This window comes from Oncorhynchus nerka, linkage group LG8 (assembly GCF_034236695.1).
Source record: "Oncorhynchus nerka isolate Pitt River linkage group LG8, Oner_Uvic_2.0, whole genome shotgun sequence".
In the NCBI taxonomy this organism is placed as follows: Eukaryota; Metazoa; Chordata; class Actinopteri; order Salmoniformes; family Salmonidae; genus Oncorhynchus; species Oncorhynchus nerka.
Genome location: NC_088403.1, coordinates 57,786,890 through 57,897,563, shown reverse-complemented (window position 1 = coordinate 57,897,563; position 110,674 = coordinate 57,786,890). Strand labels below are relative to the sequence as shown.

General features: G+C 44.9%; 3 protein-coding genes across 7 annotated transcripts; all 3 read right to left on the bottom strand.

Annotated features, from left to right (window-relative positions):
- Positions 1-7,226: 7,226 nt before the first annotated feature.
- Positions 7,227-23,902, bottom strand: rab1ba (zRAB1B, member RAS oncogene family a). Its single transcript, XM_029667105.2, has 6 exons — positions 23,494-23,902; positions 18,178-18,250; positions 17,954-18,049; positions 10,622-10,717; positions 10,263-10,394; positions 7,227-8,876 (listed from the first exon to the last, which is right to left on the bottom strand). Exons 1-6 carry the CDS (start codon positions 23,505-23,507, stop codon positions 8,682-8,684), a joined length of 606 nt encoding a protein of 201 aa, XP_029522965.1. The 5' UTR covers positions 23,508-23,902; the 3' UTR covers positions 7,227-8,681.
- Positions 23,903-24,616: 714 nt separating this feature from the next.
- On the bottom strand, positions 24,617-35,008 carry si:ch73-40a2.1 (tyrosine-protein kinase Mer). Of its 2 annotated transcripts, XM_029667103.2 has the most exons (15): positions 34,715-35,008; positions 34,267-34,331; positions 33,335-33,983; positions 32,982-33,137; positions 32,367-32,702; positions 31,729-31,900; positions 30,969-31,060; positions 30,567-30,686; positions 30,367-30,447; positions 29,859-29,951; positions 29,609-29,724; positions 29,399-29,508; positions 27,545-27,704; positions 27,191-27,324; positions 24,617-25,404 (listed from the first exon to the last, which is right to left on the bottom strand). In XM_029667103.2, exons 1-15 carry the CDS (start codon positions 34,794-34,796, stop codon positions 25,080-25,082), a joined length of 2,691 nt encoding a protein of 896 aa, XP_029522963.1. In that variant the 5' UTR covers positions 34,797-35,008; the 3' UTR covers positions 24,617-25,079. The 2 variants fall into 2 exon arrangements, with proteins under 2 accessions (XP_029522963.1, XP_029522964.1); XM_029667104.2 differs by lacking the exon at positions 34,267-34,331 and having other exon boundaries at positions 34,715-35,007.
- A 5,006-nt stretch (positions 35,009-40,014) lies between these two features.
- LOC115133648 (EH domain-binding protein 1-like protein 1) lies at positions 40,015-105,151 on the bottom strand. Of its 4 annotated transcripts, none has more exons than XM_029667099.2 (26): positions 104,854-105,151; positions 82,620-82,677; positions 81,763-81,858; positions 81,592-81,645; positions 81,146-81,327; positions 79,518-79,666; positions 78,848-78,907; positions 72,236-72,295; positions 70,158-70,314; positions 64,285-64,548; positions 60,851-63,360; positions 60,688-60,754; positions 60,188-60,367; positions 59,297-59,806; positions 56,368-58,749; positions 56,017-56,107; positions 55,634-55,800; positions 55,429-55,477; positions 54,779-55,300; positions 54,408-54,459; positions 53,393-53,430; positions 53,104-53,215; positions 52,905-53,004; positions 52,493-52,566; positions 43,517-43,631; positions 40,015-43,187 (listed from the first exon to the last, which is right to left on the bottom strand). In XM_029667099.2, exons 1-26 carry the CDS (start codon positions 104,955-104,957, stop codon positions 43,091-43,093), a joined length of 8,250 nt encoding a protein of 2,749 aa, XP_029522959.1. In that variant the 5' UTR covers positions 104,958-105,151; the 3' UTR covers positions 40,015-43,090. The 4 variants fall into 4 exon arrangements, with proteins under 4 accessions (XP_029522959.1, XP_029522960.1, XP_029522961.1 ...); XM_029667100.2 differs by having other exon boundaries at positions 60,188-60,355; XM_029667101.2 differs by lacking the exon at positions 78,848-78,907.
- Between the last annotated feature and the right edge of the window lie 5,523 nt (positions 105,152-110,674).

Sequence of the window (110,674 nt, the reverse complement as noted above, 5' to 3'; positions counted from 1 at the left end):
TTAGAGCTAGATCTGCTACATGTTTCTATCCTGGTGATTGATTCATTAAATCGGATTCATCAGGATGGGTCTGAAGCACCATGAGGGCTGACTTCCTACCAGGCCATTAGCCAATCAACAGCATCCTCAACAGCTAATTGATGACATGAGTGGTTATCATCCTCCACTTGAGGAAACCCATTCAGTGAGGTTTGATTTCAACCTACAGAACCTCCCTGTTTCTCTCTGTCTGTTCGGTCTCCCCCTGAGTAGTGTCTGGTACCCTGCTCCCTGTTTCTCTCTCTCTGTCTGTTCGGTCTCCCCCTGAGTAGTGTCTGGTACCCTGCTCCCTGTTTCTCTCTGTCTGTTCGGTCTCCCCCTGAGTAGTGTCTGGTACCCTGCTCCCTGTTTCTCTCTGTCTGTTCGGTCTCCCCTGAGTAGTGTCTGGTACCCTGCTCCCTGTTTCTCTCTGTCTGTTCGGTCTCCCCCTGAGTAGTGTCTGGTACCCTGCTCCCTGTTTCTCTCTGTCTGTTCGGTCTCCCCCTGAGTAGTGTCTGGTACCCTGCTCCCTGTTTCTCTCTGTCTGTTCGGTCTCCCCCTGAGTAGTGTCTGGTACCCTGCTCCCTGTTTCTCTCTCTCTGTCTGTTCGGTCTCCCCCTGAGTAGTGTCTGGTACCCTGCTCCCTGTTTCTCTCTGTCTGTTCGGTCTCCCCCTGAGTAGTGTCTGGTACCCTGCTCCCTGTTTCTCTCTCTCTGTCTGTTCGGTCTCCCCTGAGTAGTGTCTGGTACCCTGCTCCCTGTTTCTCTCTGTCTGTTCGGTCTCCCCCTGAGTAGTGTCTGGTACCCTGCTCCCTGTTTCTCTCTCTCTGTCTGTTCGGTCTCCCCCTGAGTAGTGTCTGGTACCCTGCTCCCTGTTTCTCTCTCTCTGTCTGTTTGGTCTCCCCCTGAGTAGTGTCTGGTACCCTGCTCCCTGTTTCTCTCTGTCTGTTCGGTCTCCCCCTGAGTAGTGTCTGGTACCCTGCTCCCTGTTTCTCTCTCTGTCTGTTTGGTCTCCCCCTGAGTAGTGTCTGGTACCCTGCTCCCTGTTTCTCTCTGTCTGTTCGGTCTCCCCCTGAGTAGTGTCTGGTACCCTGCTCCCTGTTTCTCTCTCTCTGTCTGTTCGGTCTCCCCCTGAGTAGTGTCTGGTACCCTGCTCCCTGTTTCTCTCTCTCTGTCTGTTTGGTCTCCCCCTGAGTAGTGTCTGGTACCCTGCTCCCTGTTTCTCTCTGTCTGTTCGGTCTCCCCCTGAGTAGTGTCTGGTACCCTGCTCCCTGTCTGCGGCGTCACCACACTAAATAACTCACTCAAGGTCAGCAGCGTCCTGCCACAACGACAGGAGGAGGGAGGGAGAGATGAAGGAAGGACAATGGGTCAGTTAAGTCATGAGAGATTCCACATAGGTCAGGGTCCTGGAGAGCTGATCTTGGATCAGATCCACCCCCGCCCGTGTAATCTTATTTACTGTGATCTAAAATGCACTCAGCACTCCAGACGCTTTGTGAATACAGGCCCTGTTCAATGACCGTATCACACTCTCAGATCAGTGCATATATCATTGGACTGATTTTGGACAATGTCCTAATTCTTAGCCTGACCGCTACTTAAGGATACGTGTCTAGACCATTGTCTGGCAGATGACTGAAAATAATGATGTATTTGGCATGTATCACAAAACGTAATTGAATTCAAAATCCAAATATGAATTTCAGTACACACACACAACTGCAATTCTCCATTGTAGTGACTTTCAGATTGCCATGCTAAAAGTAGCTTCATTGTTTAATATGTAATCCAAAAAGTGCTAGAATGGAATTAGCTGGTATGTTTTTTTGCTGAGAGGGTCTTCCTACAGCAATGAGCAGTCTGCAGCAGCAGTCCTAAGACTATATTAGAGTACTTTATATTAGAGCTGTCATTTCCCTGCCCACAGCATACTCTTTCTCCCAAGCAATACTCATTGTAAATGATTCTATTTGAAGCAGCTCCATACGGAACACACTACATAAAAGAGTACACCATTAGGTGAGCAGCTGTCTGGGCCTTCTTCACTCTCAACATTTGTTTATGCGTGTGTGTGTGTCAAATCAAGGACAAAGTAGAGCTGATAGGCAGGCTGCCAGGCAGATACAGGATCTGTTCCTGCCCTCCGGTGGTGATTCAGGGAAGGAAGTGACCTCTTGCGGCACCTCCAGCTGAGTACCCTCCTGCAGACACACACACGGTTGACATTGACTTGTACGTATAAACACAGACCTTCATATAGCTGACAACATTGGTGTACTGATAATAATAAGACACATTACATGGGAGGAGGAGAATGAGGGACAGTTTACCCATGTTGACATTGATCTTTTGTATTCATTTTATTATATATATATATTTATAATATGTACATAAAAAAAAACATCATGATCAAACTCAGCAGTGAGACAGAGAGCACCAAAGTGGACAAGCGAAAAACTGAAAAGTGAGGATCAGGAGGGGACCTGCATGACGCTCGCTATTAAAGAACACGTGTTCCATTATTAAGCCACGGGAGAGACACAAAGAAGTGTGCAAATTACACAGAAAAATAAAAGAAGATTTGAGCAGTTCCATCATAATCACATTCATGAGTACGAGCCCAAACAAAGCCAGCCGCTAACTCCACCCCCACGTGTTGTCCCACCCTCATTTCCTAAACCCCTCCCTCATATCCGTGAGTATGAGCCCAAACAAAGCCAGCCGCTAACTCCACCCCCACGTGTTGTCCCACCCTAATTTCCTAAACCCCTCCCTCATATCCGTGAGTATGAGCCCAAACAAAGCCAGCCGCTAACTCCACCCCCACGTGTTGTCCCACCCTCATTTCCTAAACCCCTCCCTCATATCCGTGAGTATGAGCCCAAACAAAGCCAGCCGCTAACTCCACCCCCACGTGTTGTCCCACCCTCATTTCCTAAACCCCTCCCTCATATCCGTGAGTATGAGCCCAAACAAAGCCAGCCGCTAACTCCACCCCCACGTGTTGTCCCACCCTCATTTCCTAAACCCCTCCCTCATATCCGTGAGTATGAGCCCAAACAAAGCCAGCCGCTAACTCCACCCCCACGTGTTGTCCCACCCTCATTTCCTAAACCCCGCCCTCATATCCGTGAGTATGAGCCCAAACAAAGCCAGCCGCTAACTCCACCCCCACGTGTTGTCCCACCCTCATTTCCTAAACCCCGCCCTCATATCCGTGAGTATGAGCCCAAACAAAGCCAGCCGCTAACTCCACCCCCACGTGTTGTCCCACCCTCATTTCCTAAACCCCTCCCTCATATCCGTGAGTATGAGCCCAAACAAAGCCAGCCGCTAACTCCACCCCGTGTTGTCCCACCCTCATTTCCTAAACCCCTCCCTCATATCCGTGAGTATGAGCCCAAACAAAGCCAGCCGCTAACTCCACCCCCACGTGTTGTCCCACCCTCATTTCCTAAACCCCTCCCTCATATCCATGAGTATGAGCCCAAACAAAGCCAGCCGCTAACTCCACCCCGACGTGTTGTCCCACCCTCATTTCCTAAACCCCTCCCTCATATCCATGAGTATGAGCCCAAACAAAGCCAGCCGCTAACTCCACCCCCACGTGCTGTCCCACCCTCATTTCCTAAACCCCTCCCTCATATCCGTGAGTATGAGCCCAAACAAAGCCAGCCGCTAACTCCACCCCCACGTGTTGTCCCACCCTCATTTCCTAAACCCCTCCCTCATATCCGTGAGTATGAGCCCAAACAAAGCCAGCCGCTAACTCCACCCCACGTGTTGTCCCACCCTCATTTCCTAAACCCCTCCCTCATATCCGTGAGTATGAGCCCAAACAAAGCCAGCCGCTAACTCCACCCCCACGTGTTGTCCCACCCTCATTTCCTAAACCCCTCCCTCATATCCGTGAGTATGAGCCCAAACAAAGCCAGCCGCTAACTCCACCCCCACGTGTTGTCCCACCCTCATTTCCTAAACCCCTCCCTCATATCCGTGAGTATGAGCCCAAACAAAGCCAGCCGCTAACTCCACCCCCACGTGTTGTCCCACCCTCATTTCCTAAACCCCTCCCTCATATCCGTGAGTATGAGCCCAAACAAAGCCAGCCGCTAACTCCACCCCCACGTGTTGTCCCACCCTCATTTCCTAAACCCCGCCCTCATATCCGTGAGTATGAGCCCAAACAAAGCCAGCCGCTAACTCCACCCCCACGTGTTGTCCCACCCTCATTTCCTAAACCCCGCCCTCATATCCGTGAGTATGAGCCCAAACAAAGCCAGCCGCTAACTCCACCCCCACGTGTTGTCCCACCCTCATTTCCTAAACCCCTCCCTCATATCCGTGAGTATGAGCCCAAACAAAGCCAGCCGCTAACTCCACCCCCACGTGTTGTCCCACCCTCATTTCCTAAACCCCTCCCTCATATCCGTGAGTATGAGCCCAAACAAAGCCAGCCGCTAACTCCACCCCCACGTGTTGTCCCACCCTCATTTCCTAAACCCCTCCCTCATATCCATGAGTATGAGCCCAAACAAAGCCAGCCGCTAACTCCACCCCCACGTGTTGTCCCACCCTCATTTCCTAAACCCCTCCCTCATATCCATGAGTATGAGCCCAAACAAAGCCAGCCGCTAACTCCACCCCCACGTGCTGTCCCACCCTCATTTCCTAAACCCCTCCCTCATATCCGTCGATGGACCGGACACAATATTACCACAGTATATTTTCAATTAATATATTAAAATCAGTAGAATATCAAGAATTCTTGGTAGGAAAAGCACATTCAGAACAAATCAAAAAGGACTGTTATAGCGTGAAACGTCCAATTTAGCGAGTCTGTGTGACCGAGTGTGCGTGTGTCTGTGTGGAGAGTTGCAAAAAATAGTTTCATTCGCAGGACTTGTGAGATTTGAGAGAAAAGCCTACCTGTGCTCAGGGAGCAGGACCGTCACACACACAGACCGTCCCCGACCCCACACACTACTGTTCCCTCCCTTCCTACCAGCGATTACTTAGGCCTACCAGATCCTCAAATTCATCATACCAAACTGAATGAGCATGAAATGAGAGCTGGCACACAATCCAGGCTGGTTGAGTCTTGCATCGCGTCGCAGGCTTGGCCAAACCACATCTGTAAAAGGCTCTACCAAAAAGACAACACCTTAACTAACGTTAGTGCTAAGACGACTGCTGTATCTACTACCCTAAAGAATCACATCTACAAACAGATACTCTGTTAAACCTGCTCTCAGCCCTCGCGTCGCTCTTCTAGACATTAATGCCATAGACTGGTTGGTAGCCGTGTTCTGCAGAGAGTAAGCGCTCAGTAACTCGTCAGTACACATTGGACATCAGTTTGAGGCTGCAACTTCACGTTACTACATGGAGCTCTGAGCCGGGAGGTCGAGGCTGTGGGGGAGGCCGAGGCTGTGCCACCTTAACGTCAACTACCTGTCAAAGACCGACCGGGAAAGTCCAAGCCAGTTTCCGTTTTATCGATGAGTAGTAGGAGCCATTCAGAGAACATTGTTGTAATATATTGATTGGCTTAAAGAGGCTGATGGGAGTTCATATCCGGTCTGCATGCCAAAACCAGTCAGTCCCTGCTACCCCTGAACGTTCAAGCACAGTCAAACTCACTCCGACCCAATGAACCAGAATCTAGGACTTATTCGAAGACCGTAACGTGACCACGATGACCGTAACGTGACCATGATGACATAACATGCTCAAACCCAATGGAATGCCCAACGCCAAACTGAACAAGGCTCAATGACCATATAACATGACCGTGCAACACGCTTCCATAGTTGTCGTTAAGAGTACGACCCTTCCAGTCTGCTCTTCTCATAGTCATAAAGACATACAGGTCGAAGGTTAGAACGGTCACACACTGCCTACTGCACCATGTCAGACTGGCAACACCAAGGGCTAACCAAGAGGACCAGATGGAGGTGTCCATTCCACAACAGGCTCACTATAGTGCTGTAACGGGTCTGTGGGTCCAGTCCTGGCTAACAGTACGTCACTGCTATTTCAACCATTTTCCTCCCAGTCCCGTTGTAAACCATGACTACTTCTACAGAAAAATGGATCGAAAACTGAGGTTGTAATAACCGACAAAGGCCTATATTCTTTGTTGTCAAGAACATAAAAAGCTTAGAGGCCATATTAGTAGTATTAGCCGTACTGTAGTGCATTACATTAATTCAAAACTAGCGCTGGTTAAGGTCAGGGATAGGTTAGGGTCGGGGGTAGGTTAAGGTCAGGGGTAGGTTAAGGTCAGGGGTAGGTTAGGGTCAGGGGTTGGTTAAGGTCAGGGGTAGGTTAAGGTCAGGGGTAGGTTAAGGTCAGGGGTAGGTTAAGGTCAGGGGTAGGTTAAGGTCAGGGGTAGGTTAGGGTCAGGGGTAGGTTAAGGTCAGGGGTAGGTTAAGGTCAGGGGTAGGTTAGGGTCAGGGGTAGGTTAAGGTCAGGGGTAGGTTAGGGTCAGGGGTTGGTTAAGGTCAGGGGTAGGTTAAGGTCAGGGGTAGGTTAAGGTCAGGGGTAGGTTAAGGTCAGGGGTAGGTTAAGGTCAGGGGTAGGTTAGGGTCAGGGGTTGGAGGGTTTTCTCCACTTTCCTGCTAGGTTCCATAGTTCCATAGGAATGCCTGAGAAATCACACACAGCCATGAGAACCATGAGGACAGACTGGGAAGGGAACGACGCAGGGCAGGTTCCTGTAGAAGGGGGACTCAGTCAGGACAGCCAGGCCCATTAACACACATTCTGATCAGCCAAACACACTCCATGTCTTAAGCTGTATAGAGGCTACTGGAACTAGATAGCAGTTGACAATGATGAAGATTGAAGAACACCATTCACGCACTGATCTAGAGAGGGGTAATGAGTTGGCTACGCTTCATAATGGCTACGCTTCCTAATGACCACACTAACTGACATGAAACCATGACAACCATAAAAGAAATGCACGGTGGGACACGTGATGACAAATGGTGGATGGCAACACGGTCTGAGAAGTGGACCATGGCCAAGGCGTAAAGAACCTGTGGTGTGACATGCTACAGAGGTTATGCACGCGGTCCGTATCTTTCAGAGTCCAGTGAGGCACAGTAGCTGTCAGAGACAACTCCCCAACTCCCCCGACCAAACAACATTTCAAGCAATTTTTACAAGCTTTTTCGATTAGAAAAAAACGACAGAAAATACAAATAATAAAATCATTGTAATAACAATAAAATAATATGAACAATAATCTATGAATATGAAGAGAGAATATTGCCAATTTCTTGTTTCATATGTCCTGTTAATTAGTTGAATATCGCTTGCCCAAGCCCCGACATACTCCCACCACTAATCTAGTACTACGTCATGCCCCGTTCTGTGTGTGTGTGTGTGTGTGTACACTGTCTGTTTATGTTGAAGAACCACCTTGGGCATACTGTAATATAGAGTCCTGGCAACTTAAAAGACATACAAACATGATCTCAAATATTTATGCTTGGTCTTTTTTTACATGTGAAATCCTAACAAGAGGAGTGATGTGAGCTAACTAACACCATACAGTCTATTAAAGCACTCAAAAACCAAGAGTCTCTCTCACTACATCCTCCCGTCTGCATGTAGAGGGATGAAGGGAAGGAGTGATTCCAAGTTCAACCAAAAGTTCTCCTGTTCTGTGTCGAATCAACCTAAAGCTCAGGCTCTACGGGGAGTCAGAGCGATCCTTCCCAGCACCCTCTTCTCCACACAGACAAAGTGTATGTCTCTCCCCTCTCTGCTGATGCCTTCCTTCAGAGTCCGGTCTATTTATTCTATTTCTAAGATACCCGTATCCTCATCGATTAATATGATGGATGACTCCGTTGTTAGGACGCTGGTAGTGGTGCAGTCTGCCCCAACGCCAATTCAGTTCATACAATGGATGGATGGATGGGTATAAATAGTGCATTAGTGTTACTATTGCATGTGGAACGTAGACCGTAGGCTAGATTGAAAACGTCACTCACTTGATACCTATAAACAGACTTAAGACGGTGGGTGACACATCGCCATGACTACAAGGCACCCCAGCAGTCTGAGATAAAACAGGTCCAATACATAAATGACAGATTACTGTAGCACTCTAAACTGATTTTGCTATAGGACTTCCATTGGATAGCAATGACAGACATAGCCTAAAGGAAAGAGAACCTCACCTGTGACGACTTCCTATGGGAGAATCACTCCGCCCCCTGTTCTGTCTGTCTGTGTGTGTGTGTGTGTGTGCGTGTGTGTGTGTACACAGGAGAGGGAGAGAGATAAGCGCTCGCCGGAATCTAAAACCTAATCTTCTATCACCCAGTTCTCCTCTAAGTCAATACCAATCTTTTCTCATATCTGTTTACGTTCCTGACTCATCGCTTGGAAAAAAAGAAAAAAAAGTTCTCAACCTAACCCCCACCTAACTTTTCTCTTTACTTTTCTGTGGGGAGATACGGTCTTAAAGTCAGTCCCCAGTTCTCACCCCTCAACTCCTCCCCTCCCTATCCAACCACCCATCCCGCGGCAAGAGTAAGACAACGGGAGATGGGAGGGAGGCTGAGGGATTAAGAGGTGGAGGAAGTGAAGCCCAGAGCAGGGAGGGTGAAGAAGAGGAGAGCATCCAGAACAGAGTCCAGTTTAACAGCACCCCCCTCCAGACTGCCTGACAGGGGTGCTGTCTATCTTCAGGTTGGGCTTGTCCCCTCCAGCTGTGGCCCCGGGGCCCATCCTCTTCTTGATCTCAGCAGCCATGGTCATGAAGGCCTGCTCCACATTGGTGGCGTTCTTGGCACTCGTTTCCAGGAAGGGGATGGCCAGGGAGTCAGCAAATTCCTGCAGGCGGCAAATAGGGACAGAATAGATAGGGGTCAAACGTATGTATTTTATGTGTGTGTGTGTGTATGTAACCTCTGCAAAAAAAGAAACGTCCTCGCACAGTCAACTGCGTTTATTTCCAGCGAACTTAACATGTGTAAATATGTGTATGAACATAACAAGATTCAACAACTGAGACATAAACTGAACAACTTCCACAGACATGTGACTAACAGAATTTGAATAATGTGTCCCTGAATAAAGGGGGGTCAAAAATCTAAAGTAACAGTGTGGCCACCAGCTGCATTAAGTAATGCAGTACATCTCATCATGGACTGCACTAGATGTGCCAGTTCTTGCTGTGAGATGTTACCCCACTCTTCCAACAAGGCACCTGCAAGTCCCCAGACATTTTTGGGGGGGAATGGTCCTATCCCTCACCCTCCGATCCAACAGGTCCCAGACGTGCTCAATGGGATTGAGCTCCGGGCTCTTTGCTGGCCATGGCAGAACACTGACATTCCTGTCTTGCAGGAAATCATGCACAGAATGAGCAGTATGGCTGGTGGCATTGTCATGCTGGAGGGTCATGTCAGGATGAGCCTGCAGGAAGGGTACCACATGAGGGAGGAGGATGTCTTCCCTGTAATGCACAGAGTCGAGATTGCCTGCAATGAAAACAAGCTCAGTCCGATGATGCTGTGACACATCGCCCCAGACCATGATGGACCCTCCACCTCCAAATCGATCCCTCTCCAGAGTACAGGCCTCGGTGTAACGCTCATTCCTTCTACGATAAACGCAAATTCGACCATCACCCCTGGTGAGACAAAACCGTGACTCATCAGTGACGAGCACCTTTTGCCAGTCCTGTCTGGTCCTGCGACGGTGGGTTTATGCCCATAGGCAACGTTGTTGTCGGTGATGTCTGGTGAGGACCTGCCTTTACAACAGGCCTACAAGCCCTCAGTCCAGCCTCTCTCAGCCTGTTGTATTGTTCATTAAAAAGCTGTATAACGGTTCAAAAATGTTGGTATTGTATGCGTTAAATTGTCAAAAAGTACTGGCAGTATGGTGCGTAATTTTGTCTGTGAGTTTAATATACACTAGTGGTGGGGAAATTATTTATACAGTTGCATATCACAATATTATATCTATACTTTTGACTTCAAAGTATCTTTTTTTTTTATCTGACCAATGAAAAAAAAAATGTTAAAAGATCTAATATTATGCATTCGATCCCCTCAGGTATTACCACATTAATTATGATATAGATTTAGAGAGATATTGAGTGCTCAAAACAAAGAAATTCAATCATTGATTTGTGTAGCCTGAAATCTCCTAAACACTACTCATTGGGAGTGCATTTCATCTGGGATTGCAGGTGTTGTATGGTAGCTGTACCTTGGCTGTTGTGTAGTCCACTACTTTCTTGGTGGTGAGGTCACACTTGTTCCCCACCAGCAGCTTGTTGACGTTCTCGCTGGCGTAGCGATCGATCTCCTGCAGCCACTGCTTCACATTGTTGTACGACTCCTACAGAGCAGGACGGAGATACACAAGACAGAGTGTGAGATTAGTGACAGTGAATGGCTGCCTATCCTACAGGCATGTGAGAAACAGGTAGAGGGCTAATATGTCCATGCAAAAGACAACATTTTAGTATGTCAAAAGGACTTGGGAAGTACAGCATTTGATTAAGAATAGTTCAAACCCAGTAGGACTAGGTCTTACCACAGATCGCCTCCGAACTAATGACCCACCTGATCTGTGACATCATAGACCACGATGATGCCGTGGGCGCCTCTGTAGTAGCTGGAGGTGATGGTGCGGAACCTCTCCTGACCAGCAGTGTCCCACTGAGAGAGGGAGGGAGTGGAGAATGACAAAAGTGACATGGAGGGGAGAGAGAGAGTTGTTTAATGCCAACAAACAAAACAGACCAGGTTCATTTAAATGACTAAAAAACACACACTTGCCTGTCGTCACCCAAGTTCACATCATTCCTGTCCTGAAAGAATCTGGATTAGCACTAGGTATGTATGGTCAATAGAAAATCACACGAACATCTATAGTTCCCCTCCTTGGATCTAAAGAGGCATGTTGGGAACAGAACGGGGTCCCTGTTGTTTAGCCTTAGGGCGAGTCGTTAAACTACAGAGCAAACACAGGAGGTAAAGCTAAGCAACTAGGTTACTGAACCGTTTATCAAATCTAGTCAAGCCTTTAGAACATCAGGAAATGGTGTTGGAATAAAGGCGCGGGGAGTGGGCAGTGGTGGTGGGAGTGGGCAGTGGTGGTGGTGTTGGGAGTGGTGGTGGTGTTGGGAGTGGTGGTGGTGTTGGGAGTGGGGAGTGGTGGTGGTGTTGGGAGTGGTGGTGGTGTTGGGAGTGGGCAGTGGTGTTGGGAGTGGGCAGTGGTGTTGGGAGTGGGCAGTGGTGGTGGGAGTGGGCAGTGGTGGTGGGAGTGGGCAGTGGTGGTGGGAGTGGGCAGTGGTGGTGGTGTTGGGAGTGGGCAGTGGTGGTGGTGTTGGGAGTGGGCGGTGGTGGTGTTGGGAGTGGTGGTGGTGGTGTTGGGAGTGGTGGTGGTGGTGGGAGTTGGCAGTGGTGGTGGGAGTTGGCAGTGGTGGTGGGAGTTGGCAGTGGTGGTGGGAGTTGGCAGTGGTGGTGGGAGTTGGCAGTGGTGGTGGTGGTGGGAGTTGGCAGTGGTGGTGGTGTTGGGAGTGGTGGTGGGAGTGGGCAGTGGTGGGAGTGGGCAGTGGTGGTGGTGTTGGGAGTGGGCAGTGGTGGTGGTGTTGGGAGTGGGCAGTGGTGGTGGTGTTGGGAGTGGGCAGTGGTGGTGGTATTGGGAGTGGGCAGTGGTGGTGGTATTGAGAGTGGGCAGTGGTGGTGGTATTGGGAGTGGGCAGTGGTGGTAGGAGTGGACGGTGGTGGTGGTGGTGTTGGGAGTGGGCGGTGGTGGTGGTATTGGGAGTGGGCGGTGGTGGTGGTATTGGGAGTGGACGGTGGTGGTGGTATTGGGAGTGGACGGTGGTGGTGTTGGTATTGGGAGTGGACGGTGGTGGTGTTGGTATTGGGAGTGGGCGGTGGTGGTGTTGGGAGTGGACGGTGGTGGTGGTGGTAGGAGTGGGCGGTGGTGGTGGTGGTGTTGGGAGTGGGCGGAGGTGGTGGTGGTGTTGGGAGTGGGCGGTGGTGGTGGTGGGAGTGGGCGGAGGTGGTGGTGTTGGGAGTGGGCGGTGGTGGTGGTGATATTGGGAGTGGACGGTGGTGGTAGGAGTGGGCGGTGGTGGTGGTGGTAGGAGTGGGCGGTGGTGGTGGTGGTGTTGGGAGTGGGCGGAGGTGGTGGTGTTGGGAGTGGGCGGTGGTGGTGGTGGTGTTGGGAGTGGGCGGTGGTGGTGTTGGGAGTGGGCGGTGGTGGTGGTGGTGGTGTTTGGAGTGGGCGGTGGTGGTGGGAGTGGGCGGTGGTGGTGGTGGTGGTGTTTGGAGTGGGCGGTGGTGGTGGGAGTGGGCGGTGGTGGTGTTGGGAGTGGGCGGTGGTGGTGGTGGTGTTGGGAGTGGACGGTGGTGGTGGTATTGGGAGTGGACGGTGGTGGTGTTGGTATTGGGAGTGGACGGTGGTGGTGTTGGTATTGGGAGTGGACGGTGGTGGTGTTGGTATTGGGAGTGGGCGGTGGTGGTGTTGGTATTGGGAGTGGGCGGTGGTGGTGTTGGTGTTGGGAGTGGACGGTGGTGGTGGTGTTGGGAGTGGGCAGTGGTGGTGGTGTTGGGAGTGGGCAGTGGTGGTGGTATTGGGAGTGGGCAGTGGTGGTGGTATTGGGAGTGGGCAGTGGTGGTAGGAGTGGACGGTGGTGGTGGTGGTGTTGGGAGTGGGCGGTGGTGGTGGTATTGGGCGGTGGTGGTGGTATTGGGAGTGGACGGTGGTGGTGGTATTGGGAGTGGACGGTGGTGGTGTTGGTATTGGGAGTGGACGGTGGTGGTGTTGGTATTGGGAGTGGGCGGTGGTGGTGTTGGTGTTGGGAGTGGACGGTGGTGGTGGTGGTAGGAGTGGGCGGTGGTGGTGGTGGTGTTGGGAGTGGGCGGAGGTGGTGGTGGTGTTGGGAGTGGGCGGTGGTGGTGGTGGGGTGGGCGGAGGTGGTGGTGTTGGGAGTGGGCGGTGGTGGTGGTGGTATTGGGAGTGGACGGTGGTGGTGGTGGTAGGAGTGGGCGGTGGTGGTGGTGGTAGGAGTGGGCGGTGGTGGTGGTGGTGTTGGGAGTGGGCGGAGGTGGTGGTGTTGGGAGTGGGCGGTGGTGGTGGTGGTGTTGGGAGTGGGCGGTGGTGGTGGTGGTGGTGTTTGGAGTGGGCGGTGGTGGTGTTGGGAGTGGGCGGTGGTGGTGGTGGTGTTGGGAGTGGACGGTGGTGGTGGTATTGGGAGTGGACGGTGGTGGTGTTGGTATTGGGAGTGGACGGTGGTGGTGTTGGTATTGGGAGTGGACGGTGGTGGTGTTGGTATTGGGAGTGGACGGTGGTGGTGTTGGTATTGGGAGTGGGCGGTGGTGGTGTTGGTGTTGGGAGTGGACGGTGGTGGTGGTGGTAGGAGTGGGCGGTGGTGGTGGTGGTGTTGGGAGTGGGCGGAGGTGGTGGTGGTGTTGGGAGTGGGCGGTGGTGGTGGTGGGAGTGGGCGGAGGTGGTGGTGTTGGGAGTGGGCGGTGGTGGTGGTGGTATTGGGAGTGGACGGTGGTGGTGGTGGTAGGAGTGGGCGGTGGTGGTGGTGGTAGGAGTGGGCGGTGGTGGTAGTGGTGTTGGGAGTGGGCGGAGGTGGTGGTGTTGGGAGTGGGCGGTGGTGGTGGTGGTGTTGGGAGTGGGCGGTGGTGGTGTTGGGAGTGGGCGGTGGTGGTGGTGTTTGGAGTGGGCGGTGGTGGTGGTGGTGGGAGTGGGCGGTGGTGGTGTTGGGAGTGGGCGGTGGTGGTGGTGGTGTTGGGAGTGGGCGGTGGTGGTGGTGGTGGTGTTTGGAGTGGGCGGTGGTGGTGGGAGTGGGCGGTGGTGGTGGGAGTGGGCGGTGGTGGTGTTGGGAGTGGGCGGTGGTGGTGGTGGTGTTGGGAGTGGGCGGTGGTGGTGTTTTAATAAAATCAACGATATATGCATTGAGCTTGTCTGATGCTTTAAGCTCACTGTTTGATGAAATAAGACAAATTACTCAAGAGGGAGCCAGAGATACAGATAACCAGAAGGAAAACAAACCTAACCCGTCCCGACCATCCTCTTCGCGCTCCTACTGGCTTTCCCAGATTCTGTCGTTACTCTCCGGAAATCTCATGTGGAACGTCCATTTATCTTACCATTTCTACCAATCTGCACGCCAGTTATGGTTTTCATATGCATATAGTTTCATTTAATTTATAATGTCTTCATATCTCAAAATCATTGTCATGTGGTTAATCAAAATTCTATCCAAACCTAAATGAAAATGATAAACATAAGTTACTTCTATTGCCAAATATGTAACACTATCCTATGAAGCAAACAAATAAACCCATTGCAGGTAGAAAATATCCTGATTAAAATAAATATTATATAAATCACATTGGCTAAAAATGGCCTGTCTGCAATGAACTTAAAACATTGTATAAACTATAAACTTGGGTCAGAACGGAAGCTCCTTGCATCATTGTCTAAAATATTCTGGGCCTTTACTGTGCCAGTGAGCTCGGGACAGACACACAGCTGTAGGCTACTTCGCACCTCTGATTCAGAGGGGTTAAATGTGGAAGACACATTTCAGTTGAACAACTGACTAGGTATCCCCCTTTCCCTTATTTGCGCTTGGGATAAGAAGTAATCACGCAGGCCTATTTAATGAGGAACTATTGTAATTCTCAATGGATGTTAAAAACAGACTGTGTTTTGCTTGCTGTTAGAGGTGAAGAAAACATTACTTCGAGAAGCTCCACAGGTCATTAGCGGTGGTGCATTAAGCCAATCAGAAATACTATCAGATCCACAAATGGGCACATTTATATGCCTACATTTGCGAGCACGGTAGCCTATTGGCCAGCTTCTATGCGTAATCAGGAGCGCATCCTTACTCAACGTGGACAGGAGCGCTCCAAACAACAGACAATGACTACATTGACAAAATTCGTAAATGGAATGAAATAATCCAAAAAACAAGTTTCTCACAAATGTAGCAAAGGTTGTGCGCTCTGTAAATAACATGTCCACTCCTCAATGAGAATGGTAAAAGACTAGAATAATAATATATCGAACGCATTAACAGACATTACCGTAACCAAACAAACATTGTAGATTAGAAATGAAAGGAATTAACAGTAAATGTACTACTGGTGATACTGTATGTAATGGGGAATTGATAGATACTAGCAATTAAACGCAAACGATTCACACAATGAAGTTAAGAAACAATGAATGTGCACAAATTTGCGGGAGAGAGTGCATTCTGGAGAGATGTGCATAGCGCAGCCACACTCCCCTTCTTGAACTGTGCCTCCGCAGTGGATTAGTTCACTGAGATGGGTGCAAATAAGACAGGTGTCTCGTGTGCCATAACAAAATATATACATTTGCTGCTGCTCGACACAACAAAAAATCTTGGACCAGACGAATAATTGGGGTCAGTGGTGGTAGTCACACTGTTGGTAGTGGTGGTGCGGTGATGTTGGTAGTGGTGGTAGTCACACTGTTGGTAGTGGTGGTGCGGTGATGTTGGTAGTGGTGGTGCGGTGATGTTGGTAGTGGTGGTGCGGTGATGTTGGTAGCGGTGGTGCGGTGATGTTGGTAGCGGTGGTGCGGTGATGTTGGTAGCGGTGGTGCGGTGATGTTGGTAGTGGAGGTGCGGTGATGTTGGTAGTAGAGGTGCGGTGATGTTTGTAGTGGTGGTGCGGTGATGTGATGTTGGTAGTGGTGGTGCGGTGATGTTGGTAGTGGTGGTGCGGTGATGTTGGTAGTGGTGGTGCGGTGATGTTGGTAGTGGTGGTGCGGTGATGTTGGTAGTGGTGGTGCGGTGATGTTGGTAGTGGAGGTGCGATGATGTTGGTAGTAGAGGTGCGGTGATGTTTGTAGTGGTGGTGCGGTGATGTGATGTTGGTAGTGGTGGTGCGGTGATGTTGGTAGTGGTGGTGCGGTGATGTTGGTAGTGGTGGTGCGGTGATGTTGGTAGTGGTGGTGCGGTGATGTTGGTAGTGGTGGTGCGGTGATGTTGGTAGTAGAGGTGCGGTGATGTTTGTAGTGGTGGTGCGGTGATGTTGGTAGTGGAGGTGCGATGATGTTGGTAGTAGAGGTGCGGTGATGTTTGTAGTGGTGGTGCGGTGATGTGATGTTGGTAGTGGTGGTGCGGTGATGTTGGTAGTAGAGGTCGACCGATTAATCAAGTTGTTTTCATAACAATCGGAAATCTGTATTTTTGGGTGCAGATTTTTTTAATACCTTTATTTAATTAGGCAAGTCAGTTAAGAACACATTCTTATTTTCAATGACAGCCTAGGAACGGTGGGTTAACTGCCTTGTTCAGGGGCAGAACGACAGATTTTCACCTTGTCAGTTCGGGGGATCTAATCTTGCAACCTTGCAGTTAACTAGTCCAACACTCTAACCACCTGCCTCTCATTGCACTCCATGAGGAGCCTGCCTGTTACATGAATGCAGTAGAAGCCAAGGTAAGTTGCTAGCTAGCATTAAACTTATCTTATAAAAAACAATCAATCAATCATAATCACTAGTTATAACTACACATGCTTGATGATATTACTAGTTTATCTAGCGTGTCCTGCGTTGCATATAATCGATGCAACGCTGGGGGATGATTTAACAAAAGCACATTTGCGAAAAAAGCACAATCGTTGGACGACTGTACCTAACCATAAATACCAATGCCTTTCTTAAAATCAATACACAGTATATATTTTTAAACCTGCATATTTAGCTAGAATAAATCCAGGTTAGCAGGCAATATTAACCAGGTGAAATTGTGTCACTTCTCTTGCGTTCATTGCACGCAGAGTCAGTGTATATGCAACAGTTTGGGCGGCCTGGCTTATTGCGAAATCATTTGCCAAAATGTTACATAATTATGACATACATTGAAGGTTGTGCAATGTAACAAGAATATTTAGACTTAGGGATGCCACCCGTTAGATAATATACCGAACGGTTCCGTATTTCACTGAAATAATTAACGTTTTGTTTTCGAAATGGTAGTTTCCGGATTCGACCATATTAATGACCAAAGGCTCGTATTTGTGTGTGTTAAGTTATAATTAAGTCTATGATTTGATAGAGCAGACTGAGCGATGGTAGGCACCAGCAGGCTCGTAAGCATGATTTCAAACAGCACTTTCGTGCGTTTTTCCAGCAGCTCTTCGCATGCACAGAGCTGTTTATGACTTAAAGCCTATCAGCCTAATGGCTGGTGTAACCGATGTGAAATGGCTAGCTAGTTAGCTGGGTGCGCGCTAATAGCATTTCAAACGTCACTCGCTCTGAGGAGTAGTTATTCCCCTTGCTCTGCAAGGGCCGCGGCTTTTGTGGAGCGATGGGTAACGCTGCTTCGAGTGTGGCTGTTGTCGATATGTTCCTGGTTCGAGGCGAGGGACGGAAGCTATACTGTTACACTGGCAATACTATAGTGCCCATAAGAACATGCAATAGTCAAAAGGTATATGAAATACAAATGGTATAGAGAGAAATAGTCCTATAAATACTATATTAACTACAACCTAAAAACCTCTTACCTTGGAATATTGAAGTCTCATGTTAAAAAGGAACCACCAAATTTCATATGTTCTCATGTTCTGAGCAAGGAACTCAAACGTTAGCTTTTTTACATGGCACATATTGCACTTTTACTTCTCCAACACTTTGTTTTTGCATTATTTAAACCAAATTTAACATGTTTCATTATTTTTTTGAGGCTAAATGGATTTTTATTGATGTATTATATGAAGTTAAAATAAGTGTTCATTCCGTATTGTTGTAATTGTCATTATTACAAATAAATGAATTTTAAAAAATGTCAGATTAATCGGTATCTGCATTTTTTGGTCCTCCAATCATAAATCGGTCGACCGTGGTAGTGGTAGAGGTGGTCATTGTGTCAGACTCACAATCTGTAGTTTGATGGTCTTGCCGTCCAGCTCGATGGTGCGGATCTTGAAGTCTACACCGATGGTGCTGATGTAGCTCTCCGTGTAGGTGTCATCCTGGAGGCAGGGAAGAGAGAACAGTTAGACAGATCCAGGAAACTGCACTTTTGACAGAAGGCACCAGAACGAACGCCACTTACTAAATAGCTGTGTACAGTAATAGTATATACAGTGAGTAGACTTACAGCAAAGCGGAGCAGAAGACAGGACTTTCCCACACCGGAGTCACCAATAAGGAGGAGCTTGAACAGGTAGTCACTGAAATGAAAGCATCCAGCATTAGACCAAAGACTAGACATTATAAATGACTTAAATGTAAATGTAAATTATAAACACTGTTGCTACTTGACTCTAGTAATAAGCCCTACTACTGATGTCAAGTTGCATCAATTTATTCTATTTAGGATTAGTGTTGTCACGGTACCAAAGTTTTACTAAGGATATGATAGAGTAGTATCGCAATACCACGGGAAGAAACATTTTTATAATCAGTGGCCGAGTGTCCTGTTCGCCCCGTCCCTCGGGCGGTCGTTTCCGTTTTACGCATGTGCTACGCAAAAACCTGTCACTGAAATTCACACTTCTCACTCAATACAAAACATTGAATTTAACTTCACACCGTTCAGTGTATAATAATATACGGCATAGAATGGCTGATTTGCTCATATTTGCAAAGGCATATCTGTGATTTGGCTGGAGGAATGGGAGGAAGGAATATATACTCAACAAAAATATAATCACAACATGTAAAGTGTTTCATGTTTATCCATCTACCTGACAGGTGTGGCATATCAAGAAGCTGATTAAACAGCGTGATCATTACACAGGTGCACCTTGTGCTGGAGGCAATAAAAGGCAACTAGAATGTGCAGTTGTGTCACACAACACCACAGATGTGAGAAGCGTGCAAATGGCATGCTGACTGCAGGCATGTCCAACAGAGCTGTTGCCAGAGAATTGAATGCTCATTTCTCTACCATAATCCGCCTCCAACATCATTTTAGAGAATTAGGCAGTACATCCAACTGGCCTCACAACCACATGTGATCAAGCCAGACCAGGACCTCCACATCTGGCTTCTTCACCTGTGGGATCGTCTGAGGAGGGGGGTTGCTGAGAAGTATTTTTTTCTGTAATAAAGCCCTTTTGTGGGGAAAAACTCATTCTGATTAGCTGGGCCTGGCTTCCAAATGGGTGGGCCTATGCCCTCACATGGCCACTGCCCAGTAATGTGAAATCCATAGATTAGGGCCTAATTTATTTATTTCAATTGACTGATTTCCTTCTATGTACTATAACTAAGTAAAATCTTTGAAATTGTTGCGTTTATATTTTCATTCAGTATACATGCATAATGATCTACATGTTATTGTAGCAGTAAGGGGAAAACAACAAGAAACCTGCTTTACCCTTCAGTTAACAGACACACACACTTTCCCTCCGTTCCGCACACCCTCCCTGGTCTCTCTCTCCAACAAATACACACACACTGCTACCAACTTTTAAGACGTTAGGAACCAAACAGAATTTAAAGAGCACTTGTAAGAAATAGATTTTTGAAATAGTTATTAGGCCTATATGAATCCTACTTTTTGAAATACATCTCAAGAGAGCAGAGCCTTGTCCTTTTTTCCTGGGCCAATCAAATGTGCCTAGACCTACTGTCAGCTAGCTAGGTAACATGACTGAACAACGTTGTTTGTGAAATTATATCAAATGTGTGCTAATCCCAATAGGTAATATGGATCATATTTGAACCGTTTTAGGCTAGAGACAAGACCTCTGGTAATATGGGTCATATTGGAACCGTTTTAGGCTAGAGACAAGACCTCTGGTAATATGGGTCATATTGGAACCGTTTTAGGCTAGAGACAAGACCTCTGGTAATATGGATCATATTTGAACCGTTTAGGCTAGAGACAAGACCTCTGGTAATATGGGTCATATTTGAACCGTTTTAGGCTAGAGACAAGACCTCTGGTAATATGGATCATATTTGAACCGTTTTAGGCTAGAGACAAGACCTCTGGTAATATGGGTCATATTGGAACCGTTTTAGGCTAGAGACAAGACCTCTGGTAATATGGGTCATATTGGAACCGTTTTAGGCTAGAGACAAGACCTCTGGTAATATGGATCATATTTGAACCGTTTAGGCTAGAGACAAGACCTCTGGTAATATGGGTCATATTTGAACCGTTTTAGGCTAGAGACAAGACCTCTGGTAATATGGGTCATATTTGAACCGTTTAGGCTAGAGACAAGACCTCTGGTAATATGGGTCATATTTGAACCGTTTTAGGCTAGAGACAAGACCTCTGGTAATATGGGTCATATTTGAACCGTTTTAGGCTAGAGACAAGACCTCTGGTAATATGGGTCATATTTGAACCGTTTTAGGCTAGAGACAAGACCTCTGGTAATATGGGTCATATTTGAACCGTTTTAGGCTAGAGACAAGACCTCTGGTAATATGGGTCATATTGGAACCGTTTTAGGCTAGAGACAAGACCTCTGGTAATATGGATCATATTTGAACCGTTTTAGGCTAGAGACAAGACCTCTGGTAATATGGGTCATATTGGAACCGTTTAGGCTAGAGACAAGACCTCTGGTAATATGGGTCATATTTGAACCGTTTTAGGCTAGAGACAAGACCTCTGGTAATATGGGTCATATTTGAACCGTTTTAGGCTAGAGACAAGACCTCTGGTAATATGGGTCATATTGGAACCGTTTAGGCTAGAGACAAGACCTCTGGTAATATGGGTCATATTGGAACCGTTTTAGGCTAGAGACAAGACCTCTGGTAATATGGGTCATATTTGAACCGTTTTAGGCTAGAGACAAGACCTCTGGTAATATGGGTCATATTGGAACCGTTTAGGCTAGAGACAAGACCTCTGGTAATATGGGTCATATTTGAACCGTTTTAGGCTAGAGACAAGACCTCTGGTAATATGGGTCATATTTGAACCGTTTTAGGCTAGACACAAGACCTCTGGTAATATGGGTCATATTTGAACCATTTAGGCTAGAGACAAGACCTCTGGTAATATGGGTCATATTTGAACCGTTTTAGGCTAGAGACAAGACCTCTGGTAATATGGGTCATATTTGAACCGTTTTAGGCTAGAGACAAACCGTTTTCTTTTCTGTAAAGGTGCCTGTCGCGAACGGTGCTCCAGTTTCCCTCTCTGACACTCAGAGGCGGCATGACAGTGAACTTGCAAAGTCTACACAGGCTGGTGGGTGCTCTTGGTTATAACAGGCGATGAAATTATACAATGTATCAACATGACACACTCTGCACGCTGCTCCAATGTAACAAATGTACAACTGTTTTTTTTTTAATTGTTTTTTTAACCCTTTTTTCTCCTCAATTTCGTGGTATCTTGTCTCATCGCTACAACTCCCGTACGGGCTCGGGAGAGACGAAGGTTGAAAGTCATGCGTCCTCCGATACACAACCCAACCGCTAGGCCAATTGTGCGTCGCCCCACGGACCTCCCGGTCGCGGCCGGGAGGCCCCCAAATGTACAACTTTAACAGAAGACTCATCGGGGTCTGCATCCCTGCTCACCATCATGGCTTAATTATATTTTAAAAACGGATGGAAAAATAGATGCGCATGAAGAGAGGATGGGGAGAAGGAGGTGAGTGAGGGCTGGCAGAGGATGTAGCTCGATGATTACAGCTGCCACACGTGATATATGCATGAAAGTGAAATGGATATTATTGGACTTGCGCATACAAGGAGACTAACGGCTTTTTCTTAAATTCAACTGAATTTATCACCAAAAGGACTTTATAAACATCTTACAACCGGCGCCAGCAGGTTCTTTCGATCGGTAAGGGCTGAAAAATGTGGTAGTATCATTTGAAACGGTATTCTAAAATGTTGGTATCATAAGTTGAATTATGTTTTGGTACCGTGATATTGCGGTGGTACTAGTATACCTTGCAACAATACTTAGGATAGCTTAGGATAGGCTTAAGCACAATATAGAGAAAGTGTGGAGAAAGACTGCCGAGGCAAGAAATTATCACATCATGGTGATACCAATATTAATTTGTGTTCAAGCAACTACTTCTACATAGGGCATTTAGCTGTGCTTCTGGCTGTACACAGAACTAAATGTTTAATATTATGCTGAGCAACTATCATCATTACTGCCATTACTGCTGTTACACACGGTATGTACTCCCAAATCCCCCTTCGGCCAAGTATGGCTAGCTGCAGTCCAATATGGCGACCGGAGTATGGGCGAGTGGGTGTACGGAAAGGAGTGGGCGTATGGAAAACGAATCAGCAGTCACTCAATTAGCCCGTGTCAGCTAACATTTTATAGATTGGTAAATTAGTCTAGCGGCCAACTATCTAAACCAATTGATCATCAGTTATATTAAAAACTGCAAACATCTGCCTCCAACCTATGGAAAAATGTGTAGAACTGCAGGAAATGAACTTTAAAACGTAAATGTTCTCTTCACTGTCAAGAGGGGGGCTGCTAAAATGTTTTGCCTGCAAGGTGGGGGGTATCAATGTGGGTATGAAGACCCATGAGCCACTGGCCCCTCATGATGATTCCGTTTTTTTGTGGCCCCCACCCCCATCAAAATTGCCCAATCCCTGGTCTAATCTATGGCAGAGCGTCTTTGACACACCCACACTCTGGTCTCCTTACGAGGCTCCTTCTCCCTTCAGCACATCCGATAAAAAAAAGATCACTCATTACTGCCGCGCACAGGTCGACTGATCCAGCAGCACTACAGTATCGCGAAAGAATATTACTTGTATTTAGACCTTTTTTTTTAAGTACATAACGTTGGTAACGGCAGTAATGACGATAGTTCGGCGAAATTGCATATTCTGGTGAGTACCGAAAGGAATTGACAAAACGTTTGCACAGCTGGTCAATGGGACTTTGAATTGAAGGATCCTGTGCGTCAGAGCAGATCTCGTCTCCTCAAGCCCATATACTCTGGCTCAGTAGCACCTAAGTTTTGGCCCGAACATTAACATAGTTATTATTAGCTAGTTAGCTACATTACGTTGCAGCTAGAGACAAAGAACCTTCGCCCAACTGTGAGTTTCTGACAAAGCGATCTCAGATCTCACCTGCTACTGTAACTACTGCACCGGGGTGACGTTTAAGCACAACGTCCTAATTCTCCGGTCGCCACCGCACCGAGCATTTCAGGGCCACACACAAGTGACAGATGTTTGAGGGACAAGAAAACTAGCTGTATTTATTGACAATGCGTAACGTTATATCAATGACGTGATGCCTAGCTAGCTATGTGTATGTAAAACATTATGCTAGCTAGCGTTGGTTGGCACGGGAAAGAGATCAGCTGACGCTAGCTAGCTGAATAGCTACATACCGCTTGAAACTCATGTTATGGAACTGACCGCACCAAACAATAGCTTGTTTGATAATTCATGTACCATTACAGTAAAATATATTAGTGGTTCTCGGGGCGGCGGGTCTACTCACTATTCTGGATTCATGATTTGACTGATGTTCGGGATGTGTTTTTCTTTCGGCGATTTGACTGTTCCTTCCTCCTCTCACTCACAAGCAAAATATGACTTGTAGGTCTGGATATCCGAAGCACTTCAATGTCTTTTTTTTACCTAACCTTGTACTTCTTGGGTGTCTAATCGGCTATATAACGTTTAAAGACATTCCTATTTTCTTCTGATTTGACAGGTTTATTTGATCCTTTTGATTTCTTTCTGTGTCCGCTCCTCGCTAGAAGTACAAGATGGCTGCGCAGGTGCGGCAGTGACATCAAATGATGTGGCACTACAGACAAATCTTGAAAGGGTCTGATGATGGGAGTTGTAGTTCAAAGTCTACTTCCGCGTTCAAATCTCCGACTTTAGTGCGACCAAGACAACTAGGAACTCGGAAATCTCCGACTTTAGTGCGATCAAGACAACTAGGAACTCGGAAATCTCCGACTTTAGTGCGATCAAGACAACAGGGAACTCGAAAAAAATTGTTTTGCTCCCAACTCAGTATTCCAAGTCGGGAACTCGGACCTTTTTTTTTTGCTCCGACTTTCCGACCTAAAGATCACTGACGTCATGATTTGACCTCGTTTCTATTCGAGTTCCCAGTTGTCATGAATACGCCATACCTGGACATGGTGACACCGCAGACTTTCTAAGCGAAACAGACCAAACAGACTGGCCGGGGTTTGAGAAGACAATGAGAAAATTGAAAAATTATTCCTTTGTTACTTTTTCGAAATCTAAAGGCACAACCTAGATCAGAGCCAATGTATCAAGTAGTTGAACATGTTATTACTCCAAACTAGCGAAAGTGACAAACTGACACGTTTACATTTTCGTGAAAAACAACTTTATAACGGAGTTTATAACGCCTTTGATTTGACGGCCTGCATATGCGCAGTTCCGCTCGAGACGCCGGTTAGACCCGATGACGTGTATCTACGCATGAGCATTGCAAGCTAACGTCGCCATGAGCTCGCAAACAAGTGTGATCGGGGATTTCTTTTGGAGAAGCAGTTTTAGCTTATCTTCATACTGTACTGTCTTTGGTGACACATCACACTCTATTCTTGTATAATATCACTCTTTCTTCATGCAAATTTGAACTCTGGAAAAATGTAATGCTTTTATGTAGTTATGGGTTTGAAAGATCATCCCTAAAACAATGTTCATTATAAAAATAAAAATAATATTTGATTATCAAACATTATTTACAGAAGTTGTAGAAACATTGTGGCACACCAATCATCAGTAGAGAAGGTAATGCCCAGCAATCTGTCTGCCACACACACACACACACACACACATAGGGAGAGCGAGATACTGTACATATAAAAGTGTCAAGGTGATTTGAATTTATCTAAATTTGATATGTTGATTTGTGCCGAGGTATCTAACCACAGAGATGACGCATGGAATAAACACATTCAAACACGCTTGGATTGTTGAAGGCTATAACCGTAGCTGACAGAACATAAAACACCAGAGAACGTTTTTAAAAAGCAGAGCCTCTTTCACAAATATCATCTATAAAACACCCACAATGCCTTCCTAATCCACTGTCTACACAGCAGACTCAGTTTTCGTACACAACAGATATCCTTCCTCATCTTTCTTGGGTGGAGGTTTAGCATTAGCCCCAGCCCCCACAGGGGTGGGCAGGTACACGTTCCCCACTGCGCCCTCCTCAAAACCGGGGTTGTCATATCCATCGGCAACCCACGGACTGTAAGTGGCAGCCTCCAGGCCCTGGTTGATGTAGTGGGCCTCCTGGCTGGCCTCCAGCGGGGGCAGCTCAAACAGAAGGCCTTTGAGCGTCTCCCCCAGCTCCCTGAAATCAGGCCTGTGTCCTGGTTCCCTGTGCCAACAACTCAGCATCACCTCATAACTAGGGGGGAGATGAGAGGTGCAGGGATGAGATGAGTAGATACACAGTGCATATATACAGTATATATATATATCTACTTTCTCTCCCTCATCTCGTGAGATGAGGTAGAGAGAGAGTGAGGTAGAGAGAGAGTGAGGTAGAGAGAGAGAGTGAGGTAGAGAGAGAGAGTGAGGTAGAGAGAGAGAGCGAGGTAGAGGGAGAGAGCGAGGTAGAGAGAGAGAGCGAGGTAGAGAGAGAGCGAGGTAGAGAGGGAGGTAGCGAGAGAGAGGGAGGTAGAGAGAGAGAGGGAGGTAGAGAGAGAGAGGGAGGTAGAGAGAGAGAGGGAGGTAGAGAGCGAGTGAGGGAGGGAGGGAGAGAGAGGAATAAGTCAGACAGTGCAGAAAGGAAGAGGGAAGGGGAGAAGAAGATGGATTGAGAGAGAACAAAGGAAAGAGACACTGTATCAGAGAGAGGAAGGAAGATGGATTGAGAGGGAGAGGCAGGGTGAACATATAATTAATTACACAGACAATATCACCTCTGTGGACATGCTCCATGTTGCCCAACTCTCAGTTACAGCCTGTCGTGCCAATAAGGCTCACGTTGATTCAATTAGTTAGAACTACAGGGGAGGTCCAGAAGCTAGCCAATAAATATTTGGGGAGAAACCAGGCGCACTTTATGTCCCACTGGGCACAGACGTCAGTTCAACATCTAGCTTTGATCAGTGGTGTAAAGTACTTAAGTAAAAAATACTTTAAAGTACTACTTAAGTAGTTTTGGGGGGTATCTGGACATTACTTTGCTTTTACTCCACTACATTCCTGAAGAGAATATGTACTTTTTACTCCATACATTTTCCCTGATACCCAAAAGTACTCGTCACATTTTGAATGCTCGGCAGGACAGCAATATGGTCCAATTCACATACCTATTAATATAACGTGTTGTCAACCCTACTGCCTCTGATCTGGAGGACTCACTAAACACAAATACTGCATTTGTAAATAATGTCTGAGTGTTGGAGTGTGTCCCTGGCTGTCTGTACATTTAAAAAACAAGAACATCATGCCATATGGTTTTCTTAATAAAAGGAATTTGATGTATAGCATTTACTTTTACTTCATACTTTTACTCAACTATGACAATTTAGTATTTCTTCCACATCTGTACTTAAGTACATTTAAAACCAGATACTTTTAGACTTTTACTCAAGTAGTATTTTACTGAGTGACTTTCATTTCTACTTGAGGCATTTTCTATTAAGGTATCTTTTCAAGTATGACATTTGAGTACTTTTTTTCACCACTGGCTTTGATTTACATTTGGTTGAGTTGTCAAATAACGTGAATTCAACGTGAAATCGACCAAAAATGTCACCCTGTCATTGGATGTAGGTTAAAAGTTGGGTGAAAAAATACAAAATGCCCTGACGTTGATGACTTTTTGGAAATCCAATCAGTTTTCCACGTTGATTCAACGTCATCACATTACAGATTTTGGCTGAAATGACGTGGAAACAATATTGATTCAACCAGTTTTTGCCCAGTGGGATTCAAACATGGCCCAAGTTGTCAGCAACTCTGTGTGAATCTGTAAACTGAAGTTTTCACTAAATACAGCTTCAAATTCAATTAATTATTGCACTCACACATTACATTGTAAACACAGGCTACTGGTAACCATATCTACGTTCACAAAACTAGCATCAGTTCTTGTGAACACGCATTGAGCTACATTCCCCCATTGACTCCATAACAAGAGAGGTCATACTACTAAACTAGACAAGAATAAAGTGAGGACTCACAGTTTGTCATCACACTCAGGAAGCTTGAGTCTGTGTCCAGCGTTCAGTAGCTCCAGGAGCTCATGGTTGTGGACCCCAGGATACGGTGTCCTTCCCCTGGACACTATCTCCCACATGGTGACCGCAAATGACCACTGTAGTAAAGGGACACACACACACACACACTTTCTTCAATTTAAACATGCATTGGCATAACAGCCAGTTATTTACAGCTATCTTTAGGATCACCCTCTGCTAGCTTCAGTAATGAGTTTGCCCTGGTCAGGTCACAGGGTCAGCTCACACTGCTGGTCCAAGTGATGGATCAGTCAGATGTCATGCAAGCAAGTCATCTCTTAATCATGTGTGACTTACCACGTCAGTCTTGCTAGTAAAGATGGACTCTGAAAGGCTCTCTATGGCCATCCACTTGACCGGCATTCGGATAGTCACTGTCTGTCTGTAGTAGTTGTTGCTGTATGTCTTCTTGGAGAGGCCAAAGTCAGCCACACACACGCGCAAGTCATCCCCCAACCTGGGAAAGACACATACACATATCATCCCCCAACCTGGAAAAGACACACACACATACACATCATCCCCCAACCTAGAAAAGATACACACACACACACACACACACACACACACACACACACACACACACGTCATCCCCCAACCTGGGAAAGACACATACACATATCATCCCCCAACCTGGAAAAGACACACACACACACACACACACACGTCATCCCCCAACCTGGGAAAGACACATACACATATCATCCCCCAACCTGGAAAAGACACACACACACACACACACACACACACACACACACACACACACACACACACACACACACACACGTCATCCCCCAACCTGGGAAAGACACATACACATGTCATCCCCCAACCTGGGAAACACACACACACACACACACACACACACACACACACACACACACACACACACACACACACACACACACATCATCCCCCAATGTAGAAAAGACACACACACACACACACACACACACACACACACACACGTCATCCCCCAACCTGGGAAAGACACATACACATATCATCCCCCAACCTGGAAAAGAGACACACACACACACACACACACACACGTCATCCCCCAATCTGGGAAAGACACACACACACGTCATCCCCCAATCTGGGAAGGACACATACACACATCCTCCCCCAACCTGGAAAAGACACACACACACACACACACACACACACACACACACACACACACACACACACGTCATCCCCCAATCTGGAAAAGACACATACACACATCAACCCCCAACCTGGAAAAGACACACACACACATGTCATCCTCCAATCTGGAAAACACACACACGTCATCCCCCAACCTGGGAAAGACACATACACACATCATACCCCAACCTGAAAAAGACACACACACACACACACGTCATCCCCCAACCTGGGAAAGACACATATACACACACACACACGCGCGCGCGCACACACACACACACATCATCCCCCAACCTGGGAAAGACACACACACACACATCATCCCCCAACCTGGGAAAGACACACACACACACACACACATCATCCCCCAACCTGGGAAAGACACACACACACACACACATCATCCCCAACCTGGGAAAGACACACGAGCGCAGACACACACAGATACAAACACAACAAGTCTGACTGGTAGTCAACTACGTTATACACCATTTAATAATATCTACTTACAGCTACAAAGAAAACATCTTTACTATTGCATGGTGATCTGTAGGCATATTCAATGTGACAAGGCTTTGTTTCAATTGATTTACCAACTGGTGTATCCATCCATCCCACTATCCTGATATCAGTCTGTGTTTCTTGGTACCATGTCCTCGAAGGCCTGGAAGAACCTTACCCATCCTCATTGAACATGTTGGTAGGTTTCATCGTATAGTATTCCCTTAGCTGAATACCAATGGTGTGGACATAGATCAGTGGAGGCTGCTGAGGGGAGGACGGCTCATAATAATGGCTAGAATGACGCAAATGGAATGGCATCAAACACATGCGTTGGATGTATTTGATACAATTCCACTCCATCCATTACCACCAGCCGGTCCTCCCCAATTAAGGTGCCACCCACCTCCTGTGACATAGATGCATGCGGTCTTCCTTATCTGAGGCTCCCGTGTAAGTACACTCTGACTGACTGGCACCCCCTGGTGGACTTACATGCAGTTGCGTGCAGCCAGGTCCCTGTGCAAAAAGCCATGTGAACTCAGATACTCCATCCCTGCTGCAATGTCAACCATGAAGCGCAGAAGACTCTGGTGAGGCACAAACTGTGAGGAGGGAAGAGGTATTCATTTAGATTATACATATTAGTCAGAGACAGTGCACGCGTGATGTGCGTCCTTGTGTGTGGGTGTGTGTGTGTCTCACCATGGGAATATCCCCGTAGCGGGTAGCGATGAGGAACCGGCGCAGGTCTCCATGCTTCATGAAGGGTAGTATCACCAGAGGGACTGGCAAAGGAGAATCCTGCTCCAAGGTGACCCCTGCAGGACAAACACAGATACTTTTAGAGGATGCCAATACTGCAACAAGAATTTGAAGGATGAATGGAATGTTGAGTGATAGCATTAAAGTCGGCATTAAAATAGAGTAAGGTGAGCTAGTATGGCAGAATTACCAAGAAGTTTGACAACGTTGTTATGGTCAAAGTGCTGCATGATCTCTGCTTCCTTCAGAAACGACTCTAAGTCCTCCTGCCTGTCGAGTCCAACTGAAGCCACATAGGGAGAAAACATACGGTATAAGCTATATAAACCACAGGTGAGGGCGGGCTCATTAATGGCTGGAATGGAATAAATAGAATGGTATCAAACATCGGTTCCCATGTGTTTGATAACATTCCATTCAGCCATTATTATGGGCTGTCCTCCCCTCAACAGCATCCTGTGCTACAGACATACAGCACTAAGGAATAGACTGCATTCATGTTACATGGGGATATTTCAAGATATCCATTCATTTTACATGGGGATATTTCAAGATATCCATTCATTTTACATGGGGATATTTCAAGATATCCATTCATTTTACATGGGGATATTTCAAGATATCCATTCATTTTACATGGGGATATTTCAAGATATCCATTCATTTTACATGGGGATAATTCCCTGAATGATGCGTACCTCTCATAGTCTTGACAGCTACTTTGATGTCTATCCCTTCCTCTGGAGTAAAGATCCCCTCGTAGACAGAGCCAAACTCTCCTGGAGGTACAGTCAAAACCCATTATAATTCACTGGAACATGCTTCATTATCAGGATAGAATAGAAAATCAGGCTGCAGACTAAAATAGAATGTTATATGATACGTCTCCTTGACTGACCAGCTCCCAGCTCCTTTCCCAGGGTCAGCTGGTTCCTGTCCACCAGGACATCCCTCAGACTGGTAAGTAGTTTGTCACCAACACTCTCCGGCAACTGAACCACACCAGGTACCAACACCACTATAGGAGACGAGAGACAGGAAAGGGGGCAAAAGAGAACGGAGGGGGAGTCAAATGGGGACACAACACTGTTATCTACATAGACAGGACTGTCAGATGAACTATCTGAGTCAAATGGGGACACAACACTGTTATCTACATAGACAGGACTGTCAGATGAACTATCTGAGTCAAATGGGGACACAACACTGTTATCTACATGGTTCATCTGACAGTCCTGTCTATCTGAGTCAAATGCTGTGTCTACTGTTTATAGTGAATTCTTGGCCGTGTCAGACTCACTGTTGACTTCCTGAGGGGCAGCGTGTGGGCCCTCATTACGACCATAGCTCACACCTGAGTGAGAGGGCAGCAGCTCCACCTCCTGGTCTTGACTGGAAAATAAATATATATATATATATATATATATGAACCTCTACATCCAAGCTAGATCACAAAGGCTCTGTCCCCAGCAGAGGAGGCTGGTGGGAGGAGCTATAGGAGGACGGGCTCATTGTAATGGCTGGAATGTAATTTTTGGAACAGAGTCAAACGTGATTTCCATATGTTTGATGTGTTTGATACGGTTCCAATAATTCCATTTCAGACATGTCAATGAGCCCCTCCTCCTATAGCTCCTCCCACCAGCCTCCTCAGGTCCCCAGGTGGGTATTCTGGTTTGCCTGAGCTATGTGTATTTACCTGAGCTTGGTGTATTTACCTGAGCTTGGTGTATTTGCCTGAGCTTGGTGTATTTGCCTGAGCTTGGTGTATTTACCTGAGCTATGTGTATTTACCTGAGCTTGGTGTATTTACCTGAGCTTGGTGTATTTACCTGAGCTTGGTGTATTTACCTGAGCTTGGTGTATTTACCTGAGCTATGTGTATTTACCTGAGCTATGTGTATTTACCTGAGCTATGTGTATTTACCTGAGCTATGTGTATTTACCTGAGCTTGGTGTATTTACCTGAGCTTGGTGTATTTACCTGAGCTTGGTGTATTTGCCTGAGCTTGGTGTATTTGCCTGAGCTTGGTGTATTTGCCTGAGCTTGGTGTATTTACCTGAGCTTGGTGTATTTGCATAGCAGAGAATAAACAGCAGCAGGGACCAGAATCAACAGCAGTAGGACTCCCAGTAGAGCTCCTATGATCACCCAGGGAGAGGGACCCTCCACATGGGAGTGGTGGGGATCCAGGGGGATGGAACCAGGGGTGTTTATCACTAGAGATTTCCCTGTAGACAGACGGGTATCTTCACATCATTTGAAGTGGGTTGGATTCATATCTGTCCTGACATTCCATGTCCTTCTACATCAAAAGGAAATGAGCTGTATGTGTTACCCATAACCTTGCACATGTGTGCATCGGCACAGTGAGGCTTTTAACAGCCAAAGTTAGTGCTCTGAGTCATGATTATCTTTAAGCAGCGTTGTTAGCATCAGCCGTTTTGGTTTTGTTAATATACCGTAACAGCGATGCCAAATGTGATGACATCATCCAAACTCACGATGACATGTTATGATATGATAAGGGTATGATCACAGTAGGATGGTACAATTCTTATCTTGATCATGACTCACATGTTCTTCCTTAGTTTTAACCAATCAGCAATCAGGATTAGACCCACCCGTTGTATCAGCAGCAGCAGTTACAGCTGTGTTAGAATGAGGTAGTAGTAATGACATCGTCCAGACACTCACGTCTATGAATGATTATGGATGCTGTTGATGACGCTGCTGCCCCCTGGTGGAATGACACATTATTTCTTGCCTGGACCGACAGCCGGTAGTCCGACCATGGGCTGACCCATGTGAGGTTGACTGCAGTGACGGTCAGTCCCGCTGAGGCAGGGAGAAAGATGACCGCCTCCCCACACACTGCCCACTGACCAGCAGTCCCTCCCTCTCTCTCTGAGCATTCCACGTCATACATCACTTCCTGCCTCCCCCCCAGGTCAATGGGAGGGTCCCAAAGCAGAGTCAGTATTGAGTCATTGAGGTACTGGACTGTTACATTTACAGGAGCAGAGGGCGGTCCTGTGGAAGAGAAATACTAAGTTCCAAACAGCTCGAGATATTGCAACATAAGAAAATTAGGAAATGAAAGAAACATTGTCATCTACAAACCTGTTTCCCATTGTTATTAAGATTCATGAATGACCCTCTGACTCCCCTAATATGGCACATCCATATTCAGTTGAAGCAAGTTGTTGAACTATTTACTACATTCTACACAACTCATCCATAAATCTTGTTAGATACTTCTGCGAAATTACAAAAATAATGTGGTTTGAGGAACTCGTCGGAGTGTCTTACGTGTGCACCCCATGACATACGGGTCACCCGGGAGGCTGAAGTATCCCTGACGACAGTCACACCCTTCTGCACCCTCCCTGTCCGTCTTCCTGTTGGGTGGACACGAGCGACAACCCCCACTCTCATTGGCTGCCTTGTAGTATCCAACTCCACAGGCTGTTGGAAGAAACCCAAATAAATCTGTCAAGGCTACTACACAAATAGACGGCTAGCCCTTATAAGATGCATGGGGCCAGGAGCTTTTCCCGACTATGCGACTTGACCTGGAAAAACTCCTGTCCCAAAAAATATACTGTGTATCTACTAGAGTCAAACTCATCATAGTGGTGTTTTTCGGGTTGGTCGTCACATACCTTCACAAGAGTCCACCTTTTCTTGGTGACCCGGGGCGCAGGTGCACCCCCCTTGCAGTGGACCCCACTCCCCATTCACCTGGCACTCCCTCTGAGGGGGCTCCACTTGCCCCTCTACCCCCACGGCGCCTTCAACACAGGACCCTGTCAATGGCCCCGCTCCTGCAGACGCTCCCTCAAACCCAACAAGGTGGCTGACCAAACGAGGACATCTCCTGTAGTACAGCCTGACAGAGGATAGGAAGATGCAGGGCCCTGAGTAGGTGAATCCAAGATGGAAGCCGTCGTGTGAGAGAGGCTCAGTGTTTAACACTAATTCCAGGCTGTTTATAAGGTACTCCTTGATCCGATGCACTTCTGTTGTGGTGCTGAAAGTCTGAGAGGTTTTTAGATTGAGGGGATTCTGGGATTCACTAAATTTGGTGAGTGGAGAGTCTGATTCCAGAAGGTGGACCTGGAGTGGACTCAGCTGATTAGATGATGACTCCTCTTCCTGGGCGAATTGTAGGTCCAATAGCAGGTGCAGGGCATCCTTCCGTGCAATCCAATTAGTCAGTAGTGATCTTGAACTGGGTTTGTTGTTGACAGCGCAGGCTTGATAGACTGGGACTTGGGTCTCTGAACCCATCTTCAGTAATTTCTCACTCCACTGTAGTGACAGGAGAGGAGGATACAACATGTTATTAGGCATACAGCCATAGGCCTACTGTAGGACAGGGCCAAAAACACCAGGGGGCAGTTTCCCTCATACAGATTTAACCAAGTAATGGACTAAAAAGCCTCTTCAACAGAGATTCTCGTGCTTAAACTGTCAGGGAAACCGGCCAAAAATGTATTTCATGAATGATCTATAAAGTAACTGGTCTAAACCTCCACAGCATCTAGTGTTTCTGCTAGACATAGAGAGCAGAATGGGTAGCCATCCTACGTACTGCTTTGGGGTCTGGATAAGATGTCCATTTCAGACTGGCCTGTTTGACTGAGTTGAAGAGCTCCACTGAAAGGAAGAGGAGAGAGGGGACAGAGGCGGGGAACGACGGGAGAGGATTGGAAGTAAAAGTGGTTTATTTCACTCATAATGTAAGCCTGGCATGAAATGTAAATACTGTAAAGTGCCCAGACAGTGGCAGTAATTACATTATACAAAACGTTCTATTCTATTTAAAATATATATATAAATACAAGTATAATTTTATTCATTTTAGTAGTGTAATGTACAATACAGAGGCATATTATTACCAGGAGAATTGAAAAGAAAACTATTGTTAATCTGAAAATATGATCAAATATTCAGTACAGGCTATTTGCGTGCTCGTCAACGTATACACAACAATGTACATCATTCGGACGTCATCTTGAACACCTGTATGAATGACTTACCTTCTCGCGAGGTTGTTTGCGCAAAGGTGCAGCCACAGTATATACATAACCAAAGTACAACATTCCACCTGACGGCCGACATCGTCCGCACACTTCCCAGTCTTTTCAACTTCTGTCAATATACATCAGAACACGCTGTCTTCAAGCGATGACGAAGTGCTATTATGAAGAAGTTTAAACAGGAACCACTTTTTCCACAATGCATTTGGCCTGTAAGAAGTCTATAGCTAAACTGGGCTACATGTCAAATATTTTGGTCATGTTGCGATAGCGGGAAATTCTTTCAGCCTGGAATCCTCAGTTTGACCATAAGAATGTCGCTACGCCTGAAGGCTATTACATTACTTTTTGTTCCCTCCTCCACTCACCCCTTGCTAGAATAACAATAGGACAGAAAGGAAGATTCGAGTGCTCAGGCGTGAAGTTAATTTGATAACCTCCATCCCGTCACTCAAATATCCTATAGTAGTAGCTCCATTAAAAATGCATAGATACCTAGTCCTACCTCCTTTATCAAAATAATTTAATTTTTCCGAATACTTTTTAGAAGAATTTACATTAGAAGAATAGTATAATTCTGAAAGGGTCAGTGGGGGGGCTGTCACTGTTTTTGTTTTCTCTGTTGTTGTTGTTTTTTGTTGATGACGATGATGATGATCAACCAATCAAATATTATTTATGAAGATGATTTTCAGTTTGTTAACTTCAAGCGTGTTAGAAAGGTGTAAAATCACTCATACAAAACTGCTCATAACAGGTCATATGAAGGCAGAGAAGTCTTGAGAAGAGGCATATTATTCACTCGTTTCTGATATCATCCTGTACAGACTTACTGTTATCCCATGAAGGATGTTTGTCCTCCCACTGATCAACACATGCCCAGTATTGGTCAATATCTCCCACTTCTTCTTTTTTTCAGATTTTAAATCACATGACTTTGCCATTTTGGTCAATTTCTGCTTTCCACAGTACAAGTACACAGATATTTGTGGCCTGCTTATAAGACTGAGGTGTCGCAACAATCATTGTGGAGTAATGGTAAACAGTAGAAGAAGTAGAAGTCTAATGAATAGCTTCTTAAATGCACTCTAGGTTTTCATTTAATTCAATTCAGTGGCGTAGGCAGAAATCTACTGATGGCAGGGCCAGCTAAAATGTGCAGTATGTGGGCCAACTGTCATCAATGACAGTTATGTTGTACAAATGGTAATCTTGGCTGGTTTTGCTTGTAAATACTTTTTTAGTTGTATTACGAACTTTGAAATATTTTTCTGCTGTCATCTATCGCACACAACAAAAAATCTGACTGTGATTTCACTTTTCAGACCAAGTAGTCTTGTAGGCACAGTTGCTACCGGTCATTGTGAAAGACCCACCTGTTTTGCATGTTTGTTTGGCGACAATACGTATCACATATCAGTTTGCAAACAAAGGCTGCCTCAAAATGCAGATGTTTCAGCCTAGCTCAGTGCTTTCTGTGGTGGTGGGGCAGCCAGCTTAAAATACAGAGTGAACGCATTGGTAATGTTCTCTAGCTGCGCAGTGATTGGATCAGTGTTATGTCATTCATGGGGACACTACGTCACCACAAAATCTACGGGGAGAACTCGAAAATTCAAGCCCCTTGGGTTCTGCCATAGATTTACATTAGAAGTGCCCATCCAATAATGCTCAAGGTTATTGGGCACAGATACAATTACGTCAAATCACATTATATCTACTGTAGCCTTGATTGGACTGATCATGTCAACATCATACTTTCAAAATCTTAGCTAGAAAGCTAGACAAGCGGTTATCTTCAAGAATTATGTTGACAATCTACTGGCAAATCCTTGTCATATGAAGAGAAATTATAGATAAAACATATCGGTGCTCATCGGCCATTGGACATTAACATTACACAACAAGTTGGAAATCGCAAATTCAACAGAGTGGTTTGGAAGGAATCAGTGGCTAATTGCAAGCGTTAGCTAACTGCAAAGCAATCACTAGCCTGCTATTCAGTGGAGAGGTGGTCCAAGTCTGGTTTTAAGGCTCACTTTTCCAAGCTTAAAATGATAAACATTCACATGCAACACCACTGGCCAGAAAATATTAAATACATTGGCCATGCTGTCAATCCAGCGTGACTTCAGCTGCATTCAAAACAACTGGAAACACAGAATGGGGAAATCTCAGACACCAGTGAGTTCAAAACAACTGGGAACTAGGAAAAAAACAAGCTCCGACTGAGAAAATACATTTTGAACAGTTATCCAACTTGGAATTCCAAGTCGGAAACTCAGGCCTCTTCCTAGAGCTCTGACCTGAAGATCGCTGATGTCATGATTTAACCTAGTTTTTTTTCAGAGTTCCCAGTTGTCTTAAACTCCGCAAATCCAGAGAATGCCAGACTTTGATGACAAAGTTTGCCCACAAGAAGGACCGCCATGCAACCTTGCTGTTCAAGTGAGCACAGCACAACAAGGTGAGTCCAACAACATATTGTATGCTGCTGCATAAACTATGTAATATTCCAGTGAGATATGTATACTGTAGCTACGACAATAATACTAAGTGTGTGTTGTGTAGTAAGCTGTTCGTAGCCCATGTGGCTCACCCTTTTAAAGGCAGTAAATGAGGCTGCATGAACTGTTTCGCTGCCAGACAAGGCTCCACTGATAGCCAGGTGTAGCGGTGGCAAGGATTCACTCCACTGTGCTGAAAACAAATCTCGGCTGTTGGGACAGTTTTATGTAGGCTTTATGGGCACCGTTTGTCACCGTTATAGTGCAGTTCATTTATTGTTTAGTGTTGTGTGGTGGCTTTGCTGGCATGCATCAACAACAAAAATGTAAGTTTGCCCCACCAAGGTTTACAGCTAAAATTGCCACTGTAGGCATACGTAAATTCGTTACTCTTGGTTATGTCTCAGTGGAGGGAGGGAGAGAGCGCGAGTCGAAGTGGAGAACTTTTGTTATTCACCATAATTTTCAAATAAATTCATTAAAAATCCTACAATGTGATTTTCTGGATTTTTTTTTCTCATTTTGTCTGTCATAGTTGAAGTGTACCTATGATGAACATTACAGGCCTCTCTCATGTTTTTAAGTGGGAGAACTTGCACAATTGGTGGCTGACTAAATACTTTTTTGCCCCACTGTAACTGTTTCTCATGCTGACAAAGCATTGTGGATATGGCCCATGGGGATGCATTGTGTAGCCAGACATGCTCCATGTATGCGGTTCGAGCCTGTTTCCTGAATGATTAAACAAAATGAGTAAACTATTCGTAGTTCACAGGAACATGATTACTTTTCACAGCACTTTCTCACTTTATAATTAAGTATACTATCCTTCTTAGTTTCAGGCCATACCAGTGGCATACAATGTATTACACATGTTATTTTTGATAGCTCACATACATACATACATACAATACATTTTTTTAAATGTATTGGAGAGGTCAGGGAAGTACATATTTCTCTATGGCCAGGGGCAATTTACATAATCCTTTGACATGAGACAATAAGGGGTTAACAAGTCTTGCATCAGGAGTGGGCAGTCCTGTATTATTCCCGAGATTCAATCTCGTTTCCTTAATAACAGGAAAACGCATTACAACATGATCCAGCACCCAATCTAAACAACATACCTTTGATGGGATACTCCCGATTAACATTGTTTTTATTGTTGGGCAGGCCCCTATAGTTCCAGATGTAGAGCTCCGTGCCCTGGACTAACTAAATCATCATTGTGCCCATAGGCAATACACTGAGACTAACAATGAGGACCAACTCTCAGTGGAATGGAAATTAATGAGTAAAAACAGCCTGAAGGGAAATAGCGGCTGTATTTCTCTATTTTGAAAGTTATATATCTTGACATCTTGATGGCTGACATGCAAAACATTTTGGGACTATACCAACAATGGACGAATGAAACAAATATCAAAAGATAGTTTGGGAGTAAAAACAAGCCGAAGGGAAATAGCATCCACGCATTGGCACACTAATAATGGCTTTCATGGTAGTAAGTCGATTTCTACGGTCAGCAGTGCTCGACTTGAACTCAAATATGTGCCGGTACTCATTTTGGTTGCTGAAACGAATTATATTTAGGAGCTGCACAATACTTTTGCGCTAATATTCTAGATGAACAGGAGCTCAAGCAGTAGAACATTTATCACTCCAGTGTTAATCTGCTAAAATTGTAATTATTCGCCTACCTCCTCATGCCTTTTGCACACAATGTATATAGACTCCTTTTTTCTACTGTGTTATTGACTTGTTTATTGTTTACTCCATGTGTAACTATGTGTTGCTGTCTGTTCACACTGCTTTGCTTTATCTTGGCCAGGTCGCAGCTGTAAATGAGAACTTGTTCTCAACTAGCCTGCCTGGTTAAATAAAGGTAAAATTTAAAAAATACATTTGAGGTGTTGGTGCTCAGCACTGACGTTCAGTTATGGATATGTTTCGGCTTTGAAGTGTAGCCAGGTATAATTGTTGGTTAATGAATCGATTGACGTCAATATAATTAACGTAATACCAAAATCCCCAGTATTAATTTCCTGTTTTCAATGCTTCCTCTTCCTCCCCTAACGTCACTCTTGGGAACCGTCCTAGGGCTTCAGCGTCCCAAAAAGTTTGGAAGGCTTTCTATATGTAACGGATGTGAAACGGCTAGCTAGTTAGCGGTGCGTTATACTGTTACATATACCCAACTTTATACTATATTATTGGGCATTTCAGCTGAGGTCACTGAGTATGGACTACATCGCAATCCACCACATCTGCCTATGTTGGCCTTCCACATCTGCCGTGGAAGACCTACAGTGCTGTTTGTCAGACCAGGAGACATCCCGAAAATCAGTCTTCTCATGAAAACATCTGTAGCGTCCTACCGGTTTGGGATACAAACTAATATGATCCCACTATGGAAAGGGGAGACTCGCAAAACACTCGTCTGAAGGTAACCCTGTTCTGGTTAAAACAATTAATGGAAGGAATTATGGAAGTAGTTTTGTGCCGACAAAAAAAAAGGGGTTAAATCCTGAGCTTTCTTATATCTCTTAGATATAGGACAGACACTTCTAAACCTTATTCCTGATGATTTATTTTGTGACTGTTTCAACGTTTTTCTATCGGCTATAGCATTAAAGGACAAATCAATATGGGGGTTAAGTGAGAATATAAATGTACTTTGTATTATATAATGCACAACTGATTATCCTGATGGATTCATAATGTAAATGTATGAGTTCCATATTAATTAAAATAAACAAGGTGGATGTCGTTTTCAAAAATACTGATCCAAAATAGTGATCCAAGATACCTTTTAATTCTCCAAACATCACAAATAGTGCAAATGTACATTAAAACAAACAAAACCTTCCCCAAAAGCTATTTCAGAAAACTGAAAGTAAAATATCTCAAACTCACACAGTGGTAGGAACATTAACACAGTAACTAACAACAGTGGGGCAGAGGGGGAACAAGCTGGAACACAAATTCAAACACTTCTAAATTTTTTTTTTTTTAAATCACTCTCCAGTGTCACCCAAAATAACTCCAGACAGAATCATGTTTTTACTCTGTTAAGTAGTTCCTCCCACTGAAATAGAAACGCCTGCGCTCATGATAACTTAACATTACACAAAGTGTAGAGGAGAAGATGTCAAGCAAATATCATGCTCTGGTGCACTCCTGCCTGGCCAATAATATAGATGTAGGATCTTCATTTGATCACTCTTTTGTTGCAGAGAATTTTCCTGCACGGCAGGAAACGCAAACTTGTAGTGTATTTGAGTTTTAAAAATTCTTCTAAAGTTTGTAATTTCCACCTTGAAATTTCAGACTTGATTTGCCCTAATTATAAATGTATCAACCCCATACAAAATGTCCATTACTTATAATCCACATAATAATTCACATTTCCTGTTGCTGCAAGATTCTTTTCCTGCTGTAGCAAACTGTCTCAAATTCAGATCCTACATCTGCAGTAATCCTGCTGTAGCAAACTGTCTCAAATTCAGATCCTACATCTGCAGTAATCCTGCTGTAGCAAACTGTCTCAAATTCAGATCCTACATCTGCAGTAATCCTGCTGTAGCAAACTGTCTCAAATTCAGATCCTACATCTGCAGTAATCCTGCTGTAGCAAACTGTCTCAAATTCAGATCCTACATCTGCAGTAATCCTGCTGTAGCAAACTGTCTCAAATTCAGATCCTACATCTGCAGTAATCCTGCTGTAGCAAACTGTCTCAAATTCAGATCCTACATCTGCAGTAATCCTGCTGTAGCAAACTGTCTCAAATTCAGATCCTACATCTGCAGTAATCCTGCTGTAGCAAACTGTCTCAAATTCAGATCCTACATCTGCAGTAATCCTGCTGTAGCGAAGTGCTGGAGTTTTAATACTAGAATATATTTTATCTAAAGTAAAGTGTATTTTTTTGTTTGAGGGTTATTTGTTTACTGCATACACTTTTGCACGTTACAGATTTGCTAATATGAATGTGCATAAGACTTTAGCAATGGATAGTTGTACGGTTAAGATGGAAACACTAAGAAACGTGCATTTGCCTCATGTTTCCCGTTTGAATATTCCTGTTCTCTAGCATTTTAGAGCATCTTGAAATGGATCATTTTCAGACTCCACCGCTTCCTTATTTACCTTTCGAAACAACAACAAACAATCAATGGAAAACAAGGCATGACAAGACTAATGTCACAAACAGTAACTGAACTCACTGCATAAACATGTGAGAACTAGGAACACAAAGGTGAGTCCTACTTCTGAACATTTCTTTTTTCTCTGGATCTGGTTAAAGGCACATATGACAGGCAGGATAGGTCGGATTATCTGTCGAATACCTATTCAATAAATAAAAGCTTCAAATATTTCCAACATGTTTAAACTGCTTTGTTCTTTCAGACACCAAGCTGCAGTATACTGACTTCTGTCCTTTGCCTCTTTCATCCAAGATCTCCCACTCTGCTTGAGTGTTGGAGCATCCACATACATTCACCTCCAATAAAGAATCAGACAACAGGTGCTCGCTGTGTGCTGTCTGCACAGTCCAAGCCAACATACTGCAATAAATGAGGAAGCTCGTTTTGGCATTCTTTGTTTGCACAAATTCAGCACTTCACTTCCATTTCGCCATTGTAATTTTCAATAATCAGACGGCTTATTTAACAATCGGTGAAAAGGGGTGAATCAATCCACCTGCTGCATGGGTCTAATGTAGGTATTTGATGTAGCTAAGTACAGGAGCCCTGCCCCTTCCCTAATATCCCACTCAGTAGAAAATACCTTTTTGAAGTAACCCATAATACACTACTGTAACAGATTCTACAGTATCTTAGAAAGAAAGGTGCCATCTAGAACCTAAAATGGTTCATTGGCTATCCCCATAGGAGAACCCTTTGAAGAACTATTTTTGGTTCCAGGTAGAACCCTTTTGATTCCATGTAGAACCCTTTTGTGTTCCATGTAAAACCTGAGAGGGTTCTACCTGGAACCAAAAAAGGTTCTACCTGGAATCAAAAATCCTATGGGGACAGTTGAAGAACCATTTTGGAATGGTTTTTTCTAAAAGTGTAAGGCACTTAATCTGGTGATTAGTTAGTTAGGGATATGTCTTTGTGACCTGAAGTAAAAAAATATATATATTTTACCTTTATTTAACTAGGCAAGTCAGTTAAGAACAAATTCTTATTTTCAATGACTAGGAATAGTGGGTTAACTGCCTGTTCAGGGGCAGAATGACAGATTTGTACCTTGTCAGCTCGGGGATTTGAACTTGCAACCGTTCGGTTACTAGTCCAAACGCTCTAACCACTAGGATACCCTGCCGCCCACATTTAGCAAGAATGATGCAATGTTTAGAGATGAGGAGACTCCACCCAAAGTGGGGTATGACTACCACCACGGGGGAAGCCATGTCTGTGTCTGACTTACAGCTGTATCGACCCTTTGGGAAGAATTATACTTGGTTAAGCTTCTCTAGTGTCCTTGAGTTATTTACTTAAAATGAAAACCCTACAGTATACACACGCTATGCACAAAAAAACGAAACTTAAATCCAATCAAAACACAATCTGAAGAGCAGGGTGACTGTTGACAACCAGTCATAGGTTGAGGCTCAGTCATATCATAGAGGGGGGTGGGTGAACATTGTGTTATGTCCTCCTAGTGCAGTCCCATAACACAGTTCTCAGTCTCTTCCATGCAGTGTTGATGTCATGATCCACACACATACAACTTTAGTCCCAATGTGCATCCTGGTGACCTTCCACTGGGCTGCCTGGTTCAGGTGTGACCTTCCACTGGGCTGCATGGTTCGGGTGTGACCTTCCACTGGTTCGGGTGTGTCCAACGCCAGGCCTTACTGCAGTGCACACTTCTCCTGCTTGCTCTTCTTGCTGTACTTCCTTCGTCTCTGCTCCAGGCCTCTCTCCAGCCTCTCGTCCTCCTCCAGAGCCCTAGGCGCAGAGAACAGGTAGAACAGTAGTCTCATATCAAACAGTCACTCTCTCAGACTTACGTTCAACTGTGTGGCAGAGGAAGACAAAACTCACGAAGACACCTGACCTCATTCACCCCATAGCATCCCGTCCACCCAGATGAGCTTCTGTGTTTGCTGTGTGTATTCAGCGTGTGTGACTCAGCTGGGCCATGGGATGCATCCCAAATGGCACCCGATTCCCTATATCGTGCACTACTTTTTTTTTTACCAGGGGCCAATTAGGCTTTAGTCAAAAGTAGTGCACTATATAGGGTACCATTTGGGATGCAGCCCTGGGTGTCTCACCCTTTCTCCTTGGCGTCCATGTCGTGGACCAGCTCATCCCTCAGGTTGACCAGAGACACCAGCTCCTGCAGTAGCAGCTGCTCCCTGTGTTTATGGGCCGCTGTCTTCTGCCACTCTGGAGGACAGGAAAAAGGGAGGGGAAGAGAGGAAAAAGGGAGAGGGGGAAGAGAGTGAGCAGAGAGGAAAAGGGAGAAAGGAAGATAGCAGAGAGGGAGAGAGTGAGTGGAAGAGGAGCAGAGGAAGAGAGAGAGGAAAAGAGGGGAGACAGTGAGGAGAGGAGAGTGAGAGTGAGAGAGCGGTAAGAGATTGAGAGTGGTACAGAGTAGAGAAGACAGTTGTTGCTTTGCCAACATGAAATTGAGTTCCATGACCAGGTTTTTATTGCAATGTGTTTCATTTTAAACTATACCTTCGTGATTCAACTGGAAGTAAAAACAAAGGATTACAATAAATTACGTAATTAAAGAAAGGATCACTTCCTCAAACCAGCAGGTGGACAGATACCACGGCATAGTTGGGAAGTCTGACTTTACGAAACAGACATATTAATTGTGTGAGTCAATCACGTCCAAAATGTACTGCTGTTGGAGACTCTGACTTGAGCCCTTTTGAATCCATTTCTAATTCTAAATAAGCCTAGCAGCAGTAAACATGGGTTAGATGGAATGATCTATGAGCATTGTATTTGGGCAGAGGGAAAGTACAAAGAGGGCTGTCTCTGAGTGCCAGAATGAGTCCATTAGGGTTGAATAGGAGCCATGAGTTGGAGCTGATAGATCATAAATTACGGTTCTTATATATTGTCACTGTTTTATATCATTATATACTCTTAGAATGAATATACAGTTTAAATATATTCTTAGAGATTGGAAAGTAGTGTTGCAAAGAGCTGCTGGCAAAACGCACGAAAGTGCTGTTTGAATGAATGATTACGGGCCTGCTGCTGCTCAGTCAGACTGCTCTATCAAATCAGACTTAATTATAACATAATAACACACAGAAATACGAGCCTTTGGTCATTAATATGGTCGAATCCGGAAACTATTATTTCGAAAACAAAACGTTTATTATTTCAGTGAAATACGGAACCGTTTGGTATTTTATCTAACGGACGGCATCCTTAAATCTAAATATTCTTGTTACATTGCACAACCTTCAATGTATGTCATAATTACGTAAAATTCTGGCAAATTAGTTCGCAATGAGCCAGTCGGCCCAAACTGTTGCATATACCCTGACTCTGCGTGCAATGAACGCAAGAGAAATTACACAATTTCACCTGGTTAATATTGCCTGCTAAACTGGATCAGTAGTTATAACTAGTGATTATGATTGATTGTTTTTTATAAGATAAGTTTAATGCTAGCTAGCAATTTACCTTGGCTTCTACTACATTCGCGTAACAGGCAGGCTCCTCTTGGAGTGCAATGGTTAGAGCGTTGGACTAGTTAACTGTGCGGTTGCAAGATTGGAACCCTGAGCTGACAAGGTGAAAATCTGTCGTTCTGCCCCTGAACAAGGCAGTTATCCCACAGTTCCTAGGCAGTCATTGAAAATAAGAATGTGTTCTTAATTGACTTGCCTAGTTAAATAAAAGGTATAAAAAATAAAAAATGTAAAAATAAAAAAAGAATCGAAAATCTGCTCCCAAAAATACCGATTTCCGATTGTTATGAAAACTTGAAATCGGTCCTAATTAATCGGCCATTCCGATTAATTGGTCGACCTCTAGTGTATAGACTCTTTTTTTTCTATGGAGTTATTGACTATGCTTGTTTATTCCACGTAACTCTGTGTTGTTGTTTCTGTCGCACTGCTTTGCTTTATCTTGGCCAGGTCGCAGTTGTAAATGAGAACTTGTTCTCAACTAGCTTACCTGGTTAAATAAAGGTTAAAACATTTTTTTTTAAATGAACGCCCTCCAGACTCTAAGTGAACTGGGGACCTCGATCAGACACTATATCCTCAGGCACCCCATAGAGCCAGAAGATGTGTGTAAACAAGGCCTCCGCAGTCTGTAGGGCCGTAGGGAGACCGGGCAGAGGGAGGAGACGACAGGAGAAACGATCCACAACAACCAGGATCGTGGTGTTTCCCTGTGAGGGAGGAAGATCGGTCAGAAAATCCACCGACAGGTGTGACCAAGGCCGTTGTGGAACGGGTAAGAGATGTAGCTTACCTCTAGGCAGGTGTCTAGGAGCCTTACACTGGGCACACACCGAGCAGGAGGAAACATAAACCCTCACGTCCTTTGCCAAGGTAGGCCACCAGTACTTCCCACTCAGACAGCCCTCCGTCCGGTCGATCCCCGGATGACGTATGGGCCCAATAGATCACGGACAGCAAACGGAAAGTACAGACGCCCGATGGGACACTGGAGGGGAGCGGGCTCTGTACGTAACGCCTGCTCAATGTCCTCGTCCAGCTCCCACATAACCGGAGCTACCAGGCAGGAGGCCAGGAGTATGGGAGTCTGATCCATGGGCAGCTCCTCTGTGTCATACAGAGGCCGAGACAATGCGTCTGCCTTAAACTTGTTAGGGCTGCAATCCCGTTAACGGGATCGATATGACAACAGCCAGTGAAAGTGCAGGGCGCCAAATTCAAAACAACAAAAATCTCATAATTAAAATTCCTCAAGCATACAAGTATTTTACACCATTTTAAAGATACAATTCTCATTAATCCTGCCACAGTGTCTGATTTCAAAAAGGCTTTACAGCGAAAGCACCACCAACGATTATGTTAGGTCACCACCAAGCCACAGAAAAACATAGCCATTTTTCCAGCCGAAGATAGGAGTCACAAAAAGCACAAATAGAGATCAAATTAATCACTAACCTTTGATGACCTTCATCAGCTGACACTCATAGGACTTCATGTTACACAATACATGTAAAGTTTTGTTTGATAAAGTTCATATTTCTATCAAAAAATCTGAGTTTACATTGGCATTTAGTAGTTCCAAAAACATCCAGTGATTTTGCAGAGAGCCACATCATTTTACAGAAATACTCATCATAAATGTTGATGAAAATACAAGTGTTACACATGGAATTATAGATATACTTTTCTTTAATGCAACCGCTGTGTCAGATTTCAAAAAAAGCTTTACGGAAAAGCAAACCATGCAATAATCTGAGAACGCCGCATAGAAAACATTTATATATATCCACCATGTTGGAGTCAACAGAAGTTAGAAATAACATTAGAAATATTCACTTACCTTTGATGATCTTCATCAGAATGCACTCCCAGGAATCCTAGTTCCACAATAAATGTTTGATTTGTTCAATAATGTCCATCACTTATGTCCAAATTTCTACTTTTGATAGCGCGTTTGGTAAACAAATTAAAACTCGCGAAGCGCGTTCACTAGTTGCAGACAATGTCAAAAAGTTCCATTACAGTCCTTTAGAAACATGTCAAACGATGTATGGAATCAATCTTTAGGATGTTTTTAACATAAATCATCAATAAGGTTCCAACCGGAGAATTCCTTTGTCTTCAGAAAAGCAAAGGAACGCAGCTCCCTCTCATGTGAAATGTGCGTGACCAGCCTGTGGCACTCTGCCAGACACCTGACTCATTCAGCTCTCATTCAGCTCCACCTCACAGTAGAAGCCTGCAGGGATGCCACCATCACCAGCCTCAAACAAGTTTCTAAAGACGGTTGGCATCTAGTGGAAGCCTTAGGAAGTGCAACTTGACCAATATCCCACTGTGTATTCGATAGGGGCTGAGTTGAAAATCGACCAACCTCAGATTTCCCACTTCCTGTTTGAATTTTTTCTCAGGTTTTTGCCTGCCATACTCACAGACATCATTCAAACAGTTTTAGAAACTTCAGAGTGTTTTCTATCCAATACTAATAATAATATGCATGTATTAGCAACTGGGACTGAGGAGCAGGCAGTTTACTCGTGTCCACCTCCACTATGAACGCCAAAGAGGGATCCGGATGGGCCAGCACGGGAGCCGAGGTAAACAGAGCCCTTAGATGCCCAAAAGCCCTGCCCGCCTCAGCCGACCACTGAAAACGTACAGGACCCCCCTTCAGCAGTGAGGTAATGGGAGCAGCCACCTGGCCAAAACCCCGGATAAATCTCCGGTAGTAATTGCAAACCCTAAAAACCGCTGCACCTCCTTTACTGTGGTGGGAGTCGGCTAATTACGCACGGCTGAAATGCGGTCACTCTCCATCTCCACCCCTGATGTAGAAATGCGATAACCTAGGAAGGAGACGGCCTGCTGAAAGAACAGGCATTTCTCGGCCTTGACGTACAGGTCATGCTCCAACAGTTGTCCAAGTACCCTGCGCACCAAGGACACATGCTCGGCGCGTGTAGCGGAGTATATCAGAATGTCATCGATATACACCACTACACCCTGCCCGTGCAGGTCCCTGAAAATCGTGTCTACAAAGGATTGGAAGACTGATGGCGCATTCATCAACCCGTACGGCATGACGAGGTACTCATAATGCCCTGACGTGGTAGTAAACGCCGTCTTCCACTCGTCTCCCTCCCGGATACGCACCAGGTTGTAAGCGCTCCTGAGATCCAATTTCGTGAAGAAGTGCGCCCCGTGCATTGACTCAATCACCATGGCGATGAGAGGTAGCGGGTAACTGTACCTCACCGTGATTTGTTTAGACCTTGATAGTCAATGCCCGGGCGCAGACCTCCCTCCTTCACAAAAAAGAAACTCGATAAGGCGGGTTAAGTGGAGGACCGAATGTACCCCTGAGACATATGTCTCCATAGCCCCTCCCAGCTCCATGGGCACCGTAGCGGTGGTGTTGGAAGATGGAACCGACAGAGCCCTCCTCCAGCCTCCCTAAGTGCAGCCCCTCCCAGCTCCATGGGCACCGGAGCGGTGGTGTTGGAAGATGGAACCGACAGAGCCCTCCTCCAGCCTCCCTATGCGCAGCCCCTCCCTGCTCCATTGGCACCGGAGCGGTGGTGCTGGAAGATGGAACCGACAGAGTCCTCTCTGGACGTCCGCGGGTGACCAGCAGGTTATCCAACCGGAAGGACAGATCCACCAGTTGGTCAAAGGTGATGGTGGCATCCCTGCAGGCCAACTCCCGACGGACATCCTCGCGCAGGCTGCATCTGTAATGGTCGATGAGGGCCCTGTCGTTCCATCCTGCTCCGGCGGCCAAGGTCCGAAATTCCAGGGCGAACTCCTGGGCGCTCCTCGAACCCTGCCTCTTCGACCATCCGCCCGAGGGTAAAGTGGTGGGTGAACTCCTCGAAGTGGTCCAATGCCGTATCTCCTTCTCCCCACACAGTGTTTGCCCACTCCAGAGCTCTCCCGAGAGGCACGAGACGAGGGCGGACACCCTCTCTCTTCCTGAGGGAGCTGGGTGAACGGTGGCCAGGTAGAGGTCCAGTTGTAAAAGGAACCGCTGGCACTGTGCTGCCGTCCCATCTTAATCCCTGGGAAGGGAGAGACACATCCCACTGGGACCGGAGACAGGAGGGACGGGTAGAGATACCCCTCCTTGTGCTGTTCGAGGTGCTGGAGAGACTCCCTGTCTCTCCCAGTGGTCCATGGTCTGGACAACGCGATCCATCGTGGCGCCGAGATGTTCCAGCATCGACGAGTGTTCTCGGACGCGCTCCTCGACTCCTCTGACCGGGGTACCTGCTCCCGCTGACTCCATGGATGGTGTGGAATTCTGTCAAGGTTGTGCGCTACTGGTAAGAAGTCAGGTGCAGGAGAACAGAGAGTTGTGATCAGGAGCACTTTATTTGTCAGAAGCACAAAAGACAGACGCAACTGCGTCAAAAAACCTCCAGCCAATGGAAAAAGTGAATAAGCGTGAAAACACTCACAATAATGCAAATGTATGAAAATAAACATACTACAGGTCAAAACACGATACCCGGGGAAAAAAACAGTCTGGCGCGTAACACTAAACGTGTAACAAAACAATTCCACACAAAGACATGGGGGGGAACAGAGGAATATATATATGCAGTGTAATTAGGGAATGTAAACCAGCTGTGCGGGGAACAAGACAAAACAAATGGAAAAATGGAGCGGCGATGGCTAGAAGGCCGGTGACGTCGAACGCTGCCCGAACAAGGAAGGGAGCCGACTTCGGTAGAAGTCGTGACACCATCTGTAAATAGCCCATCCAAATACCTCATCCCCATACTGTTATCTATCACGCCAGTGTTTAATTGCTATATTGTAATTATTTCGCCACTATGGCCTATTAATTGTCACTATGCCTTCCGTTATCCTACCTCATTTGCACATACTGCATGGAGACTTTTTCTATTGCATTATTGACTGTATGTTTGTTTATGTTTGTTTGTAACTCTGTGTTGTTGTTTGTGTTGCACTGCTTTATCTTGGCCAGGTCACAGTTGTAAATGAGAATGCATTTCAATTAACAGGTGTGCCTTGTTAAATGTTAATTTGTCTAATTTCTTTCCTACTTAATGCGTGTGATCCAATCAGTTGTGTTGTGACAAGGTAGGGGGGTTATACAGAAGATAGCCCTATTTGGTAAAAGACCAAGTCCACATTATGGCAAGAACAGCTCAAATAAGCAAAGAGAAATGACAGTCCATCATTACTTTATGACATATGTCAATACAGAACATTTCAAGAACATTTAAAGTATCTTCAATAGCAGTCGCAAAAACCATCAACCTCTATGATGAAACTGTCTCTCATGAGGACCGCCACAGGAAAGGAAGACCCAGAGTTACCTCTGCTGCAGAGGATACGTTCATTAGAGTTAACTGTCTCTCATGAGGACCGCCACAGGAAAGGAAGACCCAGAGTTACCTCTGCTGCAGAGGATACGTTCATTAGAGTTAACTGGCTCTCATGAGGACCGCCACAGGAAAGGAAGACCCAGAGTTACCTCTGCTGCAGAGGATACGTTCATTAGAGTTAACTGGCTCTCATGAGGACCGCCACAGGAAAGGAAGACCCAGAGTTACCTCTGCTGCAGAGGATACGTTCATTAGAGTTAACTGGCTCTCATGAGGACCGCCACAGGAAAGGAAGACCCAGAGTTACCTCTGCTGCAGAGGATACGTTCATTAGAGTTAACTGGCTCTCATGAGGACCGCCACAGGAAAGGAAGACCCAGAGTTACCTCTGCTGCAGAGGATACGTTCATTAGAGTTAACTGTCTCTCATGAGGACCGCCACAGGAAAGGAAGACCCAGAGTTACCTCTGCTGCAGAGGATACGTTCATTAGAGTTAACTGGCTCTCATGAGGACCGCCACAGGAAAGGAAGACCCAGAGTTACCTCTGCTGCAGAGGATACGTTCATTAGAGTTAACTGGCTCTCATGAGGACCGCCACAGGAAAGGAAGACCCAGAGTTACCTCTGCTGCAGAGGATACGTTCATTAGAGTTAACTGGCTCTCATGAGGACCGCCACAGGAAAGGAAGACCCAGAGTTACCTCTGCTGCAGAGGATACGTTCATTAGAGTTAACTGGCTCTCATGAGGACCGCCACAGGAAAGGAAGACCCAGAGTTACCTCTGCTGCAGAGGATACGTTCATTAGAGTTAACTGTCTCTCATGAGGACCGCCACAGGAAAGGAAGACCCAGAGTTACCTCTGCTGCAGAGGATACGTTCATTAGAGTTAACTGGCTCTCATGAGGACCGCCACAGGAAAGGAAGACCCAGAGTTACCTCTGCTGCAGAGGATACGTTCATTAGAGTTAACTGGCTCTCATGAGGACCGCCACAGGAAAGGAAGACCCAGAGTTACCTCTGCTGCAGAGGATACGTTCATTAGAGTTAACTGGCTCTCATGAGGACCGCCACAGGAAAGGAAGACCCAGAGTTACCTCTGCTGCAGAGGATACGTTCATTAGAGTTAACTGGCTCTCATGAGGACCGCCACAGGAAAGGAAGACCCAGAGTTACCTCTGCTGCAGAGGATACGTTCATTAGAGTTAACTGGCTCTCATGAGGACCGCCACAGGAAAGGAAGACCCAGAGTTACCTCTGCTGCAGAGGATACGTTCATTAGAGTTACCTGGCTCTCATGAGGACCGCCACAGGAAAGGAAGACCCAGAGTTACCTCTGCTGCAGAGGATACGTTCATTAGAGTTACCTGGCTCTCATGAGGACCGCCACAGGAAAGGAAGACCCAGAGTTACCTCTGCTGCAGAGGATACGTTCATTAGAGTTAACTGGCTCTCATGAGGACCGCCACAGGAAAGGAAGACCCAGAGTTACCTCTGCTGCAGAGGATACGTTCATTAGAGTTAACTGGCTCTCATGAGGACCGCCACAGGAAAGGAAGACCCAGAGTTACCTCTGCTGCAGAGGATACGTTCATTAGAGTTACCAGCCTCTGATTGCAGCCCCAAATAAATGCTTCACAGAGTTCAAGTAACAGACACATCTCAACATCAACTGTTCAGAAGAGACTGCGTGAACCAGGCCTTCATGGTTGAATTGCTGCAAAGAAACCACTACTAAAGGACATCAATAAGAATAAGACTTGTTTGGGCCAAGAAACACGAGCAACGGACATTAAACCTGTGGAAATCTGTCCTTTGGTCTGATGAGTCCAAATTTGAGATATTTGGTTCCAACCGCAGTCTTTGTGAGACACAGAGTTGGTGAACAGATGACCTCCGCATGTGTGGTTCCCACCGTGAATCACGGAGGAAAAGGTGTGATGGTGTTTTGCAGATGACACTGTCAGTGTATGTTTGTGCTCTGCAACTGCAACACACAGTGTGTTGCATATATCTAGTTAGAGTTTGTCTGAGTCCGTCCATTGTACCAGAGATAAGAACCTAACACTGCCATACGGAACAGCACACTATTCTCATTTCCTTTGCAGAGATATTTTTGTTATTGTATGGTTTGTAGTGTCACTATGACCACATCTGGCCACATGAATGAGCTGTATCACAGAATAGAGTGGCATCATGGATCTTGTAGTTCAGTATATTGGTACTGTAGTCTTACCTTCAATAGCCATCATGTCTCTCAGCTCTCGGTTCAGCATCTCAAACCTCATTTCCAGGTCCTGCTCTTCTTGCCTGTGGAGCAGAATGCCTTGTGGTTAGATCAATGTAATGTGTCTATAATATGTCAGTGTTTAGGGCTCCCGAGCGGCGCTGTGGTCTAAGGCACTGCATCTCAGTGCTTGAGGCGTCACTACAAACACCCTGGTTCGATTCCAGGCTGTATCACAACCGGACATGATTGGGAGTCCCGTAGGGCGGCACACAAGTGGTCCAGCGTCGTCCGAGTTTGCCGGTGTAGGTCCTCATTGTAAATAAGAATTTGTTCTTAACTGACTTGCCAGGTTAAATAAACCAAATCAACAGTGTTGTTTAAAGCACTAGGTAACGGTGGAGGGGATGGTGGATCTTACAGTAGCTGTAGTTGGTCTTGTCTCCTGATGAGGGCGTTCTTCTTGTTGACCAGAGTGAACCACTCCTGGATCAGCTTCTCCTCCTGCATCTTGTCACTACCTACATGTATGGAGACAGAGAGGGCATCATTATAAGGAGACTATTTGAAAATAGTGAAAGCCTTTATTCAAGGGTATTTTTCTTTCATCCCCCTCTCACCCGACTCCATCAGTAGCCGTAGACTACTTTCCACAATGTCTGCCCTGCTGTCAATGTGCTTCTGTTCAAACTCTAGGGCCTGCATCTCCCTCAGCACATACTGGCTGGTGTCCTGTACACACACACACACACACACACACACACACACACACACACACACACACACACACACACACACACACACACACACACACACACACAAAGAGAATGATACTTCTTTCTGATACAGAACATTGGTATTTCCAGTGTTTATGACAGCTGCAGACAGTGACTTGTGAAAGTGACAGACCTCCTCAGCCGATCGTCCTTCTTCACCAGCTGTCCTTCCTAAATGAAACACACACACACACACACACACACACACACACACACAGCGTAACGAGATACACAGCAACATGATGCAGTAGCTCCAATTACTGGAAGAGCATGAAAGTGGCAAACTAGACTGTGATGACGAGGTAATTAACATCGTTTGATAGGCTAAGGACTCTAATCCTAACGACAGGAAGCCATCAAAGTAATTAGAATGAGTCAATGCTCAGGGGATGGATGAGACAAGTACAACAGAGACAACTGTGATGACTTGTGTCTGTACTCCATCTCTCCTCTCTCTCTCCTCTCAGGGGATGGATGAGCCAAGTACAACAGAGACAACTGTGATGACTTGTGTCTGTACTCCATCTCTCCTCTCTCTCTCTGCTCTCAGGGGATGGATGAGCCAAGTACAACAGAGACAACTGTGATGACTTGTGTCTGTACTTCATCTCTCCTCTCAGGGGATGGATGAGCCAAGTACAACAGAGACAACTGTGATGACTTGTGTCTGTACTCCATCTCTCCTCTCTCTCTCCGCTCAGGGGATGGAGTACAGACACAAGACCATCTCTACTCCCCTCCTCTCCATCTTTCCTATCCTCCTCTCCATCTCTCCTCCTCTCCCCTCCATCTCTCCTCCTCTCCATCGCTATCTCTCCTCTCCATCTCTATCTATCTCTCATCTCCATCTATCTCTCCTCTCCATCTATCTCTCCTCCTCTCCTCTCCTCCTCTCCATCTATCTATCCTCCTCTCAATCTCTCCATCTCTCCTCCTCTCCATCGCTATCTCTCCTCTCCATCTCGATCTATCTCTCATCTCCATCTATCTCTCCATCTCTCCTCTCCACTGCTCCTCTGAGGGGTGGTTCACAATCATAAGGTACCTGGGAAACTGGGGACTCAGTAAGTCTGTGTGTGTGTGTGTGTGTGTGTGTGTGTGTGTGTGAACTCAGAACACATCATACAAAATCAATATACTGTATGTACCTGTTTCCGATTTGATTCTGTCAGCTCCACTCTCTTCCTGTGCTGCAGCAACCTGTAACGACAACAAAGCAATCACTCACAGAGAGATGAAGTGGCAGAAAGTGGAGAGAGAGAGAGAGAGAAAGGGGGGGATGAGAGGGAGAGAAAGTGGAGAGAGAGAGAGAGAGAAAGGGGGGATGAGAGGGAGAGAAAGTGGAGAGAGAGAGAGAGAGAGAGAGAAAGGGGGGATGAGAGGGAGAGAAAGTGGAGAGAGAGAGAGAGAGAGAGAAAGGGGGGGATGAGAGGGAGAGAAAGTGGAGAGAGAGAGAGAGAGAGAAAGGGGGGGATGAGAGGGAGAGAAAGTGGAGAGAGAGAGATCGTAGGCCACTGACCTCGGTTGAGTCTGCCTCGTCTATTGACCTGCGTTGTGACCGTCGTTTCTTAACCAGATCTACATCCTTTAGGTGGGAGAACCCAGACTTGGCAGATAAAAAATGTGTCCTGTGGGGTACGACGGGGGCTTGGGCCCCTCCTGCTTCCCCTGCAGCCTGCAGTCGTTTGGTTCTAGGGGGTGGGACCACTTCCCTATTGGTGCCCTCCTTAGTGTCATTATCTGCCTTCTTCTCTGCAGCGCCCACATTGGTCTCCATTGTGAGGGCCTCATCTTGGATCCGTTGACAGTAGCGTGCGGCGGCCTCCGGGTCGGGGCCCTCCCGGCTCTCCCCGGCCATGCCGTAACTGGACTCACTGCTGTCCGCCTCGATGTGCAGCACGCTCAGCTCCTGGCCCGTGAAGTAGGTGCGGATCTGGTTGAGGTATGTCATGACGATGAGGCGGTCAGGCACGGCCAGGAGGACCATGTCCGAGGGCTCTATCAGCCGAGAGATGCCCAACTCTGCGAAACCGTCGAAGGCCTTGGGGGAAATGAGAGAAGATGGGTTGGGTGGGGAAAATACTCAGCAGTTAACCAACTGATGGTCACATTTAAGGCCTGGCTGTTGATAGTGATTATGACATGACGAGATAACGTAAAGAAAACTACCTTCTTGTTGTTGCGCTTGATGTCATAAGGGTCCAGCATCTCAAAGTTTCTAAGCAGCGAAGAAATAGAGAATCAATACACACTACAAGAACAGGAAACACGTTAACACAAAAATGATGATGTCATTTTTAAAGGTTAATAAACAAGCCATAACACAATGCCTGCTCACGTTTATGTCTAAACGCATCACAGAGGGGGTACCTACATCCTGTCCGGGTGGAAGTGGTGTAGCAGGGCACAGAAGGCCAGGCCGTTCCTCCAGGATGTGCTGAAGTTGGTGATCTTGACCCCCTTGTGTTCTTTGATGACTTCCTGACACCACTCCAGTAGGGACTGGCTGGAGGTAACAAGGCCAGGACTGGCCATCAGGCCCTAAGACAACAAATCACATCAGATATAATAGGTCAATTCAGAGTAAAATATAAGTGGCACTTCAGTTTATGGTGCAGAAATGACCAAGTATCACACTGTAATAACCTAAAAAAATTGACTAAATGGACAGTTATGAATCAGAATTTCATTTCAAAGGTCACTGATGCAAAATGATGGTGGAGGATTAGTCAACTGATAAGACTATAAATAACATACTTCTGGGGAAGCAGCACTGCCTAGACCCGTTTCCTGAGAGATTACAGCTCTGCCTTTAGGCGTTGTTGGCTCGTCTGCTGCCCCCTGCTGTCTAAAAAGAGAAAGACCGGGATTTAATATGACCTGACTTCACAGCATATTCTGGATGTTTAGTTCTAACAGTTTAGAAGCAACACATTTCAAATAATGGTAAAGGATTAAATATATGGCATTTTCTCAATCAGTTTCCTTTCATAAAAGCATTCTAGTCACACAGAATTATCAACAACTATATGTAAATGCACTCAGAAAACTGCCACGCGTCAATCAACCACTGTATTGCACAGGCGTGTCCAACTCAACATAACGTACCTCTCCTCATCTAAGCCACCAGCAGATATGTCTACTGACTCAAAGCCAAAGTCCATCTCTTCAACCCACATGTCTTTGCTCTCTACCTCCATCTGCTCTGTCTCTTTGGCTCCCTCAACACGTAACCAGTCGTCCTCAGCTGGTGTACCGGTGGTTGGAGAGGTCGTGTCAAGCACTTCTGCCTCTGAACCTCTCTCAATATCCTTGATTACAGTGTCTTCAAAAAACTCAGTGACCATAGGGGTTTCTGTGAAGGCCTGAGTGACCATGGTAGTATCTGTAAAGGTCCAGCTTTCCATGCTCTCCTCCAGTCCCTTCTCAAAGTCAGCCTCTACCTCTGAACCCCTCTCAATGTCCTCTCTTACAGTGTCTACGAAGAACTCACTGACCATAGCAGTTTCTGTGAAGGCCTCTGTGAACATAGTGGTTTCTGTGAAGATCCAGCTCTCCTCCAGTCCCTTCTCACAGAGTTGTACTTCTGGTGACATCTCCTCTGAGCGAGAAATAGTGACAAAGCTCCCATTGGAGGCCATGTTTGAGGTTAATGATATTGAACCCTCTGAGGCTTCCTGACTGGTGTCTTGTTTGTCTTCCTGAGAGAGAGACAGTGAGCCCTCAAGGGAGTCTGCCTGTCTGGTGAATGAGGAGTCCATTGGAGGATTTCCATCAGAAAAAGAGGAACTAAGGCATTTTTTAGAGCGGGGAACTGGAACAGGCATGCTTGATTGTTTTATGTTTAGCTTACTGCTCCTTTTACGCAGAGGAGCAACCACCACTTCCCCAGATGCTGCAAGCTGGCCACGAGGGGGTACGGGAGGAAGACTACTGCTCCTCTTGTTGCGTTGAGGTGGTACCAGCCCAGAGGCTGCAGGTGACTGTCCTCCATCTCTGGTAGACTGGGTGTTATCCCCAATAGAGGCATGCCAGGTCGTTGGTCGGGTAGCATCTGTTTGGACAGGTGGGGTTGGGTCTCGTTTCCCACGAGGCTTTGGGACTGGAAAGATCTCCTGCTTGCCTTTCACCTTTACTCCTGGTGCAATGTCCTCTGTTGAGGCCTTCTGAGCTGGCTCATCTTCAAGTGAATCATTGGTTGTTTCAGTCACTTCCAAGGTCTGCTTCTCCGCCTCAACCTTTTCAAATGGGTCTGTAACTTCTGGTGAGGACTTCTGAGCTGGCTCATCTTCGAGTGACTCAGTGGCTGTCTCTGTCACTTCCGGAGACTGCGTCTCCACCTCAGACTCCTTTGAAAAGGTTATCATAAGATCCTGTATCTGGGCTGGAGCTGTAGACCCCTGGTTGGCAGCATTCAGGGCCTCTAAAGCCATAGCTTCATCTGTGCCATCCTCTGCTTTGCTTGATTCCACTGGGGGAGAATGAGTTCTTTTGCTGCGCCTGGGCGGGGCTATTTTTCTGATGATCGAGAGGGGGGCAGTCTCTCCCATACCAAACTCGGGGTATGACTCTGTAGGTACACGATATGGAGTTAGGGGAACAATTGTGGCCTTACCAGTAACAGTCTTTAAATCGTGAGCTTTCTGTCGCGGTTCGGGAGAGAGAGATGCTTTCCTGGTGCGTTGAGGTGGAATCAGCTTAGCGACCGCCTGGGCAATCACATTCTCTGGCTCATCAGCTTTCTGAGATGGCTCTGGAGTGAAGCTGTTTTGTTTCTTCACAGGCCATGGTAGAATCAGTTCAGTGGCTCCCTGGCCACGTTTCTGTGAACGTTCTGCACTGGAAGCACTATAGGTTCCCCTTGTGCGTGGAGCTGGGATAACGGCGGTTGCCTGTGGTGTCTCTTTAGTGAGGCTTGTCTTAGTACGGCGAGGAGGGACCAGTTCAGTTTTTTGTTGAGGCTCTGTTGAAAGACAACTATATATTTTCCTACCAGGATGTGATGGTACCATCTCCTCTGGTGCCTGGGTAGTGAAACACTTCTGGACATCATCTTTCTTTCGAGGTTCTGTTGAAAGACTACGGTCTCCTCTCACTTCAGTGGGCTTCTGTACAGATACATTCTCAGATTTCTGTTTGCGCTCTGAAGTGAGACAGTCTTTTCTCCTTGGAGGCCGTGAAGGGACTACCTTAGAAACCATCCCTTGGTCATCAGCTTCCTGTTGAGTTTCTGGAGGAAGACTACCGTCTCGTTTCTTTGCATGATGATGAGGAGCGACCAGTTCAGTTGTTATCTGTGCAGGGACAGCCTGGCCAGCGACAACAGGGGCAACTTCCGATTGTGTTTCATCTGAGGTGAGTGTCTGATCATCAGAGGGTTTATTTGGGATGGGGACTATATGTTCTTGAGCCTTGTGCTCTAACAGCAACTTGTCTGTAGTAGGTTGTGAGGTAGGGGCAGAGGCTTCCTCTGTGCTTGCATGTTGGGCGCTTAAGGTTAAAAAAATAAAATTAAAGGTGAGAAAATATCATGGCTCAGACCTTGCTATATAATTACATTCTATTAAATGACTATTGAAATGGTAATATCAGTAAAGCAACCCCTCACATTCCACAAGCTGGCACACCTCACTGAAGCGATTACATATCCCATTCCACTGAGCAGACACTGGAGAAGTGTTCCAGATGTAGAAAAACTCAACACATTGACTGATTATAACTAAGAAAAAGCCACAGGTTTTTCTTTACGAGACAAACATGCATGACATAGGTCGCAGCATAAACAGTACACAGAGACACTGAAGACCTTAGTTAACGTTAGAACACCTGGGCCCACAAACAAGTGCCTTAAACATCAAAACGCAGCTTAAATTTGACACATACTGTAGACTTGTCCATCACAGTTCACTGAGTAGCAAGCATGGCTGAGCCAAACATTATGCGAACGAAAGACAATGTTATGACTTAATACAGCATTTGTATTTTCAAGCAGTGCAGCCAAATAGTTCAGACACCGGTTTGCTGCCAGGACACTCACCCCTTGTCCTGGTGTAATGAAGTTGATAATTCTGTCTCAACAGGTGACCCGGCTGAATAAATGTCAACATAACCTGTTATCTGTCCAGAGTCCTGTGCTTTTAACGTCGATTTCTCCCCTATTTGCGCCCACAAGTCAAGGTAAATCTCTTCTTCTCCAGTTACCACAAATTTTCCTCTGGAGATCTCAGTAAGGTCAGCCTCCGTCAATGACGGCCATTTTCTCATACTGCTTAGATCTTGGACTTGAACAAACCCATCCTCAGTGTCTTGTCTCATTGCCTCACTCATTGACTGTTGGTCTTCCATATTCAACAAGCATGGCTCAGCGGTTGTTGGGAGTTCAATCGTTTTTTTGGTTTCGCCCTCAAGGTGCGGTGCCTTTCCAGACACTGCTTCCTGGACGAGGGTAGATGTATCTGGGGCAGGTTCAGAGGAGCTCTCTGATGGGGCTGCACCTTCTGTTGGAGAGGAGCCAGACGGACCCAGCATGGCTGCTACTGTTTCATAACTGTGAGAGAGGGATTACTTACTGTAATTGAGGGACTGAGCTTTAAAACAGGCATGGTGAACATTGGGAACATTCGAAACCATATTAAAAAAAGTCTCAACACATTTAAAAATCTGAGAGATTAAACACAGATCATTCAAACTTCAATACATTTATTTTATTAACTGTATGTGAGAGTTGCTAAAAGTACTTGATTTGACCAAAATAGGATTTGTTAAATCAATGACGAAGATCAAAAATAGAAAATGCCATTGTATGCAAATATTAATATAAATAAACTAGTGAACATGAGGGTGACACTGGTGACAATTAGACTAAGAATCTACAGAACACACCACACACTTTGCCGTGCTACATAGGAGCCTACAATCTCACACTTACCCCCTGGAGAAGACACCAAAAATGGTCTGTACTAGGCCAGAGGCCTCCTGCTGCTTCTCTGCCACAGACCCCTCATCCTCCAACACCTCCCATCCCAAGACCAGCTCTGGTTCTAACACTGCAGAGGACTTCTGGATTTCCTCAGATGGGATTCTCTCTATTTGTGGGCTGTCGAGGACACTAACATGAGAGGTGAACATTGAAAAGAACATCCCTACAGAATCCATGCTACACACAGAAATACACATGCATTGGCATGCACCAAAACAACTCATCTGTCACAAATTTAGAAGGAATATCACCCTATAATATATTATCGCCATGTAACAGGTTCACAGACCCAAAACACATCTCAGATGCAGAGTATCACGCCATGTAGTCTTAAGAGGTTTGCCAAAGCTAAAATATCTGGCTTTACAGTGGCCGTTGCAGACCAAACAAAAACCAATGTTTCACTGCCACTGCCATCCATGCAGAGAGCCATATGCTCAAACACTTACCCCTTATCTAGAACACACTCTGCTGGTTCTCCAGTAACCTCTTTCTTCTCTGTCTGCATACTTGTCTCTTAGAAACCAAAATACAAAGTATGTTGCTTTCCACTTGCAATGCGAGACACTGGGGGAAAAAAAGATATTGCATGCCTAACCACACACGCCTTACCATTTGCCTCTATAGACTCTAGACTGTGAGGAGGGGCGGACGGGAAACCAGGAATGCTTGCTGCCTCGAGGCAAGATGGTACCAGTGCAAGCAACGTTTTTAGGTTTTCATCTCCAACTGCACTGCTTAGGTCAGGCTTGGAAAGCACCATATCCTCTGATCTATTATCCTTCAATGCTTTTCCCCACATTGGCTGCAGAGAACTCACAGATTCTTCTCCTTGGGTTCGAGCTAATTCAGATGGCTGTCTAGAAGGTAATCCTGGTTCTCTAGATTCACTTGGACAAGCTCGCACTAGGGAAAACACGGTTTGTTCTTCTATTGCTTTTAGTTGTGTAAAGAACGGGAACCCAGAAGTGAGACTCTCACATGGGCAAGATGGCGCCAGTGACACCCTATTTTCTCTGTCTTCTGGTGACCAATCTTTGATCATTACGGTCTTATCTTTCAGCTTCTTCTCAAACAAAGGCTTCTGTTCAACGTGCCAGTCTCCTGTCTGGACGTTGGCCGTCGATGGGAGACTGGAGCTTTTGGGGCAAGATCGCGTGAGATCCACACTATTAAGCTCCCTCTTAGGTTGTGGTGCAGAGCGGAAGCCAGGAATCCTGCCTTCTTCTGGGCAACATGGCACCAAAGCAACCATTGCTTTCGTTTTGCCGATGACTTTTGGGAGAATGTTTTCTTCCTCTTCCTTCTTCTTCTGCAAGTGCTCAAACATAGATTTTGGGTCAACAAGCCACTCTAATGCTGTAGCCCCATCAGTGGATGCAAAACCAGGGAGACTGGACATTTTGGGGCAAGCGAGCACAAGACTCAACATACTTAGCTCTACCTCAGCTTTGGGATGTGGTGTAGAGGGGAAGCCAGGAATACTTGCTGCAGTAGGACATGATGGTACCAGAGCCACCATTCCTTTCATTTCTTGTTTGTCTTTTTCTGATATTTCCATCAATAACTTCTGCTTCTTTTTCAGTTGCTTCTCCCATAATGGCTGATGATCTCTGGGTGGATCTGTGTGCCAATATTTTCTGTCAGTTTGCTGATGAGATGGGAAACCTGCAATACTGGAGACTTTTGGGCAAGATGGAAGAAGGTTGACTACAGTTTGCCCCAAGTAGACATCGTTGGGTTGTGGTACAGAGGGGAAGCCAGAGGGGAAGCAAGAGGGGAAGCCAGGAATGATGGCTGCTTCTGGGCAACATGGCACCAAAGCAACTACTGGTTTCATTTTGTCAATGTCTTCTTTTGATTTGTCTTTTGGAAAAACATCTTCCTCCTTCTTCTTCTTCTTCAGCAAGTGCTCAAACACAGGCTTGGGGTCAACAAGCCACTTTAATGTTGTAGCCTCCTCACTGGAAGCTTTAGAGCAAGCAGGCAAAATCATCATCATATTGGGTTGTGGTACAGATGGGAAGCCAGGGATCCTTGCAGAGTGTGGACATGATAGCCTCAAAGGAACATTGGTTTTCATTTCCTCTTGGTCTGCTTTTGAGCTGTCAATAATGACTTTCCTTTCCTTTAGTGGTCTCTTCAACAATGGCTTCTGGTCAACAACCCACCCTGCCCACCTATCCTTCTCAATGGATGGAAAACCAAGGAGACTAGAAACTTTAGTGCAGGAGGGAACAAGATGCACACTACTTGGCCCCACCTCAGTTTTTGGATGTGGAGCAGAGGGGAAGCCAGGGATCGTGGATACATCTGAGCCACATGACACCATAGCAACCATTGCTTTAACTTTCTCATTGTGTTCTTTCGATCTGTATTTTGGAAAAACGTTTTCTTCTTTATTCTCCTTATTTTTCTGCAAGTGCTCAAACATAGACTTTGGGTTAACAAGCCACTCTAATGTTGTAGCCCCCCCAGTGGATGCAAAACCTGGGGGACTGGACACTTTAGGGCACGCTGGCACATGACTCAACATACTTGGATATACCTCAGCTTTGGGATGTGGTGCAGAGGGGAAGCCAGGAATACTTGTTGTAGTAGGGCATGATGGTACCAGAGCCACTATGTGTTTCATTAGCTTTTTGTCTTCGTTTAATCTGTCCAAATGTGGAGTGGACATAAAGGCCATCCTTTTTTTCCCCTTCGGGGGCTTCTCCCAAATGGCCTCAATGTTGATTGTACACTCCTTTACTTTACTTTCAAGAGAAGGGAATCCAAGTGTGCCAGCCAGTCTTGGGCAGGATGGCATTAGATCTGCCATGCTAGGTTCCCTCTCTAACTTGACTTCCTTGGACAGATGTGGAGACAGAAATCCCGGAATGCTGACAGTGCTTGGACAAGATGCGACCATATCTGCCATTCCTCTCACCAGGTCTCTCTTCTCTTGTGATCTTTCGATAGAGAGCTCTGACCCATCCTTTCTTGGCGTCTCCCATAATATGCTATTGTCCACTGGACAGTATTCTAACTGGGCCTCTGAACAGGATGCTTGAGTGGATAGAAACCCTGGTGCACTGGCAACTCTTAGGCATGATGGCGGCAGAGAAACCATGTTTTCTGGTCTGAGGAGAGGGGAGGTCAGAGGTGATTATGAAAACCAAGAAAGCAGTCTTCCAGTAAGAACAAAGCAATCAAATGGAAAGTTCTAGAACTATCACACACAAACCAAAACTCACACTCAAAAATATTATCTGACTATTCATGAAAATGACAGTTAATAACGCAACCGTTTAAGAGCCAGCCAAGGTGCATAAATACCATACAACACAATCAAATGTAAATCCTTTTTCAAAGCCGTTGCTCGCAAAATGTTATATATTCATCCAAATTCAAATGGAGAATGCAAAATATAATGAATAAGTCTAGAAGCACAAATCCTACAATGTGATTTTATTCCATTGCTGCAGGGGGCTAAATGCTCTGTTTAAGTTGTTTTAAATCCCAACCGCAAAAACGGCAATAGAAATGCAACACCATGCAGATCAACACTCCTAAACCAGCACCATGCAGATCAACACTACTAAACCAGCACCATGCAGATCAACACTACTAAACCAGCACCATGCAGATCACCACTCCTAAACCAGCACCATGCAGATCAACACTACTAAACCAGCACCATGCAGATCAACACTCCTAAACCAGCACCATGTAGATCAACACTCCTAAACCAGCACCATGCAGATCAACACTCCTAAACCAGCACCATGCAGATCAACACTACTAAACCAGCACCATGCAGATCAACACTCCTAAACCAGCACCATGCAGATCAACACTACTAAACCAGCACCATGCAGATCAACACTCCTAAACCAGCACCATGCAGATCAACACTACTAAACCAGCACCATGCAGATCAACACTACTAAACCAGCACCATGCAGATCAACACTCCTAAACCAGCACCATGCAGATCAACACTACTAAACCAGCACCATTATGGCAGGTAGTGAGTTTGAGCGCTGTGGCCCTTATACACTTACCGCATCTCATACACTTCCACCTGCCTAGCCACAGTAACCTCTTCCTTCCCAGAATGCTCTATTCCGGAGCCTGACTCTATGACTTCCTCTTCCATTTCTTCCTTACATATCATCTCCAAGTCCTCTATAACTTGACACTTTGCCAGGGCCACAACCTCACAAGTGGTCTGGCTGTGGTCTGGCTCTTTTGGCTCATTGTCAACAGTTGCTCCCATCCCATACCGCAATGTCTGTCCCACTTGGATGGGAGACTGACATGAAGGGCTGAAAGAGAGCGACACGAAGAGAGATACTAAATAAATGAGGGAAAAGAGCACAGGGCATGCGCCTCGCAATAGTGCAAAAAGCACAGTAATGTCAGTCAGATGTGGATGAGATGGTTCAAAAGCGGCCAAACAAGAACAGCTGCACTCCTGCAGCAAATCAACACAACCCACCTATCTCTGACAGTCAAGAATAATGACATGTCTGCAGGAATGGCGAGCCACATCAGAATGGTGCAAATGTCTGAAAACAGGGTTTCAATTCAACTGACAGGCATAGAAATGTACTTTAAAGTTTTAGAAAAACGTCATAATGCAGATTTGGAATTGTTTGCTCTCCTACTCCCACTCAACTCACCCTTTTTCTAGAATGCCCACTTCCTATGCCTCATATCTGGTCTCAATGCCCCCCTCTTTGAGCCCCTCCAACACTGAGCCATGTTCAGATTCTTGTTTGTTCTCATTCAGCACTACTTTGGTTAGTTGAGGTTTGTAGCTAGGCTCTGTATGGCTCTCCTTCTTGCAGTCATAGATCTCCTCTGCCCACACAGATGGAGAGAAGAACCACTGTTGAGAGGCGTTTGAGAATGTGTCGATGGAAAACCAGGGGAAATGGCCTCACTTGGGAAAGATGGCAACAGCCACCATTCCCTTCTTTAATTCATCATGCGCTGGAGCCAGACTTCACGGTTTCCTCTTTCAATGTATTTTCCCAAAATGGCCTCTCCTCCACAGGCCACTGTTGAATCAGAGGATCCTCTTGACTTAGCGTTTTTGTAGATGGGATCCTTTAGACATGTGTAACCATTGGGCAAATTGGCAAAAGACTGAATCAATTAATCAATCAATCAAATGTATATATAAAGCCCTTTTAACATCAGTTGATGTCACAAAGTGCTATACAGAAACCCAGTCTAAAACCCCAAACAGCAAGCAATGCAGATGTAGAAGCACGGTGGCTAGGAAAAACTCTCTAGAATGGCAGGAACCTATGAAGAGACCTAGAGAGGAACCAGGCTCTGAGGGGTGACCAGTCCTCTTCTGGCTGTGCCGGGTGGAGATTATAACAGAACATGGCCAAGATGTTCAAATGTTCATAGATGACCAGCAGGGTCAAATAATAATAATTACAGTGGTTGTAGAGGGTGCAACAGGTCAGCACCTCAGGGGTAAATGTCAGTTGGCTTTTTATAGCCAAGCATTCAGAGTTAGAGACAGCAGGTGCGGTAGAGAGAGAGAGAGTCGAAAACAGCAGGTCTGGGACAAGGTAGCACGTCCGGTGAACAGGTCAGGATTCCATAGCCGCAGGCAGAACAGTTGAAACTGGAGCAGCAGCACGACCAGGTGGACTGGGGACAGCAAGGAGTCATCAGGCCAGGTAGTCCTGAGGCATGGTCCCTGAACATGTTTGACTCTTGTGGACTGACCATGTTTAGCTCTTGTGGTTCTATAATTGGATGCTGTGCTGAAGGGAAACCAAGCACATATAGCTGCCATACCCTTTGCATCGCCGGATCTACTGACTCCAAATGCTGGAATCTCTTTCTGTCTTTTTTTCCAGAATGGTATTTGATCTACAGCCCACACTTCATGGGCATTAATAAGGAGTTGGTCCACCCTTTTGCTGCTATAAGAGCTTTTGCTTGTGGTGCAGAAGGGAAGCCAGGAATCCTGTCTTTCTTTGGGCAAGATGGTAACATATCTACTGTACCATGTTATTTGTAAGTTCTTTGTTCTCGTGTGGCATTGCCTGTACCACAAACTGTTATTTTCTTCAATGGCCTCTCCAAAAGTGACATGCCAGTCAACATTATGTGACCTAATTGGCTGTTTAAGAGGGTAAACCAGAAACTCTAGCCATTAAAGGGCATGTAAGCAGAAGGTTAACCATACTCGGCTTAGATTCAGAAAGGCTTATTATCCAAACATTGGGTCATCTGGTTGGCGCTTGCCCTAGTGCAGAGGGAAAGCCAGGAATACTGTCTGCTCTTGGGCAGGGCGGTGCAAGAGACACTATTTCCTTGTTCTTTTCACTATCATGATAGACTGTGTCAACATCCTCTAAACGGACCATCAATAATTCTACATCTGTAGGTGACCTCTTAAACAGAGACTTAATATCTACTGTCTATTGCCTTCGTTTGGTCTGTGGTTGGCAATCCAGGAACTCTAGATACCCTTGGGCAAGTTGGCATTATGTATGTATGCTTGGCACAACCTGGGCTTTGGGCCTTGGAACAGATGGAAAACCAGGAAAAGTACTCTCACTTAGACAAGATGTGACAAGTTCTACCATACGTTTCAACATCTCGAATACACCTTGTCTAAAGCAACTGATGGAGAAAGCCCTATAACTGTCTTCTCATCATGTGATCTCTCCCATAGCAGCTTCATATCTACAGCCCAGCTTACAGTCTCAGCCCCTTCAGTCTTCTTTGGTTTCCTGGAGGCCAAACCGGGTACACTGGATACCCTTGTGCAAGTTGGCGCTAGATTCCCCGTACTTGGTTCCATTTGTTTTTCAAGCCTTTCTGTTTTGGGTTGTTGTGCTGGTCTTTCTGTTTTGGGTTGTTGTGCTGGTCTTTCTGTTTTGGGTTGTTGTGCTGGTCTTTCTGTTTTGGGTGGTGGTGCCGAGGGGAACCCAGGAACACTGGCTACCCTTGGATAACTTAGCAACAGGGCAGCCATATGTTCCATTACTTTCTGGTCCTCATCCGATCTTTCAGGAGCAGTGGTGATTATTGGGGTTCCTTTCAGTGGCTTCTCCCATAATGGGCTTTTATTAATGGGCCATCTTCGGGTCAAGCCTTAAATCTGTTCTTAATCAATACGGCTGGGAAACTAGGAAAACTGCACACTCTTGGACAAGATGGCAGCAAGGCAGCCAATGTAGTTCCCAAAACATGCGATTGTATTTAAATAGCTAGTGGGAAAAGCCCTTAATATTTATTGAAATGCAAACCTACATTAGTATTACATGTCTTCAGGACATGCTTACATCTTTTAGAACTAGTTTAATGAGAGTGACACATTGAGGAACATGGGTGTGTAGTGATTGTGCACCATGCCACACCCCCAGTCCATGGGTACCACTTGTTATTTTGAAACCTCTTGAACATCTTGTACCCTCTTGTTCTTTTGGGAGAATCTTTAGGAGTGTCTTTCTTAGGGACCAAGTGTCAGACCCTTTTGGCAGCACGCTCTGATGCCCAATGGCTACCGCCACAATCTGTTCAGGCTCTGGTTTGGGCATAATTGTGTCCCTATCTACATGGACATCTTGATCAAGTGACTCATTGTTCTGTCATGTGACTTCATGGCTGTGGGCTCAGGTAAGCCAGGCCCTTGCATGGGTGCAGAAGGAAGAGGTTGTTGGGGGTGTTGGAACTGGGAGTTTCCTGGTTGACCTCCCCTCTCCCTAACTCTTTGCTTTTTACAGTTATGGCACCTCAAAATATTGGAGTCCCGGAACAGAGGGTGCCTCTGGGGCTAAAGGGTAAGAGAGGGGTCATGCTATCAGGTCTGAGGGACAAACAAATCAAGGTCAGAGTTCAGAGCTCAAGGGTGGGAGAGCTTGTATCTCCATGGCAACAATGCAGACAAAAAAACAGGCAAGGTTGCCCATCTCAAGCACGGTCAGAGACCCTTCTATGGGATGCTACTGTAAGAAGAGCTTTGCTAAGGATCTTACATGAATTCTTTGGCATGGTACCTGAGGTAGCGTACTACTAGACTGCACACAGAGTAGCCAACCAGCAAGCGTTCAGTAAAAAGAAGCCAATCGTGTAAGACTATCCCTGGGTCAAGATGAGCAGTGATCTGATATGTATTGCAACAGTATTGCAGCTTGAGGAAACTTGACACACTATCGATCTGCCAACCGGAAACTTATACAATCATTTTGGTTTCCAGTAGTTTTCAATGAATCACAAGGCAAGTCAGTTAAGAACAAATTCTTATTTACAATGACGGCCTACCGGGGGACAGTGGGTTAACTGCCTTGTTCAGGGGCAGAATGACAGATTTTGACCTTGTCGGGTATTCGATCCAGCGACCTTTCGGTTAGACGAATACGTTGTTACAGTGACCATGCATCCTGAGTGTGAAAGAATATGTTCTATCTTGTGCCACAGCGAACAAGTGGTTATAATTACAACTTTTATGAAACCTGCCATTCTTCCAACAATTTAGGAAAAACTCCTTCATACAGTTATCCATGACAGTATATCTATGTCACCATTATAAACTAATAAGACACGTCTATAATGCCCCTGATATTCCATGATATGCTCTACCACAAATGTTTTAGGCCTACTTCAAGTTAGTAGGAAGGTGAAATTCACAAATTAAGGATAAATAAACACACTTTTTCTTTCTTTCAAAGTGTCATCTTCCGTCGTTTTCTTACAAACTTCCATCATGCAAAGGTTAAAACCAATCCAGTCATTCCAAGCAGAAATAATGATCACCGCCACTAATTGCTGACAGCATCACCAAAACAATGTGCACGTCGGTATAAAGGGATCGGGAGACAGGCGCAGGAATACGTAATCAGGTTTTTTATTTACCCAAATTACAGCGTGCCGTGTAAAGGCACGGGGGTCGAAGACCAAACAAACACGTATACAAAACACAGGGTAGAAAGCTATACAAAAGTGCGAGGAGTACCTCAAATAAATACACCGGGGTGAGACCCGTAATCATCTGCGCAATACATGTGGCCCGAACGCCAAAACAACACAGCACAGGTACTCACACGACCAACGGACATAGGAACAATAATCAACAGCCCAATGGAAACCAAAGGGCACATTTACACAATTACAATCGGGGAAATGGGGACCAGGTGTGCGTAATGACACAGTTCCAGAGGGATCTGTGACAGCACGCTTCAATGGGGCAGATGTTTGTGAGTTGTTGTGATTCTGGATGGCCAGACAGCTAGCAACAATGACACAAAGCTGCCATGTGGGGAATCGTCAGAGGCTCGTTTCAGCTAGTTTCATCTTGTTCTTGATACCATGTCTTGTTTTGATTAATTTAATTTCATTGCTAAAATTCGCTAGCTAGCTAACCAATAACTATAATTATGTATTTGAGAGACAACACGTGCTCATTGTGCAAATGTATTTATGTTTTCAATAAACATCGGGGATGAAATATAGTTTACACATTGTCAACATTCCAAGCCAACCCCGTCTGTTTTGCCCCATAGTTGCGCACAGGTCGGATTTGTTGCTAGACAACCACAGGTCGGTTTTGTTGCTAGACAACCACAGGTCGGTTTTGTTGCTAGACAACCACAGGTCGGTTTTGTTGCTAGACAACCACAGGTCGGTTTTGTTGCTAGACAACCACAGGTCGGTTTTGTTGCTAAACAACCACAGGTCGGTATTGTTGCTAGACAACCACAGGTCGGTTTTGTTGCTAGACAACCACAGGTCGGTTTTGTTGCTAAACAACCACCGGTCAGTATTGTTGCTAGACAACCACAGGTCGGTTTTGTTGCTAGACAACCACAGGTCGGTTTTGTTGCTAGACAACCACAGGTCGGTATTGTTGCTAAACAATCAAACAGTCTATATCTGTACAACCTTTGAATTGACTCACCGTGCCATTGCCTGGACAGCCTCCACTCCAAACATTGAGAAGGCCTCCTGCCTTCTCTCATGGACTGTTGTCCCAAAGGGCTTAGCCAATGGGTCAAGTGTGGATGTTGATGGGTCTGGCCTCTGACTGGCAATACTGATCATTCCAGCAGTGTGGTCTAGAGGGGATAACAGTGGAGGACATCATGAAGCTGAAGTCAACCCTGATGATACACCAGCTACAGTTGAAGTCGGAAGTTTACATACACCTTAGCCAAGTACATTTAAACTCAGTTTTTCCACAATTCCTTACATTTAATCCAAGTAAAAATTCCCTGTCTTAGGTCAGTTAGGATCATCACTTCATCTTAAGAATGTGAAATGTCAGAATAATAGTAAGAGAGAATGATATACTTCAGCTTTTATTTCTTTCATCACATTCCCAGTGGGTCAGAAGTTAACATTCACTCAATTAGTATTTGGTAGCATTGCCTTTAAATTGTTTAACTTGGATCAAATGCTTCGGGAAGCCTTCCACAAGCTTCCCACAAGTTGGGTGAATTTTGGCCCATTCCTCCTGACAAAGCTGGTGTAACTGAGTCAGGGGTGTAGGCCTCCTTGCTCGCACACATTTTTTCAGTTCTGCCCATAAATTTTCTATAGGGTTGAGGTCAGGGCTTTGTGATGGCCACTCCAATACCTTGACTTCATTGTCCTAAAGTCATTTTGCCACAACTTTGGAAGTATGCTTGGGGTCATTGTCCATTTGGAAGAGCCATTTGCGACCAAGCTTAGGATTCCTGACTGATGTCTTGAGATGTTGCTTCAATATATCCACATAATTTTCCTACCTCATGATGCCATCTATTTGTGAAGTGCACCAGTCCCTCTTGCAGCAAAGCACGCACACAACATGATGCTGCACCCCCATGCTTCACGGGTGGGATAGTGTTTTTTCGGCTTGCAAGCCTCCCCCTTTTTCCTCCAAACATAACGATGGTCATTATGGCCAAACAGTTCTATTTCTGTCCAGAGGACATTTCTCCAAAAAGTACGATATTTGTCCCCATGTGTAGTTGCAAACCGTAGTCTGGCTTTTTTATAGCGGTTTTGGAGCTGAGCGGCCTATCAGGTTATGTCGATATAGGGTTTTTGATACTTTTGTACCTGTTTCCTCCAGCATCTTTACAAGGTCCTTTGGTGTTGTTCTGGGATTGATTTGCACTTTTCGGCACCAAAGTATGTTCATCTCTAGGAGACAGAATGCTTCTCCATCCTGAGCGGTATGACGGCTGCGTGGTCCCATGGATTTTATACATGCGTACTATTGTTCGTACAGATGAACGTGGTACCTTAAGGCATTTGGAAATTGCTCCCAAGGATGAAAGACTTGTGGTGGTCTACAATTTTTTTTTCTGAGGTCTTGGCTGATTTCTTTTGATTTTCCCATGATGTCAAACAAAGAGGCACTGAGATTGAAGGTAGGACTTGAAATACATCCACAGGTACACCTCCAATTGACTCAAATTATGTCAATTAGCCTATCAGAAGCTTCTAAAGCCATGAAATAATTTTCTGGAATTTTCCAAGCTGTTTAAAGGCACAGTCAACTTAATGTATATAAACTTCTGACCCACTGGAATTGTGATACAGTGAATTATAAGTGAAATAATCTGTCTGTAAACAATTGTTGGTCAAATTACTTGAGTCATGGACAAAGTAGATGTCATAACCGACTTGCCAAAACTATAGTTTGATAACAAGAAATATTGGTATTGGTATAAAAGATGAGTAAATAAATGGGGAAATTAAGTTTTAAGTTGATCTACGTTTCATATGAAATATATTATTCATGTCCATGTTGCTCATTGCTCACCATTGCTCCAGTGTCTCATACCCCTATCCGTTGCCAAGCAACATTGCTTAGCAATATTGCCACAAAAAATTGCTAGTATATCATAGCCTTTTTAACACTGTGCCCTATAAATTTGAAGTTTTGAGCAAAGTTAAGCACACGGATCTCAAGTTAGGATTTGGCCCTGTTGTATAGATTTGGGGATGTTCCTAAAAGGCATTGTGTTTGCATTAGGTCTTACTCACTGGGAGTTGTGGCAGTGCTGTATTCCTCCTCTGTCAGAGTGCTCAACTGCCTCTGAAACTCTAGAAAGGGACAGACAGGAACCTGGTTACACACGATTATCTGAACGAGAGAGTTGGCTTGGCAACCGGCTTGACACCTGTGAAGTGACCAATGAATGAAGGAAACATATAATGCTAACATACAATTCTTACATTCAACTAGAATTGGCAAGAGACTGTTACAACCAAAACAACTAGCCAGGTGCCAGGTGTTCTCATGTGAAGACTGAGAAGGGAATACATGTTTTCATCATAACATTCTGCCATGTATTTCCCCCATTACTAAACGGAAGGACTTTGTCAGTGATTGCCTTCTCTGTCTGTTGCCTCAGGTTGTACAGGGGAGTAGTGACTGGTACTGAGAGGGGGAAATTGGGGACTTGAGTCTGAGTGGGCTGGCCAGGAGAGAGCCCAGGAGGAGGAGCAGGATAGGGGGTGAGAGGAGAGGGTGAGGGGGAGTGCCGGAGGAGGGCAGAGAAAAAATAGTAGGACACGGAAGGAAAGGAAAGGACAAGGGAGAAAAGAGGGAGTAGAGGAAATAAACGTATCAACCAGTTGCGATCATAGTATAATTTTGTAGACTGGTTAGACAAGTATTTGTCCAATGTCAATGCTGGGTGCTGAGTCTATCTTTGAGATCTATACCTGACTGGGGGACAGTGGCAGGATCTGCAGCACACGGAAAAGCACCAATAGCATCAGGAGAGGGACCAGGAGCGGAGTCACAACATGGGGCAACAGGTGAGGGGAGGTGAGGAGAGAGGGAGGTGAGGAGAGGGAGGTGAGGAGAGAGGGAGGTGAGGAGGTGAGGAGAGAGAGTGGAGAGGGAGGTGAGGAGAGAGGGAGGTGAGAAGGAGGTGAGGAGAGAGAGTGGAGAGGGAGGTGAGGAGAGAGGGAGGTGAGAAGGAGGTGAGGAGAGAGAGTGGAGAGGGAGGTGAGGAGAGAGGGAGGTGAGAAGGAGGTGAGGAGAGAGGGAGGTGAGAAGGAGGTGAGGAGAGAGAGAGTGGAGAGGGAGGTGAGGAGAGAGGGAGGTGAGAAGGAGAGAGAGTGGAGAGGGAGGTGAGGAGAGAGGGAGGTGAGAAGGAGGTGAGGAGAGAGAGTGGAGAGGGAGGAGGCGGGAGGTGAGAAGGAGGTGAGGAGAGAGAGTGGAGAGGGAGGTGAGGAGAGAGGGAGGTGAGAAGGAGGTGAGGAGAGAGAGTGGAGAGGGAGGAGAGCGGGAGGTGAGAAGGAGGTGAGGAGAGAGAGTGGAGAGGGAGGTGAGGAGAGAGGGAGGTGAGAAGGAGGTGAGGAGAGAGAAAATGGAGAGGGAGATGAGGACAGAGGGAAGTGAGAAGGAGGTGAGGAGAGAGAGTGGAGAGGGAGGTGAGGAGAGTGGGAGGTGAGGGGAGAAGGAAGTGAAGGAAGGGGAGAGGGTGGTGAAGGGAGAGTGAGGAGAGGGAAGTGAGAGGAGAGGGAGGTGAGGGGAGAAAGAAGTGAAGGAAGGGGAGAGGGTGGTGAAGGGAGGAGGGGATAGGGAAGTGAGAGGAGAGGGAGGTGAGGGGAGAAGGAAGTGAAGGAAGGGGAGAGGGTGGTGAAGGGAGAGGAGACTGCAACATGGGAGAAGGGGACACATCAAGGGAGAAGGACACGGAGGGACACAAAGCAGGATTACATTTTGCCATGCTCTGCTTTGTCTGCTCCAGGGGCACCAGCTCTACTGGCTCAGGGGGAGAGGGGTGCAGAAATTTGGCCTGGCTGGGCCAGAGGGGCCTGGATTTTGGGCGGCCTCCATTCACTCTGCCAAGGAACTGTGAGGGAGGGATGAGCAGGGGTAGAATGGAGGGAGGGATGAGAAGGGGAAGAATGGGGGAGGGATGAGAAGGGGAAGAATGGGGAGGGAAAGGTAACAAGGGATTAAAATAAGGCACAAGTTTGAGAAAAGGGATGTGAGGGAGAAATAGAGGGATGTGAGGGAGAAATAGAGGGATGTGAGGGAGAAATAGAGGGGGTGAAGAAGAAATAGAGGGATGTGAGGGGGAAAAAGAGACATGTGAGGGAGAAATAGAGGGGGTGAGGGAGAAATAGAGGGAGACATAGAGGGATTGTAAATGGGTGGTTAGAGAAGAAAATGAATTAAGATTGGAATAAAGAGAGAGGAAGAGAAAGAGATAAGATTGGAATAAAGAGAGAGAAAGAGATACAATTGGAATAAAGAGAGAGAAAGAGAGATAAGATTGGAATAAAGAGAGAGAGAGAGATAAGATTGGAATAAAGAGAGAGAGAGAGAAAGAGATAAGATTGGAATAAAGAGAGAAAGAGATAAGATTGGAATAAAGAGAGAGAGAGAAAGAGATAAGATTGGAATAAAGAGAGAGAGAGAAAGGGAGATAAGATTGGAATAAAGAGAGAGAAAGAGATACAATTGGAATAAAGAGAGAGAAAGAGAGATAAGATTGGAATAAAGAGAGATAAGATTGGAATAAAGAGAGAGAGAGAAAGGGAGATAAGATTGGAATAAAGAGAAAGAGAGATAAGATTGGAATAAAGAGAGAGAGAGATAAAATTGGAATAAAGAGAAAGAAAGAGCGATGAGATTGGAATAAAGAAAATTACAACTACGGACAAATTCCTTGAAACTACCCCATCATTTTTCCCCCATGCAGTACCTGTCTGTGGAATATCAGAGAAAGAGGGATGTGGAAGAACGGATGGGTAAGAGGGGGAAGAGGAGAGAGGAGAGGTGGAGGAATGACTAGTGATGGAGGCTGAGAGGGGTCTTGATGGAGAGACGGTGGAGAGACCCGGAGCCATGTGGCCCTGAGAAAGACTGTCAGGGTCCAGACCCGGAGCCATGTGGCCCTCAGAAAGACTGTCAGGGTCCAGACCCGGAGCCATGTGGCCCTCAAAAAGACTGTCAGGGTCCAGACCCGGAGCCATGTGGCCCTCCAGAAAGACTGTCAGGGTCCAGACCCGGAGCCATGTGGCCCTCCAGAAAGACTGTCAGGGTCCAGACCCGGAGCCATGTTTCTTAAATTTAACTCCAATTGCCATGTTACTGTTTTCTGTGTTGTTTTTCATAAAAAATCAATTATAGCAAAGTACATTTCTGTTTCAGTTGACTTCCTTTGTGTTATGAGGGTGGTTTGCAATGTGATATCCAATCACTTTTCCATCACTCACAACTTGCATTTAAAATGCCGGATAGTAGGTTAGAATATATACTACAACAACTAACGGTTGCTATGAATCCAACCACTTAGAGATTTGATTAGTTTAGAAAAATGTGCGTTTCTTATCCTTGTGGAGCTCAAGATAAAAAACAATCAATGCACATGCGAAAACAAAGATATTGAAACAAACCTGCAACAGAGCATGCTGGGAAATATGCCAACATCTGTGGATAACGTCATGGATTTACTAATACTCCGACCATTACGGAGAAAATACAGAAAATACATTGTCATTAAGCTTGGCTAAATGTTCTGAAAAAAAGAACATGCTTTCTCTTAAAACTAGCCTAAATAAAGTAAAGCACTCAACAACTAAACTACTCCACATAGAAATCCAGCAAAGAAGCATTCCTTTAGTGTGTCCAAACATCTCCCTGAACAGCCTTATTAACTGCGACCTCACTTCCCTAGCAACAGTCATGACAGGAAGTAAATGGACCAACGCCAGAAACCATAAAATATGTCACCGCTTTGATGAACAAATTCACTGCGAGTTAGGACAGTTGCTATGGAAATGAGGCAGTCGCCCCTGGCAACCTCGGCAATAAACTTTCAATGGCTAGCATTTCGGTCCGTGGAGAAAATAATTATTCTAGACCTGTGTATGTCTCAAGGTAATTCAGCACATTCAGTTCATTCGTCCAGGAATCTGTCTACGTGTTTTTCTCAATCTTGCTGTGGCTAAACTGTTTTCAACAGCAGGGGGTGCCTCAGACCATAGACAGTTACATTATATAACAAGTCTGAGGCCCCTTTAATGTCTTCCCATGAGTCAGAATTCCCAAACAACAAATGCCGCTCTCAATTTCTCAGAACTCTCTCGTCTCTTTAAAGCAATCAACCTTTAATCATTTATCAAATGTCAAACAAATATTCTACCTGATGTACTAGTTAACACTATGCACAGAATCAAACATGCGGGTATTCACTCCTTGACTATTTACTTATTACAATAGGTGTGGTCTGTGATTCAAAATCACAGTGATAAGACAGTGAGTCAGTCAGTCTGTTTGCCAGTACCTGAGCCAGCGGCGGGCTGGAAGATTTCTGCCAGTGCATGTGGGTAGGAGCAGACAAAGGCTGGCACTTGGTAGGCATAGGGGGAGGGTCGTGCCGGGTGAGTGGTGCCCTCGGGGTCGGTGTTGAGTCGGGAGCGGGAGGCAGGAGCGGGAGGCGGGGCAGAGGGGTCGAGGGGTACGGGCAGAGGGGGGCGTGACAGGAGTGAGATGGTAGAGACAGTGCCAAATGAGCTACTCCAATCTATCTCACTGGCAGCTGGGTGAAAGAGATGAGGGCGGGGTGGGGTCAGAAATGAGGGTGGGGTAAGAGGAGAGATGATGGGCAGAAAGAGGGAGGCGGGGTCAGAGATGAGGGCGGGGCAGAAGGGGAGGTGATTGGCAGAAAGAGGGAGGTGGGGTCAGAGATGAGGGCGGGGCGGAAGGGGAGGTGATGGGCAGAAAGAGGGAGGCGGGGTCAGAGATGAGGGCGGGGCAGAAGGGGAGGTGATTGGCAGAAAGAGGGAGGTGGGGTCAGAGATGAGGGCGGGGCGGGAGGGAGGTGATGGGCAGAAAGAGGGCGGGGGGTGGAGGTGATGGGGTGGGAGAAGAGGTGATGGGGTGGGAGAAGAGGTGGAGCAGCAGATAGGAAGGAGGACAGATGCAGGAGAGAACAGAAGAGAAAGTAGAGACAAAGTGTTGTAGAGATATACAGGTATCAAAGACATTAAAAGAGGTGAAATGCAGTTGAGGAAGAGGGTTCCAGAGAAAAGAGAAGAGGGAAAATGAGAACAGCAGGGAAGGGGAAGTGAGAAAAGGAAAGAGGGGAAGAATGAAAGTAGATAGGAAATGGATAAGAATAGTACTCAGATACTCATCCCAGACATTCAAACGGTACAGTTGCTCAAATAAATATTTTCTCTCACTGTAACTCTTCATTATAAATGACTACATCCTAGTCCCATCCCAACAAACCAGGGACCAGAATTTCTGGTCAGGCCCCAGTATTCAGTTCCACAGTTTAATTATAGTACATTTGATACTTGATAGGAATTTAAAAGGAAAAGGTGAGCTCTTATGGGTGTATGATACTTTAGGAATCCATATTGTGTAACTATAAAGATTAACACGTAACAGACTCCATCACTTCAAACAGTTATTGAAACGACTTCTAATCTGTTTACTTACACTACCGTTCAAAAGTTTGGGGTCACTTAGAAATGTCCTTGTTTTTGAAAGAAAAGCATGTTTTAGTCTGTTAAAATAACATCAAATTGATAAGAAATACGGTGTAGACATTGTTAATGTTGGAAATGACTATTGTAGCTGGAAACTGCTGATTTTTAATGGAATATCTACATAGGCGTACAGAGGCCCATTATCAGCAACCATCACTCCTGTGTTCCAGTTGTGTTAGCTAATCCAAGTTTATCATTTTAAAAGGCTAATTGATCATTAGAAAACCATTTGGCCATTATGTTAACACAGCTGAAAACTGTTGTTCTGATTAAAGAAGCAAATCAACTGGCCTTCTTTAGACTAGTTGAGTATCTGGAGCATCAGTATTTGTGGGTTTGATTACATGCTCAAAATTGCCAGTAACAAAGAACTTTCTTCTTAAACTCGTCAGTCTATTCTTGTTCTGAGAAATGAAGGCTATTCCATGCGAGAAATTGCCAAGAAACTGAAAATCTTATACAACGCTGTGTACTACTCCCTTCACAGAACAGCATAAACTGGCTCTAACCAGAATAGAAAGAGGAGTGGGAGGCCCCGGTGCACAACTGAGCAAGAGGACAATTACATTAGAGTGTCTAGTTTGAAAAACAGATGCCTCACAAGTCCTGGCAGCTTCATTAAATAGTATGCGCAAAACACCAGTCTCAACGTCAACAATGAAGAGGCGATTCCGGGATGCTGGCCTTCTAGGCAGAGTTACAAAGAAAAAGCCATATCTCAGACTGGCCAATAAAAATAATAGATTAAGATGGGCAAATGAGCACAGACACTGGACAGAGGAAGATTGGAAAAAGTGTTATGGACAGACAAGTTTGAGGTACATGTACTGCCTTGCAGAGTGTATCTGATTTAATGATTTAACATGAGAATGTAATGAGGTATACAACTTCATTTAACACCTCATTGGCTAATATCCATTGGGTTTAATAAATATGATTAATCAAACCATACAAATGATGTGAATAGTTTGATGATCAATATTTAGATAAATGCTTATAACACATAAATATTAACATTTCAAATGAGGGATGGGATGTTATATCGGAGGAGAGGGGATAGGACCAGAGACAGGGAAAAGATCCAATCAGGATTCATAGGAGGCGGGAGCAGGGGTAGAAACAGGAAGTTACCTGTGGGCTCTGGGTCAATCACAGGCCTCCATGCCTGATCACATATTCTTCTCGCGGGTGCTTTCAGAGTTGAAGGGAAGGGAAGGGAAGGGAAGGGAAGGGAAGGAAGGGAAGGGAAGGGAAGGGAAGGGAAGGGAAGGGAAGGGAAGGGAAGGGAAGGAAGGAAGGAGAAAATATTAAAGAAAAGAAAAGAAAGGAAAGGATATTGATTTATTACGGAAAGGGAAGCTTGGCGTGGAAAGAGATTTGTTTGGCATTCATACATTCGAAAGGGAAAATGTATAGGAGGGCAATTGTGAGTTCCTACTGGGCAACCGTAGTTGAGACATTACGTGTGAGGCTGGAGAGTGGATCAATATGCCATGCAGGTGTATTGAACAATGTTTTCAAACATTAAACACTTCAAATCTGTCACACCTCAGAAGGCTGGCAAACATATGCAAAGTAAGCATCTCCTGTGGCAGTTTTGTTTACCTGTGAGATGGAGTGGATAAGTGGGCTTTTGTTTTCCGGTGTGCATGCAGGGTTAGTACTGTACAAAGCTACTGTGTTTATCAGTGTCAAGACCAGAGCATTTTGAGTGTCTCGGTCTCATACACATTCTTCTCCGTCTTGACTCGATCCTGGAATGGGAGAGCGGATGACTTGTCATTTGTGTCGAGACCCATACCTGTGACGGGAGTGGCGGGGCCCATGCCGGCTCCGATGCTGACCCTCCTCTCGCCCTCCTCCTCGTCACTATCGTTGAAGTCGTCCAGGTTGCCGATGTCACTCTGCTTCAGGCTCATCAGACTGGCCAGACTCTGCATGTCCTCATCTCTGTTGGATTACAAAGGAAGAAGCCTTGTATTATAACTCGTCCAGAAACAGTAATACTGTCTAATTGACTGTATATGACTAATCACTAAACACCATTAACTGACTATAACATTACAGGTCAGTAATAAACTCAAAAGGTTATGCGCCATCACAAAGCTTTGTTTTTTTAACGGTAAGCTTTGTTGAGAGACTCAAGGCTTTTTCTACTTCACATAATGTGGTAGTATCTCAATCTCTGTCTACTCGACATAATACGGTCAGCATTTTAGTAGCCGAGGGACTCGACATAATACGGTCAGCATTTTAGTAGCCGAGGGACTCGACATAATACGGTCAGCATTTTAGTAGCCGAGGGACTCGACATAATACGGTCAGCATTTTAGTAGCCGAGGGACTCGACATAATACGGTCAGCATTTTAGTAGCCGAGGGACTCGACAAAATACGGTCAGCATTTTAGTAGCCGAGGGACTCGACATAATACGGTCAGCATTTTAGTAGCCGAGGGACTCGACATAATACGGTCAGCATTTTAGTAGCCGAGGGACTCGACATAATACGGTCAGCATTTTAGTAGCCGAGGGACTCGACAAAATACGGTCAGCATTTTAGTAGCCGAGGGACTCGACATAATGCGGTAAGCATTTTAGTAGCCGAGGGACTCGACATAATACGGTAAGCATTTTAGTAGCCGAGGGACTCGACAAAATACGGTAAGCATTTTAGTAGCCGAGGGACTCGACATAATACGGTCAGCATTTTAGTAGCCGAGGGACTCGACATAATACGGTAAGCATTTTAGTAGCCGAGGGACTCCACATAATACGGTCAGCATTTTAGTAGCCGAGGGACTCAAAATAATATGGTAAGCATTTTAGTAGCCGAGGGACTCGACATAATACGGTAAGCATTTTAGTAGCCGAGGGACTCGACATAATACGGTAAGCATTTTAGTAGCCGAGGGACTCGACATAATACGGTAAGCATTTTAGTAGCCGAGGGACTCGACATAATACGGTAAGCATTTTAGTAGCCGAGGGACTCGACATAATACGGTAAGCATTTTAGTAGCCGAGGGACTCGACATAATACGGTAAGCATTTTAGTAGCCGAGGGACTCGACGTAATACGGTAAGCATTTTAGTAGCCGAGGGACTCGACGTAATACGGTAAGCATTTTAGTAGCCGAGGGACTCCACATAATACGGTCAGCATTTTAGTAGCCGAGGGACTCGACATAATACGGTAAGCATTTTAGTAGCCGAGGGACTCGACATAATACGGTAAGCATTTTAGTAGCCGAGGGACTCGACATAATACGGTAAGCATTTTAGTAGCCGAGGGACTCGACGTAATACGGTAAGCATTTTAGTAGCCGAGGGACTCGACATAATACGGTCAGCATTTTAGTAGCCGAGGGACTCGACATAATACGGTAAGCCTTTGATAAGCATGACTGATTAGATAAATGGCAACTCACGTGGCTTTGCCCTCTTTGAGGAAGACGCAGGTCAAGGTCAGTTTGAGTGTGGCTTCCACCACCTTCACAGACAGGGGCTTGGGCTTCAGCGTCAGGTCGTACTGGGCAGGGGTGGCGCTGGCAAACTTCTTCATGTTGACGTCCACCGACGCCAGCACCTTCCTGTGGCCCTTGTTAGTCTCCTGGGAGGCAAAGGTCAGGGGTTAACTCAGGCTTTCCTACTGATGCTGTTTAAATCCAATACTTTGGTATATCCAAGAGGATTTTTTCCCCCTAAACTGTATTAAGGCTTAAACCCAGGAAATGTTTTTGGTAACAGGCACTATGTCATCCGCAACAGCTCTGTCAAACTTGAAACACTCAATGTACTGTATGTGTGTTTTGACTCAAAATTCTAATTGATAGAAACATATATTCATGCCACCACATCAGACAAAAAGACTCACATTCTCAATGATGAATGTCCAGTCCTTGTCTTCAAATTCATCTGCAGTCGGGTCCTAAAAGAAGAGCGATTCTGAGAATAAGGAAATGTGTTTTGTCCATCCAAACACAGATTCATCTAAATAATTTCCCAATCATTTGCACATATCTTTCCAAAGGGTGAGTTTCCATACCTTGAAGAGTGTGACTGTGATGTCCAGGTTTTCGGGCACCTGCCACAGCACCGTGCCCCTGTAGGGGTTCTTGATGCCAGGCTGCCACCCATGCAGCTGAGGAAATGGGGTAAATAACAAGTCAGGGAAAGGATCTGATAATACGCTGACTGGGGGAACCCAGTCATACCTATGAATTGTACTGTATACTGAATAAGTCACGTGTGGCTTGTAGAGTGTTGAACGTGATACATAATGAACACATTGTGACTATAAGCAACTGAGCCTTAAAGCTTGCATAGAAATCACATAGAAATGGGAGTTATAGATCTGTCATTGAAAGCAAGTCTAAGAAACTGTAGATCTCTTCTATGTGTGATATTTCTATGCTTCCTGTATTCTCCTTTTGTTTTTGTACACCAGCTTCAAACAACTGGAAATACAACATTTTTGGTTCTGGAAAAGATATTTCACAGCGGGTTTAGATGGTACAATAATTCTCTACACTACACTTGTTTATTTTGTCACATAAACTGAAATAAGGCCAACTATTAGAGTTTTAGCAACCAGGAAATGGCGGAGTGATTTCTGCATAGTGCACCTTAAATGTGATGTGATTAATGAAGCAATTACTGTGATGAATAAAGCCAGAATGATTTATGTCTGAACTCAAAACATACCACACTTCTATGTAATACATGGTTCCATTTCCTCAAACACCAGAAAATCTGACCTTTCACCTTATAGGCTACACACCCTCAGGTAGGCTACATACATTAGGGGCCTTATCACACTTTATCGTGATGACAAGTGCTAGACAAACAGGCCTACATATGTCACTAGTCTACTTGTTGAATGAAGTTCCTTCCCCATATTACCTTGGTGCAATTTCTCCGGTTTCTCCTGCTCCATACTACTCTCAGTTTGTCTGGCTGCCTGAAAGTAACAAAAACACAGAACAATGAAGTTCACATAATAAGCATTGAGCACACACACACACTGTATCAGCACACACACACTGTATCAGCACACACATACACACTGTATCAGCACACATACACTGTAACAGCACACACACACACTGTATCAGCACACACACACACTGTATCAGCACACATACACACTGTATCAGCACACATACACACTGTAACAGCACACACACACACTGTAACAGCACACACACACACTGTATCAGCACACACACACACTGTATCAGCACACACACACACTGTATCAGCACACATACACACTGTAACAGCACACACACACTGTATCAGCACACACACACACTGTATCAGCACACACACACACTGTATCAGCACACACACACACACACACACACTGTATCAGCACACACACACACTGTAACAGCACACACACACTGTATCAGCACACACACACACTGTATCAGCACACATACACACACTGTATCAGCACACATACACACTGTAACAGCACACACACACACTGTATCAGCACACACACACACACTGTATCAGCACACACACACACTGTATCAGCACACACACACACACTGTATCAGCACACATACACACTGTATCAGCACACACACACACTGTATCAGCACACATACACACTGTAACAGCACACACACACTGTATCAGCACACACACACTGTATCAGCACATACACACTGTATCAGCACACACACACACACTGTATCAGCACATACACACACACTGTATCAGCACACATACACTGTATCAGCACACACATACACACTGTAACAGCACACACACACACTGTATCAGCACACACACACTGTATCAGCACACATACACACTGTAACAGCACACATACACGCTGTAACAGCACACATACACACTGTATCAGCACACATACACACTGTATCAGCACACACACACACCGTATCAGCACACACACACACTGTGTCAGCACACATACACACTGTATCAGCACACACACACACACTGTATCAGCACACACACACACACACACACACACACTGTAACAGCACACATACACACTGTATCAGCACACACACACACTGTATCAGTACACACACACACTGTATCAGCACACACACACACACACACACACACATACACACTGTATCAGCACACACACACACACTATAACAGCATACACACACTGTATCAGCACACACACACACACACACACACACACACACACACACACACACACACACACACACACACACACACACACACACACACACTGTATCAGCACACACACACACTGTAACAGCACACATACACACTCTATCAGCACACACACACTGTATCAGCACACACACACACTGTATCAGCACACACACACACCGTATCAGCACACATACAAACTGTAACAGCACACACACACACTGTATCAGCACACACACACACTGTATCAGCACACACACACACTGTAACAGCACACATACACACTCTATCAGCACACACACACTGTATCAGCACACACACTGTATCAGCACACATACACACTAACAGCACACACACATTGTATCAGCACACACACACACTGTATCAGCACACACACACACACACTGTATCAGCACACACACACACTGTAACAGCACACATACACACTGTAACAGCACACACACACACTGTATCAGCACACACACACACTGTATCAGCACACACACACACACTGTATCAGCACACACACACACACTGTATCAGCACACACACACACACTGTATCAGCACACACACACACCGTATCAGCACACACACACACCGTATCAGCACACATACACACTGTATCAGCACACACACACACTGTATCAGCACACACACACACTGTATCAGCACACACACACACTGTATCAGCACACACACACTGTATCAGCACACACACACACTGTATCAGCACACATACACACTGTATCAGCACACATACACACTGTATCAGCACACACACACACACTGTATCAGCACACACACACACACTGTATCAGCACACATACACACACTGTATCAGCACACACACACACTGTATCAGCACACATACACACTGTATCAGCACACATACACACTGTATCAGCACACACACACACACTGTATCAGCACACACACACACACTGTATCAGCACACATACACACTGTATCAGCACACACACACACACTGTATCAGCACACACACACACCGTATCAGCACACACACACACTGTATCAGCACACACACACACACACTGTATCAGCACACATACACACTGTATCAGCACACACACACTGTATCAGCACACATACACACCGTATCAGCACACACACACACACACACACACTGTATCAGCACACGCACACACACTGTATCAGCACACATACACACTGTATCAGCACACACACACTGTATCAGCACACATACACACCGTATCAGCACACACACACACACATACACACTGTATCAGCACACACACACACTGTATCAGCACACACACACACCGTATCAGCACACATACACACTGTATCAGCACACACACACACCGTATCAGCACACACACACACCGTATCAGCACACACACACACTGTATCAGCACACACACACTGTATCAGCACACATACACACCGTATCAGCACACACACACACACACACACACTGTAACAGCACACATACACACTGTAACATCACACATACACACTGTATCAGCACACACACACACTGTATCAGCACACACACACACACACACACACACACACTGTATCAGCACACACACACACTGTAACAGCACACATACACACTGTATCAGCACACATACACACTGTAACAGCACACATACACACTGTATCAGCACACACACACACTGTATCAGCACACACACACACTGTAACAGCACACACACACACTGTATCAGCACACACACACACTGTATCAGCACACATACACACTGTAACAGCACACATACACACTGTATCAGCACACACACACACTGTATCAGCACACACACACACTGTATCAGCACACACACACACTGTATCAGCACACACACACTGTATCAGCACACACACACACTGTATCAGCACACATACACACTGTAACAGCACACACACACTGTATCAGCACACACACACACTGTATCAGCACACATAGGCATTGTATAAGCATACATTAACAATGTTAAAGCAAGCCTCCCGACACATTGGTGCGGCTGGCTTCTGGGTTGGATGGGCACTGTGTCAAGAAGCAGTGCGGCTTGGTTGGGTTCTGTTTCGGAGTACGCATGGTTCTCGACCTTCGCCTCTCCCGAGTCCGTAAGGGAGTTGCAGCGATGAGACAAGACTGTAACTACTACCAATTGGATACCACAAAATTGGGGAGAAAAAGGGGGTAAAAAAAATACAATGTATGAACATACATTAACATTGTTAACGAAAATACTCAGATTTTTCTGCCAATTCTCACTTAATTGAGAGGAAGTTTGTTTGATATGCTTTTTACATGAGCTGTTCAATAAATGTGAATATTTACCTGCAGTCAACTTGTGCAATACATTAGGAGATAAAGCAGATTGCTCTCTTCATTTCACCTGTCACATTATTTTACATTATGAAGCTTACTGTAGTTCCCCAGAACAGTTGAGCCAGTCACATTATTTTACATTATGAAGCTTACTGTAGTTCCCCAGAACAGTTGAGCCAGTCACATTATTTTACATTATGATGCTTACTGTAGTTCCCCAGAACAGTTGAGCCAGTCACATTATTTTACATTATGAAGCTTACTGTAGTTCCCCAGAACAGTTGAGCCAGTCACATTATGATGCTTACTGTAGTTCCCCAGAACAGTTGAGCCAGTCACATTATTTTACATTATGAAGCTTACTGTAGTTCCCCAGAACAGTTGAGCCAGTCACATTATTTTACATTATGAAGCTTACTGTAGTTCCCCAGAACAGTTGAGCCAGTCACATTATTTTACATTATGAAGCTTACTGTAGTTCCCAGAACAGTTGAGCCAGTCACATTATTTTACACATTATTTTACATTATGAAGCTTACTGTAGTTCCCCAGAACAGTTGAGCCAGTCACATTATTTTACATTATGAAGCTTACTGTAGTTCCCCAGAACAGTTGAGCCAGTCACATTATTTTACATTATGAAGCTTACTGTAGTTCCCCAGAACAGTTGAGCCTGTCACATTATTTTACATTATGAAGCTTACTGTAGTTCCCCAGAACAGTTGAGCCTGTCACATTATTTTACATTATGAAGCTTACTGTAGTTCCCCAGAACAGTTGAGCCAGTCACATTATTTTACATTATGAAGCTTACTGTAGTTCCCCAGAACAGTTGAGCCAGTCACATTATTTTACATTATGAAGCTTACTGTAGTTCCCAGAACAGTTGAGCCAGTCACATTATTTTACATTATGAAGCTTACTGTAGTTCCCCAGAACAGTTGAGCCAGTCACATTATTTTACATTATGAAGCTTACTGTAGTTCCCCAGAACAGTTGAGCCAGTCACATTATTTTACATTATGAAGCTTACTGTAGTTCCCCAGAACAGTTGAGCCAGTCACATTATTTTACATTATGAAGCTTACTGTAGTTCCCCAGAACAGTTGAGCCAGTCACATTATTTTACATTATGAAGCTTACTGTAGTTCCCCAGAACAGTTGAGCCAGTCACATTATTTTACATTATGAAGCTTACTGTAGTTCCCCAGAACAGTTGAGCCAGTCACGTGTTTGTTTGTAAATAGCACAACGGGAGAAAGCGGGAGCTGCTGAGTTCAGAATGTTCTATATCTATCAGCGAGTCTGTTGTTCAGCGTACATGAGGTGATGAAGTTATTCAATTCACTACTAAATGTTTGCCATCAGATATCTTATAATGTCTTTCTGCCAGAAGTCAAAGAACTCTGCATGAGTTCTGTACAGTTGCCATTTTTTCCCTGTGCTTCCGACTAAGGTTTTCTTTTCTCCTCTCTTCTTCTCCCCTCTACTCCATGTACTTCCCTCAGAAAAGCATGCACAACAACTTTGTTCATTTGCACAATTTATATCGTTCCCTTTCACTTGTAAATGTCCACACTTACCAAAAATGAGATTTAATAACTACTAGCTATGTTTGGATAACTTTGAGCCGTCTTTGCAATTAGTTTATGTTAGTTTTCTTATGTGATTTCGCTATTAGTTTGTGAAAATGTTATTAGCATTCTGGTAATAGAGGTCCAATGGGCTTTTCTTGCCTTTTTAGCACCCCCTTGTGTGCTACACCCGTAATACCGTAAATCCCCGGGATGAGAGAAGGACGGTATGACGAAATGAACATCTGGATACCGCTCAAGCCTAGCCTGAGGTATTCAAATTGTGTCCAGTGCATAGGAAGATACCGGTACTATAAAATAAATAACTATCAGGACAGAGCTCTCAGTGTATCCTCTGGTCCTTCCTTCTGGCCACAGCATGCCACAAACATGCTGCATGTAAGCACATACTATGAACAGTATTCACACCCCTTTATTTTTTCCACATTTTCTTGTGTTAAAGCCTGAATTTAAAAATGATTTAAAAAAATAAAAAATTGTGACTGGTCTACATACAATACCCCATATAAAGTGAAAGTGGAATTACGTTTTGCAAAATAATAAAATATTTAAAGCTGAGTGAATAAGTATTCAACCCCTTTGTTATGCTAAGTCTAAATAAGTCCAGGAGTCAACATTTGCTTAACAAGTTGCATGGACTCCCTCTATGTGCAATAATAGTGTTTAACATGATTTTTGAATGCCTACCTCATCTCTTTACCCCACACACACACAATTATCTGTACAATCGAGCAGTGAATTTCAAACACAGATTCAACCACAAAGACCAGGGAGGTTTTCTAATGCCTCACAAAGAAGGGCACTTCTTCTTTTAAAAAAGCAGACATTGAATATCCCTTTGAGCATGGTGAAGTTATTAACTATAGTTTGGGTGGTGTATCAATAAACTACTCACTACAAAGTTACAGGTGGCTTTCCTAACTCAGTTACTGGAGAGGAAGGAAACCACTCAGGGATTTCACCATGAGGTCAATGTTGACTTTAAAATAATTACAGTTTAATGGTTGTGATAGGAGAAAACTGAGGATGGGTCAACAACATTGTAGTTACTCCACAATATTAACCTAATTGACAGAGTGAAAAAAAGGAAGGAATTCAAATATTTCTAAACATGCATCCAGTTTGCAACAAGGCACTAAAGTAGTACTGCAAAAAATGTGGAAAAGCAATTCCCTTTGGGGAAAATTCAATACAACACATTACTGAGTACCACCCTCCATATTTGGAAGTATAGTGGTGGCTGCATCATGTTATGGGTATGCTTGTAATTGTTAAGGACTGGGGAGTTTTTCAGGATAAAACATTTACAGAATGGAGCTAAGCACAGGCATAATCCTAAAGGAAAACCTGGTTCAGTCTGCTTCCACCAGACACTGGGAGATTAATTCACAAGGCCAAATCTACACTGGAGTTGCTTACCAAGAAGACAGTGAGTGGTCGAGTTACAGTTTTGACTTAAATCTGCTTGAAAATCTATGGCAAGATTTGAAAATGGTTGTCTAGCTATGATCAACCACCAATTTGACAGAGCTTGAAAATAACAATTGGCAAATATCGTACAAATCTAGGTGTTCAAAGCTCTTACCAAGAATGGCTCACAGCTATTCATTTTGAATTCAGGCTGTAACACCACAAAATGTGGACTAAGTCGAGGGTTTATGAATACCCCCCCCATAAAGTGATTGGAATTAAGGGACACGAAAATAAAAGCTTAAGGAATGACCCGTTGGCCTTCTCTCAAATACAAACACACACATCTGTCTACTGCGTAAACACAAGAGAAGGAGGGGAAGCGTCAGCCATCTTGTGACTCTGTTCAGGGCTGTAACTCAGGGCTTGGTCCCGCCCCCGAGTGCACGTTTTGGTTTTTGCCCTAGCACGACACATCTGATTGAAATAATCAAAGCTCTAACTAACAGACTGAGTATAGAATGAACTCCACAATGGGATCAACATCAACAAACTAACTATAGCCTGAGTGTCAGAGAGGATGCCTCCTCTGGTTGCTTCTGCTATGAGACACATGATGAGTGTAGTGTTCAGCAGGTCCCACTGTAGCAAAAACTTTCTAAAACATCATCATTGGACACGTTTGGGGTAGGTAGAACCTCCATGTTACACTCCATGTTTCACACCTCCTTGCTCCCTACTGAACAAATCTCAGCTTGGGCATATTTTTTTTCACTTGTGCAATTACAGTCCTCAGTGCCCTATTACTGGAGGGTGTGGTCCCTAGCAACCGTCAGGCCACAATACTTCACCTTGTCTCCAGCAGCTGCGGCCAGCTACCTCCTGCATGTACGTCACACAAAGATGGTTGTCTACCAACAGACCTATTCTAGACTAGATCAGCTATTATGTAATCCTAGAAGAGATTCGTTGTGTGGATGTGAAATAACCTAGTGCCATGTTGTTGACCTTTTTTCATCTCCCAATAACAAGAACCAATAGTGAGAGTCGGCAAGATAGTCAGTCCGGACGACTCCGACAGAAAACAAGCAACAGGCTATTTGCATGTGGAAATGTAACAGCATGCACTCTTATGTCTTCTTAGTACGCTAGAATGAACATAGGTTCTCACAGGCAGTTCAACTTTTAAGAACCTAACTACTTGTTTGCTGGCTGAGGATGAGAGAAGTAAGGAGGTAGAGAGTAAGGGTAGAGTAAACAGTATGACTGGACGGGATGGGCCTCTCTCATGTTGCAGGCCAGTTATAGAAGTTGGGAGGATCTGAGAGTAAGGGCAAAGTGGAGGAGGCTGGGGGAAAGGTGAGGTGGTGGGGGGGCCACAGAAATAGACCTGTGGAATGGTGGGGCTTAACCATTAGGTTAACTGCTAACTCACCCACCAGCCAGCCAAATATCAGCCTGCCCCATACACCTGCCAGGCCAATATCAGCCTGCCCCATACACCTGCCAGGCCAATATCAGCCTGCCCCATACACCTGCCAGGCCAATATCAGCCTGCCCCATACACCTGCCAGGCCAATATCAGCCTGCCCCATACACCTGCCAGGCCAATATCAGCCTGCCTCATACACCTGCCAGCCCAATATCAGCCTGCCCCATACACCTGCCAGCCCAATATCAGCCTGCCCCATACACCTGCCAGCCCAATATCAGCCTGCCCCATACACCTGCCAGCCCAATATCAGCCTGCCCCATACACCTGCCAGCCCAATATCAGCCTGCCCCATACACCTGCCAGCCCAATATCAGCCTGCCCCATACACCTGCCAGGCCAATATCAGCCTGCCCCATACACCTGCCAGGCCAATATCAGCCTGCCCCATACACCTGCCAGGCCAATATCAGCCTGCCCCATACACCTGCCAGGCCAATATCAGCCTGCCCCATACACCTGCCAGCCCAATATCAGCCTGCCCCATACACCTGCCAGGCCAATATCAGCCTGCCCCATACACCTGCCAGCTAAATATCAGCCTGCCCCATACACCTGCCAGGCCAATATCAGCCTGCCCCATACACCTGCCAGGCCAATATCAGCCTGCCCCATACACCTGCCAGGCCAATATCAGCCTGCCCCATACAACGCCCGCCACGCGCTCTAGAGGTGTTACAAACCACAGTCTAACTTTGGGGATGTATTGTATGGTTTCTAAACGTTTCTAGAGACAATGTTATATAAGAGGTGCCAGTAATCAAGCAGTAGAACATTTTAGGACCTGCCCAACATAAGCACTGATGTGTTGCACAATGAAGTTACCTAATTGGGAAATACATGAGACGTAATGGTCGGTAACTAACCCGAGCTTGCCACTGACTGACCTGTCACCTAATTGGGTCTCTCAACATGCTGATGCCACTGAAACAAGTGTTTACAGGGGTAGTTATACCAAGTAGCCTAAGGGAAATAACCATAGTTGTGTGAATGGGACCACATCGTCTTATAGGTCACGGTGTTATAAGAGATCATCTGTACCATAACACTTTCATATTACATCCTGTCACATGAGTGTATGTTTTTGTTCCCACTCCCAGCATGCATTCTTGAGGAAAAACACTTGACAGACTAATGCGCTGTATTTGGAGAGAACGTGCAGAACGAACCAGGACATATGGTGCATTCGGAAAGTATTCAGACCCCTTGACTTTTTCCACATTTTGTTACGTTACAGGCTTATTCTAAAATTGATTCAATTGTTTTTTTCTCATTAATCTACACACAATACCCCATAATGACAAAGCAAAAAAGGGTTTTTCAAAATTTATGCAAATGTATTAAATATAAAAAACTGAAATATCATATTTACATAAGTATTCAGACACTTTACTCAGTACTTTGTTGAAGCACCTTTGTCAGGGATTATAGCTTTGACTCTTCTTGGGTATGACGCTACAAGCTTGGCACACCTGTAATTGGGGAGATTCTCCCATTCTTCTCTGCAGATCCTCTCAAGCTCTGTCAGGTTGGATGGGGAGCGTCACTGCTCAGCTACTTTCAGGTCTCTCCAGAGATGTTTGATCGGGTTCAAGTCTGGGCTCTGACTGGGCCACTCAAGGACATTCAGAGACTTGTCAACGAAGCCACTCCTGTGTTGTCTTGGCTGTGTGCTCAGGGTTGTTGTCCTGTTGGAAGGTGAACCTTCGCCCCAGTCTGAGGTCCTGAGTGCTCTGGAGCAGGTTTTCATCAAGGATCTTTCTGTACTTTGCTCGCTTGGCATTCAGGCCAAAGTGTTCAATCTTGGTTTCATCAGACCAGAAAATCGGGCTGTCATGTGCCTTTTACTGAGGAGTGGCTTCATCTGGCCTTTCGAAGGTTCTACCATCTCCACAGAGGAACTCTGGAGTTCTGTCAGAGTGACCATCGAGTTCTTGGTCACCTCCTTGAACAAGACTAATCCTATTTGGCAATAAAGCTCCTCTCATGCTGCCAAACATACCCTCGTAAAACTGACTGTTCATAACCTGCCGATTCTTGACTTCGGCGATGTCATTTACAAAATAGCCTCCAACACTCTACTCAGCAAATTGGATGCAGTCTATCACAGTGCCATCCGTTTTGTCATCAAAGCCCCATATACTACCCACCACTGTGACCTGTATGCTCTCGTTGGCTGGCCCTCACTACATATTCGTCGCCAAAGCCACTGGCTCCAGGTCATCTATAAGTCTTTGCTAGGTAAAGCTCCGCCTTATCTCAACTCACTGGTCACCATAGCAACACCCTCCCGTAGCATGCGCTCCAGCAGGTATATTTCACTGGTTATCTCCAAAGCCAACACCTCCTTTGGCCGCCTTTTCTTCCAGTTCTCTGCTGCCAGTGACTGGAACGAATTGCAAAAATCACTGAAGTTGGAGACTTATATCTCCCTCACTAGCTTTAAGCATCAGCTGTCAGAGCAGCTTACAGATTGCTGCAGCTGTACACAGCCCATCTGTAAATAGCCCATCCAGCTACCTACCTCATCCCTATATTTGTTTTTCTGCTCTTTTGCACACCAGTATTTCTACTTGCACATCCTCATCTGCACATCTATCACTCCAGTGTTATTTGCTAAATTGTAATTACTTAGCCACTATGGCCTATTTATTGCCTTACCCCCTTACTTCATTTGCACACACGGTATACAGGTTTTTCTATTGTGCTATTGACTGTACGTTTGTTTATCCCATGTGTAACTCTGTGTTGTTTTTGTCGCACTGCTTTGCTTTATCTTGGCCAGGTCGCAGTTGTAAATGAGAACTTGTTCTCAGCTGGCCTACCTGGTTAAATAAACATGAAAAAAATAATAGGTCACCTACAGTATGAACTCTGAAGATAGATGAGGGGCAATCAATTCACATATGGTGTCCAGTGCACAGCTGGGAGCTGAGGGCGGTCTATAACAAGCAGCAACAGTGAGAGAATTATTTCTGGAGAGATTCATTTTTAAAATTAGAAGCTCGAACTGTTTGGGCATAGACCTGGATAGTATGACAGAACTCTGCAGGCTATCTTTGCAGTAGATTGCAACTCCTCCCCCTTTAGCAGTTATATCTTGACGGGAAATGTTGCAGTTGGGGATGGAAATTTCAGAATTTTTAGTGGCCTTCCTAAGCCAGGATTCAGACACGGCAAGGACATCAGGGTTGGTGGAGTGTGCTAAAGCAGTGAATAAAGCAAACTTAGGGAGGAGGCTTCTGATGTTAACATGCATGAACCCAAGGCTTTTATGGTTACAGAAGTCAACAAATGAGAGTGCCTGGGGACACACAGGGCCTGGGTTAACCTCTACATCACCAGAGGAACAGAGGAGGAGTAGGATGAGGGTACGACTAAAGGCTACAAGAACTGGTCGTCTAGTGCGTTCAGAACAGAGAGTTAAAGGAGCATATTTCTGGGCGTGGTAGGATAGATTCAGGGCATAATGTACAGAGAAGGGTATGGTAGGGTGCGAGTACAGTGGAGGTAAACCTAGGCATTGAGTGACGATGAGAAAGGTTGCATCTCTGGAGGCACCAGTTAAGCTAGACGAGGTCTCTGCATGTGTGGGGGGGTGGGACAAAGGAGCTATCTAAGGCATGTTGAGTGGGACTAGGGGCTCCGCAGTAAAATAAAACAATGAGAGCTACCCTCAACAACAGTATACAAGGCATAATAACATTAGAGAGAGGCATAAAGCAATCACATGTGTTGATTGGGAGAGCTAAGACAACAACGGGTAAACAGCTAAGACAACAACAACAGGTAAATGGCGATGAATGAGCAGAGAGGGTCAGTTAGCTACACACATGGCCTGAGGTCGAGGCTGCGGCCGACAGAAACCAAATGAAGTACTGTATTAATGAACAGTCCAGCAGGCATCAGCTGTGTAGCCGAGTGATCATAGGGTTCAATGAGCAGCAATAGATGAAACAAGGAGCCGTTCGGTAGTCGTTACTATGCTAGGCGAGCGGGAGACCGGGGCTAGCAGACATACACAACGCAGAGGCCGGTTGAGAGCACATCGGCCGAATTAGCAGACCAGTAGTGATGGATCGGCGGGGCTCCATGTCGACAAAGGGTCCAGGCCAATTGGCAAGAGAGGTACTGTAGTTGGTGTACTTCGTTGGCTAGCCGGGAGATGGGCCTAGCTCGAGACTAGCTCGCGGCTAACTGGTGCTTGCTTCTGGACAAGGGCGTTAGCCACATTAGCCACTCGGTAGCAGCTAGCTAGCTGCGATGATCCAGTGTAATGGTCCAGAGCTTGCTGTAGGAATCCGGTGATGTAGTGGAGAAAAGCAGTCCGATATGCTCATGGCTGATATCACCCTGTGCAGACTGGCGGGTATTATCCAGGCTAAAGCGTCTAGTGTCTGAGCTAAAGGTAAAGACTGCTAGCAGTGGCTAACAATGACTAAATAGCTAGTAGCTAATTAGCTGGCTAGTCTCTGACGGCTAGCTTCTGATAGGGCTTCCAGTTATAAGGTCTAAAAAATAGATCTGTACAACATTGGGTGAATGCTACCAAATACTAATTGAGTGTATGTAAACTTCTGACCCACTGAGAATGTGATGAAAGAAATAAAAGCTGAAATGCTAGCCTACAAAGTCAACAATGCAGCCACTGCCAGCTAGCCTACTTCAGCAGTACTGTATCATTTTTAATCATTTTAGTCAATAAGATTCTTGCTACGTAAGCTCAACTTTCTGAACATTCGAGACGTGTAGTCCACTTGTCATTCCAATCTCCTTTGCATTAGCGTAGCCTCTTCTGCAGCCTGTCAACTATGTGTCTGTCTATCCCTGTTCTCTCCTCTCTGCACAGACCATACAAACGCTCCACACCGCGTGGCCGCGGCCACCCTAATCTGGTGGTCCCAGCGCGCACGACCCACGTGGAGTTCCAGGTCTCCGGTAGCCTCTGGAACTGCCGATCTGCGGCCAACAAGGCAGAGTTCATCTCAGCCTATGCCTCCCTCCAGTCCCTCGACTTCTTGGCACTGACGGAAACATGGATCACCACAGATAACACTGCTACTCCTACTGCTCTCTCTTCGTCCGCCCACGTGTTCTCGCACACCCCGAGAGCTTCTGGTCAGCGGGGTGGTGGCACCGGGATCCTCATCTCTCCCAAGTGGTCATTCTCCCTTTCTCCCCTTACCCATCTGTCTATCGCCTCCTTTGAATTCCATGCTGTCACAGTTACCAGCCCTTTCAAGCTTAACATCCTTATCATTTATCGCCCTCCAGGTTCCCTCGGAGAGTTCATCAATGAGCTTGATGCCTTGATAAGCTCCTTTCCTGAGGACGGCTCACCTCTCACAGTTCTGGGCGACTTTAACCTCCCCACGTCTACCTTTGACTCATTCCTCTCTGCCTCCTTCTTTCCACTCCTCTCCTCTTTTGACCTCTCCCTCTCACCTTCCCCCCTACTCACAAGGCAGGCAATACGCTCGACCTCATCTTTACTAGATGCTGTTCTTCCACTAACCTCATTGCAACTCCCCTCCAAGTCTCCGACCACTACCTTGTATCCTTTTCCCTCTCGCTCTCATCCAACACTTCCCACACTGCCCCTACTCGGATGGTATCGCGCCGTCCCAACCTTCGCTCTCTCTCCCCCGCTACTCTCTCCTCTTCCATCCTATCATCTCTTCCCTCTGCTCAAACCTTCTCCAACCTATCTCCTGATTCTGCCTCCTCAACCCTCCTCTCCTCCCTTTCTGCATCCTTTGACTCTCTATGTCCCCTATCCTCCAGGCCGGCTCGGTCCTCCCTCCCGCTCCGTGGCTCGACGACTCATTGCGAGCTCACAGAACAGGGCTCCGGGCAGCCGAGCGGAAATGGAGGAAAACTCGCCTCCCTGCGGACCTGGCATCCTTTCACTCCCTCCTCTCTACATTTTCCTCTTCTGTCGCTGCTGCTAATGCCACTTTCTACCACTCTAAATTCCAAGCATCTGCCTCTAACCCTAGGAAGCTCTTTGCCACCTTCTCCTCCCTCCTGAATCCTCCTCCCCCTCCCTCCTCCCTCTCTGCAGATGACTTCGTCAACCATTTTGAAAAGAAGGTCGACGACATCCGATCCTCGTTTGCTAAGTCAAACGACACCGCTGGTTCTGCTCACACTGCCCTACCCTGTGCTCTGACCTCTTTCTCCCCTCTCTCTCCAGATGAAATCTCGCGTCTTGTGACGGCCGGCCGCCCAACAACCTGCCCGCTTGACCCTATCCCCTACTCTCTTCTCCAGACCATTTCCGGAGACCTTCTCCCTTACCTCACCTCGCTCATCAACTCATCCCTGACCGCTGGCTACGTCCCTTCCGTCTTCAAGAGAGCGAGAGTTGCACCCCTTCTGAAAAAACCTACACTCGATCCCTCCGATGTCAACAACTACAGACCAGTATCCCTTCTTTCTTTTCTCTCCAAAACCCTTGAACGTGCCGTCCTTGGCCAGCTCTCCCGCTATCTCTCTCAGAATGACCTTCTTGATCCAAATCAGTCAGGTTTCAAGACTAGTCATTCAACTGAGACTGCTCTTCTCTGTATCACGGAGGCGCTCCGCACTGCTAAAGCTAACTCTCTCTCCTCTGCTCTCATCCTTCTAGACCTATCGGCTGCCTTCGATACTGTGAACCATCAGATCCTCCTCTCCACCCTCTCCGAGTTGGGCATCTCCGGCGCGGCCCACGCTTGGATTGCGTCCTACCTGACAGGTCGCTCCTACCAGGTGGCGTGGCGAGAATCCGTCTCCTCACCACGTGCTCTCACCACTGGTGTCCCCAGGGCTCTGTTCTAGGCCCTCTCCTATTATCGCTATACACCAAGTCACTTGGCTCTGTCATAACCTCACATGGTCTCTCCTATCATTGCTATGCAGACGACACACAATTAATCTTCTCCTTTCCCCCTTCTGATGACCAGGTGGCGAATCGCATCTCTGCATGTCTGGCAGACATATCAGTGTGGATGACGGATCACCACCTCAAGCTGAACCTCGGCAAGACGGAGCTGCTCTTCCTCCCGGGAAGGACTGCCCGTTCCATGATCTCGCCATCACGGTTGACAACTCCACTGTGTCCTCCTCCCAGAGCGCTAAGAACCTTGGCGTGATCCTGGACAACACCCTGTCGTTCTCAACTAACATCAAGGCGGTGGCCCGTTCCTGTAGGTTCATGCTCTACAACATCCGCAGAGTACGACCCTGCCTCACACAGGAAGCGGCGCAGGTCCTAATCCAGGCACTTGTCATCTCCCGTCTGGATTACTGCAACTCGCTGTTGGCTGGGCTCCCTGCCTGTGCCATTAAACCCCTACAACTCATCCAGAACGCCGCAGCCCGTCTGGTGTTCAACCTTCCCAAGTTCTCTCACGTCACCCCCGCTCCTCCGCTCTCTCCACTGGCTTCCAGTTGAAGCTCGCATCCGCTACAAGACCATGGTGCTTGCCTACGGAGCTGTGAGGGGAACGGCACCTCAGTACCTCCAGGCTCTGATCAGGCCCTACACCCAAACAAGGGCACTGCGTTCATCCACCTCTGGCCTGCTCGCCTCCCTACCACTGAGGAAGTACAGTTCCCGCTCAGCCCAGTCAAAACTGTTCGCTGCTCTGGCCCCCCAATGGTGGAACAAACTCCCTCACGACGCCAGGACAGCGGAGTCAATCACCACCTTCCGGAGACACCTGAAACCCCACCTCTTTAAGGAATACCTAGGATAGGATAAAGTAATCCTTCTCACCCCCCTTAAAAGATTTAGATGCGCTATTGTAAAGTGGCTGCTCCACTGGATGTCATAAGGTGAATGCACCAATTTGTAAATCGCTCTGGATAAGAGCGTCTGCTAAATGACTTAAATGTAAATGTAATGTGAATGTATAAATCACTCTCTACTATTATTCTGACATTTCACATTCTTAAAATAAAGTGGTGATCCTAACTGACCTAAAACAGTGGATTTTTACTAGGATCAAATGTCAGGAATTGTGAAAAACATACACTACTGTTTAAAAGTTTGGGGTCACTTAGAAATGTCCTTGTTTTCCATGAAAACATACATGAAATTAGTTGCAAAATTAATAAGAAATGTAGTCAAAACGTTGACAAGGTTATAAATAATGATTTTTAATTAAAATAACAATTGTGTCCTTCAAACTTTGCTTTCGTCAAATAATCCTCCATCTGCAGCAATTACAGCATTGCAGACCTTTGTCATTCTAGTTGTCAATTTCTTGAGGTAATATGAAGAGATTTCACCCCATGCTTCCTGAAGCACCTCCCACAAGTTGGATTGGCTTGACGGTCAAGCTGATCCCACAATAGCTCAATAGGTTTGAGATCCGGTGACTGTGCTGGCCACTCCATTATAGACAATATACCAGCTGACTGCTTCTTCCCTAAATAGTTCTTGCATAGTTTGGAGCTGTGTCATTGTCCTGTTGTAGGAGGAAATTGGCTCCAATTAAGTGCCGTCCACAGGGTATATGGCATGGCGTTGCAAAATGGAGTGATAGCCTTCCTTCTTAAAGATCCCTTTTACCCTGTACAAATCTCCCACTTTACCACCACCAAAGCACCCCCCAGACCATCACATTACCTCCACCATGCTTGACAGATGGCGTCAAGCACTCCTCCAGCATCTTTTCATTTTTTTCTGCGTCTCACAAATGTTCTTATTTGTGATCTGAACACCTCAAACTTAGATTTGTCTGTCCAAAACACTTTTCCAATCTTCCTCTGTCCAGTGTCTGTGCTCATTTGCCCATCTTAATCTTTTATTTTTATTGGCCAGTCTGAGATATGGCTTTTTCTTTGCAACTCTGCCTAGAAGAACAGCATCCCGTAAGTCGCCTCTTCACTGTTGACGTTGAGACTGGTGTTTTGCGCGTACTATTTAATTAAACTGCCAGTTGAGGACTTGTGAGGCATCTGTTTCTCAAACTAGACCCTCTAATGTACTTGTCCTCTTGCTCAGTTGTGCACCGGGGCCTCCCACTCCTCTTTCTATTCTGGTTAGAGACAGTTTATCCTGTTCTGTGAAGGGAGTAGTACACAGCGTTGTATGAGATTTTCAGTTTCTTGGCAATTTCCCGCATGGAATAGCCTTCATTTCTCAGAACAAGAATAGACTGACGAGTTTAAGAAGAAAGTTCTTTGTTTCTGGCCATTTTGATCCTGCAATCGAACCCACAAATACTGATGCTCCAGATACTCAACTAGTCTAAAGAAGGCCAGTTGTATTGCTTCTTTAATCAGGACAACAGTTGTCAGCTGTGCTAACATAATGGCCAAATGGTTTTCTAATGATCAATTAGTCTTTTAAAATTATAAACTTGGATTAGCTAACACAACATGCCATTGGAAGACAGAAGTGATAGTTGCTGATAATGGGCCTCTGTACACCTATGTAGATATTCCATAAAAAAATCTACCGTTTCCAGCTACAATAGTCATTTACGACATTAGCAATGTCTACACTGTATTTCTGATCCATTTGATGTTATTTTAATGGACAAAAAATTTGCTTTTCTTTCAAAAACAAGGACATTTCTAAGTGACCCCAAACTTTTGAACGCTAGTGTACATATACACACACACATACCTTATTTAAAATATATTTACTTTATTATTTTCAACTAACCCTACCACCCCTCCCCTAATTGGTGTAAACTAATGAACAACAACACTTATACACACTATAAACCTTTTACGTCTAGCTAATACACACTATAAACCTTTTACGTCTAGCTAATACACACTATAAACCTTTTACGTCTAGCTAATACACACTATAAACCTTTTACGTCTAGCTAATAAACACTATAAACCTTTTACGTCTGGCTTATACACACTATAAACCTTTTACGTCTAGCTAATAAACACTATAAACCTTTTACGTCTAGCTAATACACACTATAAACCTTTTACGTCTAGCTAATACACACTATAAACCTTTTACGTCTAGCTTATAAACACTATAAACCTTTTACATCTAGCTAATACACACTATAAACCTTTTACGTCTAGCTAATACACACTATAAACCTTTTACGTCTAGCTAATACACACTATAAACCTTTTACGTCTAGCTAATACACACTATAAACCTTTTACGTCTAGATTATACACACTATAAACCTTTTACGTCTAGCTAATACACACTATAAACCTTTTACGTCTAGCTAATACACACTATAAACCTTTTACGTCTAGCTTATAAACACTATAAACCTTTTACGTCTAGCTAATACACACTATAAACCTTTTACGTCTAGCTTATAAACACTATAAACCTTTTACGTCTAGCTAATAAACACTATAAACCTTTTACGTCTAGAAAATACACACTATAAACCTTTTACGTCTAGCTTATAAACACTATAAACCTTTTACGTCTAGCTAATAAACACTATAAACCTTTTACGTCTAGCTAATACACACTATAAACCTTTTACATCTAGCTTATACACACTATAAACCTTTTACGTCGAGCTAATACACACTATAAACCTTTTACGGACACAATTTATTTGACAATAGTTATACTTTGTTTGTTTTGAGTCCTGTCCTTCATCTACCCTCAACCTCTCCCATCTGTTTCTGGTTTTACATCCAGTCTGATTTCTATTTGCCATGTATTTTTAACTGTGGAGTTTCACAAAAGTTGCGAACCTATATACATTTTATAGACACAGTATATTTTCCATTTATCTTGTTGTTATTAGTCCCACCCTTCAGCTCCTTTCAACCCCTCCCATCTATCTCCCATCTATCTCTTAACACCCTCCATTTTGGATTTCTATTTGCCATATATTTTTTAACTGTGCTGTGATGCTTCACAAACGTTCTGAACTTTTCTATTCTCATAGTTTCTACAGATTGTAAATTAAAGATAATTTTTTTTTACTAAAAGTGTTATTATATTATTGACCGATTGACTATGACTTTTCAAATCACCCAGTATTGCTATATGCAGCGTTAGCTCCAGGTAAATGTTGCCAGGTAAATGTATAATAATTTAAATTGAAAAATGTGAAGTTTTGAATCCGGTGTCGTTTTGCATATCAGTTCATAAACTATGTGCCATGGAATCGGTACATCGAACATTTCTTCACAACTATTTTGCAATCTATATGACACAGCTGTCAATTTTTTGGTCCTTAAATGAAAATGGTATATCTATTTTTTTATCACAATTTTCTTTAAATAACTTTGGTCTTTAATGCAGGGCCGACTTACAAGATCCTTACTTATCCCCCCTTCCGCTTTGTGGTAATGCTGCAATTAGTTGGTTGTAAGGGTCTGAAAACTTATATAAATAAGTTATTTCAGTTATTTTATTTGTATACATTTTCACAAATGTCTAAACACCTGTTTTCACTTTGTCATTATGAGTTATTGTGTGTGTAGATTGATAAGAATTAAATATATATATATTTTAGAATAAGGCTGTAACGTAACAAAATTATGGAAAAAGTCAAGGGGTCTGAATACTTTCCAAATGCACTGTACGCACACACACCTCTATTGTTGCAAACTGAACAGTCATTTTGCTAATCAGTTAAGCAGGACGACCTGTCTAGCTGATCCACATTGTTCACATTCTTCTTGCGAACTGGAAACATGGAAACGTACACCACGTCTGGTAACATTACTGCTATTCTCTGTAGAGTCGGACCAATATATCATTTCAACAATATTAACTGCCGATATTGACCTTTTAATGCTGTGCTGCTGGGGCTTGTTGAGTGACTGATGTGACGTTGCGTGGCCTGTGGTTTCACAGCATCACATGATATTACTGCTAAACAGTGAACAAGCAGAGGCCCATACAGAACCCACAGTTTGCTGCCAAGAGTCAGATCACCAAAACATACTGACTCCATCACCAGCCGACAAAACACCACTTGTGTTAATCTCATACATCAAACAGTCATAAAAGCCATGCAATTGATGACCTCGTTTTCAAACTGGTCAAACTTGACTCTTACCACATTAAAATGACACTGTACTGAATGATGTTATCATCAAGCTGAATATGCATACACTAGGTATAGGAGAATGGTTCGATAGACAGTAATACCAAGAACATGCTAATACTACTAAGGGGGTGTATAATAGAACAATGAAGGTAGAGAGACAGGGAGGTCGTCTGCCAGCTAGGGCTGGGCGGTTGGAGGAAGCACATTCTAGGTACAATGTGAGTAATGCTAATGGAATTCATGCAGAGCCAGGGCCCAGACAGGAACCACAGCACCACTGGCTGTACGCGCATTCCATACATACATAAGAACTGACTTAAGTTAAAAACCCTGCCGCGTGTGTGAGCAGCACCTGGCTGCACAGCAGTCATAGGCAGCAGTGCATTGGGTTGTCAGAGGGGCTGCATAGCACTCTGCCTCACCAGCCTGACACTCTTTATTCCACATGAGCGATTGATTACATGATTATATTAGGTTAGGTCAGACTAAGAGATACAGTATCAGCTTAAAATGCTGAAATAACATCCCACTGGGCAAAAACTGGCTGAATCAATGTTGTTTCCGCATTATTTCCACAACAAACATTTTATGTGACGACGTTGAATCAACATGGATATAACTGATTTGGATTTGCAAAAAGTCATCAAGGTAAGGGAATTTATTTTTTTCCCCACCTAACTTTCAAGCTAAATCCTATGATAAGGTGAACACTCTTGGTTGATTTCACTTTGAATTCACGTTAGTTGACAACTCAACCAAATGTAAATCAAACTAGACGTTGGAGAAAACCTGGCCCCATTCCTACGGTGAAGCATGGTGGTGGTGGTAGCATCATACTGTGGGGATGTTATTCAGCGGCAGGGACTAGGAGACTAGTCAGGATCGAGGGAAAGATGAACGGAGCGAAGTACAGAGAGATCCTTGATGAAAACCTGCTCCATAGCACTCAGGACCTCAGACTGGGTCGAAGGTTCACCTTCCAACAGGACAACGACACTAAGCACACAGCCATGACAACGCAGGAGTGGCTTCTGGACAAGTCTCTGAATGTTCCTGAGTGGCCCAGCCAGAGCCCAGACTTGAAAGCTCCCCATCCAACCTGACAGAGGTGTGAGAATCTGCAGAGAAGAATTGGAGAAACTCCACAAATACAGGTGTGCCAAGCTTGTAGCGACATACACAAGACACAGGGCTGTAATCGCTACCAAAGGTGCTTCAACAAAGTACTGAGTAAAGGGTCTGAATACTTATGTAAATGTGATATTTCAGTTTTACATTTGTAATACATTTGCAAACATTTCTTAAAAAAACAGTTTTTACTTTGTCATTATGGGGTATTGTGTATAGATTAATGAGGGGGAAACAATTTAATCAATTTTAGAATAAGGCTGTAACGTAACAAAATTTGGAAAATTTCAAGGGGTCTGAATACTTTCTGAATGCACTGCATGGTCGAAAAATAATAACACCTGCTTGGAACAAGGGGAAATTATATGCACTACAGGTGATGATTATGATGGATGATGATGATGATCATCATCATGACAACGATGATGACAACAATGATGAACCATGAATAAATGACATCATCATCATCATCATCATCGTACAGCATCACCTGTAGTTCATTCCCCTGTTATAGACCTGTGATACTTCGTAGTTTAGGCTTACACATTTTTATATTTGAATTTGGACACATCTATTGCTTACCCTCAAAACAACCAGTTAATGTTTCCCCTCTGAATAACTGAATGTCAATTAGGATGCTTGTCGCATGACGATGATTAGAATAGGAAAAGGGCAAATGCGGAAGTGCATTGGCTGTCAAAGGCGTACGCTCATCCAAAGCTGTACAGTACAGTGTAATGCACGATGCACTGATGGTATAAACGTGTACAATCAACAACAAAAAAGTAATGGGGAAGACAATGTGATAGCAGTACGCAACTGACAACATTAAACCATCATTTAGCCTATAACTGACAACATAGCTTTGCACCAACCAAATGTGAATCTAAAAGTATTGCCCTTAAAACATCACAGCTCGAGCTGGGGACAGAGTCAGTGACAAAGGTCCCACGAGGTTGCGTTTTATCGGTTCAGACATGACCATTTTTATCAAGGCAACAAAAAAAAGCATGTTTACTTACCATTTCTTCGTGCATTCTACTGTCAGTTCTTGAAAAGTCACCGCAAACTGGAACTTCGACGCTTTCTTGCCGACACGCTGAAGTCTCTTCCACACCGAAGTCATGTTTAGAGACGCTATAATGTTATTTCTCAAGAGACATTACTAAAATCGTCGTCACAGTACCCCTCTGCCCTCCTCGCGTTCTGCCAAGGAGTCTGTTGATGCAGCACTTGCGTTTGCTGCGCAAGAAAGACAGTCGATGTTCACTCAATGTTCAACAGTCTTACTGACGTGTTCACAACTTCACGTCTAGAATGTCACAACACACAGAACTGAGGCAAAACAAATGCACGCTGCGACAGGAACGAGCGGTGACACCCCAAACACAAAACTTAATAGCTAATCATAACACTTGTAATTAAACAATTATTAGAGTGAATGCATTATCCCTAGTAGCCTATGACTTTATTAAAAACAATTGTATGTTGTTTAAATCATATTTTACTGATATATATATATTTTTTTTTAAGTCTGAAAAAACAGAAAGCATTGCCTGGTTTAGACCATTGTTTGAGATGAAGGTGGGAAAGCAATGTACCTTTTTAGAGTAAAGGGCTGGGAGGGGAATATGCAAATTATGTTGGTTAAATATGAAAATGATGTTTGTCAATTATTCAAAGTATGATGTCATCCCATGGTAAAAAAAAAACACTCACTAGGTTGCTTGTTTTTGCTTAGGTGTGGTAAGTGATATTCAACAGGTACCAATAGCCTACAAAAGGAACTGGGGAACACGCGAGACCTGGAATTCTTGTGGGGTCAGGAGACATGTCAGGCCAATATGCTGGAGTTTATAGCCCCTTCACATAGCAAACCATAGGCTACAGTACACTGTCCCCAATAACAGATCCTGTTTAATCTGCCGTTTATTTATAAACAGTGGCGCAACGCCGACAGACACAGGCAGCTGGGGATTTTCTTACTGGCCCTAAGAAGAAAAAAACAAGAAGCAATACAACCATATCTCTTCCCATGGCTGTCCAATACATTATATGATGTAACAGTTTGTATACGATTATTCTATGACTGAATATGAATCAATAATATTCCGTTTTTTTTCTTCTTTTCTACGAGTCTAAATCATAATATGTTGCCATGGGGTTAGTTTATCTAGTCATATTGGTGGAGCAATGCCATTGGTCAGTTCCTTAGACTCTTTTTTTTTGTGAGGTCATAAATCTGTCGCGAAATGTAGGCTATGGTGTGAGTCCTTGACAGACGCTGAATGATGGGTTCTGTTCCCAGCCCATTCCTATGAGCTGCTTCCATGTGTGCTTAACCTCGCCTGTCTGCACACACACATCCTCCTTCTCAGCAGGGTTTGAGTTGGGAAGCAGCTGGATTCGGGTTGGAAAAGTCCAGCCAGCTAAAGGCAGAAATAAGGAAGAAACGAGAGGGTTCAGCACACATGGGAATACTAGTCTTTTTCTAGTTGGTCCTTTGCCAAAGGTCCATTATGGTGAAGTTATGTTTATCTGATAAACTATTCCTGGAATTGTATTTCCTGGTCCCAAATAGCTATAATTACAGAGCTTTAAATTCTGGAAACGGACAACAGTTAATCAAACCCAAGAAGTAATATTACAGTAGTAGTAGTAGTAGTGTTATAACTATTTAATACACCAGTGTAGACATTTAGGAATGGATTTTGTTATTTGAAGCTACATTAAGACTCTGATACATATACTAACTTGTTGAAATATTCCCTGCAAAGCATCATCCCAGGACATCCCACAACGTAATACGTTACCTCTACTAACCAATACTTTAACTATATTAACCAATACGGTAACTATAACCCATATGTTAACTATATTAACTAATACATTAACTAAAACCAAAATGTTAACTATACTAACCAATATGTTAACTATAACCCTATGTTAACTATAACTAAAACATGAACTAAAACCAAAATGTTAACTATACTAACCAATATGTTAACTATAACCCATATGTTAACTATATTAACCAATGCATTAACTAAAACCAAAATGTTAACTATACTAACCAATATGTTAACTATAACGAATACATTAACCAAGTTAATCAATATATTAACTATATATTTGGAAATGTGAGGACTCTGATACCAGTACCAGTACAAATATCTGCTCTGGGATGTAAAACTGCAGGTCTTTCCAGGACCTAATCCCATTCCAATATGTTAACAATATTTTTGTTAATGTGGGTCAGGGAGTTCATAGATTTTAATTATATTGTTCCTGTACGCTGAGCTGCTCATATATCAAATGAGGACAAATATGTACCTGTTGGCCAGTGGTGTAGTGGTGCCTGGATGGGTTAGGTAAGGTTTTTGGTTAGGGTAAGAGTTAAGGTTAGGGTTTAGGGTAGGGACGTCCCAAGGAAATCCGAATAGCACTGAACAATTCAATTGACACATGCACATTCACGCTGAGCTGAGCAACACAAATGAGGGGGGAATCATTAATTGTTTTAAATCGACGGTTGTATTCGATAAAAGTTTTTATTAAAAGTATGAATTTCAGCACCCGTCGAAAGGACTTTGGTTGTACAGGACAAACATACTGTAGGTACAGGTAAGAGTTTTCAGAATGGACATTTTTACAAGAATCAACTAATGGTGACCAGTGGTGTGTATTCATGGATGGCCAGGGCCAAAATTTGACCAGTAAAACTATTATATAAATTCAATTAAATGAATCTTTAGTCTCTGTGTTTTCATAATTTCTCTGTCAATTCGCAAGTAGCTGAATCTCACCGGAGAAATCATTGGAGGTAGGGAAACCAAGCCCCTCTGTCTCAGTGTAGCCCATGTATCTGATGCTGTTTGGACCAAAAGAGTATGACATGTTTTTACCATAGCATTTGTTTGATTGATTGATGCCAGCAAGCATTTAGTCTCCCTTGATGCTTTTTTAAAATGAAAGGATTAGCTAAATCAGCTTTGAGTTGACCTCACCTGTGGGTAGTGCTGGTGCAACAAAACGCCCTCCGATGGGAGGTCAGTTTGGATTTCGCTTCACACCAATCAAATCACTTCCTAAGCAAAATGTCATTTTCAGAAAAAGGTGTCTGTTTTTGGTCTGCTTGTGTTGATGTCCTGCAGTAGCTAGCTTTCTATGACTTAATGCTCTGTACAGGCCAATGATTATGATGGCAATTCTGAGCTAAACATAGATTCATAAGTTGTGCCACTAGATGTAGCCTAGCAGACTCACGTTAACTAGCTAGCTAACTTAGCTAATTCATTATTGCCAATGCAAGGAAGCTAGGCAAGCAAGCATTTTAGCTAGGTAGCCTATGACAACAAAAACTACAAGTGTACTGGATGATAGAGCCATAGACCAACATTTTTGTTGTACTTGCACAAACATACACACACAGAGAGAGACAGAAATCAGTACGATGGACAGCCATGTGATATTTAGCTAAATTGATTGGACTAAATTGTTTTTGGTCATTTTTAAGTTTGTTTTCCGTGTGTTAAACTAAACATATATAGACTTGTTGATTTGATGATGTTTAAATGTTTAAGTTAAAATGGTGCTGGAATAGCGGAGTCAGGGCTCCTGTTGTCTTTGTGCTGACTTGCGGTAACTCTGTAGTTGTAAATCAGTAATTGTTTAGGAAACTGTCAAAAACATGAACTTTCTTGACCATGAAGCAGGTCATATGAATGTTTGTTACATGCTATATTTGCTTTGTTGCTCTCCGGTTTTGTGATGAAACAAACGTATGTGTAGTTACATTTATTCTGCCACTGTGTGACTGTTGCCTTTTCGTTGTCACGGCCTTGTACATTGTATATCACGGTGGCAAAATGTGTTATAGAGAAAACAACACAATTATCACAACATAGGTTGTAATATGGCCTTTTGACTGGCTTGGCATTGCATCCTCAGGGATTTTACCGATGCACTGCTACTGAAGGTGACTCAATGTTGTTGCTAGCAAATCCTGCGACCAGTTACCAAACTCCGCCTCAATATAAGAGAACAGAGTTGAGCTTTCCTCAGCTAGGAAAAAATGTAATGCATTTTGATTTGAGTGTAGTTACCCAGTTTGCAAGACAAATGGCCACTGGATTGATAGAAATAATCATATAATTCTGCCAGGTAGGCATTGGCTTCTATGTAGCTAATTAACATTTAATAGAGAAGGTTTTTGGGAAGCCTTTCCATCTACCAGAAGACAGTTAGGCCTATCATTACCATCTCTATATTTTTCCTGTTCCTTAATAGTTTGAAACTTTGACGTTTTACTTCATATTATGAGGCATGGCTTTCCTTGCTTCAAAGTAGTCTATAGCCAAAATCCCACCATAGAAACATAGATGCAATTATTTTATAAAGACTTCCTCATGTGTGTTATCATGTTCTACTGGATTTCTTTCAACTTTCTTTCATTGTCGAGCAGCCAAAGGCATTATCCTAGTCATATTAGCAACCCATGATAGTTGTTGCATCTTTAGATCTCCCCTCTTTCTACATTTCTAACTAATGTTTCCATCTCTGTTTCCAATTTGTTCTTAACTGGCTTGCCTAGTTAAATAAAGGTTAAATTAAAAAATATAAAAAATTAAATACAGTCCATAAATCATGCAATATTGACATATAGTAATGTAGGTCAAGTCACCAAAATTCCAAACATATAGTGTGCATGGAAAGGGTGTACACCTTGTAAAGCAATGCATTTCTTTCTCCGTCCACATTACCTTGAATGTATCCTCCACATGCGCCGTTTAGCTAGGTCATCGCGGAAGCAAGCAGAGAGACAGGTTAGCACAGTTGTTCCTAAACTTGTACCAATCTTATCAAACAAGTTAGGAACTTTAAAAAAAAAATAAGATATTGAAACATATATATGAATATATCCACATTGCCTATCTTCCCTATAGGCCGATATTAAAATGCTATCAAAATTCAAACAATACAGTTTCAAAATGTCATACGTTTTTGTTTTGTCACTGTTGCTACGTGTCAGTGTGAATCATTTATCATACTTCCCAACTTTCAGCGGTATAGCATTACCATTGCATAGCTAAATATAGCTGAACGTACCTACAGCAGCCAATGTGGTAATGGAAAGGGTCCTTTTTGCTTGTTTTTGCTGTTCTCCAAATAGCATTTATGTTATATATAAATGCAGTAAACACGCTTCAACTTTCTAAAAATATCCCGGGGAGAATTCCCTCCTTCCGGACCTAACGACTCAAACCCTAGTTATGGCCCTTCCGTCCTGTGCACATTGCTGCACCTAAAATGTGAATGAATAATATTTTAACATTTTCAGATAAGCATTATGATCTGTTCCATCAGCCTTATTCATTGAAATGGCGTGTACCTCCACTACACCATTGCTGTTGTCTGACAAACTATTTATACAATGGCCATTCACTTTCTCCCAAGAATTTGACTTACTTTACTTAGCACAAACTATCACACGCTCTGCCCCAAGAGATGAGAATAACTCCCTTATTAACTAATGTAGACAGGTTCTAGGGTGTTATTTAGAGGTAATATGTTTCCACATCAATATATTTCCTGTTGGTGGGCCACCCATTGGTCGCTCCACTTCCTGTTTCCCAGCTGCACTGTTATTCAGTGCCACCTGGGTCCACAAATGTGCTGGGGGAAATGGCACTTCAGAGCAACTGTATGCAAACAGCTGACTTCAAATGGAGGGTTTAGAAACAAAATGGGACACAACATGTCACGCCTGTAATGAGAGCACCGTTTGAGATAAGGATCCTGTCCAGGTTTGTTTACAATATCGGTAGAGGATGAATGGGTGGG

What these genes read in the sequence shown, in the direction of transcription:
- rab1ba (XM_029667105.2), bottom strand. An exon ending in GTCTTCTGCTCCGCTTTGCT is followed by an intron (nt 18,050 to 18,177) that starts GTAAGTCTACTC and finishes CCCTGCCTCCAG; the next exon opens with GATGACACCTACACGGAGAG. An exon ending in TCTATGATGTCACAGATCAG is followed by an intron (nt 10,395 to 10,621) that starts GTGGGTCATTAG and finishes CCTGCTCTGTAG; the next exon opens with GAGTCGTACAACAATGTGAA.
- si:ch73-40a2.1 (XM_029667103.2), bottom strand. Translation starts at nt 34,796, where the DNA reads ATGTCGGCCGTCAGGTGGAATGTTGTACTTTGGTTATGTATATACTGT. An exon ending in AAAGGTGGACTCTTGTGAAG is followed by an intron (nt 33,138 to 33,334) that starts GTATGTGACGAC and finishes TTCTTCCAACAG; the next exon opens with CCTGTGGAGTTGGATACTAC. An exon ending in GGGAAAGGAGCTGGGAGCTG is followed by an intron (nt 30,448 to 30,566) that starts GTCAGTCAAGGA and finishes CTGTACCTCCAG; the next exon opens with GAGAGTTTGGCTCTGTCTAC.
- LOC115133648 (XM_029667099.2), bottom strand. Translation starts at nt 104,957, where the DNA reads ATGACTTCGGTGTGGAAGAGACTTCAGCGTGTCGGCAAGAAAGCGTCG. An exon ending in GGACATTCATCATTGAGAAT is followed by an intron (nt 81,328 to 81,591) that starts GTGAGTCTTTTT and finishes TTTGCCTCCCAG; the next exon opens with GAGACTAACAAGGGCCACAG. An exon ending in AGAGTCTATAGAGGCAAATG is followed by an intron (nt 60,755 to 60,850) that starts GTAAGGCGTGTG and finishes TTGGTTTCTAAG; the next exon opens with AGACAAGTATGCAGACAGAG.